Below are 141583 nucleotides of genomic sequence, written 5' to 3'. Positions count from 1 at the left end.
GCACCGGCGCCAAGCTCCATAGGTTCTGTCCGTCTTCAGTGGTTCAGGCGCACTTCCATCTATGAATTCCACCTTGTTCTTGGCACTTAGCGCAGTGACCATGGATCTACTCCATGAATGGTAATTGGTTGAGTCTAAGACTGGAGAGACAAGAGCTATGGCGGGGTTCTCACTTGGGTGGAGATATAAGTAGCTTTCTGCGTTATTGATTGAAGCTTCATTCATGGTGGATATTCGAGGATAGAAGATGAATTGTATGCGCAACAGAACTCTTCATCAGAAGAGCTCTAATACCATATTAATGAAGCAAAACAGCATGGAGAAAGGATATGCAATCAGTGAACGTAAATGATCAGCTTCAGCTCTTGGCTTTATTCATTAATGGTGGGAATTTATATACATCTGCAGCATGAATCTGTTATAACCGACTAACTAATCTAACCAACTCTTTTATCACTAACTGAAAAGTTGTTATAGCTGTTGTTATACTGTTAACAATGAGAGTATAAAATTACAGATTTGTGTATTTGTGCTGTGGTCTAAGGGGGATAAGAAACAACTATACTCCCATGTTAATATGTATGATTTGTGGTACCACTGGTACGTACGTACCTTTTACTATACTAATAAAAATATGTTTGTTCGCGGTTAAAAAAAAACGTCCATTAACTTCGGGAACAAGTGGAATTGTTTACTCTTTTATTTATTTTTAATTTTAAATGTGAGACTGAAATAAAAAGTGCTGTAGCATGTGAATGAGCATTGGGCAACTAGACCCAGCTATCTCTCTCCTTATGTTGACATGAAAAAAGATGCCTAGCTAATATAAATGTTAGCTGCAACACCTTATTGAATATAAATCGATCATAAGAAAATTTTATACTCTCCCACCAGAAACCATGAAAATTAATTAAGAGATATAAAAATGTTGAGCTTCCAATATTCTTGGTTTCATGCGACCGTACGTGCACAGTGTGAAGTATGAACCACTAGTTTCATGGAGCGCATGGGCTATCGTCCAACACTTTTTGATTTGTGAGGGAACTTCAATTTTCAATACAAAAAAGAGAAATGGCTTTCTCATTAATTTGGGAATAATCCGGTCAAAATATCAACGTAGATGATGGAAAAGAATTGAAATAAAATATTTAAACTTTAAAGGAAAGAAGGATGAAACATTTTACCGGTTGATTTGTTCACTTCCCAGTACACTTCCCAGTGCCATCGTCAGAATTTTGCAGAGAGATCATGTGCTTCAAATTAAGCAACCACAAAGCTTCCAAAAATACTCAAATGGGGAAAGGAAAACCTATATTTGGGCTTTTCTTTTATTGGTTAAAATAAATCCGTAACTTATGAGACTACAACAAATTACTCTATATATGTTGAATTTCGTAACACAAACTTTGTTGCAAATTGATAGATAGTGAATTAGTGATGATGGTACCGTTAATTGCCCAAATTCTTTGGAACCGGATGTGCCATTCGTTTTCTTATGATTGAAAGTGCATGCAAACTTTCTCAGCCAAATTGCTGACAAAAATTGCTCATAATTAAACTTAAATCCCACCCTACAGGTTAACCCGAAACATGCCAATAGAGGCAATTGGTATATTTCGAAGTTAGAAAAAAAAATGGCATCTCCACACCTAGTTAATTAATTAATTAATTAGCACTGTTAATATTGGCCAACCTCTAGAAACATTAAAAGAAATGTTAGACCCAACTGGCACTCGCTTGAATGATTCAAAGGTATTGTTACATAAATAGATACGTTGAAAATGAAGAGTGTGCTAATTAACAATTCATTCCAATGGATTAACCCGATTTGTTTATTTTTGTCTCACACATACAATAGCTATCACTATTACACTAATATATTATATATAAGTATCTTGTCAGTTGTCATCCCTAATACATTGATCATGTGGTTAAGATGCTTCTAACAAAGGGAACTGTAGCAACAAGAAATTAGGCAATCCTGTCATCTTTTTTTTTTTAGTGGGGGCCTCTCTTAATTAAGTGTGGATTTATTAATTATTATTTTAAATTATAATTAATAGCCATTAGTAGACAGTATAGTACGTTTATGGCTTGTTCTGGTTGTTTTCATGCATAAAAACAACAATAGGAGCATTTGTATGTAATGTATACATTAATGTGTGACTGCTTCTGCATGTGTAAGGTGGAACTGTGAAGACGTATTATCACAATCGAAATCTACTTTACTTTTGACTAGCGAGGTTATCTACAGCCAGTGGGTAGATACAAAGAACTATTTTTTTTATTAATTAATTTTCGGCTTACTCAGGCCGCAAAATATGCATTAACAACCAATTGATAATAGGACAAATTAAACAATGATAAGTCCATACTATATACTATCTCTAAAACAAATTATGCACATGAAATTAACTTAAACTAGTTTTAATTAAAACGTAAATAAGAAACTAAATCATTTTTCGGAATTAATATAGGTCTACCTACGTACCAGCTTTTCTGAATGCGTGTGTGTACATATTGCCAATAATTAATGAATATAGAATCTATGGGATTATATAATCTACATGTTAATCCTTATATCATGTCATTTAAATCGAGTAAAACATCCGAATAAATTAGTGGATTAGTCTGGCTAGTCTGAATAGTTTTTTTTTTCCTCTTTTCGACTCTGTGCACAAAGCTATACTTGTCGTTTTGTACATGCATGGTGATAAATTCGTGCTTAAAACAAAACAAAGTGGAATGGATAATAAAATGGCATTGCTGGCGTCGTAAGTCATGACTTATGTATATCAGATTATTTTTAAATTTTATAATTGGTGACTTCAAACCTCACTTCAATATTATTATTGACTTTGTGTATTAATGCACGAAATGGTTGTTACAAAGCGCAAATTAATCAAGTACCAATATATATATAACACCGTAGAATAAAAGTAAATGGCAAACCACGTACTTTAGGCATACATTAAATTACTTAGGTTGCAAATGCTACCCTGCTAGGACAAAAAAGAAAATCTTATTTATAAATGATTAATTAGCGGTGTCAAGCAAGTACCGTCCATTAGAAATTCAACCCAGAGATCAAAGAAATGAGATATTGATTAGGTAATCCACACTAAATTACAACCATTATTAATTAAAAGTGGATGTGGTTAGGGCTATGAAAGATTATTATTTAGGTATTAGGCCGGTTTGATCAAGAAGCCGGAGACATATTTACACAGGTCAATTCATTAATTTGAAACAAGGCATGGAAGCAATGGTGATGATTTGTACACATATATTAAGTTCATTGGACATGTATATATACTGATTTCTTTTATTTAATCTTATTGAAGACAAAAGTGAAATATCAAGCAAGGTAACCAATTAGGTTTTACATATGAAGATATGCATATTTTGTCATGCAAGTTGGGCAGATACAACGCATACATACATACATCTGTGTAAGTCTTGGTTTGGTTAACTCTAGGGTTCAATTTGGATATATACGATGGATTAGTTTTGAGCAAATGCATGCATGCCGCGTCGACGATGGAGTGGGTAAGATTATCAAATTTGGGCGTAGTTAATTTAAATTACACTCACCGTTGGTTCACAATCACTTAGATAGGATTGATTGAAGACTAATTAAGAATGATCAATGAAAGGTTTGGAATTGGTTCATTGGTCGAATCTAGCTAAAGATACCGGAAAATTTGTCCGTATTGAGCAATAGATGTTTGGACGGAAACACAGAGGTTTAATTTCAAGGATTCAGATTTTGTTGTTGCCGAAGAAGGACGAAACACACATGCCTGTTGGTCTACACTGGCCTTTGTCCCTAATAAATGACATCCTATATGTATTAAAATTACATCCATGGTCATCTATAAATTAATTATCTAATCACATATTTAATCATCACTACTCCTATTTTTCCAATAACTTATAATAAGTCAGTACTACTATTAATTTCTCCTAATGTATAACAGCTCATCCTTATGTCATTGCTTATGAGAGAATTATATTAATTAACAACGTTTTGATCTCTGTACACAGAAAAATAAAAAAAGAAATATTCAAGTTAAGCCAATAATAACAAAACTGTGGATTATATTTGAGATCTATTGTCTAATTTTTTTTCAAGTCAATTATTTAATCAAACTGACGAAGTGTGTTCCAAGATTTTAGGATGTTGTCAGTACAGACTTGTCTTTGTGCGATTAGTGACACTGTTCTGGCGCTAACATGTCATTAGTTTTTATTTTGTGTATAATATATATATATATATATATATATATATATATATATATATATATATATATTGAAATAAAAATGTAGTTGTTGTAGTAGCTAGCCAGCGATGCAAATGAGGTTGACAAAAAAAAAAAGACAATTCAATTCACCCTTTTCAAAGTGACCTGTTGCATATATAAAAACTAAATATTGTACATGCTGGGGAGAAAATAAAATGAATATCATTAATTAGAATATGGAAGAAAGTGATGGGTGAAAAAGGCTTTTAACTGTTTGAAAAGAAGGTTGAATTAATTTGTTTTTCAAAACACGTACAAATTCGATCGGCACGAGCATTGTATTGTTGAACGTGAATATAGCTATAGCCCAGAAATTAATTCATGCAGTGGATCGGAAGAGTGAACTTACTGGATCCTTTTTTTGTCCTATAACTGGCTGTCAATATTAATATGCATAGAATAAAGTGCAGAAGAGGCTTCAAAATCACAAGTTATTTGAGAGAAAAGTCGTTGCTTTATTCTCACTTCACTAACACACTGTGTTGTAACAATAGTTTATGACAAATCGAAAAAATTACTGGCTGAGTCACGGATAATGTAATTTTTTTTAAGACGTTTTGTGGCACTGTCAAAAATTGTGCAAGCAGACTATCAACCACGACGTTCCTAGGATAAAACAGCTCAGATCACTGTATAAGATTCCCACTGCATTGAGGGAACCTTTTCTAGAATTTCATCCTCTTGTATGACTTGAAAAGTCACTCTAATAGCCAACCGAAAAATGTGACTTAAAAAGTCATTCTTAAAACCAACTGAAAAATATGACTTACAAAATCACTCTTAAAGGCAACCGAAAAATATGACTTATGAAGTCACTCTTAAAGACAACCGAAAAATATGACTTACAAAGTCACTCTTAAAGGCAACCGAAAAATATGACTTATAAAGTCACTCTTAAAGGTAACCGAAAAATGTGACTTAAAAAAGTCACTCTTAAAAGCAATCAAAATTTTAGAGCGACAGAAAGAAAGAGGGAGAAGTTTACCGGAAATGCATCGGCTAAAAAATGGAAGAGAGAAAAAAAAGTTGAGAAAATAATTCTCAAATGGGACAAGGAAAAAAGAAAAAATGAGCTCTCTATATATAGGGAGCGAAACATTATTCAAGTGTTTATCCTGAACGATGTAGGATTTGAAGCTTTTTTTCCTTTCTTTTTTTTTCAAACTTTCATTTGTTCTAACAATGATCAGGGACAAAAAATGATTACCCCATTAATCCTTTCATCACACACCTTTTGTGGGTCCTAATAATCAATTAATGCTTCATTCCCTCAAATCCAACTCGGCTCTTTCAATGTAATTAGCACACACAAAAAAGTGAAGTGAGTATATTATTGAGCAAGTTCATACAAAGTTTCATCCAAAAAGAAATTTAATTAATTGATTCAATTCAACTCTGAAATTGAATCAGACCCACATTGGTCAAATTCAGAAGCCAGTTCAGCATGGAAATCAATCGCAAAAGGTATATATATATATATCCTAACGTACAGGGCAAGATCAATTTCAATTTCGTCTACCAAAGAAAAGAAAAAAAACGATTTACTCTAATTCTTGGATCGCCCACAATCCTTACCTACCTTCTTTACGTCTCCATCCAAAATACCTTTGAATAATTATTGTGATTCTTATAGTGGAAAGTTCATTCACATCCAATCAAAATTCTTCTCAAGGCTTTTGGTCTCTCCAGGTGATAGGAAGCTTTCTCCAGTTTTCTAAAACATCATTATACATAGTGGAATTGTCAATTTGAGTTATGGGCTATATAATTAACTTCTTTGATTATGCACACACTGTGAGCACACGTGCTACGTACAAGCAAAAACATGGTATCCTAGTTGGTTTTCACTATACCTTACCTAACATTATAAATTGTGTCATATAACTAGCTAGGGCACTATATATGCGTTTAAAAGTCTATCAAAGTTGAGTGTGAAGAGAACGACAATAGTACTCTAGAAGAGAGAACAAATTATGATGATTCTTTATTTATGAACCCTCCCACACTAAGGAAGAGGTTCTACTAGTACCTTTATTTTGAGGAATGAACACACACATATATAGCCCTATGTTCCCCTATATATGTGTCATGCATCATTGGTTTCTTGGAGAGTAGAATATAGATGAGCTAATTAAACCAATAAGGACCCGGACCCTAGAATGCATGCATGCAATTATTTATTTATTGTTTTTTGATCGACGAAATGCATGCTTAAGCTTTGGAAACACATATGTATATAGATATACAAGGTAGTGGTACTAGTGTTTGGCCCCCATGCAGACCAAACATATCTTAACCTGATTTGTTATTGCTCTGGGGCTGTTTGATTGGACATAAAGGAATTTGTCATTATGAATTAGAATAGCACATGATGGATCCATCATATGGACCATACAATATATTTCCCCAGTTGTGATGGAACTGCACCCTACTACTACATCACTAAACAGTTCCCTCATGCATCATGCAGGGGCAGGGACAAGAATCAAAACAACGGCTAAGGAGAAAAAAAACCACTTTGCCAAAGTAGAAAGCAGTTTCGACCACAAACAAACACGTTCACTCCCCTTCCCTTTGAGTATGACATTGACATCGATAAGGATGTTTCAGAAAAATTTATTTTGATATGTGGCGGAATTTAATCACATAAAGTAGCTAGAAATGCTACTACTATCAGTGCCAAATGGCAACAACAACTATATACAGGCCCTTAGCTCAAGTGTCCATATAGCTATGATCGCCATGATATTTTACCAAATCTTAGACTCCAATATATATAGTAAAAGAACATTGTTTTAAACGACAACGATCAAAAAATTATTCAAAACAATATTAGCCAAAGTTTTAGCATAATTTATGAAGCTGATAGTTTGGAATAATTTAATTGTCGCAAAAAATTGTAAGGATCGATGTATAATATATATATATATATATGCTAGGTTTCACTAAAATTAGAGCGCAAAAAAAGCTTTGTTAATTTTTGTTTTTTTACCGCCAGTTATGCAGATGAATTAAAAATGATTTCTAAAATTATAATTGACAACCTTTTTGTCAAGAAAGAGATAGTAGTACACCTTACAAAAAGAATGAGAAAAAGATGAAGTATAAGGTGGTAGATCAAATTCACACAATGATCACAGTTAATGTTCATGTTTTGCAACTTAACCAATTGAGCTGTAGGCATATTGTCAAATTATTTTTTATGAATTTAATTAAAATGTGTTAATAATTAAAAATATAATCATTTAATTATATATATAGTAAGCTATTAAGCTTATTGATTTTATAGTAGTTACTTTAAATTAAAGTTATCCATAAGAGGATTTTTTATGTGACAATTATATAAATGAAAATTAAACTTGTTTTTTATTTGCTCAAATATGAATTATTTTTCATCAGTTACATTATAAAGTAAATATTATTCTACATGATATTTAAAGTTCTCAAAAAATAAAATTCAATTATGTCTATTAGAATTTTTTAAGATTATATATTTTGCACAGCCATGGCGAAATAAAAAAATGCGCGTGACAAATGGTAGCTAGAGATATGTGATGACTTAATGGCTTTTGGGCGGTTGGACTTTCCGGTTTTCCTTTTAAAAGCCTATACTAAATAAATAAGATATTGCTAATAATCTTATCTGGGTAGCATGAGAGGATATGTTAATTTATTGTTTGCATAGTTGCTCAAGCCTAGCTCACTTGCTTTGCTATAAAAGTTGTAATTTTTGACAAATATTGCGTAAATATATTTAAACTAGGGAAATAAATCTAGGATATATCAGAATGATATATAGAATTAGAATTCTAGATTGAAAATCCAATTTTGATTGCATAGAAACTTATTAGTCAGCAGTAAAGATTAAGAGTATTTTTTCTATTGAGATATATGATTAATTAATAATATATATATATATATATATATATATATATATATATAATAACAAAAACATCCTAAATAGATATCAATTTTAAAAAATTATTTAGGAGTACGTTTTTGTCATTTTACATATATTTTTGCGTCACTTTATTTTCTACGCAATTAAACAAGAGAAGAAAATAACTATTTTTCTTCTCTTTCATTTTGTGTTTTATTAAACAATCTAAAAAATTAATTTATTTTTTTTCCTTTTCTTTTCACTTTCTCATTAATAACATATTACTCCTTTTTTTTATCGGACAGAAATTAAACAACAAAAGAACAGAAAAGCAATTAACTCCTAACAAAAGCAATTTCCAAGGCATCAGCCAAAAGGAGAGTTAATCTGACGAGGACAAGAGTATTTATTAACATACTCCTACTATTTATTAAAATAAAATGGTGTGATAAAATATTATAAAATGAGTATTTTATTTTCATAAATTTTTTTAAACATGATGTATTCTATAAAAGTTTCCAATTTAATAGTCAAATCAGTTAATTTTATACTATTATACAAAACATATTACTTTTATAGTAGTGGTAGTACACATAAAATTAATTCAGCGAAAAAAAGGTATACATAAAATTAAAATGTGATATAATTATAAAAGTTGACACTGTTAATGTTCTAAAAATACTAACATAATAAATCTTTATCAGCAACAATAATTGAAAGATTCTGGCCAACATAACTGGTTAGAGAATGGTAACGGCGGAAGTGGTTACTATTAAGTGGTCTGGCAATCATGTCGGCGACACCGATCAATAACTAAGTACGGTATGAAGTACATTTTTGTTGTGTTCGGTGTCCAACACACGTTCGTATTAGTGTTTGATATCAACACGATATCATGCTACGATGTCGATGTCGATGCTTCATATGGTGCGACCAAGGACAGCTGCTGTTGGACCTTGCTTGCAATAATGTGGCTCGAAAGTTGGTGGCGACCACAATATATATATCGCCGTTACTTACACCATAATTGTTAATTCATGTCAACAACTGTTACTAAAAGAGAAAAAACGTACAAGTTTAGCATTTCACTCTTTTTATGATCTGTTTGGAACAGCAAAACAAAGCACAAGAACAAAGAAAATTTTAAAATTTAAATTGAAGGTAAAGTGAAAGCGAACAAATTTTTTAATTTTGTTATCTTTATAAATCATTTTTCTCTTTTCCTTTTTCAGCATATAAAAGAAAATGTTAAATGGTCAAAGAAAACTAGACTTTTATATTTCTCTTTCCATCCTAAAAAATGATTGTAGTTTTAACTTTTAAAACAATTATAAAGTGATTGATGTTTTTATTATTCAATAATATATTAAAATATTTATTTTAATTTTGTCCTATAATAAATAATACTATCTTGAAAGACTTCGTAATATCTTTATTAAAATTAAGAGAGAATAATACTATTTTAGTAAAATTGTTGCCTAATGTTAATTTTCTTAGAAATCTTGTTTTTTTCATCTACCTGCAAAAACCATAAACATTAAATGAAATTATTTTTCTTGTTTAGTTTGGTATTCATCTTTTAAAAATACTATTTTGATTCTTTATCTTTTAAAAAACTCACTTTAAAAATACATCTTATTTAAATATATTCAAAGTGATCATTTATTTGATGTTTATTTAAAGGAAAATGTTAAATATATTTAAATAATTGAAGGATCATTATGATCGAACCTTTTAAATAAGATGAGGTATCAAAGTAATTTTTTTTAAAAAAAAATTAAGGATGAATTTTTCAAAAGTTAAAAAATCATTTTAAAGACAAATGACCAAAGTAGATTTTTATAAGATAAATGACAATTTTAAACAAAATAAATAAGTAACCAAAATGGTCAATTGAACCTAAAATATGGAGTGAAAAATATATTTAAATGATTTAAACTTAATTCCACTTAAATTAATGTAATATTGATATTTTGTGAGCAACTTTTAATAGACTAATTTTGTTTGTTAACTTTATTTACATACACATAGAGATAGATAAATAGATAGAGACAAATATTATAAAATGTTTAATTCATTTAATTTTTTTTATAAAACATGATCATTAAAATAATATTAATATTTTAGATATGAAAAAAAAAATAAGAATTAGTTACTTGTGAGGATAAGATAGAGCCCCAGTCATGAGCCGAACAGTTCCAAACTTGCGAACCTACACAAATTGGATTTTCCATATTCATCATGTTTATTTCCCTACTTTTCCAAATTGGATTATCCTTCCTCTCTTATAGAAAGCGGTATATTGTAGTATTTTTTGGTTTTTTATAAAAGGACACGGTATTTATACCAAGGCTACGAACCCAACCAAAATATATAACTGAATTGCCTCAATAATTCTGTTTATCCCTAACTTGGACGACATAAAATGAGTCGCTCAATAATTAATTGTGTCTTCTTATAGGTTTATTTAGAGAATGAATCTCTCTTACCTTGTATTAGACCACAACGGCATTGATATTGCAGCGGAGAAGCTCGTTCATAACAAATACCATATTTGGTCGGCATACAATAATTCAATTCATTTCAACTAAAGGAGATAGATATGTAGGAAAATAGTAAATATTACTAGAGTCTCATTGTAATAATTTGCTCATTTATATTTACTTTTCGTAAGATATGGACTAATTTAGAACTATCATGATTAGTTTAATGATACTAATTTCTATTTGATATAATGGATACGACTTGTCTTCTTGTTATTCTATTTGGTCTTTTTTAAAAAAAAAATAAAAATAGTAGAGTCTGCCTGTCAAAAAATATTGACAATAGTGTTAATGAAAATGTATGTATTTTCTTTGTGTCTATTGACTATTATACATTGAAATCACATTTTCTTTATGCAATAGTGAAGACATAAATATATTTTTTTGTTGTTCATAAAGACCTCACCCCCTTATTATAAAAATGTGTATATATATATATATATATATATATATATATATATAAAAGACCTCTCCCCCTAACACAAAGGAAAATACATTTTCGTTATGTGTATTGCATAAAAGAAACACATTTTCGTTAGGGGTATTTTTGGGGGAAAATAAGAAATACAGTATGGGATAAAAAGAGCAATAATAGGTTGGGAATAGCAAAATCCTTTTTCAGATAGGATTAAATGCCTAATTGCACGAAAATTCAAGGGAAATATTTTGCGCATCTAATAATTACTTGTGCACCCAACATTTTTTCACTTTTCCAAAATTACCCCTGACAAACTTAGGGATTCGTAATCCATAAACTTGTGAATTCATAATCAGCAAGCTTACAGATTGGCAATCCGTATGTTCATACTTCATACAGATTGAACATATGGATTGTCGTGTATGTACATACAGATTATAGATTTTTTTTTAATTTTTTTTGAAAATGTTTTACAAATTAATTTTTTTTAATTTCTAATAAATTTTATAATAATTAATTTTATTCTAATATATTTAATGCACCAAAATCAATTGTCATAAAATTTATTATGTAAATTTACATGTGCATTAAATATACATTAGAAATTTTAGTATTATATATAGTGACATTATATATTTTATAATATAATTATCCTATTAGCTCAGTTAGTTAGAGCATCATGTTAATAACATGAAAGTTACATGTTCATGGACCCATACGGATTGGAAATAACCAAAAATATTGGGTGTACAAGAAGAAAAGTTAGGTGCTCAAAGAAATTGCCGCAACTGTATGTCAACGAAGGCCTACGATGATCCATTGACCCAAACCCAATTTGGACACTTGGTGGACTCTGGAGCGTTTGCAGAGCCTCAGCAATCAATGCTGGGAGGTTGCTTTCTGCACCATATTTTGCTACTCACACCTCCTTTAACTTTTACATAATTCCAAAACTACCTGCAGCACCCTTTTGTGTGCCTTCTGAAATAACTATTCCAGGATACTATTTTTGGTTTCCAGAAAAAATAATTCAGAGCAATCTCAATGGAGTTTTGGAAAATAGAACCTGGCAGGGACTGCAGTTTTGATATTTCTATAATTTTTAATTCGTGATTTTAGACTTCTTTGTTTTTTCCACGATTTTGTTCCTCCAATAATATTAAATCTCTGACACTAGCAGCTCCCTGTATGGTGAAGCGGTAAGACACTAGACACTAGCAGACAATTGAAAATGAAGACACGCTCAGTAACTCTCCACCGTGACACTCTCACAACACCTTCTCTATGGCCTACGCACTCACAAAAGTAATGCAAATGTTGGGATTTTCAAAATTATTGAGGTGCAAGGATGCAACTGCCTCATATTTTTTTTTTTAATAAGCCAAATATTTTATAAAAACAGGATTTGCACACAGGGAGTGATACAGAGCAACTGCCTCATTATTGTTGCATCAATAAGGTCCACCTCGTAAAAATAAAAATAGAAAGGCCCATGTGGTGTTGTGGCATATAAAAGATTTTGACAATGACAAAAATCAAGAAGCAATATACTTTTTTAAGCTTTGATAAATAATTATTTAATAAATAATAAGTTTAAAAAATACCTATTTTTAATTTTATGGATAAAATTAGAGATATAATATACTTCTAGAAAATTTTAAGTAAATATCAACTCAAAAATATATATTTTTTTATATATTTTCCTTTATTAATATTTTTATTTTTTTTTCCTCATATATACACAAACATCCTAAAGAGGGGCCTTGCTTGCCCCTGAATCCCGTCCCTGTTACTTGCTATTTGAGGATTTGTTTTTTTTTTTCAATCAATGGATGTCACTTATATTATGAGTAGTCTAATAATTGCATTTCTAATAAATGCATTTACTTTCCTGAAAAAATGAGTGAATGTTTAATTTATAAACTTAGAATAAATTACGGGCATAAAAATAATAATTAATTGATAAACCTACAATCAATTAATGGTATAAAAAATTTAATAATTAATATATTCAAAAGTGGTCTATATTTCCTATAATTAGAGGGAAAATATTTTCATATATATAAAGGAAAAAATAATAATACTAGTAGTACAAGAGGATTTATATATACGATGATATAGCATTGATCATATTATAATGCATGGTTGGAATGCAACCATCGACTGGTGGGTAGACAAACATACGAATCAAGTCATTATTGTTGTTGAGGTATATGGCGTTAACATTTTGCTAAAGGATTACAACATGCATCAATATTCAAGAAAACAAGCGCGCATTTTATTGTACAATTTAAAGCACGAGTGTGAATGATCACGATAACTGAAGTACTATGAAAGATGATAACTGCTTAATTCTTTTTTCAGACACATATCAAATCAACATGGCCACATGGGGGACCTATAACCTTAGGATGCATAAGGGCCAAAGAAGTGTACACTCGATGACTTAAATGTATTAATAGAAAGAAAGCACCATTTTGGTAACCAGTAACCACTAATCGGCTATGGATATAAGAGAATCATTACCCTTTAGTTTTCTTGTACTTGTGAATTGTGACATGATCTCAGAAATGTAAGCCACATATATAGTATACATAAGTACTATCATGCTAGCTGCACATATTTTTTTATCAGCATCTCATATGTTTCCGATTATGCTGATTAGGTTACGACTTCACGAAGTGATTAGCCTAATTGGCACCCAGCTGGCTAGGAATAACTTGACCACGGACATTCTGATCATGTCCACATCATTCGTGTGCAGTATAATTAATTACCACGTAGAATTACCATCTTTCATGCCAAGTGAATGCTATTTAAGAACTTATGCATTGTTTGATATAGGTGAAAGATGATTGAAAGTCAGAAAGTGGATGCATGCAACATGTTTGATTGAGATGGTTTTAAGCTGAAAGTTTAAAAACTCACATCGAGTCCATTAATTGAGCGCCCTTTCACCTAGAAAATTGAGGTGAAACCGGTAAAATTGTCCAGTAAAACTGAGAATTTTTTATTTAAGAACGACTCCTCTCCCTTGTGGCAAGCTTATACCTGTGAGTGCCTTATTTTTTTTCTATTTTCAAACGGCTAGCCATACCCGTGAGTGCCGTGTTAAAAGAAAAGTTATCATAAGCATTTAATCGATTATATGTCTGTTCATATAAATTGTTTTTTTTTTTTGCAAAATTGTTAAAAAGGCATAAATTCTTTTTAGTTTGCATAAATATTTTATTTTCTTATTTTATTTTTTTACCTACCAAACAACTTTAATTTAAATATTTTATCTGTTTTCGTCATCTTTCATCTAAATCAAACAATCTTACTTTATTCTTTTTCATCTCTTTTCATTCTCACATTTTCATTCATATTTATTTCACTCTACTAAACACAATTTATTTCACTCTACTAAACACAATATTAAGGCATAGGTATGATTTAAAATCTCACTTTTCACTCCCCTCAATTTGACATTGACTTGAATGTCGAAATATTTGTAGGTGACAACTATTTTTCTACTCGATTGTCATTGTATGTTGCCAATCAAAAATCCTCATCGCAACGCCAAAGCTCACCTAACTGATCCCAAACTGAATGAATACAATGTTAATTAGCGTTATAAAAAGATTAATAAAAAATTAAAATTAAAGGAAATATAAAAAATGCCACTAATACAACCTTATAATTAATAATAATTTTTAATGTTTTTCTACTGTGATTTTAATATTTTTAATTTATTACGCTTAAGATATTTATTAATAAAAAATTATATTAAAATAAGGCGAGACACGTAAATTAATGTTGCATCACTGCTAGGTCCACTAGAACAATTGTAATTTATAAGATTGCATATAGTTATATATACTTACATGATATTTGGTCTGATTTTTCTTACTTTATTTTTCTTTAAGCAAAAGATCTTATAATGAAATTCATGAAAGTTTGGGTTTTTGAGATTTTTATGTTGGAATTTTCTATTCCAATAATTAATGTAAACTAATATTATAAGATAATTATATTAGTTATTTATTATTAGTGGATTTTATTTTATGTGACCAAATTAAGTGAGTCTGTTAGACAATCAAATCAAATGATATGAACTTAAATGAACAGATGTCAATGTTGACCCATGAGAAGATAATGAGAACTAGGTTAACACAATATAAGAAGACTATGGTCCCCAATATATCGAACCGTCACATATAATTTCTCTTCTCTAGTAGTTACGAAGGTCCTATTAAGGAATAAATAAAGAGGTTTCGGCTAAGGAAGAACAATGAAGCCACCGATTACCTACAGATTCAGATTTTGCTGCGTTTATTGATCAATCATTATGGATCCAGGTATTCCTAAAACTCTTCCTGAATATAATGTAATGTGTTCTTGGTGGTTATTGGTATTTTACAAGGATCCCCTAAAATTACAACAAGTGATATCAGAGCCGTCATTACTATTAGATTATTGGGATTTAAAGTTATTTGATTCCAATTACACCTGGATTGCTTTGGTTATATGAACCCAAGTTTTTTTTTTTTTTTTTGGAACAACGCATATTAATTGTTGGTAAATTGGATATTTGATTTAAATTCAGGTGTATTTTGTTTTTTTAACATCGTTATTTGGATTTGTGAACAACTTCTCTTTATGGCTATTGTTCATAATATATATAAGGAAGTTTTTTGTGCATGCAGTTTTTATTTTTATTTTTTTGTTAAAAAAAAGAGGGGGAAAGTTATATAAGGAAGTACATAATGAAAATGTCTAACTTGGCATCAAAACTGAAAGTACTTAAGATAGAGCTTGGTGAAGAACTGCTCGTGCATTTTCATTTAAGCGTAACCTCTAAGAATATATATATATAAAAAAAAGGAAAACTAAGGCTGCTCTAAGCAAAAGAAAGATGCATGTGGTATTTTAAGCATAAATCAATGATAACATTAAATATAATTCAAGAATATGATATTTACTTGTTGTAATTAATGTTTTATATTTTTTGCTATCATGATTGAAGTTAATTTAGCAGTACCAGATCTTTCCCATTTATTTGCATACTTAGTGATTTTTAATTAAATTGATTGACATGATATATTGTCAAAATAATCTCTATTGCGTAAATTAACTTAATTAGAATTGCATAGATATTAGTATAAAATTATTTATGCGAATTGTGCTCAGCCCAAAGGAAGACACAATTTGGCCAAATAATTTTGTACCTGTGATGATAAATGTGTGACAATTATAAGGTATTTTCATGTGAATTATAGTTGGTTCAAAGAAAGACTATGATTTGACAGAATTTATTGTCAATATTTGACTATTGCGTTGAGAGTACCAACTACAAGTTAATTTCTCTGTCCAAAGACTATGAATTAATGTTGTACTGGGTATCTTGTGATGGGTCTGTTTTACAAAATATTTGCATGTTCTGTTATATATATTTTTATATAACTAAATTATATGGGAAAGTTATGTAATTTTAAGACCTTGCATTTATTATATTAAATTGTCTTGTATTTTTTGGTTAAATTGAATGAAACAACATGTTGTCAAAGTAACATTTGTTACGTAAGTTGATTTGATTGAATTTACATGGATGTTGCATAGAATTATTCGTGTGAATTGTGCTCGGCCCAAAGGAAGATATAATTTGGCAGAATAATTACATGCTTGCGATGGTAAACATGTGGCGATTATAAATAGTGTGATTTTCCATGTGAATAATGAAATGTTCAAAGACTAATTATTTGACCGAAATAATCATCATATAAGTTTTCCATGTGAACAATGGAGTGCCCAAAGACAATCTTTGTTTGACAAGACTTATCACCAATGTTTGATCAATGCATTGAGAGTACCACTTGCAGTTTGTCTTTTTCAATCTAAAGATTGAGGATTAATGATGCGCTAGATATCTTGTTTGGGTCTTGGAATTTACCATAAAGATTATTTGAGCATTGCATGTTTATTGTTCTCTTCTTTAATTGTTGTTGTTGTTACTACTATGGTTTAAATTACTCATATTATTTAAATCCCAAAGTTGCATGTATAAAATTTAGAGTTTGAGAGGAGTCAGTTAAGAGTTGAAGATATTGCATAATTTTTTTTTCTAGAGAAGAAACAAGAGAACAAGATAAGGAATTTCCTTTTTGCTTTTGTAGGATGAGACATATATAAAAAAAAGGGTCCCATTTACACTATTTAGTGTGTGAAAATGGTAAACTTCTCATTTTTGTTTATTTTAAAGTTAATTTCGTTTTGTACCGAAGAATGTTAGTGGGTAGATTTTGGTTCTACTACTCACAAAAGCATGTATATACGATGCTACCTATGGAGTCATCCGCCAAGTGATAATGAAAGATTCTTTTATGTGAGCGATGACACCAAGTTATAGTTAAAGTTATGAGAAGTTTTATGTTGCTTTAAAAGACTCAATTTCATTTGAATTTAGTTGAGACATATATTGAGCTATTTATTAAACCAAATTTTATTTCTAATTTGGACAAATTCAGTTATTTTTGTTCAATTAAAAATAATAAAGTTAGTCTCTCGCGTGATTCAAATGTTGCAAGTTATGAGTTCTTTTATGGATATTTGAGTGTTCCTATTGCAAGCATTTTTTTTAGGTGGTACAAAACTTAAAATTAAATGAGAATTTTGTTACTTTATAACATAAGCGCTTAAGTGATATCTCTTAATAGAGAATTTGGATGCTTGTGTTATAGAAAATTCTGGATCCTTTATATTGGTTGGACCTTATAGTCTATATTGAGTATATAAAGGGAAAATAAACAAATAAAATAGAATTCAGATGTTGAAAGAAATAAAGATGTCTTAGAACTAATACATGTATATATTTGTATTCTATTCCTTATGGATTCATGGAATGAACAAATGTATTTTATTATGTTCATAGATGATTTCTCTTTATTTAAATTATGAGAAGTTTTGGCCTCTAGCCATTCAATCTTTTAAAGATGAAGTTGAACTTTAACTAAGAACAAGAAAGAAAATTAAGGTTGTCAAATGTGACCATGGAGAATACTATGGTATATATGTCATAAGGTACAACGTTTGGAGTCTCCCATATGTTTTTCTTCAATAATTGTGAAATTATTTTACAACATGTAATGTTAGGCAAACCTAGTACGAACAAAGTTGTAGGATGATGAAACTAGACTTGTACAAATATGGTAAGAAGTTTAATTCCTCTCTACCAAAGTCGCTTTGAGGAAACACATTAAAGAACGCAATTTATATCCTTTTAGGATACTAATTAAAGTAGTCACTACCCTATAGGTATGAGTCAGGGAAATTCCAACATTAGGCATATACACATTTAGGAATGTTCAGTCGAAACAATGTCTTATAGGCTGCATGAAGGTAAGTTGAACTTAAAGATAATTAGTTATAATTTTTTTTGTTACATTTAAAGTCTCGCATGTATAAGTTTTACAGTCTCACATTAAGTTCATGTTTGAGACATGCAAGACTCCTTGAGGATATTGAGTTTGGAGTGGAAGGAAACACAAGGAGTGTTGTCTTTAAAGAATAATCTGTTATTGACAATAGATAAGTCTTTGTATTTACCATTGTTCAAGAAACGAATATGGTAATTAAATAATGATGTTACTCCTAACATTATTAAAATACTAGACAACACTAAGATTTCCTCTCAAGCACCACCTAAAGTTCAAACTCAATAACCTCAAGAAGTATCATTAAGAAGATCCACTAGAGAAAGGAAAAATATAATTTGATATGATTATGTCATATTTATTTAAGAACAAGAATATAACATTAGGTTGACTGAGAAGGTCTAATTGACCTTAGTCAAGTCATGTTGTGTTCTAACTCTCAAGTGGATTGATGTCATAAATGATGTAATAAAATCGATGGCTGAACATGACATTTGGGATATCGTCAAATTGCTTGAAAGTATGAAACCCATAAGTTTTAAATAAATATTTATAGTTGAAATGGATTCAATGGGTAATTTTGAGATATATAAAGATTGTATTGTCGCCAAAAGTTTTATAAGAAGGAAGACATGGATCACAAAGAGACTTTCTCTCTGATTTCTTAAAGAGACTTTCTTAGGACTACAATGACACTGTAGATCATTTTGATAATTGTTTTGCATAGATGGATGTAAAGATTACGTTTCTAAACAAAAACATTGATGAAACAATTTATACGGTACAACCATAAAACCTTGTTTAAGATGATCTAAAGTCTATGGTATGCAAACTAAAGAAATCCATTTATTTTTTTAAACAAGTATCTCGTTTATGGTATTACAAAATTCATCAAGATTGTCTCTTATGGTGTTGAGGTAAATTTGATTGATGATTATGTGTGCTAAAAGTTTAGTGGGAGTAAATTTATTATTTTGGTATTGTATGTTGATGACATCCTACTATCATAATACAACTTATTGTTTCAAAGCAGTTATATTACAATTTATCATGTGTGCTTAAGTTTATTTTTTTTATTATCCTAAAATAGTTTTTTGTGAGAGTCCTAAGGTGATATATGAGTAATCTTGGTATGCAACACTAGAAAGTAGTAAAGTGCATTATGCATTAATTGAAGAGAACAAGAAACTACATGTTTTCATATCGAAAGTCTAGAAGTTTAGAGATCATTGGGTATTATGACTTCAATTTTTTTAAAATGTCTTAATAACAATCACTTCACATAAGGATCCACATTTAACCATGTTAATGGAGTTAATATTTTACTATGAGACATCATACTAGAATTTATGATTGCTAAATTATTATAACTGGTTTGCTTGTTATCGCCAACATTAAGTAGCCATCAAGTGTTTATTGGAACAATATCTTAGCGGTCTTATTAAGAATTCAACTAAGTAAAAGTTTGTTGACATAAAATATTTAGTTGTTAAATAAAGAATCCAAAAAATATAGTTTTGTATAGAACATATAAGGACTCATTTCATGCTAACTGATCCACTTACCAGAGGTATGACACTTAAGTTTTTCATGAGCACAATGCTCATATGGGTGTAATTCCTGATAGTACCTTAGTTGAGTGGGAGTCTTACTTATGTTCTATATCTTATGGTTTACAAATATTTTGTTGTTTAGATTTTCTGCAGAAATAAAGTTGAAGTTAATCATTTCATTATAAGCTTGTTTTGTTTGCAATATTTATGTTGTATTTGGATTGATCTCTATAAAGAATAAAGTTTGGACCAATTGGAAATAGGCATGACTAAGATCACATTGCATGTAATTTTCATGTTGTTTATCCATATTGACCTATGTCATTGAGTGTACTGATGTGGTAATCATTGGGGTCTAGTTACATTTGTTGTAGTGACAAAGACGCAATGATTTCATTATTGATGCATGAGATGAACTAGGTTATTAAGGTGGAAGTCTAAAGATAAATAGCATACAGAAGCGTGCTTAAGGATTTTTGATAAAATTGTTACAATATGTAGCCCAAGTGGGAGATTGTTGGAATTTTTTATTCCAATAATTAATGTGAGCTAATATTATAAGACAATTATATTAGCTATTTATCATTAGTGGGTTTTATTTTATGTGATCAAATTAAGTGAGCCTGTTAACAACCAAATCAAATGATATGGACTTAAATGAGCAGATGTCAATGTTGGCCCATTAAGGGATAATAAGAATTCTATTAGGTTAACACACCATAAGAAAACTATGATTCTCAATATACCGAGCCGTCACATATAGTTTCTCTTTTTTCCATCTAAAGAGTTACGAAAGTCCTATTAAGGAATAAAGAGGTTCCGGTTGAGGAGGAATTATGAAGCCACCGGTTACCTACAGATTCAGATTCCACTGCATTTGTTGATCAATCATTATGAATCCAGGTATTCCTAAAACTCTTCCTGATAATCTAATGTAATGTGTTCTTGGTGGTTATTTGGTCTGATTTTTCTTAGTTTATTTTTCTTTAAGCAAAAGATCTTGTAATGAAATTCTTGAAAGTTTGGGTTTTTGAGATTTTTATTTTAAAAAACTACTCTTTTATAATTTCTTTAAATTGTGTTTGATTATCTTTTTTTAAAAAAATAAACAAAAAAGGTTGAATCAAATGTTATATATCAACTCAGGCTTTTAGTCATATTCAATAACTTCTTTTCTAACTTACATGTGGCTAGCTACTTCATCTTCCCGTGTACTAATCCAAACTAAGAATTTAATTTCGGAATATTCAAATTCTAATGTCTAAGCCTTCATATACATGACATATATTTAACTATTAGTTGTTTTCAACAGAATACATTATATCTCCCTAGCTACTCAGAGATGGCTTGACCACTAAAAGGTATAAAGCTTCGCAAGTCCGTCTTTTTTAAAAAAAGAAATTACATTCAACGTATAAAAGTATATTTCTTTTTATTTCTAGTCGCCTAAAACATGAGTTGACCACCATGTTTTTTCTTCAATATTTAGCATTAATTGAGCAGTTTGATCAATCATAAAAAAAAAAAAAGTTGATTTGTATGATATTTCAAGCACTTGAGTGATACTATTCGCACACATAACTTTTATGCATTAAAAAACTAGAGAGGATAAGATTTAAAAGGAAGAGCTTAAGCCAATGGTGCCAATCCACGGTTCTCCATCCCAAGTTATATACGAGAGTTTTATTCTTTGCCCTATAGCGAAGTCTATCTTTTTACTAGCCACCAAAGTCTCCCATCTACGTTTCTAGAATTTGACCAATGTGCGTCTTTCCCTATCTCTCCTTTCAAAATCAAATTCATAACTCGACCAAGAAAATCGGCAGGGAAACCTAAAATATATAAGAGATAGGTCAAATGAAGAGAGAGAGAGAAAATAATTACACAAGTTCACACAATGAAATCATTTTCTTCTAGAAAGGAATCTAAATATGAAATACATTTCATATTGTTATCCACTATTGACTATTAAGATCGAAATGTATAACTCTTCTCTGTGCGTACGTGTATTGTGCAATGTAAGCAAGACGTACTCTAAATCAACCTTATATATATTAATACATACATACATATATATATATATATATATATATATATATATATATGCTGAATTGAATTCATTATTAACATTGATGGTAGTTCGATCTAGGGAAGAGCTAGTTTTGGTGCTCATCGTGTTAGAAATAGAAATGGAAAACGCTAAGGCTTAACCGGATTAGATGCATTGGTACTGCTTTCCAATTTGCATGGCTTAAAATTAGCGTGCATCATGCATGGAGCATGGGATTTGGTACAATAATTACTTTGCTGTCCTCATTAATTCTATATATGGAAGCTCTTAATCTTTGTGTGTGTTTCTTAATATGCTGCCATCCAGTTAGAAATAAAAGACTGGCTAACTAATTATTATATGGGTTGTCTGTTTGGCACACACGCATCCTCAAAGAAAGAAATAATTGTGCTGATTACTTTTTTTAGGCCGAATTAGGAGTGTCATGATTCGTGGTTTCTCTGGATCAACATGCCTTGGCCCCTCCTCAATGATTCGGCATGTTACTTCAATAATTTCTTTTCAAAATTATATTTATCCTTTTTTTTTATTTCAAAAATATTTGTTCCGCTGGGTATCCATAATACATTTTTCTTTGTCATCAAAATAAAATTTATTGAAATGGAGTATGTAGGGTAAACGGGTACCCACCGTTACACTTACTGACTTAATTATTACATCATCCAAAACAATCAATTAATATTCATTATTATAAAATTATTTAAATATCCCAATCCGAACAATCCCTCCTTAATAATAAAGATGTATAGAAACTTTAAACAATACACACAAGACCTATGTATACAATTATATACCAGACTACATAATTCGCAAATAATTTAAATAAAATTCATAATTTATATATATATATATATATATATATATATATATATATATATATATATATAAAAGATGAATATTTAAATAAGCACACGCAGATCATAATATGCAAATAATTTAAATAGATATTTTTACTATTTATCTGTTTATTAAAAAAAACAGAAACAAATATGTCAAGATAGTTGTGTTCGTGAATATTAATTATTATAAAATTATATAAATATCTTAATTAAATAATATCCAGTCATTTTATACTATCAACTTGACAGTCAAGACTAAAGAATGTATAGTTATTTAAATTACAAATTTTCACGTGGGTCAAGAGAATCCATTCCAGGGTGTTACGTGAATCATGCAAAATATTTTCCTATTCTTATAAATTAATATGAAAATACTTATTTATGCAAACGAATTGTTAAGTACTTTTTACTTATTATTAGATTTTTTTAAATAAACGTTTTTTTAAAGAAATACTAGAATAACTAAAAATTATGATTAAAGTATTCTTTAACTATCTTTTAGTTTTATTTAAAAAAAAGTTAAATTACTTTTTAAATTCTCTAATTATTTATAGATTTAATTTGATTTTTTAATTTTTAAAAATTTAATTTAGTTTTCTAATTTTTAAAAATGATTCAATTTGATTCTGCCATCAAAATTGAGTCAACAATATTTAAAAATTACAGTTTGTAATAGTTTAAAATAATTATTAATTGATTTTAAACTGTCAAAAAACCTATATTTTCTAATATCGCTAGGTTAATTTAGATGGAAGGAAAAAATGAGTTTTAAAAATTAGAGAATTAAATTAAACTCAAAAAAATTAAAAATCAAAATAATAATTTAGAAAAAAAACTAATTTAACCTAAAAATAATTAGTTGTACCTGCCATGTTACTTGTTGAGTACCCTATATAAAGCTAGCTGTGGACTTTATATATATATATATCCACGTATATCCATATATATTTTAAAAAAAAACTACTTTAACCATTTTTTATGTCCTTTTTCTCTCATAATACAAGTATATAAGATTTTTCACATTTCGAGAATAAAATTATTTAAAACATCTAAAATTATTCTCTCTGAAAAATAAATTTAAATAAAAGTGCAATCCAATGCATAAGTTCTATAGGCATATCTATGTTAATGAAAGGACATTTAACGTACATCAGCGAGTAGTGGATGCGCATGGATACAGGTAATATCGTATTCACCCTTGTCCTCTTACAAACATATAGAGAAAAAGACTCATTTGAATTATCTGTGGTTACTCATTTATATATCCATTTTCTATCTGTGTTGGATTTTACTAGTGATTATATCCATAAATATGAATTTTTTGTCATTTCTAATGGGAGCAGTTATACCGAAAAAAATTATCCAATAGGACTGTTAGCACTAATTACTACCCATTTTTTACTTTATCACATATCATCCTTGCGGTTTAAAGACATTTCTTATTTTCACCATCTATTTTTTTAAAAATTTAATGGTTTATGCAAGAGAATTTCCCTTGAAACAAGATAATGCATGTATTTGATCTTATGATTGATTTTGAACAAATTAAAAAGAATAAAATAAATAACATAATAAACACTATTATTTTTAATTTAATATCTTTATATGTATGGCATAAAAATATAATCCATATATAACTTTTAAGGAATAAAATCAATATATTTATAATTTGTTTGTTTATATCTTTTGTAATTGGAAAGTTAAAATATATATTGTATTATTAATTTAAAATTATGATTAATTCAAGCAAAAATGTGAATGAATACTCTTGTATACATCAAATTCATGACTTTTTATATTAAATTTTGTAAAAATTTATGTATTTGATGTTTACTAAGAATTTAATACATGAACATAAGTCTATCATATTTCATTTTTCTTTACCCTCTAATTCATAAGGAGAAATTGATTCTTATTAATCCAGACATCAATCGGAATATAAATAAAATTTCATTAAAAATTATTTTCGCTAAAGTTTGAACTGTGATAATAGTCAAACAATTTAATTTTAATTTTAATATATTAACCAATTATATCCGATTACTTAGTTTACATAAGCTTGTCATATAAAACCTGAATAAGAAATAATTAATTTCTGATAAACATAATGTTGAAAGAAAATGATAAATTATATTGTAATTTATATAAATACCTGTTTTAATAAAATTTAACGAAAATACATGTGGAATTTTTAGTAAAGACTATACGTATCATTACAGGAAAGTTAAACAAAATTGTATACACAACTTAAACTTAAATAATTAAAATAAAATAATTCCATACTATTTGTCCTACATGACTTCTTTCTTTTTTCTTATTTATAAAATTCAAGTTTAAAAGGTTACTTTTTTTTATAAGACTCAATTTATAATATTATTAATATTAATTATTTTTAGATAAAATATTTTTTTCTTAAAAGAAAAAAATATATATTGACAAACCATTAGAAGTATCTAATGATAATAATAATTTTGAAAAAAAATATAATTTTAAGATAAATTTATTATTATTAATTAAAATAATCATTAACTTTAATCTTAGTGAATAAAATAACTGAATATTAGATATAAAAATAAAGAAAGGAAAATGCATGTGAATTTAAAAAAAATACAATATATGTTTTGATTTAATAGTTAGGCAAATGATGTAATAGATTAAGTAAGAATTATCTAAAAAGAAAAGAGACGTGTGAGAAAGATGGAATTAAATAATTGACCAAATAGAAACATAAAAGTGAAATTAAAAAATTAAGACAAGAGTAAGAGAATTGGGATTTAGTTTGGAAGTTTGTGTGGCATCTGATAATTTAATAGACTTGCATTGATCCCGGTGGTACACCGTCTCTGACCAGCAAGTGACGTAAGTGTAAGACTTAAGTGCGGACCCCACTCTTTATGAAGCTTCCCTTCCTTTTCTCCCCCACATTTATAAGAAACCTCGCCTCCTTCACTAATATTATTGATTTCATTTCTATCCCCAAAATGAATAACCCAAATGGAGGAATCTGTTTCCTTCTCTTTCTCTTCCTCTTTCCTTTTGCGGCGGCGCAACCTGCCACCAACCAAAACCAATCCTATTACAACAAGTTCAGCCCTTCCATGGCCATCATAATCGTCATCCTCATCGCCGCCCTCTTTCTAATGGGCTTCTTCTCCATCTACATCCGCCACTGCTCCGACTCCCCCTCCGCCAGCATCCGCAACCTCGCCGCCGCCACTGGACGCTCACGGCGCGGCACCCGCGGCCTCGAGCAGGCGGTGATCGACACCTTCCCGACGCTGGAGTACTCGGCGGTGAAGATCCACAAGCTGGGAAAGGGAACTCTGGAGTGCGCTGTGTGCTTGAACGAGTTCGAGGACACCGAAACGCTGCGTTTAATCCCCAAGTGTGACCACGTGTTCCACCCCGAGTGCATCGACGAGTGGCTAGCTTCCCACACCACTTGCCCCGTTTGCCGCGCCAACCTCGTCCCTCAGCCCGGCGAGTCCGTCCACGGAATCCCAATCCTCAACGCTCCTGAGGACATCGAGGCCCAACACGAAGCCCAAAACGACCTCGTCGAGCCCGAACAGCAACAGCAAGACCCCAAGCCTCCCGTTCCCACTGAACCTCAAGTGCTGTCATTAAACCAGACGCTGAACCGGAACCGCACCAGAGGCTCCCGGTCGGGCCGGCCGCGGCGATTCCCGCGGTCTCACTCGACCGGTCATTCTTTAGTCCTGCCGGGCGAAGACACTGAACGGTTCACTTTGCGGCTTCCCGAGGAAGTTAGAAAGCAGATATTGCAGAACCCGCAACTGCATCGCGCGAGAAGCCTCGTTATCTTACCGAGAGAAGGTAGTTCGCGGCGGGGGTATCGAACCGGTGAAGGAAGTAGCAGAGGGAGATCGTCGAGGCGGTTGGACCGGGGGTTTAAGTCGGACCGGTGGGTTTTCACCATGGCGCCGCCTTTTTTGGTGAGAGCGTCGTCGATTAGGTCGCCCAGGGTGGCCAATAACGGTGGCGAAGGAACTTCCGCTGCTGCGTCTTTGCCTCCGCCGCCTGCTGTGGAGTCTGTTTGAGTTTTGATTCCCCCTTCTGCAAGATTTCAATATTTTATTGTATTTACCAATTATTTTTTGCTGCCACGATTTTTTTACGCTAGAATTTGTAAGATGTGTATAATATTTGGCACACTTGTTTTGCGTTTGAAGATAAATAACTGAAATCCTGAATCACGATAGATTCTTAAATCAAAATCTTGGTCATCAGTTCAGATATGAATAAAACGGAAATGGAGATATATATATATATATATATACACACAGAAGTGATTCTGATTCCTGTTGGAAAGGGTGGGGAAGGGATGTTTTCTTGTTTTTTTGGTGGCTCAGGGAGATCTACAGACTGCAGAGAAAATGGCATGCACGATACGTGTTCACTTGTTCGGACTATTGATGGACTTCTAATTTTTTTTTAAGAGTAACTTTTGTGGTTGAATTATAATTTGTTGATAAATATGTCTAATAATTTAGTCTCTGAAAGAATATGATATCCAACCGTAAACTTTAATCAATTACTGTTACGTGGCATAGAGACATAATTTTATATTTAATCGTCAATATATTTATTATATAATATTCTTTTTACTTTTAGTCTTCTCATCCTCTAAGAATGTGAATGTTAAATAATCACTTTTATCTCGGATTGTGTAATTCAATAATAAATATATTCTTAAAAGATGAAAATATAAAATTTAGTCATTGAAAATGTAAAAAATATGACAAATATATTTGATCGTTAACTTTCGTTCATCGCCATTAATGAAATAACCAAGATTTGAAGAAGTAAAATATGAGATATATTTATCTTTTAGGGTAATTTGGAAATATTTGTAATGATTGATATACTGTTACAATATTTATTTTGAGTAATTTTTATTGTGATAGACAAATTACGATTAATCAATATTATCGTTATTATTATGTTTATTTTAAATTATGTTTGTCAATATATTTTTTCAAGTAATTGTTGTAATGTTATCCTAAAATAATATTTTATTCTTCAATGAAACGAAATTTTGGGTCTAACAAATTAGTCTAATAGAAACATATTAATATTTAGATCCAATAAAAAATTTCTCATATTTTCGTCTAATGATAATTTATTAATATTTTTGGTCCAATAGAATATATTAACATTTAAGTTAAAAAAAATTATTGATATTTTTCTCCAATAAAAATAAAGATAAAGAAGATAAAAAGAGATAATTGAGAAATTACAAAAGATGAAAAATAAAGCAATTTTTTTTATTAAAATAGTGAAATTAGAAATTTTTATTTTAAATTCTAAATATTCAGATAATTTGACTACGTCAATTAGAGTTTCGTGGCTTACGGTGTTATAGTCGGGGGAGTGCATGGGCGTCGAAATTATTAGGATGGTTTTTTTGACTTGGCCTCCCAATAGACTTGAATTTAGCCAGAAACTCATTCCTATACGTTTGCAATTAAATATCCCATTATTATTCAATGTTTTTTTTATTGGATAATCCTTTTTTGATTTGACACTATTGGCATTTGATATCTAAAAGTGACTTTAGACCCTTGAATAATTTAGATAATAAAAAAGACATGAACTCAGTCATGGAATATAAAAGTCCCTCAAAACATAAGTATCTAAATTTTTTTTCCTCAAACAAGTTATTATATGATTCATAAATTTTGAATTTAAAACGTACTCAAAAGAAATTGAAATTCATGTCGATTGTATCAATAATAATATTTTTATTGAATAATTCAATCGTTGTTGTTAGAGAAGCAAGACAAACCTAACAAGTTATAACATAAACTATGAACTAATGATGATGGATAGGGAGAAAGGAAAAGAGAATAATAGTTTGTATTAATTTTTCAAATACAAAGTATCAAAAAACACTTAATAATGCACAAGCTTGTTGGTTATAACAAACTTTAACCAACTAACTACCTAACTAATAAAATTAACTACCATATGAATTAACTAATTTCAACACTTCCTCTTAATTCATATTGGTACAAGACATTACTCCTAGCCTATCTCTCATTTCCTTAAATTTGATACACTTCAAAGGCTTTGTCAACATGTTTGCTAGTTGATCTTAAGATCTACAAAACTCAAGCTCAAACTTTTCCTTATTCACATGATCTCTCAAAAAGTGAAACTTGGTCTCAATATGTTTACTTCTCCCATGTGTCACTGGGTGTTTTGCCAAGTCAATAGTTAACCTATTATTAATTAACAATCTCATTGTCTTCATTTTGGTTGTATAGACCCACTTTACATTAGCTGGTCTCTTTCTTTTTGGCAAATTAACTAATTCCCAAGTGTCATTCTTCTCTATTGACTTCAATTCTTCTTCCATAGCATCTCTCGAATGAGCACTTTGAGAAGCATTTCCTTGACTTACCGGTTATGATTTAGCAAACAAGACAAAATGGACTAATTCTCCCTCTACATTGATTGTTGTATTTTCATAATCTTTGAGTGTTTGTGGTGCTTGCCTTTCCTTTTGTGATCTTATGATTTGAATGTCAATTAATTCAATAGTTTATACTCCATTATCTGCATTATCAAAATGCATAATCACATTCCTTTCAGTATTATCAGTTGTTGTGGTAGTCCAATCCCAACTCTATGATTCATCAATCAACACATCTATACTAATTAGAAATTTCTTCATCTTGGGATTGTACAACTTCTAGGCACCTATTGGATGATAACCAATGAGAACCATTGATTCTGCCTAGTTATCAAGTTTTTGTCTTAGTTTCTCATGCACATGCTTGAAACATAGTGAGCCAAAGATTCTAAAATGACTCATACGTGGCTTGTGCCCAGACCATGCTTCTTCAGGAGTACATCCTTGCAACTTCTTTGTAGGAATTCTGTTCAGAATATACACCACAGTGGAGGCTGCTTCTCCCCAAAAATAATGTGGCATTTAATTTCCCTTCATTATACTTCTGGCCATGTTCATAATGCTCTTGTTCCATCTCTCAGCAACACCATTGTGTGTGGTGTGTAGGGTGCAGTAATCTCATGCAATACTCCTTCTTTGTCACAAAACACTTGAAACTCATTTGAATTATACTCGCCACCTCCATCAATTCTCAGTACCTTAATCACATTGCCATTTTGATTTTCACATAGCAGTTTGAATTTTTTAAAGATGGAGAACACTTCACTTTTCTGCTTAATAAGGTAAATCCAATTTTTTCTAGTAAACTCATCAATAAAGGAGACAAAAATGACTATTGCCTCCTAAGGATTTCACCTCAAATGGCTCACACACATAAGAATATACCACTTATAGTTTCTCCTTTGATCTATTAGGTGCTTCGGACTTAAAACAGTTTCTAGGTTGCTTTGATTCATAACACTCAACACGTAATTGTTTGGGCAATTCAATTTCAGGTAAGCCATGCACCATCCTTTTATTCTTCAGTTCATTTAAACTTCTGAAATTTAAATGACCATATCTATGATGTCACTTCCAATTCTCATCACTTATCAACGTAGCTAAGCATTTTTAATCACCAATCTAAAGTTCAATCTTAAAAGTTCTATTTCTAGAAAAAAGAGACTTTAAGATCAACTTACCAGATTGATCAAATAGCTTCATGTGATTGTCCTCCATTTGTATTGAAATGCCTTTTTCAAGTAGCTGCCCCAAGTTCAGTAGATTGTTCCTCATATTAGGAACATAGAGAACATCACTGATGATAGCCTACTGGCCATCTTTCCTTTGTATGATCACTTTGCCAATGCCTTTTGCATTCATAGAGTTGTTATCTGCAAATTTAATTATGCTCTTCACCTTATTATCAATGGAAACATACCACTCCTTGTGTCCGGTCATATGATTGGAACAACCCGTGTCCAAATACCACAAGTTCACATTCTTATTTTTAATATTGGTTGTTGCCATCAACAACACATTATTAGAGTTAGAATCTTCATCTTGTGCCAATTGAGTTTCATCAACGTTCCTTGGCACCTTTTTGTCTTTGCACTCTCTTGCAAAATGGCCAAACTTTTAGCAATTGTAGCATTTGAGTGATTTTATATCAAGTTTCCATCTACCCTCTTTGTTGTGTGTACTACATTTTTATTGTTGTCTTTAGAATTTTGTTGTTGTTTAGGTGCAGAATTCAATCCTTCACTTTGATTCTTCCCTTTCTTCCAATTTCCCTTGCCTTTCTTGTTTTTGTCTTTATCACTAGAATTCCCTTTGTAAGTTTGAGCCTGCAAAGCTTGGTTTGAGGATCTCAATGAATTTCTTTCATTGAGTCTTATTTCTTGTGCTTCAAGAATCCCTTGTAGCTCTTCTACTTTCATTCCCTCAAGGTCTGTTCCTTGTTCAATTGCAACAACAATGTGATCAAACCTTGGGGTTAAGGTTCTCAAAATCTTGTCCACTATCATTGCATCTTCTATCCTATCACCATAGTTCTTCATCTGGTTTGTGAGGGTTAGCATTCGAGTGAAGTACTCCATTATACTGTCTTGATCATTCATTAGTAGAAGCTCATACTACCTCCTTAAGGTCTACAATTTCACCTTCTTGAACTTGTTAGCAACCTCATAGGATTTCACAAGAATATCCCATACCTTCTTTGCGTTATTCGCATCTAATATCTTCTCCAAGATATTTGCATCAACACTTTGACGAATGATAAACAAAGCCTTGCCATCTTTCTTATTGTTTTCTTGGTATGCTACCTTTTGCACTTCTGTTGGAGCTGCACCAAGTTCTTGAACACCAGATTTGATGATATCAGAAACATCTCGGAAGCAAGAGATTGCTTTCATTTGAGCGCACCATCAATCATAATTCTTCCCATTAAGAATAGGAAGAGAAGCTGACAAATTCCATGATACAGATACCATTTTTGAATTAGTCATAAGCTCCCACCAAGATCAGTAACGAAGCTTTGAATACCAGTTGTTAGAGCAACAAGACAAACCTCACACATATACTCACATAATATAATAGAAACTATGAACTAATGATGGTGAGGGTGATAATCGAGAAAGAGGAAGGAAGTTATAATAATAGTTTGTATTAATTTTTCAAACAAAGATATCAAAAACTTACACTTAACAATGCACATGCCTCTTATTTATAAGACTTGTTGGTTATAACAAACTTTAACCAACTAATTACCTTACTAGCAAAATTAATTACCATATAAATTATCTAATTTCAACAGTTTCTAGCTTTTGGTGGAAAGGTTTTTTGTGTGTGAAATATTTGGTGGAAAAGTGATAAAAAGAAAAGAAAAACGGTACGTAGTATATCGACCACGCCATAGAGAATGGAATTCATTCGCAATAAATTTTATTAAAAAGGTAGTATCAATGATAAATGACGGGTTGACTTGAGGTATTTATTTCTGAATGCATGCTTTCATAGTTAAATGAGATCGTTTTTTATTATTTTTATTTTAAAAAATATACTTATTTGAGATGAATGCATATAAAGAGAGACAAAAAAAATTAAATGTCTTCACACAAAAAAAAGACAAAAAAAAAGTAAGTGAAAGGTAAAAATAATTGTATAATACTACTATATATGTTAAATACGGTGGTTATTGTTTGATATTTTAATAATGATTTTTTTAGTTTGTTTTCTTTGAAAATACATTTTTTTTGTCAGATTAATTTTAAAATGGTCCGCAGATATCCCAATGTTTTTTTTTTTCTTGTGGTTGTATTGTAAAAACCACATTATTTTTTTCTCTCTTATCTATTTTATCTTTTCAGGTGGGACGAAACATTTCACTTTCACCCGAACTGAATTACTCCTAGCCTTTGAATCCACAATTATTGGAATATTAGCATGCTTATAAATTAGGATGTTGATGCTATGAACAAAAAAAAAAAAACTCTACTTGTATTAAATTGTTTTACAAGGTGAGAAAAGAATATATTTTGTTGTTAACCCTTCCTCTTCTTTCTTTCACACCGAGAACGTTGCATGCAGATTGGACAATATGAAGTTTAATCCTAATAAAAAAATAAAGTTTCATAAAGCGAAATTTTTGGCTCCTACAAAGACTGAATCTTTTTTATATATTTTTTCCACCTACACTCTTACTCGAGTAAAAAGAGAGCGTGTCTATGTTGGTTCTACTTCTATGAATTTTCTGGGTCCCCATATCATATATGTATATATATGCTGGCATTTAGAAGAGATGGAAGAGAATGAGGTGCTTTCAGCGATAACGCGATTTCGTGCCTAGGAGACAAGAACCGAAGCCTCGTTGGTGTTTCTATTACCAAAAGCATTCTTATAAAATTCGCCACGTACAAGTGCAATATTCAGTATTCTCTTGTTCTGCAACCACAACCACCACTCTCTTGTGTACCCTTTTGCTAAATCGAACTATATATATGCTATCTCACTTTCTTGCCTAATGGTTGCTCCATTTCTTGTTTACTATTTTTCATGTGCAACTATATATGCATAATTAGTTTTTTAAGTAACTTACAATCATTTAACAAAAAATGAGTATTTTTAAGGTATAAGAACTCTTTTAAAAGGATATGAATCTAATTACAATTTTAAAATTGTAAGTACTTATTTAAAAATTTTGACCAAATTATAGAAACTTAAAAAATAATTTGTCTAACTTTTTTTAATTACTTAATAATTTGTCAAAAGCCCCTAGAATTTCATAGCAGATGTTATTAACGGTCATATGCAGCAAGCAGGTCAACACCTCATTATAAAATCCATAGCCCTCTAATTTGAACTGAATTTAAAATTCTGAACACTTTTAATTTCTAAACTCTGTTCAAAGCATAGTATTATTATTCGTCGTGGGTGATTACGACTTCCTTCAGTGCATATTATGTATTCTTTTTCTATGAAACTGTTTTCGTTCTGTTCGAAGTTTCGGAGGTATTTCGGCCCCACTTAGTTACCTACCCCAAGTGGCTGTGTCTGTTGCAAAGAAACGTTCAACAAATGTGGTTGTTAACTACTAACTAGCTGCCAAGTAGGATACTGCATGGCGAAACGAATTTCAAAGCCTCTCAATAATTCATGCTTGGTAGATAATGGAAGGGGACCAATTCTAGCAATTAAAGTACTAGTAATTAATTGGACGGAGGGGGCACGTTGCATCAGTGAGTTTGGTGAACGCTTATGGTGGTTCTTCCTCTTAATTAATGGACTTTAGTAGTAGTACTTGCAATTACACCAGTGAGTATCTTTAGTTATTAATTGATTAGTCACTTTGTTACTAGCAACATTTATAAAGTATAATTGTTAAGATGAATTGTTTGTTATAATTTTGTGGATCTTATAATATTTTTAAAAAAATTATTCATGATATAAATTTATTAAACAACAATTATCTACTATAAGTGATGTTATGTCATTTGTTCCAATAATGAATAAAAATATTAAACCATTTTTATTGGAGAGGTATAATGCTTAAAATTTCTTGTGTTAACTCAATCAATTTATCTATCGAAATGAAGCGAGTCATCATGGAGTCCTTTTTAATTTAATTATTGAATTCAAAGTTTTCAACTACTTTTTCACCAGTATTATTTAATAGTAACATACTTACACTATTACAGACCTCACAGAATCCCTATTTCAACACTTGCTAGCAGCCACTCACCTATTCCTTGGTGGTTGCCTTTAATGTAGTGTCTTTCAATAGCCACCAACCCATGCCACTAATAATAGGGATAACGTGAACATCTCGACGAAACTTTAATTTAATCTGTTATATGTTGTAGCAAACATTTGCACTGCCTTGCATTAGTGCAGCATCAGACTTAGTATAATAAGAAAGTTTTTGTTTTGTTTTCTTCATGGGATGAGATGTGGCATTTGTAGTTTTGTTCTTGTATAGATAGATCGCTGAAGCTGGGATGGGAAAGAAAAGGCTGGTGAAGCACCAGTTAATCACATGTTATTTTTTAGTATAAAAAGTATTATATATAATAAAATGTAAAATAAGTTATTACTAATAAGAAAAGCTATTGAATTTTTATAACATATAAATAATACGTGATAAATGAAAATATAAAAGGATACTCTTAATTTTTCATAAGATATTAAATTTGTGCTAGGAAGAAAATGAAATACTTTTGTCCTTTATGTTGGAGCCTGAAGGAGGAAGCATAGAAAATTAATGGTTCTTATCTCATAGCTAGGGTGGTTTCTTCTTCTCAAGATGCTCTATTCGTTGAAATATTATAAAACCAGTCCCTATCCGATAGATAGACTTCAGCTAGGGTGGGAATAACAAGCACGGGTGTAGTGTTTTGCAAGCTACCTTTCTTTTCCCCTTTTCTTAGAAAAAGCAACCTACATCCACAATGACTGAAGGAGAGTCACAGGAGCGTTAGGGATTAGATTCATAAAGAAATCCCACTAGCTTTTCCCCTAAATGATTTTTATTTAATACAAGATAAATCATACAATCACGATGACAAATTATCTTATCCACATAAAATTCTTTCATAAGTATTCATTGTCTTTTATGGGCCCATGAAAATCTTGTTTTTAGAAGGCCCAGTAAGGCTTTAACAAGCCGAATGGTTATGCAAATCAGAGTAGCCATTCAAATTTAGCAATGAACAATAGCTATACACATGAAGCAAGAAACCTAATGATTAAGAAAGAATTTTGCAACCAGAATATGAACTCAGAATGACCTTAACTATGCAATAAATGAATTGAGGAAAATAAATATATAGGTAAATAGCTATTTTGGTTTTTAAAAGTATGTAACACTGATAAATTCGTTCCTAAAAGATGAAAAAATAAAATTTAATTCCTGAAAGTGTAAAAAGTGAGACAAATCCGTCCCACCATTAACATTAGAGAACTCACCTATGTGACACGTAGGGGGGGACACAAATCTAATGAACTTAATGCTCACATGGACATAAGGTGTAAAGTTTCTTACAAATATCTTTCTAATTTAACAATCTATTAACAATTTTGTCCTTCAATTATACAACTTACTGATAAATATATTCATAAAATATATAAACCTAATTAGTTGACATTAGTAACAAGATACATGCACCAACAACACATTAGACTTAGAACCTTTTGATTTTGTTATTGCAAATATTTATTATAATATATTATAATTATAATTATATTTGTAATGTCAACTTATCACACAAAAATCAAGACTCAAAAGGAGGCAAGGCAAGACAAGGGTAGGTTCTCAAATGAAAAATCAGTTTGTCATATCTTAAATGGATAATCCACAAGTAGAAGAAAATAAACATAGAGATCTAGCAACCAGAATTACAATATTTTTATAGCTTCCTTTCTTAGTTAGTGATAACCTATATATTTATAATAAATATTAAATAAAAAAGTGAGATCAATTTGTCCTTGAAAGTATAATCTATCACTTTTTTCTTTTGATGTCTATAATTATATAGGTGGTCACTAATCGAACAGGAAAACTATAAAACATCGTAATTCTTGTTGTTAGACCTCTCTTACTTGTTTTCTTCTACTTGTGAATGATCCATATAAGATTTGACAAACTAATTTTTTTAGTTAAGAACACACCCTTGCCTTACCTCCTCTTGATTCTTGATTCATCTATGATAAATTTACATTATAAATATAATTATAATTATAATACATTATAATAAATATTTGCAATAACAAAATCAGAAATTTCTAAGTTTAATGTGTTCTTGATGCATGTATCTTGTGACTGATATTAACTAATTAAGTTTATATATTTCATAGATATATTTGTTAGTAGATTATATAATTGAAGACAAAAATGTCAATAAATTGTTAAATTTAAAGGCATTTGTCAACATATAGGTATAGGGACCAGGATAGTAATAGATTTAGAGAGAATTCTTTTATTTTGAAATTTAAATGATTCTTTCTTATAGGTATGTTGATGATGTACTTATGATGTTTTGAGATACTTTGATGGTTAGTATTTATAATCAACATTGTTATTAGTGGATATTTTGGACAATATGTTAAGGGTTTGTGCTGTGACCTGAGACCTTGATATTAAATGGATGGAATGAGATATATATATAGATTTGCCTAGATATATCATGTGTTCTTTTACAGGTTATTTAATATAGGGTAGGCTAGCCAGACTAACGAAATCATAGTCTGTGCGCTGGTCATGATCCAAGGGTTAATCGTAACACCTTCACTTGAGCATTGAAGTGCCTTTTGTAGATATCTCCCTTCGCTCTGCCGAATACTCACACACCCGAGACTTTGGCAAGGAACTATGAACAGAAGACCCTTTGGTAGAAGGACAGGTATCTAGTCCATTTGTGATAGGAACACTAATGAAAACAAAACAAGCCAAAATCTGGGGAAAACAAAAACATAGTCAGCAGGAAACGAAGTTTGTGCAGAAGATCAAGGCACAAAATGCAGATAATTTTAAGACCTTTTCAGTCTCTTTGAACTTCCTTCTCTTTTATCTGCCTTTGAAGGCTTCTTCTTGTCTTTCCTTTCTCTCTTCTTTATAGCAGTCATATGGGCCTTTAATATAGTTGCATAAGAAGCTTGAAAGCGCTGGTGATCCTTGGGTCCAACCTTTCCAATGAAAACGCAGTAATATAAAACATTAGAAGTGGTAATAACTTTATGCGTACATGAAAATAAGTGGGAAGCAAAGATAGTAAAAAAATTCTCCGGGAACTCAGATGATATCCACACTTGAAAATTTTTCGACAAAAGTTACAGTAATAAAAATTCATCATTTAGACATAACTCCCATCTTAAATTATTAATCCACATCCGATTATATAATATGATAATTTAGAAGGCATTGACACAGCTAAGTGCAATATGAACTAGAGTCGGCAGGTTATCCTTTTATAACTATCACTTCGTGCCTTGATCTATAATGAAATACTATAAATTAGTATTCCTGATAGTGTATGAAAAATAATACTTAGTCACTCACTGCTGTTTTACAGATCAACTTGTCCTTAATTGATAGATCTGAAAACTTGCATTAATGACCCCACTAATTACATGCCAAATAAGTGATCACTAGAATGTAGCACAAACAACTTAAAGATTTAACACTAAGAAATCTGGCAGAAATTAGGGTAACACATTTCACAACCTGAGCAAACTGCAAAGTTTTCCATGCATCAATTAAACAAGTTTCACAACTGACAAAATCCCCACTGGGTATAATAACATCTCTAACTGTATTGTCCAATCCAATAATAAAAGAGATCAGGTAAACTTCATTAGAATTTAGAACTGATACAAGAAAGATAGATAGGAGGTGCTTGACATATCTAAAACAATATTTAAGTTAATACCAGTTTCATAAAACAATATACATTATAATTGGTTTTAGTGAAATCATGTTGTCTACAAAAGAATAGAGGACAGAAATAAGGAACTTGTATTTCTATACATTGATACATTTTAAAGCCAAATTTTGGATGTGAAACATTTGAGCTCATTTTCACATTAAACGCAATAGAATAAGAACTGGGTTTTCAAATATCTGTAACTAGAAAACATACAAGATTTTAAAAACACCACAATTTTACCTAGCTATCCTGTTTTTAAAGTTTGGAAAACAGCCCCACAGATTTATAATATCAGACAAGGTAACTTATAAAAGAAAACTTAAGTGCAACATCTTAGGTCCCTTTAATGTCATGCTTCGACCAAAATTGGAGTTTCATCTAGATAATCAATGTTGATCTTTATCATCAACCTTTGATTGAACAGGTTACCAAGATGTAACTCCAATTTTGATTGGAGAATAGCACAAAGAACACCTAAAGAATATGAGGAGGAAAAAATTCAAATGACTAAACCCAAGTATCGTGTCTTTAATTCTCTCCTTTTCACTAATCTAATCAAATGCTCTTAACCATTACAAACAGAATAGAAAAATTGCATGTCAGAAACAGACTAGGAACTTAATTCCTAACTTATCAGAAGATAATAATGCAGAAAAGTAGGGAAAGAGAATTAAGAGAAGAGATTACAATGGGTTTTGGGTGCTGAAAACGCAGTCGTCGACGTTGAAGTGGAAAAGAAAAAGGCATTAGAAATTAACAATGACAAGAACCAAACATTAATCTACCGGAATGGGTAATCCGGACAACAACCAAACGTTAAGCTAAACCTTACCTGAAACGGCGCCGGTGATCGGTGGGGAAGAGTTGTGGTGGTCCTGGCTACGCAAAGACGCACAAAGAAACGGGAAAGGGAAAGGTCCTGATGAGTATAAGTGAGTAAAGGGCTTTTTAGTCAAATGGTGTGGTGGGTGCAGGAAGCAACACTCATCTTCGTTTTTAGAAGCCCAAGCCCATTTGACAGTAAGAAACAGAACCGTGAACTGAAAACCGAGTCTGAGCAAGTTCGCGCGAATTGACGAGGAAAACAGAGAAAGGAAGATGGAGAAGCAGAACGAAGAAGAAGAAGAGCAAAAGAAGAAGAAGAAGAGTTCGGTGGTGATAAGAATACCTTCTTATCCGGAAGTGGTTGAAAGTTCGCAGGCGAAATCCACTCCTTCGTCTCTCTTCGTTCCCTCCCAAACCTTTTCCGAAGCTTTCGCCTTCGTCAAATCCTCCGACTTCTACTCTCCTCCTCCGAAATCGAGGTACACACGCTTTCCGTTTCCGCATCTTAAATGTTTACTCATTATCGTTATTAATCTTATCTCTTCGCGTTAATTGATTTTTTTATTAGGGAAACTGGTCAATCGGACGCTCCATCTTCAACATCGACACCATCTCCCGCTACTGCTGAAGCTTCGTCAACAATACCTTCCTCTCAAAATCGCAATTCAATTCTTGTCAGCCACAGACAGGTCCAATCCATATCATTCATATTTTCACTTCAATTTTCGTTTTAAAATAGTTATCATCAAATATATGACAATCATTATTAGTGTATTATTTTGCAGAAGGGAAATCCCTTGCTAAAACACATTAGGAACGTTAGATGGGCATTTGCTGATGTTGTTTGTGACTACATGCTTGGCCAAAGCTCCTGTGCTCTCTATCTCAGGTTATTTTCTCTGTGCTTTTGTTTTTTGGTCATTTTTGTATAAACTTGCTTATTCAGTCGTCGGTGTCAACATGAATAAATAGTGTTTTCTATTTCAAGTTTGTTAGTTAAAATTTGGCTGGATAAAAAATTGTTGAAAATCCATATCAAATCACCACTCAACGCTGGATCTAGTAATCATGCTCTGACAGTATTACTATGGCATGTTTGTAGGATAATTACATGTAATCTCATGATTGGAGAAAATATTCATACCTTGCGACTTGATTATGTTTGTGGAACTGCTTGTTTTTTCTAGATTTCTTGTTACCCATGTGTGGTTACTTGGATATCTCACAAGTTGTTAATGTTCTGCTGGCTGGGTTAAATGTAGTTATATTATGCATCGACTTGACTTTGGTTGATGGTTTAATGCAGTCTTCGGTATCATCTTCTGCATCCAGACTACTTGTACTATAGAATAAGGGAGTTGCAGAAGAATTTCAAGCTTCGTGTGGTTTTATGCCATGTTGATGTGGTCAAGCACTTATTCAACTTCTATATCATCTGTTTTAGTTTGTTTTCCAATGATCTATCTACAAATTTATAATTTAACTATACATGTTCGGCTATCTACACAAAGTGACATTTCTCTGTTGTTTTCTTATTGATTGCAGGAAGATGTAATAAAGCCTCTTCTTGAAGTTACAAAAACAGCTATGCTTCATGACTGTACACTCCTTTGTGGATGGAGGTGCAATTGACTTTACTTTTTACTGCTTGTGAATTATGTGTACTGAAGATATGATTTTAACTCTCAGGAGCATGAGAGTGCTTCCATTATCTATTACACTCTTGTGAATTTCTTATCAAACTCTGATTAGAAAATATCATATGACACGATCAAATCTCTTGTTAATGATGAAAGTCTGTGGTTGTAACTTGATGAAGATTGTTAATGCAACCGTATTTTTTATGTGACTTATAGAATATACATCTTGAAAGGAGAAAAGCTTATTGTAGTTTCTTTTGGAACTTTTGGTTTAGCAGAATTTGTACCATTTAAAGGAACTTGAGATTAATGTAGCATGCATGTGAATTTCAATATATGTTGTAGCATCTGGCAAGATTCCTCTTACCTGTCTAATTGATTGATTTTATATAATTTTATTCTACTGTTATAGCCTGGAGGAATGTGGCCGTTACTTGGAGACCATAAAAGTCTATGAAAACAAGCCTGCAGACATTATTCAAGGCCAAATGGATACAGATTATCTATCACGGGTATGGTTATGCTAATTTATTTTCTATTCATTAATTTATTCTGGGTTTTAATACTTTCAAAAAGCAAAATATTAAGGATGTAGTTCGTAAATTGATTAAACTCTAAGCATGGCTATCATCAATTGTGCTGAAGCTATTTTACTTTCAACTGTAGCTTACTCATTCCCTTACAACTGTCCGACATGTTAACAAGACTGATGTAGTCACCCTTGGTACCACATTTGGGGTATGTTTATTGTTTTTTAGAGAACATTCAGACTTCAGAGGCACACATATATTGTTTGATTTTATTTGCAAAAGCATTTTCATCAAGATGTGTTCTTGCCTTTTCAGTCTCTTTCTAACATTATGGGTGCATCTATGGAAGATCTTGCTCGTTGCCCTGGCATAGGAGAGCGCAAGGTATATTATCAATGGTGAAATTGTGATGGGATAATGATTTGCCCTTATTTATTTGTAGTGTTTGTTGCATGATCTTGATCCCCAGCCCACAGTGATGTATTAGCCAAAAAAATCTGAATATTTTGTACACTTCCTGATAACAGGTCAAGCGCTTGTTTGACACTTTTCATGAACCCTTCAAGCGTGTGGAATCCAGCCGGCAAGCCATTCCAGAGACTTCTGTCCAGAACAAGCCAGCTAGTCCAGAGTCATCGATCAGGAACAAAGCTGAATCTTCCTCCTTGATTGAAGACAAGCAAGAGGATACAGAAGATGTGAGCAAACGTAGGAAGAAAGAACCCGAAGTTACTGTCAAATCTGCCCTTTCTGCAGCTTTTGCCAAATATTCTGGTAGAGTTGGGAAGAGGAAAAGCACTTCACAAGTGGAGGAAAAAGAAGAATCAATTATTTCCAAAGAATCAGAAGCTGAAACATAAAATTACCATGAAGTTTTTCACTGGTTCAATAATTTACCCTTAAACAATATAACCTCATGAGATTATTTAATCTCTATGCTTGTAAAGCCATGGAACTCTATTGGGAGTGTAAACGGGAAACATCTGTAACAAATGAAGAGGTAGTTAGGAGGCTTTAATCAAATGGGAAAGGAAGAGAAAGGAGAGGGGTGGGGTCATGTGGGTAATTGGGTATAACAACAAATTGATGGAAGATTAGATTTTCGGTTGTTGAGAATTGAGATAAGTTGGGAGGGAGAGTTAGGACCTTTGCAATTCTTGATTTGAGTGATATTCTCATCTTTGTACATTCTGTCTACCTCGTTTTCTTGATTCTGAAACCTCATTGCGATTTTTTGTTTAATGTTTCTATTAGTTCTAGCCTATTTTCCAAGCCAGTATCTATCAAGCTCCTCTTTTAGAAGCAGTCTCTGCCAAAAAAATTTATTGGTTTTGGATCTTGCCCTACCTCCGCTTGTATTTTTGAGGATTCTGGAGTAATATAATAATAACAACTACATAACGTTTACTTAGCATAAGAATATAGTAAGTTTTTTGTTATAAGTTATAACCGCCCTTAGGAACTTATGATCCATCTCCTTGGTATTTTCTGCTCATGTTTTGGATATTGCATTTTTCCACATTATCAGGATGGCGCTAGAAAAGTGGTTTTCATCATTTAATGAAAATGAAGAAATATCCGACAGACTGTTATAAAGAATATTTAGTTATCTTAGTCTCTACGTTACATCATTTAGAGTTTTGGCTCTTCCTTTGTTGTTCCCGTTGGTAATATTAATTTTATCTCGATTCTGATATACAGCTGCAATCATTTTGCTGATCTTTTTATCATGAAATATCCATTGATATGACGAGTAGGGTTTCCTGTTGTGCTTACTTGCTTTTTGGGGAATCCCTTGCATTCAGCCATACGCCAGTCATGCAAGTCCAAACAGGTCAGCATTATTCCATTATCCTTCACGTCTGCATGTTAGTATTTCTCCTTCTCGTAAAAGTGAATTAGCTTTCAATATAGTTGTCCTATTGCACCTTATGCTAATGCATAAAATTGAGCTCTGCCAATTGCCAGATGGAAAGAAGCTAGATTCCATCGATCTCCTTGCAAGTGCCTAAGTGGGGGAGCTCCATATTAAGGTCGTTTTCCGTTGGCCAAAAGTAATTCAATCTGATTTGAAGTATGTCACTAAGTTTGTTTTCACGCGGTAACTTATAAGAATTTACAGGAAACGAAACTCTCTAAGTTTCATCATATTTTACAGAAGAAATGTTATGTTCATATATTAGCGACATAATTATTAGAAAGTTCATATTCCTCTTAATTTTGTAACCATGTATCTTAGCTAGGTTGTCATTACAAAGCCAATCTAAATAAGTATAGATATTAAAATGATATAAATAAATAACATCTAGAACTAAATTTGTCCATGACTGCATGCAAATGATTTTATCCTTTAGTCTTTCTGTTTTGCATTTTCTCCCTCCTCTCCGTTGTTGTAGGCAGTAGGGATGAAGGAATTCCACTGATATAAGTTGCGAATTTGATGGTGCCCCCATCAAGTGTGATATTGCACTTGTTTTTTGGGGCCTAATGTTTGTCCAAGCACTATTTTAGTCTAAGAACTAAGTACTTTATTTCTAGGCTGCTTCTGCTTCTGTTCTTCTCAAACAGAATGTTGAAGAAACATAATGCACACCTAATGAGTAGGACTTGGCGTTTGTTTCTGAAATCGTAGGGAGCTGGATGAACTAAGAGAGGATTGGTTCCTAACAAGTGGTATCAGTGATTGTACAACATCTGTCATGAGCGGCCTGTAATCAGCTTCTGGCTGTATGCACATTGCTGCAATGGCAGCTATCTGTAAGTCCCATAGTAGCAGAAAGCAAAAGTTATTTACTTGATGTGAAATGAAAAATATAAGTAGTCCAAGACATCAAGTGATAGTGATGAGAATGAGAGAACAACAATGACTAAACAAAACCAAATTTGACCTGAATTAAATCCTTCTTAGAGTACTGTCCGCGAAGAGCTGGGTCAACCATTTCAATTACCTTTTCTCTGTTTGTCAACCTTGGAAGAGCCTGATGAATAACAAACATGACAGTCAATGTTGCAGCTTAGCTTCCTCACTAATATTTTGGAAGGAACACTTGGCATTTTTTTTCTCCTTTGGTTTTAATATAAACGTAAGTTACATAATCGATTTTATTCTTTTAAAAATTCAAGAGTATTACTACTATTTACTAACCCAAGAGACAAGGACGTGTTCTCCTGGGGCCCTCTTGATATCAACTGGCACACGTCCCGTGAGCAGTTCGAGAAGAACCACACCATAGCTGTAAACATCTGACTTTGTAGTAAGCTTACCCGTGGCGTACCTGCACAATGCCCAATTTCAAGGGACAAATTAAATATATGCTATAAGTTATGAAGCAAATTATAAATGGTCTGCTGTATGAAATTTATACTATATGCCAGAAATCATAAAATTAAAAAAATTACAGCCTGCATGATAGGGACTTGACTGTGACCATGTGCATGGTTCTTTTTTTAACACTGCAGGTTATGTACTGGGAGTGTGGGTTGAGACTGAAGATAAGGCAAGGTGCTTCCGATTATGAAATGGGGTAATAATACTCACTCTGGTGCCAAATATCCAGTGGTCCCCAACACACGACCGTTCCTCTTCTCTGATCCCATCTTAGCCAATCCAAAATCAGACACTTTGGCACGGAAATTTTGATCCAGTAGAACGTTGTTACTCTTAAAGTCTCTGTGGATCACAGGTGAGACTGCATGCTCATGCAAGAACTCCAGTGCTCTGGCACAATCAAGGGCTATCCTCATCCGGGCCCACCAATCCAACAGCTGATATTGATCGTTGGGAGTGTGAAGATGGTAGTGGAGTGTTCCATTGGGCATGTATTCAAAAATCAGTAACCTGTGGTGTTGGTCAGCACAATAGCCAAGTAACTCCACCAAATGAGGAGAGTGCAAGCGACTTAAGAGATCGACCTGTGCAATAAATGTCATTTACTCTTCACACCCATGTGCTGGATTTGAATAAAGCTCACAATATGAGTTGTCAAGTGAGATGGACTCATTGAAAGATAAAAAGACATTTGCATTCCAATTTTTCATGGTCCCAATTTTGGTTGCAAAACGCCACAGATTTTTTATTTTTATTTTAAATAATATTTGGCAGGAAATGTCAGTATTTTAATGACCTAGGAATAAGTTTTATTAATATTTTGATTCAACGGTAGTGCATAATTCTTGATAGCATTCACCAACAAATAGATAACTTAAATTTTTTAGTTTTATGAAGGATTCTCTTAATCATTAACATGCTTTCACAGTTTAAAAAATCTTCTAGGTTAGAAGATGCTGAAAAGTTAAAAGTTAATTTATACCCCTAACGAATACCATTACTCGAGTCAAATGTCATGCCATGAAGGCATATTAAGGTTGTCACGTGATAGGTTGTAAAATTCTTTTCATATTAATATAAAACCGTTCCTTAGGCAACCAATACAAGTTTCAGCTTAGCAAAAGACAAAAACAAAGTCTCTGCACAAACTGGATCTAATACAAGGAAAGAAGACATAGAGAGAGATAGATAGAGCAAGTAAGAACAAGAAATAATTAAATCTTTTGCTTAAAAAAAAAAAAGAGGATATATTAAGTAGATCATTAAATGAAGCAGAGTCACTCACCTCTATTCTGAAGGCACGTTCCCCTTGCTTACCCTCAGTGCGAAGCAACTTAATTGCTGCCAAAGTGCCATCACTTAGAACACCTCTATAGATCAAACCATGCCCTCCAATAATTCCATTACTACCAATGACATTTGCTTCGCTGAATCCATCAGTGGCAATTTCTAACTCCCTATACGTGAACACTTGTACTCCACGAAATTTAGGTGCTGGGGTCCTGCTCAAATTTCCCCCATGAAGACACCCACTTTTCACATCTACAATTTAATGTATCCAAGCATTAATGTATTAGCTTCTATGAATATTAATTAAAGCCTCACTCTTTACTCCTCCAGGACTAGCAACAAATTTGAATTACTATTAATGAATTAATGATATAGTAGAGACAAATTCATCTGATCATCTGGTGCCTGATAAAACTTGAACAGTAGCAATTCCTAGCTAGAAATTAGTAACTCGTCTAAATTTGCATATAGTAATGGTATCTGTATCTGCTTCACTAATTGAGAAATTGTTCGTAATTAATTGATAACATGTGATGTGTTACTAGTTAGTTACCTGGGCTAGAATTCAACGTTGTTGAAGTGATGAGCCTGCTGCTTGTGTCATGAAGCTCTCTGCTGTCTTCTTCGCAAGTTCCATTCTTGCTGGAGGATTTTTGGCGACGGATCAAGAATAGGACCACGAAAATGATAAATAGGACCGTGACTAAGGTGACGAATGCGATGATTATGAGAATGGTTTTGGAGGGGAAATGGCCATGGCTATGGTTATGGCTATGTCTTTCTGAATGTAAGCGGTGTTGTGTGTAAGAATGGTTCCTAGTTGGTGGCCCTGAAGGTACAGTGGTTGTAGTAGTATTAACTTCCATGACAGACAACAGAGAAAAAAAAAAGAAAAAAGAGAGAAAAATTAAATGGTTATTGTTTGAGGTCAGAAAGAAGTTTGGGATGGGAAGGCAGGGAAGTAAGAGAGGGTGTAGGAGAATGGGAAATGGGTTTTGTTTATAGTAATAAACAAAACAATGAGGGGTGCAAGTATTTGCAAGTTTTAAGCCTCCTTTCCTAGGAGGGCAAGTCACCTTCTCTTTCTCTCTCTCTCTCTCTCTCGTGAATATTTAATCAAGTGGTTTTGGTGTACTTCATTCGTCTCTTCTTTTGTTATTTTCTAAGGAATTGTCTCTTTCTTTGTATAAGAAAATCTTGGAAGCTTTTGCACAATCAATCTTTCGCTCATGCTTTCTCTATAATATTTCGCTAATTATAGATTATCTACATTCCACTTTGCTGAAACAAGAATGGATTTGTAGCATGTCTTTTTCTCAGTCTTCTTTGGTTAAAGAAAACAAAAAAAAGAAGATAATTATACTTTTGGCTGGCTGGATCAATCAATTTATACCTGCTGTTGCTGCTGGGAGTGGTCACAGGTCAACCAGTTCTTCCACTAGTGAGACTGAAGCAAAGGGGATCAGTTAGCTCTAGGTGACTGTGCCATCTAACTAATTGCCATTTCCACCAGTCACTGCCAAATAGCAATACTCCAATTGCCACCTGCATAACTCAAAATTGCGGAATTCCAATGCTTAAATTTGTACATGTTTTCTGATTGAGTAAATCATTTTCCACTATGCATCATTCTATATGGTTTAGTTATTTCATTTGGCTATGAAGGCTAGCTGAAGAATGGGACAAAAAGACAAACAAACTTGCTTTTAGATACTGCATTTAGCTAATCTAATTAAGAAACTGATATAACACACATACCCTGATCTTTCCCATGCTTGTTTCTATTTTCAGCATATTTTAATTGGATAGCAACACTGATATTCAAATCTCCTAGAAGAAAAATGAGATCATGACTAAATAGTTTTCACATGAATGAATCAGAACCAATAAATATAAAATTTGGCATTTGTTTTGGACCAATTAGGGTTTGCCACGCTACCTGTGGTTCGCGGTAACTACTTAACCACTTTACTTGCCATTTACCATTTCATGCCTATAAGCACATTTCTAAACCTCAATTTATACATTTCCTATACTTACTGACTTCAACATTGGAGTGTCATTACAAGTATTTACGAGCTCTGTTTCTTATCTGAGGTCATTGCTACTTGCCGAAGTTGTCTTTGTTACCCGAAGCATCCACCAAGTGCAGAGATACCAAAATTCCTCCATAGTCCAAACAACATTCATCTAATATAATAGGTAAAATTTAAAATTTAGTCCATAACATTATTTTTCGTTTTAATGGCTGTATGAAAAAAAAAAACATATATTTTGATTTTGACTTGAAAAAACATTTACCAACATTATAACTATGTTAGATTTGTCCGTGTTTAACAATTATTTTCGTTTTAATTCTTACAATTTGTTTTGATTATAACAATTTTTTATATATATATTTTGATTCCTACTTAAAAACAAAATCTCAAATACAAATACCATTACTATACGAGTGTCCAGTGGCAAGAAGTCACAGACAGATCCCTGACTGTTACGGAAGATTGGCAATCACATGCCTTTCTGTCGTCCATAAAGTTAAGTCGCCAAAACACCACAACAGAAAACATTCTCTTTCAAACTTAAACACATTGCTAATGTTCAATCTTTTTATTATTCCTTAATTTTTTTATTCGCTGCCACAACCTGAGCCTCACCAGTCACCATTATATATTTATCAAACAAGATAGAAATTCATCATAACATTTGCTACAAAGGCAATTATCCAATTGGGTATTCCTCACCTACCAATTTAATTTGCATAACTAATCACGACTTTTCCCTCATCATTCTTCTCACTTATCACAGGATTACCCTTATGTTCGCTCACCAACAGACAAGCACGTCAATAAAATAAATAACAATACTACATAAAATTATTCCCACTTCCCAAGGTAAGAATAGTACTATTCGAGTGAAGCAAATTAAGATCACATTTTGCAGTGCAGGTGTAAAACTAGAAATTGTAAAGGGAATTGAATATTTAGGGAGTAGTGTATAGCGTTTCCCTAGTACGTAAGTGGAACATGTGGTAAAATTAATCTCGCATGCATATCTTTGGTCCTTTTTCCTAAGAATTGGGGAGGGTAAAACTTCAATACCGGCTAGCTATAAGGTTTTTAAAACGTGGCTCTAATTTGTAGGTAAATCCAGCAATTTTAATTCAACTGGAAGATAAATTATTTTGGAATCGTGAAAAAAGGTTCCACTAAACTCTAAAAATGCTTTTAAAGAGTAGTACATGTCAATTTACATTAAAATGGTTTGTAAACTTTATCCATTTTAACTAGCAGGTATATTGGTGACAAGTTTATTCTTTAAAACCTCCAAGTCTGGTTCATTGAGGGTGTGGATCGAAGCCCAGATCAATGGATCCGTGATTTCTGTGGCCCAGTTGCTTATCAAAACATGAAGGTTGTGGTGAATACGAGTATATGTTCTCATCCAATCAATTTTTCACTTTTTGACCAAAAAGAAAAGAAAAGTTTAAAGTTTTATTAAATAAAATATCTTTCAAATGTGACTTTCTTTTTGAAGTTGAATAACATTATTATATAAAAAAAATCATCATGTAATTACATATTTCATATTTGAACTCAAAGCCATTCATATTGGAGTTGAATAAGATTATTATAGCTAAAGAAAATGCTTCCTTCGTGTATTTAATGTAATTATATATTTAAAATTTGAATCCAAAATTTTGATTAAGTTGAAATCCACACAAGTTAATTCACACATTTGTTGATAAGTTTTATTTTCAATTAAAATAACAAGGTCAAAATAAATGAATTGTATTTATTATGTACATAATAAAAAATAAATTACAATATACAAATAGGAGCATTTGAAACTTTGATTTTAAAATTTAGTTTAATTGATTGAAAGTTATTTTACTGATGATTTGTAAATATATAATTATATTTATAATTATTATTGACTAAAGAAAATTAAGCATTCTATATTTCGTGCTATTCTTATGATTTTACTTTCGTGATGAATAACAACAATCTTCTTTAAAAAAATGTAAAAATATTTAAAATAATAATTAGGGTAAAATATGTTTTAAGTGTTTCTAAAATTTAAAATATATTAATTTCATTCTCAAATTTTTTTTATTAGTTTGATCTCTATAAAAATAAAACATATTTATGTTAGGCATATGAGAAAACGGTCTAACAAAATTTTCACTAAAAACTAAAAATAATATATATGTTTAATTCTTAGAGGATCAAATTAATACAAATTTTTTTATGAAAACGAAATTCATTTTTTTAAAATTTCATTTGGACTTCAAATATATTTTACCTTAATAAGTAATTAAAAAAGAAGAAAAATATTAATTTGGTGTAAAAGTTTAGAAGACACCTGAAAACAAAGTGCTCTGAAAATTCATCTCTTATTGAAAAAAAGAAAAGAAAATTCAAATTTATCATATAAAATTTTCTTGAATATTTCCTATTGGCTTGGTTGTTGGTTGTCCCCATTGTTTGAAGAGACATGATGTTGATATCATATTCAAGAAGGCAAAACAATATACGAGTTATATATGTAACAGTGAAATTGGTTTAAGCTCATCGAGGTATATGATCATTGATCAATAAAGCATTTAGACAATACCCTGATATATGATCACATTCATCAGGAAAACCAAGGAATACTTGGCCACTGATGTAGCATCACCTTTGGAGTAAGGGAAGAAGAGAATTCAAATTGAAGTCCATATCTATTTTGATATAATTTGATGGAGTGTTTGAGGATGAGTGCAACACAGATGTTTTCTGTCTCTAAGTTCTGTAGGTAAGATTTAATGATTGTCAAATCAAACCATCATTTACTAGAACAATAATTGATTAATTTAAAGGTTTAACCAAGCTATATATAAAGTCTCAAAACATTTCCCTTTCTTTGAAAGTTTCTCGGTTGTAATTGGGCTGTTAATAAATAAATAAGAAATGTTCCATCATTTCCCTTTTTATTTGGAAGAAGCAGGGGAATATACAATTAAGTCCTATATGATATTGATTCGTAAAATAGCGGGGATTATATAATTTAGTTCAACTCCTTAATTTACAAATAGTTTATCATCATATGTTCCATCCTTTTTTCTGGAGGATGTGGAGCCAGAAAATATTATCATTTTCTCATGTAAGCTAGCTTGATAGTAAAATCTTCCAAAATTCATCGCCTTCATCAAGTTGGCAGCTTGTGATAATATTCGTCACTCATACGATCTTGCTCCCTAACCACATGCACCCTGCAACATTGAAGCAATGATTTCCTTACCCAAGTTTGTTCTAAGGGAAAAGGACATCAAATATCATTGGCATATGACAGCTAACACTCATGAATTGAAGAGTACCTACTGGCCTGTGAGACCAGATTATACATATATATATATATATATATATATATATATATATATATTACCGTTTTATAAGTGAGGATGGATGCATGCAAAAGAGACAAGATGCAAAGTGCATACATGCGCATGATTGATGACAAGTTGACAACAGAAGCTCATCAAAGATGGCCTACAATGCTAGCTAGATAAAAAAAAAAAAACACTAAAGGGAAATAAATAGTTTATGATAAGAATGATAGTTAGCTAGGCGCAAAAGGAAATATCTACTAGTTAAAGCAAAGGAAGCCTTTAGAAATATCTCAATATCTACAGAACAAAATAATAGAATTGTTAATTCTATAGCACCATAGAAAAATGTTTCAAACTTGATGAATTTATCCGCAATTTTCTCCATATATATATACAACCAACCCTAAAGCATAAAGGTCCATATTAATGATGGGCTCGGGTCTCGGGCGTATTGGGACAATAACTCCCCTGCTACAACATACTCCTAAAAATATCTCAAAAATATTCCTTCATCACATTGATCTCACTACGAGCTTTTTGGTCCATGCCAAATATTTAGGTTACCAACTCTGTTAATGTAATCCAGTAAAAAAAACTCTGTAATTTGGTTTTTTTTAACCAAAATTATAGAACATCCTTTAGCATCAGATGCTGTGTAAATCAAATTGTGGGAAGTGATCCCCAACTTTAGTAAATATCCTTTAAGAGATATTCATTTTGCGTTATTACAGATGCAACATAACCTTTTAGGGTTAGCCTATAGGTTGGAGTTTATATAATTATTTCAAAGTCTCATGTTGAAACTTTGTGGTTTTCGTCGTAGATAATACAAATTTTGTAAATGCAATAATTTACCATATATTTCTAGCTAGCTTTTGAAGGCAGAGAGTTAATTGAACCGGAACTGGAAGCACTTTCCAAGATTTTTGTTGAAATACTTTTGTATCTTCAACTCACGGTTCCATTTTCATGAAACATCATCACTAGCTTATTTAAATGTGGCGTTAATGGTTTAAGAACTAGATTGTATTAATCCACATTCGAGGGAACACAGGACCCACGATCCATTTGAATAATGAGAATGTGGGTACATATTTTTGTTCTTGGAATTTGCTGTTCCAACAAAAACATCAAAACAAGTCGTCCCTACGCTCGAAAATCACTTCTTGTTGTCTAATGATTTTTTTTATAAGCAAAATTTTATTAATAAGGCTTAAATTGAGCACAAAATGTACCCAACTCAAGATCAATCATTCTGTTGTCTAATGATTCATCAAGACTTTCATGGTTTACCATTTGGTTGAACTTGAATCTTCCTCAAATTCAAAGAGATCTTGTAAATATATACTTAATAATAATTGTTATACATACTTAATTTGGGCACTTAAATTACACATTAATTACCTAATCTCTTCTCTTTAAATTCTTCTTTTGACCTGAAAGAATAGAAATTTAGTTTCTTGAGTTTTTAACTTAAAAATATTAAAGTTGGTAAATTTAGAATATTTTATTTTATTTTGTAGAGGGTACATCAATAGAGGACTTGAAGATGTATGAAGAATTAGAACAACACACTCAATGTGACAGGCCAATCTGAGAGCTAATTGTACTGTTCATATGCGCTAAGTGCGCATTTGGAGGCTTAACGCATGATCACTTAATACACACTGCACACATGCAAGATTAATGCACATTGATTTTTACAAAAATATGGAGCAAGTGTCATTTTTCACCATTAAAGTGTTTGTTTTTGTTGTCTCTTGAATCTTACTCTATTTTTATGTCCTTTATTATTGTTAAATTCTACCGTGTCTGAATATATCCGCTCTTAGTGAGTCTATTAGCTTAAATTTTAATATATACAAACTGTGAACACACTCAAAATTCCTGTAACACTTTCTTACCATTTAATATTATTTTGACAAATTGATATATTTGTCAAAGAGTTACTACTTATCAACACAAAAATTATTCTTTTTGATAATCAATGCAAATGTAGGACTATTGGAGTATTGGGGGTATAAAACTGCATGAGGCTCCATTGACAAATGGGTACATGAATCTAGAATAAGAAGAAGGGATCCTTCAATAACACAATAGAAGACAAATTAATGTGACAAAAATGTTTAGACAGATTTTAATGGATCTCGAGGAATGTTGTGTTGGAACTTGAGCATGGTTGAAATAAGGACTCATGCTAAGATTCGGACAAAGTTAGCAAAAAAAAATTTGGTCAATCCAATCTTAGAAAACTACACTTTTCTTTTTCAAATCTCCAGCACCGAACTTACGTCATATCACACCCACTCTAATGTGTTTTCAATATGTTGTCCTCCTATAGTATTAAGGGGATAGAAGCAAAATCTCACTAGACCCAACCTTAGCCGCTAGCCGTTAAAATTGTGTGCAGTTACATCGAGTGGATAATATTAACAATTTATGGACTTGGCATTGTACATTTTATTTTGAATCATAGCATATTTTCAAGTGTTATAAAATTTTGAATAGTACATATATTGAAATTTTGTATGTATGAATCATTTGTGAGTTGAGAGAACAATATAGTCTTATTTTTTTCCTTTAGCTTTCCCTTTTCTCTTTTTTGTTCTTCTTTGTTGGGTGATAACTTTTATGTTTTGGCTTGTTAATCATTACAGATGCTAGTCCTTTCATTTACTTACTGCTTCCTGCCACTTTGACTAAGAATCAATTTAGCGGCTGATAAGAGTTGATTTTAATTCGTTGCAATATTCAATATAGTATAGTATTAGTATATATATTATATACTCAATATGTTTCATTTCATTCCCTCCTCATCTCTATCTATCTATGGTCTACATTCCCATTTCCTCTCAATTGCTGAGAATCCAATCAGTCTATGATGACAATGTGTCTATCTTTTCAGATAAGATGGCCATTGGACCCTTCACTGTTATGAGAATGTCTGGTTTTGATGGCGATGGTATTGGTAAGCGAGAAGCTAGGGCGGTGAATATTATAGAGATGCTTTAATTTACCATGTCTGCAGATGCTGATGATGATGGTTTCTGTCTTTTGAGTAGTTTTTTTTAACACTTTTACCAATCTCTGAGTGATATTGATTCAGTTTAATCATCTTTTAAGTTGGCACTGGTGCCACTTGATGTGGACTGTGTTGAGTTTGTGCCTGCATGTTAAGTCTCTTTCTTTAAATGTTAAGTATCTGATTATTGTGGTTTGGTAATTAATTGAAGACCTTGCCAGATGTGTCTTGAACTATCTTGTAGACAATTCTACGAGAGATATGTTTCTTGTTTTGGCTCAAGAGTAAGTGCACAACGGGTGATGCCATGAATTAGGCCCAGAGGCTATGCTAGGCTTTGTCATTGACATGTTACTTGTTACAACAGTATTTTTACAATGTTATTGAAATGTGAACATTATTTGTCGCCTCTCCGAATCTAATACTAATGTTTGAAAAAAAAAGTCAGAGATGTGTTTCACTCTCCTCGATTTTTAATCATAAGATAAGCTATCTATTCCTTTTATAGTTCCTATATCAATAATCAACTAATCTTCAAAATTCATCATGGTTTAGACAGTAGTAGGTTGTAACTAATGTAGATTAGTTCCTAGGATTAAGGCTTCTACTCTTTATATAGGTGCAAATTACAATTATCTTCCTTGAGGTATAGCAATACATATATAAACCCACTACTTGAGATTTTATATAATAGACGTTTTGCTATTAGTTGTTATAATACATGAAAAAAATTGTTTTTTTAGTTCTAATATTTTAAGACCAAATTCTTCAATATAAAAAATATAGAAATCTTGACAACATGGGACAAAAATATAGGGGATAAAACATAATTTTCCCTTACAGAGACTTTCTATATAATCAAACCGAATTACTTTTATGAGGAATGGGAGTATGACAGGGGAGTTTGTAAGCAAGTAAACGTTGGAAACGAAAATCCCAATATAATGGAAGACACAGTAGCAATAGTTGTTCAGAACTTCAAATATATGCATGTAACTTCAATTTTTTATTAGTTTAATTTCAGTATATTCGAACTTGTTTCAGCCGTAATAGTGCGATTTGTGAACTGTGATGTATACTGGTCTTGATAATTGCGTTAACTGAAGCAGGTGAAATGAATGAATATTTGTTAGACTGGTATATTATGGCCTTGTTAACTACTTTGATCAAAGTTAGCAAACTTAATTGGGATATTATCTCTTTGGCACATGGTCTGCACTGTTTCGCTTTCGCATCCATTTTATTGCCACCTCATCCGGGTTCTAACTTCTAATAGAAGATCTAAGAATTATTGAATCCTTAATTAGTTTGGATTAGGTGACCAATCAGCCTGGTCCTTGTGCTTTCTTAGCCTCCTGCATTTGTTTGCTTGCGTTGAAAATTATTTTAATAACTTCACCAACATGTATATATATATGCTTCCACTTATCAAATTATTTTTCCTTGCCTTTTGTTGCTCATACTTGTCTATCTATACTTCAACACAAAATAAAATGGTTCTCGTATATACTTGTCTACTCTTGTGAATATCATTAATAATATCCTCAAATTGCAGTAGGAACCACAACCACTAATAGCATGTAAAATTAACTGATACTAAATTCTTCCAAGCTGAACCTAAATATGCAGTTAGATTAAGATTTTATAGTTTATAAGTCCTATCTAGTTGGAAGCATAATTGTCTTGTACCGAAAAATTTGTTCTTTCGTAAATATATGGCAAAGGAAACTCAGATTTGTTGTGCATTAGCGACAAAACTGTATGGTAGTTATTGTAGGAGAATAGTGATGGAGTGAGTTAGATACATCGAGGACAGAGGAGAGGAGGATAAATTCAAAGCAGTGAATCATATTATGTTACGTTGCATCGTTGTTCGAGAAAGCGAGGTAGTAGTAGTAAACACATGAGTCAAATTGGTCTGTGTCTGTGTGAAGGAGCATTAACTTTGTTTTCATGGCAGTACATGAAATAAACTCTGTGGCTGTGTTGTGTTGTGTCCCCCGCACACGGTCCCAGAAGAATAAAAAGCACAGAGCAAAAGTGGGAATATAGAATATCAGCCGCGACAAGCAAGCGTAAAACCACAGTATCTTTTCTTTGGCATCTTAATATTATTACTACATTAAAGTTCAATTTGGATCCAACTCCGTCAGATATTTCGAATATTGAGGTAAATAAAAGGTACCGAAAGCACAGTCTCAAATCTCAATGTCTGAAAGTCTTAAAGCAACGGACACTATCCTATCCTTCCTTTCTCCTCTTCTTGTTTGTGGGGATTGCTGCTTCCTCCTTCCATCCATCAATTTTAATTTATTAACTATGCTTGTCAAATTAATAACTTAACAGTATAATTTGTCTTTTGGTCTTTGTATTTCACTGAACCCTGACATCATGGTCAACTGGTCATGCATTAAGAAACTAGAATGTCATGAGTTGAGCTTCAGCATGCGTACTGTGTAATGGGTCGGGTACAGGCCTGGACTCTGGACCGACCCAATGGATCCATGATTAGGTTAGGATGTGTAGCATCTGGGTTCCACTTCCACAGACACCCATGGTGTCAGTGTCAACACCTTAGCAGTTAGCAGCAGGATCAATAATTCAATTCAGTTTCTGTACCAACAAGAGTTGAACCTAACACGAGAGATTAATACTTTACATCATAGCAAAGCAAAATAAATTTTGAATGTTTGTTAAGAAAAATACTCAGCAGTTTAATAAAATTGGCCCTCCACTAGTACTGAGGCTTCCTCCCAATCTCATAAAAGCATTTATGACCCTGAAGTGATTAGCCAACAACTCCACTGTACCAACCCTGGCCTTTCTGTTTGGGGTCCCAAGTCCTTAATTTATCTGCCAAATTCATAAACTAGTCCCTGCCTCCCTGGGGCACATGTCCCTCTATGATTAATTAAACCTAAAAATTATTAATATGAATCTAACGACCGGTGTAATCAGATTCGGTGTGAACATGATCACGTACGTCTTAATCTGCTGTAGCAGTGCTCAAGTTGGGTCACGAGTGTTACTTGCACGATTGATAATCGTTTCAACTTTCAAGAGTTTGGTAATAGTGAGTTTGAATAATCATGCAAAATACATTTTCGCATAATCACTAAAGATACAAGTAGTACATTGTCTTGCACAAACTATTGAACTTTATACATGTTGCGTGAATTATTTTGCTCCGACTTAGGGGCTTAGTGTCCAATGTCCAATAGAAGTCAGATTTTGCTCTATACTATTTTGGAACTTCGGTATTGTTAGTTACCCATATGCTATCCTATGAACTGTGTAACCTATCACCAAACCATTGGCCACCAACCAAACAAATATCTTCCATTGAACTCAAAGACGGACCCACATATAAGATTTTTGGGGCAACCGTCCCACGAAGATTTTTTTTTTCTTCTTCTTAGCATTTTAGGTATTATATGTATATGTGTGTCACTTTTAAACTAGATTTAGGTGGAATATTTTTATTCCCATTTTTCATTATTGATTTTCTTGTTTCCTACGAGCGAGGCATAAATCCCTCAAACCGTAATAACAATAGTTACATAATAAAACCTTTAAAACAATATTCAAAATTTCAAATTACTCTCACCACAGTGAATTATGTGACGGTGACGTCTTGATTTCAAAGCATACCTTCAATAAATTTCATGTGCTTGATAGTATTATTCTAAATCCATTGTATTGTTAGATTCTATGGTTTCATTACTTAGCATATGCATGTCCTATATCTAACAATCGAGGAGGTGAAACATCAATTGGAAATTGGTATTAAGTTTAATTGGGTCAGTTTCTGGACAGAAAGGATTAATAGAAAGCGGCTTCTTTAGGCATAAGTTTCAATCCGACGAATTATTTTAGTGTGTTGTAATTGGTCCAAGTACCAAGTTAGTTAGCTGTTAAGAGTTAGTTACAATTTAGTTGGTTAATTTCTAATAAACCAATCACTTGTTAATTGTTTTATGTTTTTACAGTTAGAGTGTTGAAGCATGTATATATAGCTTCAACCAATTCTAGTGGTAATTAGAGTTGATTTCAGTTTCTATTATTGAGAGAAATCTATAATTGTATTGTGAGAGGAAGATTCAACTCTCAAGTGAAATCATAGGTTTGAGAGCATTGTTCATTGGGTGAGAGGAAGAACACATTGTTCTTACTTGAACCAGAAGCAACTGTGTGTGTGATTCTTTCTTTCTTCTTTCTGTTCTGGTTGCTGTGTTTGTGCGTGTGTTTGCTTGATCTTCATCAGAAGATCAAGGATCGTGTAGCAAATCTCAGTTCTTGGCACAACAATGAAACATCTATATACTAAATTCTAGCTAATTATCTAGAAAGTATTACGATAGTTGAGTTTATCATGTGATGATGGGCTATCCGATCCTTTTCCTCATTGTCATTTTACTTTTGCTGGGCCATTTAGCATGTTATATTTCAAGAACAATTCTTACCTCTCGTTTTAAATTTTAATATGTTCTTGAATGTACCTCAGGGTTGGTGTATTAAATGCCAAAGCTCTCCAATTTGGTTGCACGCGATGTTGGTATCTACCACGGAGGAAAGTGTAAAGAATAACATAATATAAGGGAGGTCTTTCATTATAATTATCATGCATTTTAAGCTGCCATTTGTCCAATAGTTATATATTTATGTCACTTGGGTCAGTGGGTCGCTAGACCAATAACTAGTTTCAGGGTCATGCGGGTGATGAGTTAGCTGACAGCCAAGTATTTTATTAGCTTCTTCCTATTAGTAGTGCGTATGATCAATAATGCAACAAAACTAAACAAGTTTTTTATAATATTCAAAATAACAAAGATGTTATTCACTAGTGAAAAATATATTTTAACTTCAATCATGGGTTATTTAAGATATAGTAAAATCTATAACTTAAAGAAGAATTCTTATGTGTCCATGTCAGTGGCAGCGCCCCTAACTAAATGGATCAATAGGCAAAATCTTAAGTGGAAAGCTTTTGTGTAGCGAATCTTCTATTCCTTTCATAATACAAGTTGGTCACAAAATGTTCAATTCAACAATGGGAAGGAGTTGTCCATTAGCTATTAGGCCACTAAAAGAACACAAAGTACAATCCATATAGTATAATTGTACAGCACAACAGAAACGAAGATTGATTAGCATATACACTACTTTTTTTAATTGATTTATAGCATATACATTAGTTGAATAGTCAAGTAGTCGCAAAATAATAAAAGGGAAAAGAAAGAAAGAAGAAACGGAAAGTGGCGGAAATTAGATAACTAAACCAACCCCACATCCAACAAAAACAAAAGCACTTTCAAAAACTTTGGAGTTTTTTTGGAAGGTTTTTTTCCCATGGTGGTGGGGTTGTTTTTTGCAGATTACAGAAATCTTTTACGGCAATTTTTTAAAAATTTGAAAGGATAAAAAAGAAAAGAAAAAAGATGATATGGGGACAGCAAATTTCCACCAGGTTGGACTTTTAATGAAGACAAACAATGATTCTGGTTGCAAAAGCAGGGTCCAAACTCGCAGAAGATCATTGTTCAGTGTTCTCCTACTTTAAAAAAAATTGTGCATTATTTTAGAGTCTAGTCATTGGCTGTATTATAGTGTCAGTACCATCGGGATGGGTTTAGAGAGGTCCCTGTGTTCCTTGCTTTTACACACAAACCCAAATCTCGTCTTTAAATTTCGGAATGACTATTTAACCTTGACTGACAAGTCTTTGGTCCTTGCTGTCTTGCTTCCTTTGTGAATCTCCAAAGCATGTTCGTTCTTATTGCACGGTTTTATTTATAAACACTAACCTGTAAGAACAGGTATACGTTACAAAAAGTAATAATTTAATAATCATTACCAGGTAAACAAACAAAAAGAGAAACATAAACATTTTTGAATATCATGCCAGCAACACCCCACAGCCATAATAACATGATCCAAGTTTCACATGAAAATTGAATGCAATTGTATGAGCTCATTAAAGAATTTGATTTCAATTAATGTAAGTAGAGTATAGAGGAGTACAGGATTGTAACGTAATATACAGCCCAAATTGTCCCTTTGAAGAATTGAATTTCTCAAGTAGTCCATTGACTATTTTTCTAAATGATCCAATCAATAAAGTTGATTGGGATTGAAGAGTGTCCATTCTGCCTTCACGCAAGGTCACATGCACGCTACACAAGCTATTAATATTACAACTCTTTTTAAAGTCTTTTTCTTTTGATCAATTTGGCAATTATCTCTCATTAAACAATTTATTTGAAGACATGAATAGCTTCAGCTTATTTTTGAGAAAAATTACTTCACTTTCTTATATACATGAAGTTGTTTATGGGCCCAATTGAACAGGGCCGGCCCAGAAGTTGATGGGCTGAATAGGTCAAAATAGAGGGGGGTCAAAGTAAGTCATGCTGTCTTCTTTAGAAAAAAGAAAACAGATATTAAAAAAAAGATAGTTGCTCCTAATTATTTAGCTGCAACAATGGCAGTATTAAGCTGTCAGTGAGACCACTTTGAAAGCTTCACGAGTTTCTTATATATATATATATATATATATATATATATATATATATATATATATCATAAAACATAAAGCCAACTCATAGTCATAACATATAGAGAAGCTATCCTAGTTCCAAGCTGTTTATTACCTTGCATCTTCCGCAATCACCTTCTCTCTTCTTCACTCTTATCTCTTTTTCTCTAAAAAATGTGACTTTGTTGTACGTGAGTGCGAGTGAGCCTAAAACAGTACGGATACTTGAGCAAAGGAACAAATATAGAAGTGTCCAATGCGTACCAACAATACCCTTTACTCTCTCTAAAAAACAAACAATTCTCTACACACTTGACACTACTCTAGTTTCACTGTTTGTTCTCTACTTCACTCACATCTCTGCGCTGTGTGCGTGAACCAGCAGATAGCAAGCATGAGTAAACAAGACACGATGAAAATTCAGGTGCACACTTGTTACTAGCTAGTAGTTTCAGTCTTGTGTTCATAAGTTAATTAAACTAGTTTAAAAAGACAAATCTGGTTCCTTTTTTTGCTATTCTGTTTAGGGGGTACAGTTCTGAACTTATGCTAACTGATCTGTGTTGTGCTTTTTATATCTCTCGTGTAGAATTACCTTCTCAAGGTCAATATCCACTGCGATGGCTGTGAAGAGAAAGTAAAGAAAATCCTGCAGAAAATTGATGGTACGTACATCTCTATTCACCCTCCCTTTTGCTTTTGTCTTCTTTTTAAAAATTCTCATTTGATGTTAATTTGCTTCAAATATCTCAACTTTACCATGTCACTTAAATCATCCCCGTGTTTTTCACCTATTTTGATGTTTATTTGTTAATATATTGCAAGAATCAAACTTTACTTTTTTTTTTCTTGGTACATAGCTTCCAGCTTTACCATGCTGTGAGATATTTTAGTACTGTTTCTGTTTTTGTAAGCAAAGATAAAGATAATTAGATTTAAGATTTGACAGATTAGTATTCTTTTTTTGTCGTGGAGCATAATGAGAGTTATTATTGTGCAGGGGTGTATTCTGTGAACATAGATGCGGAGCGAGGGAAGGTGATGGTGTCAGGGCATGTAGATCCAGCTAAACTGCTAAAAAAGCTAAAGAGGTCAGGGAAGCATGCCGAACTTTGGGGTGGCCAGAGAGGCATGATGTACAACCAAAACTACCCCACCTACCCTCAGTTCAAGAACATGCACATAGATAACACCAAAGGGGGCAGCAAGGACAACAAGTCTCAGAATCACAAAGGTGGTGCTCAGAAAGGAGGTGGTGGTGGTGGTGGTGGTGGTGGTGGTCAACTAGCACACTTCCCAAATGCTAATGGAGGGTCAAAAGTACCCCCCAAGAATCAGAAATCTGTCAACTTCAACTTATCAGAGGATGAACTTGATGAGAGTGATTTTGATGAATTTGATGATGACTATGATGAGTTTGAAGATGATTTGGAAGAAGAGGAGGAAGAGGAAGAGTATGGTAATGGTTATGGACATGGTGGTCATGGTCATGGTCATGGTCATGGCCATGGGCAGCAGGGGCAGGGGCATCCTATGCAACATAACAAGATGATGGCTATGATGGGCCAGGTGGGGAATGGGCGTGGGCCACATGGGATGAATGGGCCTGCTATGAACGGCCATAAAGGGAATGGGGGTGTCAATTATGGGGGTGTCAAGAAGGGTGAGGTCATTGATCTGCCTATACAAATAAAGGGCAAAGGTGGAAACTTCAACGAGGGTAAAAATGGAAAAAAGGGCAATGGAGATGGTGGTCAAAAGAACAAAGGTGGAAAGCAAAAGGGTGGGGGAGATAATAATCATCATAACAATGGTAACAAGAAAAAGAACTCCAAAGACAAAAACGGTGGTGGAGGCTTCCTAGTTCGGTTCCTAGGCTTAGGAAAAAAAAAGAAGGCAGGAGGAGGTGGAGGTTCAGCCGACACAGCAACAAACAAGAATAAAAACAACAAAGGAAAGAAAGATGGAGGAGGAGGAGGAGGAGGAGGAGGTAAATTCGACAAAATTGACTTCGACTTCCAAGATTTTGATATCCCTCCTACCAAAGGTAAAAATGGCAAGGGTGGGAATAATGGTAAAAACAATAATGACAAGGGTCATGGTAGCAATAATGGCAATGTGGGCCACCACATGGGCCCCATGGGTCAGATGGGCCCAATGGTTCAGAGAGGTCCAATGAATCAGATGGGCCCAATGGACCATATGAGGAATATGAACATCAATATGCCGGCGGTGCAAGGATTACCGGCAGCCACGGCCTCAGCAGCGATGAACGGTGGTTACTACCAAGGGATGCAGATGCAGATGCAACAACCTAACCCTTACAACATGCAGCAGCAGCAACAACAACAGCAACTAATGGCCATGATGATGAACCAACAACAACAGCAACAACAGCAAGCAAACATGAACATGTACCCACCACACATGATGTATGGAAGGCCACACCCACACCAACACCAACATCCATCTATGAACTACTTTCCACCCCCACCAATGCCCTCACACCCCATGGCGGATCCTATCACACACGTTTTCAGTGATGAGAACACTGAGAGCTGCAGTATCATGTAAATTATTATTATTAGTGGTGACTAGTAGTTTGTTTTAATTAGGTTTTTCCATTTGTTTGTAGTCTTATTTTATTTTGGGGGTTCATTAAATTTTGTCCTAGTGCTAGAAAAATGTGCAACATTTTAGGACTATTTAGGGATATCATGTGATGTTTGTTTTACTTTGGTCCGGTCTCACATGGCCCTTTAATTTTCTCAAATTTAAATGGAGTCATGCGTCCTGTAAAATTCAATGCTCTAGATTCTGTTGGCTTTACTATTGGCCAAATATGTTCTTTTCACACATGTTGGTCACAATATTCAATACTTAAGTTCAATTTCAATTGTGTGCTCTTGAAACTATTTTTGTTTTCTTCTAACTTTTAATTACTAGAATTTAGTAATGCTATAAATTACAAGGAGTACTTTTTAAACATCTCTATTCAAACGATCAGTTGTTGCCCGTTATAGCTTTTTGTTGAATTATTCCAGTCACACACATTCCTCCATAAATTATAGCATGTTGCTTTGAGGAAGAAAAAAAATTATATACTCCACTTAAAAAATTGGTTACAACTTCCAAACACCTCCTTATTTACCTCCTTATCTGCTGTTCCTTCTTTTTTTCTCCCCTCTTATTTTGGGGGTTGGGAACAGAACTACAGAAGTGCCAACTACACTTCTTAAACTTTCTCCATCGATCTATGGCAGAGCCAAGGGATTTGTGGGACCACAGTCCATGAGGTGAAAACTTTTTTCTTTTTCTTTTGAGCCATGTTTTATTATTTACATTCTTTGAATTTTAAAATGTTTGATATTTTGTTTTTTAAATCAGCATTTTTAACAAATGAAAATAAGAATAAGTGTATAAATGAAAATAAGAATAGCTGTATTTTTAACAAATATTTTCAATCAACTTTTAGTTTTTTTTTCACTAACTGAAAATTGTATTTGACTTTATCCGCGAGCTACTATATGCTAACGAATTAACAATTGTAATATTATTTACTTCTCTTCGATGGCTTGTTCTTGTACCATTAACTTTCAATAAAAGTTTAATTCACGATATTGTGTGCAGTATTAATGGTTTCTCAGATTGATAGCAAAGCATGTACTAGTGTGAGAGATATCAAGGATACATAGTACGTAAAGTATTAACTTTCTCATTAAAACAAGAAAACAAAGTAAAAGAAGAAAGAAAAGAGAATGAAAGAGGATCCATGAAAGTAGCGGAAAGAAAAAGAATTATAATAAGAGAATGCAGATAGTGGTAGAGATTTTTATATAAACGAGTAATGTGGTTAAATTAGTGTATATAAATAAGTGATAATTTTTACCTTCAAATTTAGTTTTTGAAATTAAGTTAAGCCTAAATTTAAAATTTTAAAATAATATCAAAAAATTTTAATAATTGTTATTGGACTTATTGAGCTATCAATTTTTGGATTGTTAACAAAAATGGACTGTCAACAAATGCCTAGTCTTATAAATTTTATATTTGAGATGTTCAAATTCTTCAATGTGAAGAAGTATTAGATATCTAATATGATGAAAATGATACATACAAACAGGGACAATGGACAATCTTCATTTAATAAATTTGTTTTGAGGGATAAGTTGGGTTTAAATTCAAATATTGGCTTTCCTCATTCAAATCTTTCATTATGTTTATATTTTCAATTTATGATAATCTATTTTTTTATTTGTAAGATTTAAACACACTATTAAGATTTATAACACTGGCTTATCATATTTAATCAACTACCTCGCTTATGATAGTTTGTTTAACTTTATTGATAATGAACAAAAGCTACTTTACTGCGTAAACACAGCCCTAAGCATTCAAGTTCTGTATTGGGTTGAGAATTCATCCAAGACCTGGTAAAAAGTAAAAACCACCCGACGTAGTGGACTGTATGATCTGGAAGATGTTAAAATATTCAGTAGTTAGCCCATACATTAATACCCGATGTTGAACATAGGCTTCTATTCGGTTTTACAAACCTCGCAATGTATTAATTATTAATTATTAATTAGAAAGCTTCTTTAAGAAATCTAAATCAAGTTTCTAATTAGAAACTTACAATATTAATGTAAAGTATCATCATTTTGGTTGGTATGACAATTTACTCTTGAAAAGAATGGAGAGAATGAAATTGTTACCTGTAAATAATAAATTAGAATTTTTATTCTTTCAGATATTAAATTTCACTCATCTACATATTTAGTATTAAAATGATCATTTATTAATCACACGATTAAATATAAATGATTAATATATTCTTAAGTTACACGAAAAATGATTTTCTATCATAATTTGCTTTTGACTTGATTGAATTTTAGATTAGTCGAATTTCTTTTTTGGGGTGAATAAGAGGGTTAAGGAAGAAAAAAAATATCATTTACACATATAAGTAATTGAATTTGAATATATGACAAAAATAATAGTTTTTTATAATTCATTTTTTATTTGTTAAAATTTACCGAAGAAGAGTGTGGACAGTAGCAGAGCAGTGGAAGAAAGGAAAAATGCATTCGTACGGTTACAGAGTCAATGCTTTGTTAACCTTCGCCATAACCATTCTGGCCGTTATGTCCGCCATGGCTTCTCTCTCCGATAACCTCAATTCCCCCACTCCCTTTGTGCATGCTCAGGTCTCTCTCTCTCTCTCTCAGATCTGTAATCCACTCATTCCTTAACCTAACATCGTTTAATCGTGTCTCTGTGCAGGTCACCAACATTAACTGGTTTCAGAAACAGCCCAACGGCGACGACGAGGTCATTCTAATTATTGCTTATTTTTTTCTTATTTCAAATTCTAATTATATATATATATATATATATATATATATATATATATATATATATATATATATATATATTATTTTTTTCCTTTCTGCTGCTTATTATGCAATCTCTTTGGGATTCAGGATTGGGCTCTGTTTGAGATAGAATAGAATGTGTTATAATTTTTTTAAAAGAAAATGCGGTATGAGCATGGAAAGGCATTGTGGCAAAATCACATGGAAAAGCTTGGTTTGATTGATAATCTTTTATTTTCTTAAAGGGGAAAATAACTTGTATGAATGTTTTTTTTTTTTTTTTGCAATAATACACAGTTAAAAGGGAAACTATTGGAATGAAATTAATGAAGCGCAAATATATTTCACAGACTGAAGATTCTGTTTGCGTATTTGGCATTCCAGTTTATGTGAAAAACTTTACTTGTAAACAGTCATTGATTGTGTTTGGCTTTTTTAGGGCATTTAAGGGATTATAATTTGAATGTGATGGTAGATAAAGAATAGGTATATACCATATTCAAAGTTTGACATATTTGTAAATGGGTATTTTTTCACAACAAGATTTGCAGTCATGGTCTTTCAGCAGTGTGCTTACAATGGAGTTACTGATGAAACCAATGACAAAAATAGAGTTTCACATCATATCAATTTATTATTATCTAAACAGAACTTAAATTCAAACTAACTGTAATGGTTTAAATCATTAACTTTTTTTAATCAAAGTATCGATTCAATTATTAAATATGGTAAAAAAAAAATCTGGTAAAGAGCTTCAATTAAAGTCACCAAATTCCTTTTAGGTATTTGCTTTGGCTGTTGAATGTCCATATTTTGCATACAATGTACAAGTAATTCTCTTGAATGCTTGAATTGAAACTATTCAAGTACACTGCCAAGATAATTTTAAGCATGGGATGGTTCTGGCCATTGGAAGTTCATTTTTCAGTGGCCAGGCATGACAAAATATTTAACCACCAACGCTATTTTCCATGCAAAAGATCTAGTGGTTACGATGTAATACACTATAAACACCTATACACACATTTCACTCTCCTGTATATTTATCTGCATGTGCCATGAATTTTATACTGCATATGATCTTTTATCATATTGTGCCATAGACCATCTCTGTTTTATGTCTCTGATATTCAAAGCCATCTTAATTCCTAGTTCAATATGTAATGAAAAAGCCTTTCCATTGCAGGTCAGCATGACGATGAATATATCAGCAAATTTGCAGTCTCTTTTCACATGGAACACAAAACAGGTTCTTGACTAGAATTTCCATGATTCATTGTAATCAATACTGGTTTTTTGTGTTTATATCCCTCTTTGCTTCCTGAAAGTGTGGATGCTGTAGGAACTAAATTGGGAAGATTGGATGTAGGATGAATGAAATTTAAAATATTTAACTAGAGTTGTGAAGCATGTCTTCATGTACTGTTAATTTTGTCTTCTCTTCCTTTGATCCTCCCCATCTTAATAATCATGGTGCCTTGCCTACAGTTCTTGCTTCATATCCTAAAATTTATAACCTTGTATTCAGTAGTGTATACATTTCAATAAAACCACTGGAACGGCTTGATGTGAAACTTGCATATGACTTACAGGAATCCTGTTTTCAGATCACTTATTCTAAAAAATTATGAAGTTCAGGGCTTCCTTGGGACTTGGTTTAATATCTTTTTATATGCTTCCAGGTTTTTGTATTTTTAGCTGCTGAGTATGAAACCCCTAAGAAACCCTTGAATCAGGTTTGATTTGATCTGGTTGTTTGCATCCTTCTCTTACATATCAAGCTTTGCAATATGGTATCTCGTAGTTATTGCTTATGCTTTTAGGATGCCAATTTATAGATATCGCTGTGGGATGGTATAATTCCTTCAAAAGATCATGCTAAGTTTTGGATTCATACATCCAATAAGTACCGCTTCATTGATCAGGTACAAAACTCTTCAAGGATATGCAATTGCTAGCATAAATGCCTTCAGATTTATTTATGTCTTAATTTTCCCATTTTTTTTTCATGTCTAGGGAAGCAATTTGCGCGGTAAAGAATTTAATTTGACAATGCACTGGCATGTTATGCCCAAGACTGGCAAAATGTTCGCTGACAAAATAGTTATGCCAGGATATAAATTGCCAGAGGAATACAGATGAAGCTTGCATTTGTTAATGTATTGAAGTAACTTTAACCTTTCCTATAACGGATCTGAAGGTTAGCAAAAAAACTACAATTTGGGAAAGGATAAGTTGTTTGCCAAAAGTTAAAATGAAAATAGTTGGAGTATTATGAAACATTTCCGCGTGTTCTTGTGTTCTATTGCGTTGGACCGAACATTTTCTTTATTTTTTTGAGGAATACTGACACTCTATGATAGTTGGTATTCATTAGAAATTATTAATTTCGATGGATCTTACTTCTCTTCAATGATATTCTCTCCAATTTTATAAGGGAAACTCATCCAAAATTATAAATTTTAATCAATCAAATAGTGTTAGAAAGACGGTATTGGAATGAGTATCATTAGCATTCCTTTTAATTCTTTTATGCACTGTTTAGCCGTTGAAATTCTTTGGCTATTGAATATTTTGATTCTCTGAAAATATTTTCGGTTTATGGCGTATTTTCTCGGCGGTCAACAAAGACACCCTTTTCTTAGTGGAATTTGTGTATTTTTGAGAATCCTTGGTAGAAAATTGAAAATTCATATTTGCCCATAATTTTATTTTTTTTAACAAAACCAGGACAAATTCTCATGCAAACCACTAACCTTTTCTAAAACGTTTAAATGATGAGAAAATTTTAACAAATATATTATTGATATAAAATATTTAATAATTTTATCTATGATTAATTTTCGTCTAAAATTATATGGACTCTTTAGTGAGATCTTATTTTTTAATCATATTATTTTTATTCACAATACTACAACATGATATTTTTTCATTTAAATTAAGGACTTGTTGGTATATTATCTTTACACTTTTATTTAAAATTTAAAGTTTTTATATAATAATTAAAATGGTCAACAAATAATATAAATTTAATAAATAATTACATTTGACTGAATATTTATTACTAAATACTTAAAAGAATATTATTTTCAACTACCTATGAAGTAAAATTAACTATATTTTATGGGACACCTGCATTCCTCTTTATTTAATTTAACTGAGTAGTGAACAAAATCCGATTTCTTATATTAGTATAAACCAAAACAAAAAATTAACTCTGTTGGGGCCAATAAATAAAGAGTTAGTTATTATTACAATAAAAGTCAAAACAGATCGCACTCATCTTTTTTGGTAGTGGCCCGTTCGTTCCAAGAAAACATCATTAATCGTTACTAAAGCTCTGTTTTTTCATATATTCTTATGAAGCCCTTATATTTTTGTCCCCTATAAAAAGATTTGGATCTGTCACCTTACGGAAATAATTCCAAAATGTGCTTCTGGTGTACTAAAACTCGTGCATAATAGATCTGTGAAGTAACAGAGAATTTCTGATCATTTTGTCTTTCTTTTCCTTTTTATTTTCATTTTCCAATCCTTTACAGATTCTTAATATTTGCATAACAAAGCATCACCTCTTAGAGAAGGTAGCAACTGTAGCTGTAGGAATACACATATCTACGTAATTTTGTTAACGCATCTAGGTGTAGTGAAACTGTTTGTCATTATCTATCTTGTTACGGTAAAAATCCAAACCCGGGAATTGGGATGAGTACTTGTGGCCATGAAATATATATAGCATTGTCCTGTGATGGATGTTATGCGGCTCGTAAACTTTTGAACAGATTTACTTCTAAATATGTAATTGAATTGTGTTAAGATCAAGATCTACTGATGAATTTGATATATAGTTTGTTTACTTGTTATGTTTAATGCATGCAGAGAAAAGGGTGTGCCTTCTTTTCTTCCCTCCAGCTCTAGTATCCCCATCCCTCCCTAAAGAATCTTTGGTAGCATGTGCATTGTTGCGCATGTTTGAATAATCGTTCTGGACGTACTTTTGAGTGTTCAATATATACTTTTGGAGAATGATACTCTTTCAATTTTGAACGTAGTTTTAGAAGGTTGGAATGGTTATCCAAACATGCATTTTGTTTGCATGTATATGTTATTGTTTTGGTCACTAATGAAGTGTAGGCATTGATTTGTTTGATTTGACGTGAAGCAGGATGGATCATCAAGGGCATGGGCATGGGCACGGCCAGAACCCATCTATGGGGGTTGTTGGAAATGGACCTCAATTTCCTTATGGTTCTAATCCATACCAGGCCAGCCATATGACAGGTTCACCTGGTATGGTTGTTGCATCACCTGGGACCATTCAATCCACTGGTCAACCACCTTCAACTCAGCTAGGACAACATCAACTTGCTTATCAGCACATGCATCAGCAACAACAGCAGCAGCTGCGGCAACGTCTCCAAGCCTTCTGGGCAAACCAATATCAAGAAATCGAGAAGGTGACCGATTTCAAGAACCATAGCCTCCCCTTGGCGAGGATCAAGAAGATTATGAAGGCTGACGAGGATGTCAGAATGATATCGGCTGAGGCACCGGTCATATTTGCGAGGGCATGTGAAATGTTCATATTGGAGTTAACCTTGCGCTCTTGGAATCACACAGAAGAGAACAAAAGGAGAACACTTCAAAAGAATGATATTGCAGCAGCCATCACAAGAACTGATATCTTTGATTTTTTGGTTGACATTGTGCCTAGGGAGGACTTGAAAGATGAAGTGCTTGCTTCAATGCCAAGAGGAGATGTGCCTGTTACAGGGCCTCCTGAGGCACTTCCTTATTGCTATATGCCACCTCAACAAGTTGGAGCTGCTGGTGTCATGATGGGTAATAAGCCTGTGATAGACCCATATGCTCAACAGACTCATCCCTACAACATGGCACCACAACTGTGGCCACAACCACCACCACCACCAGAGCAGCAACAATCATCTCCAGATCAGTAGCCACTTATTATTTGAAGGATCTTTGACACTATTTCACTCTTGTTAATTAGTTTTCCAAGGTCTGTAATTTTGAATTTTATGTTGGACTGATCATTTCAGTACATCATAGTAAAATTTAATTCTGCAGTTTTTGAATTTTTATTTCCATCTTTTTCTTTATGGAATTTAATATTTTCTGCTACAGAGATTCTTAATGTATCGCAAGTACACAAATTAATTACCAATAATGTTTATGATTTATCAGTTATTAGCTCTAGATGCATGGTTTATAGTTGCGGCCGATGCTGGTCTCATATTGCATTATGATTTTGCTACAGTTATTCCAACCTGACTTTGCGTTATTAGAGAGTGTAAAGAAAATTTCAGAATCTGTCAAACTATAAACCATGCAAAGAAAATTTGTTGTAAACTAATCACAATCTGTCATATATGATAAAGCTATTAACTTTTACAACAATTACCTTAGAAGTTATACTACTATTTTTAATTAGTTAATAGTATAAATCTGACTGTACATAAAAATTAAACTCTTAGAAATATGATATTTTTGTACGTTGGGCGGAGGCAATCTGGCTTTTAGCTTTGTTATTACTTAATCAACAACTTGAAAAAACTGTACTCTCGTGTTGAACATGAAGAAGAGTTCTGATTGAATATTTTCTTTCTCCCTCATGTCCTTTTGTGATAATGCAATTAAAGAGAATAATTAGTAATTAGTGTAGTGATTTCCCCTTGACCATTTTTTATTGAGATTCTTAACCGTTAGTCAAGACTACTCGAGAATTATGCTTAAGCTTAAGTAGTCCTTTCATCATTTTCTTTCTGTTCTATTATATATGAGCCGTAGTTTCTGTTATATTATATATGAGCCGTGGTGACTTTTACTCTTCTGTCATTATAATAACTGTAGCTCTATGATTCCCCTTTTTTGTGTGAACACTGTCATAAAAACTTACACTAGAGTATATTAGAACAAGCTTTACGATACGTGCACCCTAAAAAGCACGAACATATCCACTCCTTTTTCTATGGTAAAAAGGGGCTGGGGACCCAAAGAAAGCAACACATAACTACAAAAAGGAGTTAAATAATACTAGCATGGAGCACCGTACAGCATCTTCAAAAATCAAGGATTTGGGACCCTCAAAAGCAACTGATAGCCTTTGCCTGGGGGTTGAGGCAGTAATATGCCAACTATCAACCAATCTCTCTCCAACCGTGTATTAACTTAACCATCCAATCGTGGTGTTTTATATTTGAGAGAGGAGGTTAGTATATAGGGACAGGATTGGGATCTTACAGTTGTGTGATGAATGATGATGGCCAGCCATCCTTAAAAAATGGAAAAGTGGAAAAATGTCAAAAATCAATTCTGGAACTCTCTCATAAAAAAACTAGTTTTACCATTACCCAATTCACCTTAGGAGTCACACACACCTACCCAAAATGCTTTACAAGGAATGTTGGATGGTCACTGATGACCCAGCTCAACAGAGCATTGGAAGTAAAAAATGTAAAATTGTATTGGCAGACTTCTAACTTGAACAAGAGAGAAGTATTAAGGCTCTCCTACTACATGAATAGGGGTCCTCTTCAACTAAGAGTAACTAAATAGACAGAAATGGTTGTGGATGATATGATTGTGCATTTATGCAGGGCATACAAGCCACCTGCAACAATGTATAACACATTTGTAGTTGGATGGAAATGACCAAAATAAATGGAGTAAAGTTGTGTGTTGAAGTAGCAGGGTCAGTCAACCCAAGGTTAACATCAGCCCTGCTGACTTCTCAAACGAATTTAATATATTCATCTGCAAAGCACTCTCGCATACATCCATAAAAATGGATTAATTAATATTGGCATGATCACTTCAACATGAAGAGAAAGTCAGAGATCATCTGACCAAGAGGATCACTAAATTTCAAAATAAATAAGGCAAAGATAGACACTACAGGATATTGTCAGTCAAAACAAAACCATATCCATTTGACATTTTGCATCAATTTATAGTAACCTTCGTTGGTGCCTGGTGTGGTGGAATAAATGGAAGGACTCTGATTGGACAGAACTTTGCCATCATGTACATTTCCCTTTCATGACAACTCCTTCAAGAATCCCATCAATGCCAAAATTACCTGAAAATTGATGCGGATCTACAGGGCCGGGCAGCTGGAACGAGACAGAGAATTGGCCCGGGGGGCAAAGGTTGCGAGTTTGCATTTCAAATACCTGAGAGTACCTGGATACAGTATTCTCTCCAGTTGTAGTTACTCCAGATATCAACACTTTACCATCAGTGCCAACCTCACAGCTGAATTCCCCTGCAGTCATAAATTCAAGTATTATTTTAGTTATCTCTCTGTAGTGAGATCTCTGAGGCTCCATGTGCAAAAAGAATTAAGAGTTTTTACCCCCCCACCCCCCCCCCCCCCCCCAAAAAAAAATAATAGTAGGATTAGCAACAACAAAAAAATACATTTTGAGGGCCAAGTTGGCATACATAAGCATTGGTTACCACCGTTAAAAGTGCCATTGCCCATAGCCAAAAACAATCCAACTACAAAAAAATAACTATAATAAGCTTCTAAAAGTGTAGATTCCTTCTAAAAAAATAAACAAGTGGAACCCTTTATATATATATAGATTCCTTTTCAACTGGTATGGAACTTAAAGTAACTTTATTTCATCAATCGTAATCTTTTAGCAGAAAAATTTACATCATAAACATCAAAGAGACATTCCTAAAACGCAGGCAGCAGGTACATATAGCTTAAAACCTAAGAATCTGAACTAAATGAATGGCAATTATATTATAGATGAATCCTTTGCAATTGACACTGATTCGCTGAACAAGAAACTTACGTTCATTCCTCTTCACCCCTGGAAGAGACAAGCGAAACAGGTATGCATCTTCACACTCTCCAATGTCCACAAGCCCCATGGTTGGCCCAATCCCCCCTGTAGCCACAGTTCCAGTCAACCCAAAACCATTCATGGTAGCAGCCACAATATCAGACCATTCCTTCTTAGAAGGCCGCGAAGGAAGGAACAACATAGCCGGCCCAACCTTATCATGATCACTCTCATCATCTTCAGTATCCATGTAATCATACATCACATTAGTACCACCACGACACGTTGCACCGCCACTCCTCGATGCATCAACATTCACACGATCCTCAGGCTCAGAAGAACCACCACCACCACCACCACAGGACTCAACATTACCATCAGGCTCAACATTCCCCACTGAAATGTCAGTGTTACTCGGAACACGATTGTCATCAAAACAAATACCCAATTGCAACCTAGCAGCATCTCTGTCCACATGCAACTCCTCCACCCCACTCAGCCTCTTGAACCTCTCAACATCCTCAATCCTAATATAGAAGCTATCAGGGTTATTAATAAACACAACATTATCAACAACTTTGTGCTTGTTTTTGAACCGGTACTGAGGATGAAACCCGGGATGGAACAACTCAGGAAATTGGGGGTAATTGTTGTTGTTTCCATTTCCATTTCCATCTCCACCCAGTGCTTGGCCTTGGAAGAAACGGCGCAATGAGGTTAATTTGAGGATGAGTGACTTTTCAGTGTTCCTGAGAATGTAATAGTAGACACGCTCCAATTCCACGATTTTGATGCAAGAATGAGTTAGTTGGTCCAATGTGTAAGGAGGAAGCCCCTCCGCAACTCTTTGCAAGATTGATTTTTTGGTGGTTTCGCCTTTGATGTCGGGGCCGAAGTAGGTTCCCATAATGAAGTACAGTAGAAAACACCGATCATCGTTTTCTAGGTCAGCCTCAGAAACCATCATCACTCTGGAACAAAATACAATACTCGATTTTTAAGGGATTTTCTTCTTCTTCTTCTTCTTCTTCTTCTTTTTACAATGGCAGCAACCAACGAAGCTCGAACCTAGGAGCTCACAATTTTTTAAGTGACTTGGTGTCACCAAAAATGTACCTGCAATTTGTTTTTAAGAGTGAAACTGTATTGCAACAAAAAAAAATAAAAAATAGACGAATTTAAGATTAAAATAGAAAGGGAAAAGTGTAAGCTAAGGAGATTGACCTGAGGAGTAAGAGGACGCAATCCAATGGCATTGTAGTGTTTGTGCCACACTCACGTTCATTCAAGTGACATGCATAGAGAAGAAGGAAGAAACGAGACTCACGAGAGAGAGAGAGAGAGAGTTCAACGTTGCTGCTATTGCAAATGGGGCTCAACTCAATTTGGGCTTGGGCACAGTGCGACTTGCAAACTTGCACTGCACGCATACCCACTACACTAGTACCTACTCCTGCAGGGTTACTCAACTCATTATTTAATACTACAAAGCCAAATTTATGACTACTAAATACTATTTTTTAACAAAAATCATTTTTACAAATTTGGTGTCTCACTAACTATTATTTTTAGAATATTGATTAAAAAATTAAAAAAAAATCATGAGCAACGTAATTTTTTCTCTCTCAATAAAAATATTTATATTTTAAATTTGTTAATAAATATTCTTAAGACATTGCCTAGCATTTATCAATAATTTATATTATTATATTATTTTTAAAGTACTAATAGTAATCGATATAATTAGTTTCACTTCAACCGATGTTGGATAGGTTCTTATATTTGATTGAGTTTAGAGAGAATATTTATGAGATATGCAATTTCTATGATAATTTTACAAAGATAATAAGGGAATTTTTTTTTTAATTTCAATAAAAAAAATTCAATAAATAATAAGTAATAACAATAATTTGTATGATAATCTTATAGAATATTATAAAAAAAATATCATATTGGGAGATCTTTGTATTATAAACTTTACATTTCATTTGTTTTATCTAGCATAAGGATGGCAAATGAATTTGGAGTAAATAGATACAAAAATATCTTCGATAAATAAAAATTACCTAGTAAATAAATACAACTAAATAGGTTTAAATCTAAGTATAAGCATTTACCTATAAGTTTTATGGATGACATTTATAACTTACAAGTATATCAGTACAATTTATAACTCATCCCTTCCTTGACATGTCATTTTAGTACATTAAATTTGAAGTTAATGTAGGTTGATCGTATGAGTAATTAATGATATGAAGTTAACTATATTTTTTTTTTTATGAATGTGAGTTTAATTCTCTTTGTCATCACTGAAATTTTGTCTAGTGGGTAACTTTTATTAGAAATTTTTCCTAGTGCTCAAAGGCACGCTAGGTCTTTAGTAATAATCTCAGCATATGATTAGCTTCTTACTCATTAGTATTGAGAATATTTTCCCATTTTATCATTATTTAATAGGGACATTCATAAACCGATCCAATTCAAGGTGGACCGAAAAAATAGATCCAAAAAACCAAAAATTAAATAAAATAAACAGATAAAAAAATTAGAAAATCAAATTTTTTTTATTGGTTGAGATGAATTTTTGAATTTAATTTTAGAGACCGATCCAAATCAAACTTATATGCATATGTATATACTTTTATTGATAAGCTTATAATATCACTCATTTTTATTTTTATTTCTTATATTTATAAAATTATCATATAACTTATATCTATTTATGAAAAATATATTTAATTAAAGATATTTTTACTAATTATTTAAGTTAACAAATATTCTATTATTAGTTATATAATGATGTATAAATAAAATATCTGATATTGATATTTGAAATTATTTGTTATTATATTTATTATATATCTTAGCTTTTATTTCGTATTTTTTTTAAAATAAAGTAGGATTAAAATCAAAAAATGATCCAATCAAAATCGCTTTAAATTGGATTGGATGGGATCAAATTAAAATTTTAAATTAAATCAATTGAATGATAAATTAACAAAATTAAAATAATTAAATCAAGTAGTTCTTTTTTTAAATTGATCTAACCCAATCTGCCAACATTCCTACTATTTAATACAAAAAGTATATTGTTTTTTACTGCATTATAAAAAAGTATGTTAATTTTAAAATAACAATAAAAGTAGTCACAACTCGCAATTCCTATCGTGTAAAAAAAACTCAGAATTCCTGTTAGTATATTCTCATGTCAACTACTTTTTTATTAAAGGTATATGATTTAAGTATCACTTTAAATATTTTTATAAAAGGCCTGAACGGACTTATAAGTTTGTTTAAAATATATTATGTAATAATTTAACATCAAGATAAATATCAAAATATGCATGTTAGATTTTATGAGAATCAAACTTAACTTGTTTAAGATTTAATATAAACATATTTTGTAATAAAACTTTTAAATAAAACATAAATTTATATTTCAATAAAGTTAACTTTTTTTATGAAATCAAAAATTTATCTTTTTTAAAAATAAATATAAGATTTAACTTAATATAACAAATTTAATATTTATAAAATAATATTATTAAATTTGTTATATTTTGAGAAAACTTGGTCTGATATGAGTCCAGCGTGTATTTGTATTTGATTTGATGCTAGATAATTGATTCTGAATTCAAAATTAATTTTAGATCAAATTTTATATGTTTAGTTTCATGTTACAAAAGATTTCAAAATTGATTCTGAATTCATAATTAATTTTAGATCAAATTTTATATGTTTAGTTTCATGTTACAAAAGATTTCAAAATTGATTCTGAATTCATAATTGAGTTTAAGTTGAAGTAACTTTAAATAATTTTTATCAAAAAATTTATATTGAATTTTATTTTTACCTTAATTTTATAATAAATCCTAAATTTCATTACTTCAAAATTAATTTTATCAAAGTTAATACACAAGTAGACTAACTTATAAGTCCCTGCCAAGCAACCTAATCTATTTCCACACCTGACCATGCCATAGTGCCATAATAGATAGGAAGAAGAGGACTGGACTGTGTCACTCTAAGGCCAACTTTAGCAGCACTTTCTGTCCTGATTGTTGCTTACCTAGATTGTTTTTTAAAAACAATGTATCCATGTACCATTCGCTGATGATAACAGCAACTCAAAGGCATTCTCTTGAACACCTGTCATGATAGATTTCCACCTGGTTTTTATATCTCTACTTCTACTTCTAGCATAGCAGTGGAAGCAAACCTTGATTGGGTTCGTTGCCTCTACTCCCCAATGGTTCATATCAAATTAAGATGCATATACTGTACCCAACAATCCAAGGAAGATTCAATTTTAAATAACATGATGGTAAGTACTACTATTTTTTAGAGCAGTAGTTAGCATAGTTAAGTCCAAGCATCGTTTAGTAATTCACCGAACTATTATTACTCTTGGTTCAATAATATTGAATCAAAGAAGAGAGGATTTTTACACAGAATGCAGAAACAACAAGGCATGTCATTTAAATATTCTCCTACTATTTCTATTTCTACTTCTTTTGATCGTAGTTACAATTTGCGTAACCGGAGAAGACGCGAGTTTGTGAACCCAAAATTTCACGTCCTCTTTCCCCAATCTGGAACTCAAAATCAAAACAACCCCAAAGAAAAACCCTAAAACCCATTCCCTGACGGCTTTCTTCCCCAACCACAAGCGAAGCAACGAAATCCCCGCGAGACAAAACGACAACGCCCTCAGGAACAGGTCAAACTCTTGAATCCTCCACGACCACAAGCCACCCGCAACGCAGACCAACACGAATGCGAACCACGCCGATTTCTTCTTCGTTACCCTCCTGTTGGCGGCTATTTTCCCTCTCCGGCCACCGCCGACGAGAAAGCTCAGAGTCTGAGAATCGCCGCGCGCGATTTCGCCGGCGAGGGAATTGAAGGGCTCCGGCAGGATCTTGAGATTGAACGCGACGGTGGAAGCCAGTTGAAGAATTTTTCGATTGGATGGTTGGGACCAGCCGCGCCTCTTAGCGCATGGGATTGTGGGAGTTGGATGCGATTGCGAAAGGCGAAGAGAAATTGGATTGAGAATGGAGATTGGGAATGAGAGAGGGTGATCTGAAATTGAAAAGGGGTAATGGGTTGTGCAAATGTAGGGTTTCACTTTCAGCATTGTAGTGTGTTTGGTGACCGTTACCAATAGAAGCAAGGTATATTTGGTTATTTCATCTTTCAATGGGAGAGAGAGAGAGAGAGAGAGGCCGTTTTGATTTTTGAATGCATTTGGGCGAATGGGCCTGCTTCTTCAAAGTTCAACCACACCACTCACAATGACTGTATTCTAATTTAAACGGATTTTCTTAAAACAAAATTATTTTAAATATTATATATGTCCTTTTTAGTTTAAAGTTGTAAAACAGTCATTTTATTTTCAAGTGCCTGCAATTGTTTTTATAACAATAACGTTACAATGTGTTCAATATTTGGAAGAAAATAATAATTCTACTCCATTCCAACAAAATTGTGTCCAATAAAAAAATAGTTGTAATCTTAAAAAAAGAAAAAACTCTTGTAGGTAAGAATTAATGAGTGATCATTGTTTCTGGGATGCTCCCTCCTTTTGATTGAGCTTGGTTGAGTTTTTCTTCATTTTGATCTCATTATTTTTTTCGATAATTTTAAATATTCCTAATACATCTTTTTATTTGTTAAATAAAAATTAAATGCTTTATATGATTTTAAAATATTAAATACAATTTTTTTTATTTAATATATATTAAGAAAATTTGTATATATATATAACATTTTTCTGTCTTTTCACGAACCTACAGAAAATTAAGACAAAGGAAATATAGGTCATAAGCTAGAACAAGTTTCCTGACCGCACAATCATGAGGCTAGAATTGTAGGTTAGGAATTGGGATGCGTTATTAATTGGATACAACCTGCAGGAAGCAGCTTCTTTATTGATGATGAAGAAATGTGGTTTTGTATTTCTCAATAAGTGGATGAGATAAAATGTTGACTATCTGCTACCTTCATTCCCTCCTTATCTGTCTACTCTCAAACTCTCCAATATTCCAATTGTTAAAGTGACACAAGATGGCTAAAGGCAAACAAATCATCTTCAATGTCATAAACACTGCAATTACAAATGCACAAACAGCATAGATCACATTAATTAAGGATATATGACACCCTATACTCTTCATCTAATATTAAATGAAAAGCAGGATATGTATGTACACTTTCTGTCTATATATTCTCCACAATAAACATACTGAACCTCTTCATATAATTTCCACCACTAGTACTGAAGCTCTTAAAGCTAGCTAAGAAATATGATGAAGGGGTTTCAGTTTGCAGGGCTTGATAAAGCCACCATAGGATGTAAAACTCTTGACTGTGAAAGTCCCTTTGGAGCGAAGCCTAACCGACGTGTCCTTCTACCGTCTAATGTTCCTATTCTTGCTCATTCCCTAGAACACACCCAACGAAACTGGTATGTATATGCTCCTTATTTTGTTCTTGCATCAGGATATTTACGATCATTTTTTTGTCTTTTCACTCTTTTGGGAAAGCCTACTGGATTTTTTAGATTAATAGATTTGGTTCGATCAAGTATACTTATAATCATTAATCAGAAAACGCTGCTTGACTTTCTTAATTATGCATGTGACTTGTCTCATTTATTTGATGCAGGATTGCTTGGTCAAATTCCCCTTCTGATTTAATTATACAAATTGGTGATTCTAGCTTTCACTTGCACAAGGTGGGGGCCAATCACTCCTTCAATTCTATGGGAAAATTATATATGTACTCTTGTTCCTATAGCTGCAAATCATGCTACTATTCTAAAGTAAAAAATATTTCATTAAATATTCTTAAGACTTCAACTGAATAAGATATGATTGATTTCCAGCTTGCAATTGCCTCAAGAAGCGAATATTTGAACCGGCTTGTATTTCAGAGGGGAAGCAACAGAGAAAAAGCTGGTGACAGCCTCATCATCCAAATTAAAAATCTCCCAGGTGGTAAAAAAGCTTTTGAATTAATAGTCAAATTCTGTTATGGAAGAAAAATTGATATAACCGCAGCAAACATTGTTCCATTATATTGTGCTGCACATTTCTTGGAAATGAGTGAAGATCTTGAAGAAGGAAATCTCATATCCAAGGCAGAAGCATTTCTAACCTTTCAACTACTATCTTCATGGAAAGACACATTTCGAATACTTAAAAGCAGTGAATCCATTTCCCCTTGGGCCAAGGACTTGCATATAGTGAAACGTTGCTCTGAAGCAATCAATAGCTTGGAAAGTGTTCACAAATCTAAATGCATCTAGTTTCACTTTTGAAAATGAAACACCCTTAAGTAATAATAGTGTTGATAATTGGTGGTTCAAAGATGTATCATGTCTACGCATAGATCATTTTATTGAAGTGATTCAATCAATTAGAAAACGTGGAACCAAACCAGAACTTGTAGGTTCTTGCATAGAACATTGGACAAGAAAATGGTTTTCCCAAGTCACATCTGGACTTGATAAGGAAACTCCTATGCCCATAACTCTCCAGTTACATAGAATTTCAACTGAGGGCTTGATTAACATACTTCCTAGTGAAGAAAATTCAGTCACTTGCAATTTTTTGCTTCACCTACTAAAGGCAGGGGTGATGCTGAAGATAAATCCGGAGTTGTTGTGTGTGCTAGAAAGAAGGGTAGCTTTAATGTTGGAGAAATGTCGTGTACCTGATCTCTTGGTTAAAAATCAAGGATACAAAGATTCTTTGTATGATGTTAGTGTGGTACTTAGGGTGTTAAGGTTTTATGTTTGTGGCATGTCAAGCAATTCTTCAGCAAAACCCCACAGTGTTGGAAGGTTAGTTGATGGGTATCTCACACAAGTTGCAAGGGATGAGAATCTCACAATGGAAAGTTTCAAATCACTTGTTGAAGCATTGCCACAAAAAGCTAGACACTGTGATGACAACCTCTATAGAGCTATTGACATGTACCTTAAGGTAATAGTGATACTATATCATTTCTAATTCTAAATCTAGCTCAAAATAGACTAACTTTAATATAGATTGGTTTACCTTGTTTTGCATGACTCTTAGACTTGATCCAATTTTGCAGGCACATCCAAATTTGGCAGAAGAAAATAGAACAGATGTTTGTAGAGTCCTAGAATACCATAGATTGTCACACGAAGCACGTCAGCATGTGATGCAAAACGATAGATTGCCCTTGAAATTAACCACGGAATTTGTCCTTTTTGAGCAAGTGAACATGGCAACCTCAATGACAAGTAAAGGATCGAATTACCGAAGGACAAATACTCAGACCGTCATCAGAGTGAACAAGGATATGGAAAAAAGACAAATAACAAATGCCCAGGAGATAAACATGATGAGAAAAGACGTTGAAATGATAAAGTCGCAACTCTTGGAAGTACATAGCTGCAAAATGAAGCTCCAAAACCAACTGAAGAGATGCATTCGTTGAAAGATAGTTAGTTCATCATGTAAAAACACTTGGAGAAGGACCTTCCCTCGTTTTCTGTGATAGTAATGTAAGAAATTTGAACGAATGGTGTAAAATATGTATGCCTCATTTAACTAGTCCTCCTCCGGTTAAACTACTTCCACTGCATTCCAACCCCATCCCTTAAATCATGTACCAGGAACTAAGTTTCAACTCTTAAGTCGAACTAATGAAACTATGGACATTTATATGGCAATAGTCAAATTTGAGAAAACAACTAACATTTATAGGCTGTAATTTGTAAATGAGTTTTCATTCAATATAACCTTTTTATTAAATGATCACTTAAATTTTACTGAATTAACGTGTAAAATTGTTTTATATTATATTAAACTTGAATTGAATTTATTCAAAATATTAGCAAAACATCTCATGTTAATGAACAAAGTTTAACATTAAAACTAAAATAATGGGTTGATGTTTTTGAAAATAAAAATAACAATTTAGGGATCAAATAGAAAATTTAATAAAAATATAGGACTCGCAAATTAATTAAATCTTTATTTTTTATAAATTACGAATGTACAAATAAAATTATAAAAAATTTATATGCAACTTTTAAAATAATTAATAATTTATCATTACATAATACTCCAATAATTAAGTACTTTTAATTTAATTTTTTTATACAATTAATAATTAATTTTTCCTATCATATATTCATATCCAATATAAATCTGAAGGGTGCAGCAGAGCGAAAATAAGCTTGGAAACGATGGAAGATGACGCAGCGATTGAGGTGAGGAACCATGTTTCCCCAGAACCAGAGCCAGAGTCGGAGGAGGATTCCAGTTGTTGTTGCCCAATCTGCTTGGGACCATTCCTTCAACTTTCCTACCTCGACAAATGTTTTCGTATGCCCTCACCCTATTTTCTGTTGCTCAATTTTCTGTGTTTTTTAATCCTAAAGTTTATAAATTTGTTGCATATGCTATAGACCCTTTATTGGGTTTCATTCATGAATTGGGTTGCATGCTCTAATTTGTAGTCTTGGGAAACCTTTTTGTTTGAAAGTAACTCTCGGTAATTATATATCAACGCAAGATTTGTTTTATTAGAGGATCATTACTTGAGAGTTCAGATTTTAGCAGCAATTAGAGGTAATTGTACTATATCATTCTTCTATATATTTTTCCTAGTAACCATTAAGCTTGTTCTTATGTTGCAGATAAGTTTTGCTTCAATTGCATTTTACGCTGGACCAAGGTGGTTGCTGGCAAGCACCGTTCTCCACCTTCTTCTGTAAAATGCCCCCTCTGTAAGGTTTGTTTAACACCATGACTTTTTTTTTTACGCATTGTTAATTTGCTACTATTATTGTTGTTGTTGTTTTGCCTTATGGACTTTGCTGAAATATAAATTTTCCCCTCAATGATACACCCCTTTAAAAAGAATTTCAATTAGGACTCTTATTTTCTCTCAATTTACTGCAGCCACCTGAATATTTCTTATGGATGTCAATATTTGCATAACTGTATTGGTGATGATGTATGATAAATCAAATGGGGGGTGATGGTATTAGAAGTTAGTATCAGGCTGGATGAAATGAGCTATACTGACTTGGTAGTTTATGTCTAATATGCAGACTGAAAATTTTTCTATCATATATGGAGTTGATGGGAGTTGTTTTCAACGACATTATGTAAATCAGGATTTTGAGGATAGGTTTGTCTTAGTTTTATTCAAGTTAAAATTTTTACTAAAATTATATTGTTATACTTTGCTCTTCTGTTTGTGTGTGCAGTTTTATCTTATCAAGAGCGCACAGATATAGATTACAATGCTATTACACTGAACAAGGTGTTCTACTGCCTTCAGTTTAACAAATTTCTTGCTTTATAGTGGTGTCTGTCTGTCCTTTGCTTTGTGTCAAATATTTGTTATTGGTATTTTATTTACTTTACTTTTTCTTTTAACTTTGTGTGAGCAGGTTTCTTAGATGACATATTCAATATATCACAATATTGGAGATCTCTAAAGTACAATCAGCCAAACTGTTGGCTTGAAAATTGGTTAAGAAGAGAAATTCAAGCTCTTATCCAGGTTAGTAGCTTGTTGGTGCATTCTCTCTCGGGTTTTGCAACCGGAAAAATATCCAATAATATAATGTGCTTTATCTGTTACTGCATATTGATTCACATTTTCTTTCATTTTCTTTAGTGCTACTGCATGTATGTGCCTAATTATAGGTGCAATTTCTGATTATTCCATCTCCTGCCCTCTCTCTCTCTTGTAAATAGTATACCTTTTGCTGAATCTGTAGGAGGAGGATGTTGACATCATTTTGCACCATATCCTTGCTGTGGTCAAAGCAGCATTATGGACTAGGTAAGTTTCTTCATGCATTTCAAGTTGCTTTAACATTATGAGTATGAAAAGGATGGTTAGTATTAACTCTAAAACTTGCAGGAGAGAGCAGAAGTCACACATGAATGCACCTGAAAAGAAACAGGAGGAGTTCAAGATGTCAGTCTCTGAAGCCTCAAGGCCTTTTCTGGCAGCAAGAACGGACAGATTTGTATATGAGATTCAACTATTTCTTGCTTCGGGAATGAATATTGAAGCTTATGATGCTGCTTACATACAACGGTTAGGTTGGAGCTCACCTGGGGTAAACACTGAGGTTTCTCATAGTGAATTGGTTGATCGCTCAACTGTGATTCCATACATGCACCTATTTGATGGTGACTTTGATGAAAATGAGTAGATTCTTTGTTCTGTTTTTCTCATGTATTTGCTGTAATTGCTACCCGAATGAATTGTATAGGAGAAATTTGCTCACACACCAATGAGTGCTATTGATTCTTTCCAGCTACTGCAGAAGTTGCAAATTCTCCACCCAAGGGTGTAAAGTTGTTTAACATATGTTTGTTATCAATATCATATTATATTGGTTAAATTATTTTTTTAGTCCTCTAATTTATTTTTTAGATTCTGCTTGGTCTTCTAATTTTTCTCAAGTTCAATTTAATCCTTTAATTTTTTAAATCTGTTCAATTTAATCCTTCGGTCTAATTGTAAGAAATCATACTTTGTAGCGGTTTGAACCATCACCAAGTGATTTTTAAACTGTCACAAAATAAATATTTTCCAAAAAATGATTTGATTTTAAAAATTAAAGGACTAAATTGAACCAAAAAAAATTAAATGACCAAATTGAACCTAAATAATAAATTAGAGAAAAAAAAAACTAATTTAATCTATTATAGTACAATTTTCGTGGTCTAGATTTTATGCAGTTGTATGTTGGCAAAACGGCAGGGGATCATTACAACATTAATAGCCTGATTCATTAAGCTCTTACTAAATAACAAAATTTGCCCACTTTCAAAAATAATAAATTAGCGAAGCATTTGCTCCCTTAATAGCCTGATTTAATGTGATCCGATAGAGTTTCAAAGTTGTAATCGTTTGAACTCGGCAACAAAGAGCATAAGTAAATAAATAAATAAGAGAGAAGCTGGCCGCTGGAAACACTGAAAAACAGTAAATAATATACAATAAATGATGCGAGAAATTTAAAGTAAAGTGAATAAAATGCGTTTGTTGAAGAGAAAACTCACTGTTGGAAAAACTGAAAAACGGTGGAAGATAGACGATAGAAGAGAAATAAAAATGAATGTATGAATGATGTGAAAAATGAAAAATAAAGTAAAAATGGTTGAAGGTAAGTCTGTCAGAAAAACTTTAAAATAGCAAAAGTAGAAAAGGAGTAAAAAATAAAAATGAATGAATTGTATGAAAAATAAAATATAATAAATGGTTGGTTAGTTGAACACAAATTTGAAATGATGTTGTGTGGCTCATATTTGGATTGGCCAATCAAAGTTTTTAAGTTAGCCTTATCTTTATAAGAATCATAGGGTAAAATGAAATGCTGTGAAATTTATACTGACTTTAGATGCTCTTCAATCATTGTTATTTCTATCAGCAGCAGCATCTGTTAGTGGGTTGAAAACGTTAGAGAGGAACTTTGCAACAAGCATGGAGACAGCCTCAGACTATGGAGCATTCACAGAGAAATTCACTTTACCACCAAATTCTGCACCAGCTCTTCCTCTCAAATCACTCACCTTTGCAGTGAAAGAGATGTATGTACTTCACTTTTCTTTTTGTACCACAATATTCTGATTGTCAAAAACTCTCCTTTGCTGACATCAAAGTCGTCAACTAGTCTTTGAATCCATGCTTCTGCATCTTGAACTTGTTTTGGAAGTGTTTGTGTCAAACAGTTTCGACACGGAAGGATACGTGACCGGCTTCGGGAATCCTGACTGGGCAAGGACTCATCCGGTGGCTACCTCTACTGCTCCAACAGCTCTGGCTCTCCTCAGAGCAGGTGCCACTTGTGTTGGTAAAACTGTCATGGATGAAATGGCTTACAGGTTTGGTTTTCTTTGCTTATTTTTTTCACTCATACTAAAGAACCATTGGTTTTTGTTATAGTCCTAAGCATTATTTTTAAGTTGCTAGGGACCATCTCTATGACTAAATGAAAAGAGTGATAATATATTACTGTGATCATTGTCATGTAAATTGTGGCTTGTTAGGCTAAATCTTAGAGTTGGAAGTAATATAACTTTCAGTCAGTCAGTAGATTATATAGAAAGGACAAGGCTCCTCAATGATTATTTTTGTCTCTAAAGTATTTGCCTAAGGGTGTTTCCACCCTTAAAATTTAGTGTGGTAAGACCACGATGCACTTTAATAATTAAATGGATACTTGCTCAGTTTAGCTCACTTTGGTGGAGCTTTCTTCTCCCTATGGAAAATGTGACTATGAGTGTTGGTATTTATTTGTAATCAGACATGTGTATGTTTTGAACACCTTATTTCTGTTACTCACGTAACTAAGTATTCCAATCTGCCAGTATAAATGGAGAGAATATACATTATGGCACACCTAGAAATCCTTGTGCACCAGACCGGGTTCCTGGAGGATCTTCTAGTGGCTCTGCTGTTGCAGTTGGTGCAAAGCTTGTGGATTTCTCATTAGGTGATATGTTCTTCCATTTCATTAGTTATTTTTGGCACCACTTGTTAATAATTTCGAGTGATGTTATGTTTTTCCTCAATTTGGAGCTATTTTTCCATTCCAGTGAGTTTAATTTTGGCATCATAATAATTTGAACTGTTTTTTCAATCATAGGAACTGATACTGGAGGAAGTGTAAGAGTACCTGCTTCATACTGTGGGATTTTTGGTTTTCGTCCTTCTCATGGTGCTGTCTCAGAATCAGGAGTAATCCCTATGTCGCAAAGTTTTGATACCGTGGGTAAATAATCCATTAGATTGACGACTATGTTAACTCTTCATTTTTAGGTGAATGCATCACTACAGAGGATAGTACAGAATGACATAACACAAACACATCAACATTTATGACTTTACTAATAATATTTTTCATAAGTCTTATTTAAAACAAAAAAGTATCATAGTGAAATTGGGATTAGATAATCTCTTGGGAAACTTACTGGTGAGTTTGTTTTTAGTTTTTCTTAAAACTTCAAAATGAATAAGAGATTCTTTCTTCAATTCAATGCTTTGAAATATACATACAATATGCAAATATTTTTCTTCATGTTTCTAACGTGCTTCCATTTTTCTTCTCGAGATTTATTTTCTTGTTTCTATGTTTATATCTAGGATGGTTTGCCAGGGATCCAATGATTTTGAGCAGAGTAGGAGGTGTAATTCTACAGTTGCCAGATGTAGCTCCACCAATTAGACCTACTTCCATTATCATTGCAGAGGACTGTTTCCAGCTTTCAAGCACTCCATTTGATGTAGTTACAGGAACTGTCATCAAAGCGGTAGAGAAGTTATATGGAGGTGAACAGTTGATATTGCTATCAATTCAATGTTCTTGTTTGTTAATTATAAAACAAAAAATTTAAGTTTAAATTATGAAGAATTCTTGTTCATCCCAATAATGATGTATGGTATGTATTTTGGAACAATTTGATTTTACTGAGAAGGTCTTTTTGTTGCATCCACGATTGCAGGGGATGTATTGAAGCCTGAAATCCTTGGAGACTATGTGAAAACCAATGTTCCAAGTTTGAAACATTTCATGAGTAAAGATAATACAGACCAAATATATAACATTCCATCACTGGCTGCACTTTCAAGTGCCATGCGGTTGCTTCAAAGGTGTAGCTCACCATTTAATCCTTAGCTTTCAGTAAGGATAATTGTAATTTTCCAGCGGGCCGTGGATTGCCTTTGATTGAAATTTGATTCTAGTTTTATTTGTCATTTGTAATGTAGGTTTGAATTCAAGAATAACCATGGTGAATGGATCAGTGCAGTTAAACCTGATTTAGGTCCTGGAATATCAGAACGTGTATCAGATGCCCTAAGGACAACGGGGGAGAACATTGATATCTGTTATTCTATAAAAAGGGAACTACACGATGCTCTTTCGGCTCTTCTTGGGGTATTGATTCTCTCTCAGACTCTCATATGAGGCATGCACACAGACCACCGTACAATCTTTGGAATCCCCATAACCTACTGATAAACAACATAATTCAACATATGAACATATCATTGTAGTGATATGTTCATCAGACCATGCATATGAGCTTATATGCACAAATCATTCCTCCTGATGTAGATTCTCTCCTTGGTCTTCATAAAAGGAAACCTCCCTTCTTTCCGTCCATGGAGAAATAATGTGCAAACATGCTTGTTACTTCATAGATCAATCTTACTTTTGAAGAAACTATTTGAGACCCTCCTGGCTCCTGGTCTGTACATACATTTCAGCAAGCCTTTTCATTTGTCAAAAAGTAACAACTACACTTTAGTTTTATTTTTCACCATCTAGCTTGACCATGCCTGTTTTCGAAACAATCTAATTCCACAAATGAAGATTATAGATTCTCCCTATGAATCTTCTTTGTAAAGATAAAAGTAGTATCATCTAAGCAACCAATTTATCTTTATAAGCTTGCCTTTTGTTTAAGTTAGTGTGACAGTTTTATGTTTGAAAAATTTCAGGATTTTGGTGTTCTAATGATCCCCACAGTTCCAGGTCCTCCCCCAAAACTACAAACAAATACAGCCGACTTAGAAATTTTTCGTGCAAGGGCTTTTAGCCTGCTGTCCATTGCTGGAGTATCAGGATTTTGTCAGGTTGTCCCTTTCTCTATGTTTATGAAGCACTTAAGACTCCTATATTTTTCTAAACCAATTAAATTTCAGTTCATAATGTTATAACAATGTGTTTTTTGCTGACATTATGTAGGTAAGCATACCGCTAGGGATGTATAATAACCTTCCCCTATCAATTTCTCTGGTGGCCAGACATGGTGCAGATAAATTTTTGCTTCACCTTGTTGAGAGTCTTTATGACAGCATTGAAGATAGAAAGCAGCATATCATAGAGCACAAACTTTAATCTGACTGCAAGGATGTAGATGTAAGTTTTATATTTCCAACAAAATCGTGGCAAAGAAATTTATGGATGCTTTGAGATCCTCTTTGCAATACACGTATTTTAGTCCCTCCTTTTATGTGCTTGATCAATCACTTTTGTGACTTGTGAGCAAAATATGAATATCATAGATAAACTCTCTGCTTTCTGTTTCTTTCTGTCTATTCATTCATTTACTTAGGTTTATGCGCAATAATATGTTTCCCATCTTTTGCAGATGCTTTGAGTATGCCTACTATGCCAAAAGCTGGGAGAGAAGCGAATTATGGACATAAATCAAAGAAGGGATATTGTATAAAGGAAATTTTTGCTGATCTATATCCTGTTTCTTTCAGATATTATGAGTTCAATTATTCATTAAATCATATCATTTTGATTGTGCTAGCTTGGGTACGAAAGCAAAAAAGCCACATTGGAATTTATAGTACTTCAATATTACCATATCATGTTCACAAATGATCAGTTGTTGACGCATTTGATATCCAGCTTTGTCAGTTAAGTATTATGGGAACCTCAGATTTGGCACGTCATCAAATGTCAATTACTATTTATAAAATTAACTTTGAAGATTTTGTAATTTCAAACAAAATAATTTAATTAGAATGTAACAACATTGGGACGATGTGAGTCCAAGAGACTGGTGCTTGTTCAAGAAGAATTTATTAAATAAAAATGTAAAATTAAATAAATGGATGAAAAATGAACTGGATGGTAAAAGCACCGGATTGCAATATTGGTTGTGTATAGTGTCGTTGAATCAAGGTCTGCTAGCTGTATAGTATGAGGGCTCAGTCATGTTACGATGGAAACTATTCTTCGGACAACATTTAAGTACAAGATTGCTTCCAAATTGACAATTTATTTCTAACTACACTCTCAACAATATGCTTCCAATCTCTATCCTTGTCGATTATTATATTGTTTTCGTTGTGTTTTGAAGGCATTCAATTATATCCTTGATTTCTTCTTAATAATGACTTAAGATGTTAAAGATTATGTGTGTCGTGTAACTATATGGCGCCTTTGATATCTTTGCGTATATATTGGTTTCATTCGATTATGAAGGTAACACGCACCTCTATATATAGTCTATATAGAAAGACATATTTAAGCCTTAATACATACCGATCTTTATTATATACTTTAACTCTTTTACATATCTTTGGCTACAAAAGACACGTTTTCTTAGGCTAATAACTTGTACATTCAAAAGTGGATAATCCTCCAAGCCCCAACTCTAAAAGTACAGAGAGGACCTGAGCGAGTTACACACCGTAAAACATTCACACAAAACGTAACACTTGTCTACAAGTCACAAAACAACTCTTGTCCCATATATTCATCCCGAATATCATCAACAACGGTTTAACCATTGACAACGGTTCCACCTGAAAAAACATGTCCAGGTTAATTAGTGAATAACGTCGAAATTAGATATGCTTGAGGTGAAAAACATGATCATAATAATTAGTATTACGCTTACCATTGGGGTGAAGGACTTGTCCAGTTATGTAAGAGGAGCATTGGTTGCAAGCAAGAAAAACATAAGACGGAGCAACCTCAATAGGCTGGCCAGCTCTCTTCATTGGCACCTGGGCACCAAATTGAGCCGTTTCTTCCTCCTTGAAAGAGGAGGGTATCAATGGGGTCCAAATAGGCCCAGGAGCCACCCCATTAACCCGAATTCCCTTACTCACCAACTGAAGAGCAAGTCCCCTTGTATAGGCCACAATTGCTCCCTTCGTGGACGTGTAGTCCAATAGTTTCGCATTTCCCTTGTATGCATTCACCGATGTCGTGTTGATAATGCTGCTTCCTTCCTTCATGTGCTTCAAGGCATGCCTATATACATACAAGGACATCATTTATATATATAACATTTCATTTCTACTTAGAGATACATCATATATATCTATATCTATATTTAAGGACAAGAAATCCTGTTAGATGATTTTACCTGGTCATGAAGAAATAGGAGAAGATATTTGTACGAAAGACCCTCTCAAGCCTAGGCTCATCAATGTCCTCCACTGTTCCACACTCGTATTGCTCAGCTGCATTGTTGACCAGAATGTCAATACAACCATAAGCATTCACGACCTCATCAACCACTCTCTTGCAATTCTCGTCGTAACCCAAATCAGCTGGTACCGCCATTGGATCTTTAGCATCCGAAGTCTTAGCCCTCTTGATCATTTCCAACGTGTCCCTCGCGTCCTTGTCCTCATGCCCCTTCACATATGTGAAGCCCACGGTAGCACCTTCTAAGGCAAACAAGTTACACACCGCTCGTCCAATCCCAGAGTCACCCCCAGTCACTAATGCTATCTTTCCCTGAAAATTAACACAATTAAACAAGAATAAATGTTGTGAAGGCTTAATTTACACGAATTTATCACAAATACTAACTAAATAATATAAGGTGAGTTTGAATAGAAAACAAGGTTAATTAGTAATTAGTATAGATTTGATTGATGAAATTGTAGATATACTTGAAGTTTATTTGAAGGCTTGTAGTCAGGGCTAGTGAATTGGGGTACTGGATTCATAGCATGCTCCTTCCCAGGCTGTGTTTGTTGTTGTTGAGGTGGGAATTTCTTTTCACCCGAAGCCATTCTCACAAACAAGCTTTTGGGAACAGATATGAGGATTTTATGAGTTGGTGGAAGAAATGTAGTTGGAAAATGAGTTTTGTTCAACTTTGAGTTGCTTTGTAGGAAAGAAATGTGTGGAAATGCTGCTTATTATAGAACTTGGAGACGAAGTGCAAAATGTGCGGTTAAACATGTATTACGTAGAGGAACACTTGAACTTGGCAGCACGTGGGGGTGATGTGTTGATTATAAAGGGCTGAAGAGTGGCAGAAGGGCTGTTGACGTGTCCTGTGATTCGCATGCACTGGACCCGTCTTTGGAAACGGACATTCTCGACCAACACAAGGTTTTGCTTTTGCTTACATCTTCCCCTTCTATATTTTTAATCAAACACTTTCATTTTGATATTTTAAAGGTTTTTATATTATTGATAAATTAGAAATAGATATAGACTTTTAGAAAAATAATTAGACTAGCTTGATGTTGTAAAATAATATACTATTATTTAATTATAAATTATATTTGTGATGAATACTTTAAAAGTAATATTTAAAGGTTTTATAATTAGGTAGTATTTTATTTAATCTTTTGGAACTTTTACTAAAAGATTGTAATTTTTTTGATTGGGATCGATTTCAAATTATTTTTAAAAATTAATATGTGTTATGACTTTTAAGCTAAAAGTAGTATCATCTATTTTTATAACTGAAGTCGTAAAATATTTTATGGTTTCAGTTTAATTTTTTTTATTTAGTACTTCAAAGTTGTAAATGGTTTTTTTTTTATTTTACAACTTTGAAGTTGTAAGTTTTTTTATATTTTATGATTTTGAAGTCGTAATTTTTTTTTACGTGTTTTAGGATTTTTTAATTATTTGTATTTTCTTTTTTTTTGCATTCAATTTTTTTTTAAAAAAATTATAAATAATTATATTTATTTAATTATTAAATAAGTATTTTCAATTTTAGTTGTTATTAGTTTTATTTAATATCTTGTATATATTTTATAGTTTTATTTAATATGATATATTTTTAAATATTGTTTTATTTAAAATATTTTATATATTTTTTATTTAATATATTTTGTATATTTAAAATATAGATAATTTTTTGATAATGTTATTGAATTTTATTTTTTTTATATAAATGAAATAAAAAAACTAACACAATGATATTTAATATTTTTTGAATATTTGTTTTATTTTAAATACTAAAATTTTAAAATAAATATTAAAATACTTTGTTAATAATATTAACTTATAATTTATGAAATAATATTATTTATTTTGTATAAAGGAATTTACTATTGATATCATCTAATAATTTAGTAATAAAAGTATTTGTTAAATTAAAAATAGTATAATACATTAATATAAAATGAATAATACAAATTAAAGAGAAATATAAAAATTAAAAATTATACTAACCATCTATTTGTTTGTTGATAACGACTAATTATAAGTATATTTTAAAGTTAAATATAGAAGAATTTGTAATTTTTCTCTTCTAATTTTTTCTTTTTGAACAAATAATTGTTAAATTAATATCATTTAAGTTTTTGTGCAGAGAATATTAAAAGTGATGGATTTATGAAACTTAGTGAATAAAATAAAGCCCAGAAATAGAAGGCTAATTAAGGAAAGCAAACTAATTGAAGAAAGAATGGCTAATTAAGAAAAGAACACTAATTGAGGAAAGAAGGAAAACAAGATAAGTAAGGAACGAAGGAATAATTAGGAAAGAAAGACTAATTAAGAAAATTAGGCTAATTCAGAATCCTGTTAATTTTGCACCCATAAAAGAAGAATAGAGAAGAAGGAGAAGACACACAGAAATTTCTAATAGAATACAATTTTTTATAGAAGACAAGTTAGAAGAAGGAGAAGCAAACAATGAGAGTCATTCCTTCCCTCCATTTCCTTTCTTATCTTATCTTTTCCCCCTTTACTAAATATTCCCTTCTTGCAATTGTAAAGTCTCCATGATAACCAAAGGCTAAATCCCCTTTGTTGGAAACTTGACAGCCAACTACTCTTGTTGTAATTCCCCTTCCTATTTATTTATAATATTACATTTGCATTATCCTTTCTTTGGCTTAATATTATTGTTTGTGGTTTGATCACTCATTTGCATGGTAAGTTTTAGGGGTAGCGTTGGGAAACATTATTTTCTAATATAACTAGAAAATGGTATCTAAAAGAAAGATATTTGTTTACCTATTATACATCTTTGTTCTTAATGCAATTCTCTATTTTAACTCTGCAAAGAGATTTGAGAGAGAAAATAGATAAATTAGGCTCTTTCGTGCAGGGACCAAAGTTAGAGTATATTGGTAGATGTAAGTGTAAATTGGAATAATTATAAATAGAGAAAAATCATTAACATTACATCAACGAGTAGCTCTGGTAAGTTAAGTTTCCAACATTCTCATCGTCTGAATTCATCTTTTTATCATCATCTTTATCTTTTATTTTTCTTATCTTTTACATTAAAATTTCTTGTCTATTTTATCTTCTACTTTTTTTATCTTTATCATCTTTTAATTTAATTTTTTATCTTACTTTTATCTTTCTTTATCTTCTATTTTAAATTCCTTATTTGTTACTTGTAAATTAAATATTCATCTACCTAAGTACAAACAAAGTCCCTATGGATATGATACTCAGACTTTCGTTTTAACTTTATAACTTGGGACGCATTGATGCATTTGTCAATCCATCAATATTTGTATGGACAATTACTACGATTATGTCATTCACTTCTACACAATAAGCATTTATTAGGCCTATTTGGAATTGGTTCATCATCTCATTATGTATACGAGTAATGGCTGGGCTTCCCGATGCTTGTTGTCATTTTGAAGGATCAGGTATAAAATATGAACCTAAACTCGTTCTGATTGCAAATCTGCTAACAAACTAGTTCCTCTATCTGATATAATATGCAAATTTGGTTGAGGTGTAACATATCTCCTCAAATAATGCAAGAACTACATCCAAACTTCTTTGGTCTCGCTCTCAACAATTGCAAAAGCAAGTGAAAAATTGTTTTTACTGCCATCTTGTCCAATGGCAGTCAACAAAGTACCAAGATATTTTCCAGTTAAAAATGTCTCATCTACTTCATAATTGGATTGCAATATTGAAAGTCTTTAGTGCATGGCTTAAAAACTCAAAATACACGATTACAAATCACCGTATGAGACTCATCCTCACCATCCTCCATTGAAAAGGAAGTTTTGTATCTTACAATTGTATCTGGTACAAAGTGTTAAGCAGCTATCATCCATACAAGCAGATAACTGTATGATTGTTCCCAACTTCCAAATGTCATTTCAAGAACTTTTTGTTTAGTTGTCCATGCTTTTTTGTATGAAACACTATAACCAAACTGTTGTGGCATGTCTACAATCAAGGTTTTGATTTCGATACTAGGATTTGTTTTCACTAAATAAAAAATATTATGAGCAATTACAGATGAGTATAACCTAACATGATCTTGTGATATGAGATTTTGATCAACCAGGTTGCGGCAAAATTTTCAGCAACTTTCAGTTGATGCTGATGATATTGTCATTGTACAACATGCTAGAGCTCATATCATGATGCTGATAGGCAGTTGTTTGATGCCAGATACATCAGGTGCAAGAGTTCATTTTATGTATCTTTTTTTATTATCAAATTTGATTGAGGCAGGTCATTATAGTTGGGGTGCAGCAGTATTAGCATCCCTTTTTCAAGCTGTAGATCGGGCTGTGAAGCCTAAACAAACGGAAATCACTGGATATTTGTTGCTGCTACAGTCATTAGCGTGAGACCACATTAAATATATTGTCTCAAAGATACATCACCTATCTGTGGAATAAGTACTTGGATTTCCTCTTGCACAAAGGTGGTCTCGTTCGATAATCAATAAATATTCCCACCAATTCAGTTAGACTGATACACATCATATTTGATAGACTACATATGAATGAGGTTCATTTCTTAATTTTCATGTTAAGTATTTTTTTTCTATTTCCTATTTGAACTTAAATATGTGACAATAATAATGTATGTCTTGCAGTTCTTGTGAACTCCTTATGACACACCAGAAATAAGATCATTAATTAATAATGTTAAGGCATTAATGATTATTCGTGCAAAAGTCTCTTTCATATGTTTTGCAACTGTGGAATGACATCCAACAGACAGGGTCATGAGACAATTTAGACTGCGACAAATTATTCCAGATGACCCACCATACCTAAATCAACTCCACAACATAGATATGAGAGGAAGAACATATATTTTTTTGTCTCACCATCATCGTCACTGGATTGCCAAATGGAATCATTGGAATGATTATATTGTTCATGGTGAAATGGACCAAGGTCTTTTGCATGAAAATTCAGAATACATGCAATGGTATATACATCAAACTAGACAATATATATCACGTGAGGGGACACTACCTATTGAGGTTGTAAGTTTAATTTAGAATTTTAATAAATTATTGTTATTATTATTCATTATTACTTCTAACATCGTAGATCTTAATTCACAGTATTATCATGGGCATCACCAACATTAATCATATGTTGAACCTAGTGTACCTCCAGTGCATGTTTCTGGGTATATGCCCCAACATCATCAATCACTGGCACAATATCAATTAGCAGGTTTTTCTGGATAAATGCCTTAAGGATGTCAACGAAGTTTTCAACCATTATGGTTCTCATCATATTTGTCTCAATACTCATTTCAAGTTCCTTTTGCCTCAAATGTTTTTTATGGAGTCTCACAAAGGTTTAGCACCATTTTCAACACTCCGCCATCTGCATATAATTTACCACCATTGAGCTCTCGTTATCCTTCATTATTACCTACTCAAATGCATGACATGGGTCATGAAGATAAGGAGAAAGATGATGATAACAACAATACCATCAATAACGATGATGATGATCATCATGTTCCTCAACAACAACACATAATTACATGTGTTCATACTAGAACGAGAGGAGATAGAAGTCGTAGAATAAGAGGACAACAATCACCTGCAAATCTAGTACTACAACATGAGAGACCTCGATATCTAGAAGACCTCGTTGTGGGGCATCATCTCATTATTAATTTTTTTTGTTAAAAAAATATGTAATTTTCATTTAAATGTCTTGGATTTTTAAGTTAAAGTGTTTTAAAATTTTAGATTTTAAAAAATTAAGTATTTTGTATTATTTATTTCATTTACAAAACAAATCAAATTCAATAACATTATTAAAAAGTTATCTAAATTTTAAATATACAAAATATATTAAATAAAACAATATTTTTAAAAAAATATTTTAAATAAAACAATATTAAAAATTATATAACATATTAAATAAAATTGTAAAAAATATATAAGATATCAAATAAAACTAATAACAAGTAAAATTAAAAATATTTATTTAATAATTAAATAAATAAAATTATTTACAATTTATAAAAAAAAATTGAAAGGAAAAGAAAAGAAAATATAAGTAATTAAAAAAGCTTAAAACACGTAAAAAAAGAAAAAAAAACATTTATCACTTTGAAGTCATAAATAAAAAAATTAAATTGAATTTGTAAATAGTTTTATGACTTTAATTAAAAAAAATTATAACCAATATTATGACTTCTAACTCAAAAGTCGAAACATATGTTATGACTTATTTTATTTTCAGAAATAATTTGAAATCAACCCCTAAAAAAATCGAAAAAAAATTACACCCTTTCCCCATTTTTTCTTATGGAAATGTTGAATCAAACACTTTTTATATAAAATATATTACTTAAAAAATAAATAGATTATGTTTAGAAGAAATTATGAGAGTAATGAACTTCTAGAAAAGTTGATTGGATAAAGTCTAAACTTTTGGAGAGTTTACGAGGAGTTTTTTTTTGACGTTGCACCTCACTTCAAATCATATGTATCTATATTTTGTTACTTGTTTTTTACTATTGTATCTATTTTTTTTCCTTTTAAAAAATGCTCATATATTTTTTTGGATTTGATCGGAGTTTGTTCACAACTCGTATAGTATAAGGCTATAAGCAATACGAAATCTATCTAAAAAAAATGATATGAAATCTTGTAAAAATAATTGCATATGTAAAACTACCTAATAGAGCTCATGCTCATTTCTTCTTTTTGAACATTAAAACTTATTTAAGTGTCCATTTAATTTGTTTTGCGCCCATGTTTAATTTTAAAAACTTCTGGCAGTAGGGTTCAAACCCAAGGGCACTTATGTGAAGAAGATCTTAAGTCTTCCCCCTTTACTTCTCGGGCAAACCAGCTAAGTTAACTAAAGACTACTAACTTAATTAATGACTAATGTATTTTATTTTAACGATAAATTATATTTTTAATTCCTAAATTTTTATTTGACTGATCTTAATCCGTAATATATTTTATAGTTTGATTTTTTTTTCTTGCCGTCCAGTTTATCCGTTAATGGTGACAATAGTTACCATTTGTGACATTTTTTCTAACAATTAAGGAAAAAAAAATTAGGAACTAAAAATATAAGAGGAATATACACATATACTTGTGTTCTTTGGATTTAATTATAAAAATAATATTTGATGTTAAGAAAGTTATTTAATATTATTTAATTTAATTAATTGAAATTAAAAATAAACTTATTTTTTTAGTCACAATGACATTAGTGTAAAATATATACCAATTTTATTAATAATTAATCTTTATTGAAAAATATAATTAATTATATTTTAGAAGCATAAAGTTAAGATGAACATTGGAAAAACATGAATGATTATTTTAAACCTTTTAAAAAATACATGAAGGAACATTCTGAACAAGACTAAAAACATGAGGGACCAATGTGAAAGTTATTTCATATCATGTCTGAAATTTTTGCTATGTTACGTTTAACAATGCTAATTTGAAATTATTCGAAAACATTAAAGATTAGAATAAAACTTTTAAAACATAAATAATTTTAAAAAAAAACTAAAGGATAAAGTATTTTAACCTTATATTATATATTTATTTATTGATTGATTGATTCTCTAATGAAAATTGACAAGTAAAGGGGAAAATTCCAAGTATATTATAATGTGCTTTGATATGATTTAAATAATCTTAGTATATTATATATTTTTCTTCATTGTCCAAGTAATAAAAGGAAAATTTTAAAATCATTATAATGATGTTTTATAAATACTTGCGATAAAAAGTTAATGGTGTCGTCAAACTAGCTGAAATATTTCTTGATTGTTCAAGTAAAGGTAAAAAAAAAAATTGAAAATTTTTAAATCATTATGATGATGTTTTGTAAAATATTTGCAATTAAAATTAATGGCATATATGGTCAAACTAGCTGAAATCCATTTGCAAATGTAAAGTGTGCGAAAAATAAAAGGAAAACATTAGCCAAATTTTGAGCATGAAAAAGAAAACAGAAAATATGTCTATTCTGAATTCCAACGAAATTAAACTAATTAAGTTTTTCAAATCATCGATTCTTATCTTGTTCATAACACTTTTCCCATAAGCAAAAAGAATAATGTGGCGAAGAAGTCCCCCTCTTTACAAGCAAGGTACCAAAAAAGTGAGGAGGATCTCCCTCTAATGAGAAAGCATAGGGAATGATCCAAGAAGAACACACTCCTTTACTCATTGTTTTTGTCTTAAATCTCTCTATACAGATAATATATATAACTTTACAACAAATTTTTATACATATTTTGAAAATGCGTTTTAAAAAAATCAATCACTAAAATTCTTTAGTTAGTTTAAGTGAAATCTTACTAATATCGAGAGAGAAATCTTTTAATTTCAAATGCTTTTAGCACAAGAAATGACTGAAACGTATTGTCATTTTTGCTATTCTTATTCCATTCTCCTTATCAAAGTCTTTCTTTTTTTTTCTCCTCTTTTTAGTCCTACAGTTACAGATATTTCCTCCCCTCTCTCTTATCGTGGGGACTTATATAAGTCTATCATAATCACATGAACATATTGTTACTTACACCCTCTCTCCAGTGCAATCCAACAAGAAGTTCTGTTTTTTCTTCTTTCTACACTCCATTAACTTAACCATGCTCTCTTTCAAACTTAGTCTCTACCTTCTTATTGCCTCTGTCTTTGTCTTCCAGCTGCTTCCTAGTCCTGTGGTCTGTAACGGTAAAGTTTCTCTATTCTCTTTGCCTCTCTCCCTAGCTACATACATGAACATGTGCTAGTTTAATGTTTACATGATTTAAATCAAAATGACACTTTTTGCTAGTGACTCAACCAATTAATCTATAAACATAGTAAAACACCTAACATTTTTTTTATCGGCAAATATTAATTTGTTAGTTTTAATAAAAATATTATTTGAGAGATTCAAATCTGCAAATTCTGCCTCCTTCCTTCACCTTACCTCAACCACCGGATCAACCTTATTATATCTATCCTTAAAACACCAACATGTTATGCATGTAGGTACATTTATAACATAGAGTTTAAATTTTATACACGTAAAGTGTGAACCAATTAGAAATCATGGTACGCATGAACTATAGAATAACTATTATAAAAATCAACAGACTTATTATACATGATAATTTATAATTAGATAACAATGTAAAATTGTACATAGACTATGTTTCTGATATATTCTCCTTTGCATGCTTGTGTGGTTTCCCTTGCAGATGAGGAGGATCTACTTCATGACATCAACGTATACAGAAAAGTTTTGAACCTTGCTGTTCTGGATGAAAATGAAAAGGCTTCATGCTTAGCTGAAGAGATAGCAGAAGATCTAGAGAACACGAAATGCGAAGACTTTCGTGACTACTACCCTCTGCCTAGTTACACCTCCAGAATTCCTAGCTTCCAAAAGAGTGTAAACAAATGCAAGATCAACATCAACACAACAAAAGATGGGGTCATCATGCCTGTTTGTGTGCCAAAGTTGGACTCCGATGCTTTGTTTTCCAATTATACCAAATCTAATCGCTTCTCTAAGTATCTCAATAATTCCAAGTACAAGATAGCAGGGATTGGTTCCGAGGACGATTGGATGGTTCTTATTATCAGCACCAACACTTCTTCTGGAGATTTCTCCTCTGCAACTTCTCTGCTTTCTGGGGCTTTGAAGGGTCACTACCTTATGATGGCATTCTTCTTGAGCACGCTTATTGTTCTCCTCAATTAAATTGATTGTTTTCTTTTCTCCTATGATTCATTCATTTCAATCATTTGGTGAAATTTTCTTTTCCCTCTTAATCATTTGCTTTTTCTTTGCTGCTATTTGGAACAATTCTTTTTTCTGTAATTTTGTGTATATGGGAGTGTACTTTGTCGAGTTCTTGATTCAGGATTTGCATGTGATAACATCACGATGCACCTACTTGTAATTGATCGTGTATATTGTGATTTAAGTGTTAATATGTTTGAAGAATAAAATTAAAGTCTGTCGGTTGTATGCATTTATTTATCCTGATTTTTTTTTATATCATATCAATTTACATCTTTAATTTTGCATACTTTGTAAAGTTGACACTTATTCCTCTTATGATCTAAATTAGTAAAGGAGTCCTTGTGCAGATCAAGTCTCGTTTTCTTTTGTAACACTTGTCTGAATTGAGGCTATATAATTGTTTGGCTGCTTGTTTTTTCACAGGGACCTATATATGGCTTGAGTAAGAAGGAATTCTTTGGTGAAAAAATAATTTCTTATACTTTCAATAAATGTTTAAGATGTGAATTGTGATAGTAAGAAAAAAGGAATAAAAAGAAAAGTAAACAGTGTGATATACAATGTTATGCCATATAAGGAGATCGGAATATTAAGAGGTGAAAGCGGGAAGAAGGTACTATGCATAAATATATGAGAACTATTATTATTATTATAACGTTTATTTTATAGATACTAATATTATTATTTAGTGTGTATAATTTTGGTCTTTGTAAACCTTTATTTTTATTTTTATCACTCTAAAATTTAATATCATTGTTTTCAATAAAATGAGTGAATTTTTGTTTTGGTTCTATAAAATCTTTTTACTCCTCAAAATTTGAAATTATTATTATTAGTCTCCAGCATTCTTTTTAAGATAGATAAATAAAATTTATTTTAGGAATATAATTTTTTTTAGAAGTATCACATACTCATAGGATACAATAAATACTAGTGAGTGTCATTTAGAGCTTAGATGATCACTTAATCTCTCATTAAACACATAAACAATTAATAAATTAAGTAAAAACTTATTTTTTTTATAGAAATTAAAAACACATTTACACTTTTATTAATTATATTTTAAAATAATTAAAACAACTTTTCCTATGAATTAAATAATATGTATAACACAAGCTTCCCATATAAGGACTCGTGTTGAAGATAGAAGTAGATCATTGTCATCTAAGTCATTTTGTTTTGCATGAAAAGTGGGTTAGAAGTAATACTACTAGAAAAATATTTCCTGTGATACCAAATTCAAGACGATTCTTCAAGATGTGTAGTATAAACCAAATATAACAAGTGTCCATGTGATTTTTAAGTTCAACACTTCAGAGGTTGTATTTTTTTATCAAATAGGTCAATAGTAAGTGTTGGTGTCTTTTAGGTTTAACACTTAAGAGATTATTAATTGAGATACACAAAGTAAAGAGGAGTAATTATGTATGGACACCCTTATAAAATATACCCCTATTTGACAATTTTGTTTCCTTTTTATATCTTTTTTCCCATCAAATCATATTGCCGATAAGATTTGCACTCAGTGTTATGAAAACCAACTCGATCATGATTCGATTGATGTACTAGGTCAATAGGATCAGAGGTCCAGTCAACGGGTCGCTTTATTGATCCGGTTGACCTGATATATATAAAAAATATATGTAATATACCTAATAAAATGTGATCAATCTATATTTTTATACTTCGAAATTAAATTCATTGTCACGATCAAACTATAAATATGCTATAATAATTTATTATTATAAATTATTTGGTAGGTATTATCATTAAATAATTAAGGAAACTCTTATTTTTCAAGATTAAATATAAAAGTTATTGGATGATCATAAACAAGTATGATAAAGATGTATAAAACACATAAATATTAAATCACATCATGATCAATATGATAATAGTTAGTTATTATATATTGTTATCAAGATAAAAAAATAGAATTGTAAGAACGTATTATATGTTATTCAATAATTAGTTATTGATAATTTAACATGTTATAAGAATTATAAAATAAAAAATAAAACAACATAAAGAAATTAAAAAAAAAAAACTTTTCAACGAGGTTAAATTGGATCAACTTGATCTGGGTCATCAGGTTTTATCCAACCCATTTGGGTCAAACTGAATGGATTGCTTTTCCAATCTTACATCCTAACCAGATGGTCTTAGTCAAGGCAGGTTGGTTTTTATAACTATGCTTACACTATATTTCTCTTTATCTTTTTTTTCTTTCTCAAGATGTCAACTAGCATAGGAGTGTTTATGCAACTTTATCCAATAAAGATTAAGCCTTTGCAAATACTTGAGTTTTTAATGATTGGACCCGTGGAGGTAATTGAGTTTATAAGGATGGTTGATAGAAACTAGATTACCATGTTGTGGACTGCTTAATAGGCCACTAAAACCCACAAACTAATCATAATGTAATAATTAAAGAAGATTCTCAAATTAAAGGCATAACTTATTTAAATGATAAAAATGAGTCAAGTGTGGTGCTAATAAATGTTGGTCCATATGGTAAAGAATAAATTGATATTTCAAAATGATATGCGTTTGATTTTTGTTGGTGATGAGAAAATTTTGTTGGTAGGTAATCTCTAAATACCTTTGTAAGCTTTCCACGAGTAAAGAAACAAATAAACATCTTATTTTATTTTTATTTTTAGACAAAAAGTCCTAATTAAATATATATTTTTTTAGTTTTAAATAATTTTTGTTTTTGAAAAATTTTTAAAAATTGACTAAAAATTATATATGTTTTTTAATTTATATTTACAATTTTTTCAAAATAAAATCACATTAACTAAAATTACATTAAAAATAAAACTAAAAAGAACATACGTAGTTAAAGTTTCATTTAAAATTATCAAATGATTGACCTGTGTGATGTTGTGTTCATTCTTACTAATACAAATAAAACTTTTGTTTAAAATTAAAAAAAGAAAATCCTGATTGACCCTTGTATAGAATAAATCATTTTGAGAATATGCTCACCATTCCCGATAAAGATCAGTTGCTATTTTCCATGAGATTACTTTATATTAATACCGCATAAAAAAATCATTCAATACTTATAAGTTGTAAATCCTCCAAATATTTTATAATTTTTTAGCTTAAATATATTTAAGGTCTCTAATAAATGATTGAATTTTGTTTTAGGTCTTTAATAATATTATTTTTATTTTGAGTCCATTTTATCACTTAAATGATTATATGACATCATAGAAAACTCAAGATAATAAATCTTTTATTTGAAATTAAAAAAAATCAATCATTTTAAAACAAAGACCTTAAACATATTTAAGACATTTTAAAAATAGTCCAATCCCTAGTGACATAAATCCCAATTGTTTAACTAGGTGTAAGGAGATGGGAATATTAAGAGGTGAAAGCGGGAGGAAGGTACTATGCATAAATATATGAGAACTATTATTATTATTATTATTATAACGTTTATTTTATAGATACTAATATTATTATTTAGTGTGTATAATTTTGGTCTTTGTAAACCTTTATTTTTATTTTTATCACTCTAAAATTTAATATCATTGTTTTCAATAAAATGAGTGAATTTTTGTTTTGGTTCTATAAAATCTTTTTACTCCTCAAAATTTGAAATTATTATTATTAGTCTCCAACATTCTTTTTAAGATAGATAAATAACATTTATTTTAGGAATATAATTTTTTTTAGAAGTATCACATACTCATATGATACAATAAATACTAGTGAGTGTCATTTAGAGCTTAGATGATCACTTAATCTCTCATTAAACACATAAACAATTAATAAATTAAGTAAAAACTTATTCTTTTTATAGAAATTAAAAACACATTTACACTTTTATTAATTATATTTTAAAATAATTAAAACAACTTTTCCTATGAATTAAATAATATGTATATCACAAGCTTCCCATATAAGGACTTGTGTTGAAGATAGAAGTAGATCATTGTCATCTAAGTCATTTTGTTTTGCATGAAAAGTGAGTTAGAAGTAATACTACTAGAAAAATATTTTCTATGATACCGAATTCAAGACGATTCTTCAAGATGTGTAGTATAAACCAAATATAACAAGTGTCCATGTGATTTTTAAGTTCAACACTTCAGAGGTTGTATTTTTTTATCAAGTAGGTCAATAGTAAGTGTTGGTGTCTTTTAGGTTTAACACTTAAGAGATTATCAATTGAGATACATAAAATCTTTATGTATGGACACCCTTATAAAATATACCCCTATTTGACAATTTTGTTTCCTTTTTATATCTTTTTTTCCATCAAATCATATTGCCAATAAGATTTGCACTCAGTGTTATGATTCGATTGATGTACTAGGTCAGTAGGATCAGAGGTCCAATCAACGGGTCGCTTTATTGATCCGGTTGACTTGATATATATAAAAAATATATGTAATATACCTAACAAAATGTGATCAATCTATATTTTTATACTCCGAAATTAAATTCATTGTCACGATCAAATTACAAATATGTTATAATAATTTATTATTATAAATTATTTGGTAGGTATTATCATTAAATAACTAAGGAAACTCTTATTTTTCAATATTAAATATAAAAGTTATTGGATGATCATAAACAAGTTTGATGAAGATGTATAAAACACATAAATATTAAATCACATCATGATCAATATGATAATAATTAGTTATTATATATTGTTATCAAGATAAAAAAAAATAGAATTGTAAGAACGCATTATATGTTATTCAATAATTAGCTATTGATAATTTAACATGTTATAATAATTATAAAATAAAAAATAAAACAACATAAAGAAATTAAAAAAAAAAAACTTCTCAACGAGGTCAAATTGGGTCAACTCGATCTAGGTCATCAGGTTTTATCAAACCCATTTGGGTCAAACCGAATCGATTGCTTTTCCAATCTTACATCCTAACTGGAGGGTCTTAGCCAAGGCAGGTTGGTTTTTATAACTATGCTTACACTATATTTATCTCTCTCTCTCTTTTTTTTTTCCTCAAGATGTCAACTAGCATAGGAGTGTTTATGCAACATCCAATAAAGATTAAGCCTTTGTAAATATTGAGTTTTTAATGATTGGACCCGTGGAGGTAATTGAGTTTACAAGGATGGTTGATAGAAACTAGATTACCATGTTGTGGACTGCTTAATAGGCCACTAAAACCCACAAACTAATCATAATGTAAGAATTAAAGCAAGATTCTCAAATTAAAGGCATAACTTATTTAAATGATAAAAATGAGTCAAGTGTGGTGCTAATAAATGTTGGTCCAGATGGTAAGAATAGATTCATATTTCAAAATGATGTGTTTGATTTTTGCTGGTGATGAGAGAATTTTGTTGGTAAGTAATCTCTACCTTTGTAAGCTTTCCACGACTAAAGAAACAAATAAATATTTTATTTTATTTTATTTTTATTTTTAGTCAAAACGTCTTAATTAAATATTTTTTTTTTGGTTTTAAATTATTTGTTTTTGAAAAATTGTAAAAAATTGACTAAAAATTATATATGTTTTTTAATTTATATTTACAATTTTGTCAAAATAAAATCACATTAACTAAAATTACATTAAAAATAAAACTAAAAAGAACATACGTGGTTAAAGTTTCATTTAAAATTATCAAAGGATTGACCCGTGTGATATTGTGTTCATTCTTACTAATACAAATAAAAATTTTATTTAAAATTAAAAAAAGAAAATCCTGATTGACCCTTGTATAAAATAAATCATTTTGAGAAAAAAATACTCACATTGTATGTTCACCATTCCCAATAAAGATCCGTTACTATTTCCCATAAGATTACTTTATATCAACATGGCATAAAAAAAATCATTCAATATTTCTAAGTTGTAAATCCTCCAAACATTTTATAATTTTTCAGCTTAAATATATTTAAGGTCTCTAATAAATGAATGGTTGAATTTTGTTTTAATTCTCTAATAATATTATTTTTGTTTTGAGTCCATTTCATCACTTAAATGATTATATGACACCATCATGATCATTGATAGTATCATAAAGATCAATTTATAATGTAACATATTATCACTTAATTAACGACATAAATTCAAAATAAAAATTTTAATAAATAGAAAACTCAAGATAATAAATCTTTTATTTGAAATTAAAAAAAATCAATCATTTTAAAACAAAAACCTTAAGAGTGCGTTTGGATAGAGAATTTTAACTAAGGAAAGTAATTTATCAGAAAATTTGAATTTATGTAATCTAAAATTCATTGTTTGGATGTTTTTTTGTGAAGAATTTAAAATTTTTGAATTTTAAAACAAAATTTTAAACAACTAAAAATCTGAAATTTTAATTTTCTTCTAAAAGGTGAGAAATAAAAATTTTCTTCTTCCTCAAGAAACATTGTCTGAGCTCATGTAACATCTATCGGTGTGGGCATAGAGGAACACATATAACTAGTACACTAATCATATCTTATTTTTTTTTTCATTCATTTTTTTCACCCTCGTAATTTTAATTTTTTTTATCCAAACACAAGAGTTTTAAAATAAAAGAATTTTAAGTATTTAAAATTTTAGAATTTAAAATTTCTCAGACTTTTAAATTCCCCTATCCAAACACGCTCTAATCATATTTAAGACATTTTAAAAATAGTCCAATCGCTAGTGACATAAATCCCAATTGTTTAACTAGGTGTAATTCTCAAATGAATTATACAATATACACACTCATGATGGGTTAATAAGTTCATTTATTAAGTCAAACAATAATTTTCTAATAAAACAGTAAAAAGCTCGAGTTATCTAATCAAATTATTTACGCATTGTATTTTTCTTCAATCTATGATTAGCATTAATCAAATCATCCACACAAGTAGTGTACAACACCAAATATCCACATCATACGATAGCTAGTAGCTAGCTGTAGTAGTGCCCCTTCCATTACATTACATTACAACACGTGATAGTTATCACTTAACCATATACCAATTTTTTCTCTAACTCAAAAAAAGGCAAATACGTTATTGAGTATTGACACCGAACGAAAGAAACGCAACAGCGTCTATCTGTGAGCTATGGCGGAGGAGGAGGAAGACGACGAGAGCTTCGGCGACTTCACGTTCGCGTCGTTTCCGAGTCAACCGACCTCAAACGACACCAATCCCGTCGACGACGACGACGATTGGGGCGACTTCATGAACCATTCCAATCAGATCAACGGCAAACCCTTCGACGCGTTCGGGGTTCCCACGGATCCCACGAACAAACACGTAAACGACAACAACGGCGTTGCCGTTCAGGCCGAGGCGGCGAAAAAGCCTAAAGGAGCTATCCCGCTTTCGATCTTCGGCGAGGAGGAAGAAGAAGAGGAAGAGCAACAGGAGAAACCCGCTTCTGCCAATGTTTTCTCCAACGGTGGTGCGGTGAAAAGGGGATCCGATTCGAACGGGTCCGTTGGAATCAGCGATTTGATTTCGAGTTTGTATAACCAGCAGCGCCCTCAGGTGGATTCTCACAACAACGGATCGGTTTCGGTATCCAATGTTGATGCTCCCAATTCGACGAACTCGAACGGAAGCAAATTGAATTCGGATGAGGTGGATGAGGATGATGATGGATGGGAATTCAAGTCTGCGGAATGGGAAACTGGAACCAAGAGCCAGGATGTTAAGGTAATAGACCGAATTTATTTGAGGTTGTGGATTATTGAACTTGAAGCTGAAGAGAATGCTGGAATTGATAAGTATGTTTGATCTTACTTTCCTTAGTTTCAGAGTTTTCGGTGGATATTTTCTCTAGCTTGTTCAATGGAAACCAGGTTTAGGAAAGCTATGTACTATATGAATTGTGTGATTGTTTTTAGTACTTCCCTGTGAGAAGCAAGGGCTAGTTGATTAAATTGTATTGAAATGAGAACAGAAAAGGGTAGGAAAATAATGCTAGTGGGTATCGATCAATTGTTATGTATGCTTAAATTTTGTGCTGATGTAGTAACTTTTTATCTTGTAGTCATTTTTGGCATTGTCTGTCAGGAGGATCTATGATTTGAAGTACATTAAGGGGATATTATTGGCTTGAGCGAGAGATTGATTTCATCTCATAAAACACGTGCTTGCTAAATATGTCATTGAAATCATTTTGACTTGTTTTTCATGTAATGAGTCTGGTTTGCCTGATGATATGTATTCTATTTTAAAGGCTGAAACGCCAAAACATGATAGTGGTGCTCTTGATGTCGGTACTGTGTTGGATTCATCCAATGGGATTTCAGACAAAGCTGGTGGATGGCACATGGAGTTTGAGTTCAGTCCACGTTTTGCATCGCAAGATCATATTAACCCACAACCAAGTCCAAAAAATGAATCAAATGACATTGGAACTGGGTTTGCCATGTTTAATCAAAATTTTGGGGAGTTTAGTTCAGGGTCAGGGCCAGGGCCAAATCAAAATTTGGTGAGTTGTTTTTACATTATTTCCTCATTTTGTGTTACATTGTTCATTTGGATTATTGAGGAATGTCCATTCACACAATCTGATTGTGGATTTGTGGTATTAGGAAGCACCGAAGAAGGCTGGCATTTGTGCCACTAATATGGAATTACTCAAATTCGATGGTGCAACTCCCCATGGTACTATTGATTCATCTCTCACGTCAGAATCTCATCAATCTGATGAATGGAACTTCGGATTTAATTTCAATTCTAGTTATGTGGGTGAAGACAATCATAGTTCAGATTCATATTTCAAAACCAAAAACAACCAGGATGATAACAACAGAAACCATGCTTCCCCAACTAATATAGATGTTGATTCACATGTCAATTTCTTTGACTCAGAGAGTGATGTTACACAACATGAGGTACTGAATCAGTTTGATATCATATTTTATATATCATGTGGTATTGTTTCGTTTACCACTCAACTGAGTCTTCATACTTTTTAAACATATTGTTGTTATTACTATTCTTTCTATTTCCAGAAGCCCCTAACAAGCCCAGAGAATCGTAGGGAAGCCTTACCTCTGTCAATTTTTGGTGATGAGACACCAGATACTGATGAACATCCTGTGTCTCAAGATTCATCTCCCTATACACCATCATCCCCAATAAGGAACAGCTTCACTAGCCCTGGTTCCAACTTTTCTATCAATGACATATGGAATTTATATAATCAAGCTGAAAACCAAAGTTCTTCTAATGTGACACCAAAAGCAAGTGAAAATCAGATTCATGCCCCCCCTGAAGTATCGGGATCCAGTTTGGTTACCGGTAATGATGATTTAGATGATGACTTCTGGGACTATAAGGATGCCGCAACTGAAACAAGATTTACCAATGAATCTGCACAGAAAACTTCTTCACCACAAGTCAATGAGAATGGGTTGCAGTCTTCCCCAACATTTTTAAATTCTGATTTGACCAACGGTGATGATGATTTTGAGGATGATTCATGGGAATTTAAGGAAGCTACCTCTGGAACAATTAATCAAGATCACACATCTACTCTTGATCACAGAGGTTTACCACAGTTATCAACAAAACTAGAGCAGGTTGATTATGCAGAGTTTTATAGCAAAGTGAAGGATGAATTGTGCAATTATGTTCTGTTCCATCTTCAGAATCTGAAGGTAGCTAACCTTTGTTGGTCTTTCTTTGTTAGATAATGCTAATACTTACTGGCACTGAAATTGTTCATAAATTAATATTCTTAGAAAACTCAAAATGTTGCTACTCTCTCGGGTGAAGATGCCAAAGCAAAAGCTCTTCAGGAGGAAATATCGGTCAGTATATGAACTATTTTGTAATCTATTTGCTATCTAATATTGTTATTTTGTGCTTTTGGCTACTTATTTTCCCCTTACAATAGTAAATGTAAAATCCTGGGAAGGGGATTCTCTCTATGGGGGTAATGGGAGAATCTGGAGGTAGGTCTGTCAGGATTTGGCACATAGCTAGCATAACCCCAGATCTAATGGCCTGCTTGTGACTTGTGTTCATTGGGTCAAAGGCCCCCCCATCAAACATGATTGAGTTGAGCTATTAGCAGTATGTTATTGTGAATTTGGTTTTCTTCTGCTGGTGTATTTGTGTATGGCTATTATTTCCTTGTTATTAATCAAATACACAAGCTATTAATAGTTTGAGTATCGTTTCTAATCAAATGGCTATTATTTGTTATTAATCAAATCCTGGGAAGGGGATTCTCTCTATGGGGGTAATGGGAGAATCTGGAGGTAGGTCTGTCAGGATTTGGCGCATAGCTAGCAGAACCCCAGATCTAATGGCCTGCTTGTGACTTGTGTTCATTGGGTCAAAGGCCCCCCATCAAACATGATTGAGTTGAGCTATTAGCAGTATGTTATTGTGAATTTGGTTTTCTTCTGCTGGTGTATTTGTGTATGGCTATTATTTCCTTGTTATTAATCAAATGCACAAGCTATTAATAGTTTGAGTATCGTTTCTACTCTTCTTTTCTTTTATAGGAATTCTCCAAGATACTGCATCAGGATACTATGAGCATCCCCAATGAATATCTCTCTGAGGATTATTGCCCAAGAAATGTCCGCTTTAATGAGCTTCTTGAAGTTTTGAAGGAACCTAAGTTCCAACCTGTTGAGTCAGAATATCAACTAGCATCAAGGTTGTCGATGGTATGTCTATTTCTTGAAAATATTGAGTGTTGTATTTTTCAAGTTTTATTCTTTTGCACATGCAAATAGTACTGTAACTACCGGAGGATTTTGATAGTTTCAAACAGAATATATGATTGCATAACTGATTTAGGAATTTTGGTCAGTAGTGATGTACATGTACTGATATTTGTCCTTATTTTCCTTGAGATCAATTTGATGGATAATAGTTATATTTTCTTGTTTTATTTGACAACACTTCTACATTTGTATTTGAATAGGCTGAGAAGGATATTAAATATGGTATGGAACTTTTGAAAGATACAGTATCAACATTAAGAATTCTCAAGCTGGGATCAAGAGAAGAACAATCTAGTTATCTTACCATATGGTCCAAAATAGCCTTTGTTTGTTCTCAAGAGCTGAAACATGGTGCTTATGTTTGGAAGCAAGCTGTACTACAGAATGTTCATGACCAGATATTATCTAGCCAGAAAGGTAAGCTACATGATTATGTCATGCCTCATGTATATGCTGCTGATGTTGATGAACTTAAGCAGTCTGAAATAATCTCTTCCTTTTCTGGTGTGGTGGGTTGGAATAGGTGTTCAGTATATCCTTGCACTTGGAGAAATTTATAGAGTGGCAGAAATTATTGAAGCTTCAGCCAAACTTCATAAACCTTGGATGTTGTCAGGTGCCATAGATCATAAAAGTTTATGTGCCCTTTTGAATGAATGTTATAGCATATGGTTGGCTTCAGGACTTGAAGAAGCCCTTTTGAGTATAGCAAATCAGAATAATTTTGAGCTAGATGGCATTTCAAGGGAATTAGTTGAATCCATTAAGTATATTCATGAGCTTGATGAACATGCACTTCAGAGCTTTGTCATCTCTGGAGAACAAACTACTTGCCAGTTGTCAGCCTTGCCAGCTGGTTTCATACCAGGTATGTTCACTATAATAACGACTGTCTTTGAATGTAAGTCATAAAATTTGATTTAAAATTAATTTTTGATAGAATTTTTTCCTTACTATTGGTCACTATGTATAAAGGTGTCCAAAATAAATACCCTTTATTAGTGATTAGGAAAAACAAAATCTTTTGAAGTGTGAAAATTTCTTAGCTCCTTTGGCATTGGCCATTTGCCACATGGAGCCCCTTCAGTGAAATCTTAATATGTTAGCTAAACAGATATGAATTATGATAGCAGTTGAGCAGTTGAAATCTCACTTGCTCCCCGATGATGTTATCATGGAGTGGACCTGCAGCACTAAATTACTGAAAAACACCTCACATAACCAAAAAGAAATGAAACAAAATAAGAGCAGATGCTGCAGGATCAATGTTGGAAAAAGTCTTTCTGCATTATGCTATAGTAGTTGTATCTTTTTAACGCAAATTTACATTTCATTGGTGTTTGTTTGGGTCAGTAGCTACAAAGCTATGCTTTGACTGCTTTCAATTAATAATGTGGGAATAGGTATGATGTTTTTCATTTAAAGACGAAAAGTGCAAATGTCAACTACCTACCAGTTTTGGCTTGTAATTTATTTCCCACATGATTTTTATGGATCAGGGTTAAATTTGGTGACATGGAATGGGAAGCATTACATTGTCAAACTTGCAAACTTGTGGATCAATCTAATAAGTTCAGATCCACCCAAGAAGTGACACCTGCAAATTCTATTGTCTCTCACAACAAGTGGAGTTTTCAGTCTGTTGTTGAGTTGTTTTCTCCCCAAGAAAAACCAGTGCGAGATTGTGGCGGGATCCATTGTTTAGTTAGTGGGGTGAGGCCTTTGGCGCACTGGCAGCAGTTGTAGTGATAGGAGATTGTGTATGAGATGAAAATCATTCTATTGAGTCGGGTCAGGCAAAGTCATCAATTGAGTTCATTCTTTCTTCAATAGGTTACCATTCTTTCGGGGGAAGCTTTAGAACAATAACCGGATGTTTTTCGATCCAGTTCTCTGCAGAGGGAGTGATATTGCGTAGTTATCAACTGATTCTGGTGTTGTAAAGTAACTGGGATTCTTCCCTTAACAATTTTACACAGTTTTTTTTGGCATGATTTAAATTATGAATATTTTTATTTAAATTTGAAAACGCAGTATAATACTCGTCTCCTGTACCTCAACCTTACCTGCACTCTCCCTTGTCATCTCAATTGGAAAGGCAAAACCGCAGCAAATATTATAAGGTTGTATTACTGCTCCTTAGCAATGGCCAGTGGCCACTAATTGTCGCTGACAAAGGAAGTGCAAGCTGTACTGCATTTGAAGTGACATAGAATCAGTCATTCTCGATCAATACAGAAAATATTTTGGGACTCATTGATTTGATGTATCCCAAAATAATTTATTCCACCCGAAGAACTTTAAATACGTAAATAGTAAGTCACTAATCTTGGAACTTTCAACATTTGTCATGAAAGATTTAGTTTCCAGGGCGACCCATGTGCCAATAAAGCGACCGATCTAACTAAATAATGTGAGTCAAAGGAGGAATTCTTTTTGGCTATTTAGTTGATTTGTAACTTATTAATTTTTTTTATTAAATATGTTTTTGGTCAATTTTAATTTTAGTTTTTGTAAGTTTGTGTTTTTTAATTTTGGTTTCTGAAAGATTTTTTTATTCATTTTTAGTTCATATAAATATATATATTTTTTATTTATAGTTTTCATAAGTTCGTTTTTATATGGATTAAAATTAAAAATATGTAAATTTAAAAGGAATTAAAAATGTACAAAATATCTTATAAGATTAAAATTAGAAGAATATAAACTTACAGTGACTAACAATAAAAAAAAATATAGATACCAAAATCCAAAACATATGAACTTATTACGATAAAAAATATTTTAAGTATTTTCTTTACGTTACAGGCTTATAGTTTTTTTTTTTTAATTGAAGATCAAATATTTTCGTTATGAATTTAAAATTAATTGCAATATAAAAAGAGTAATTTTATTAAAATAACCAATATAATATTAAATGAGGCACTGAATGAGAAGTTTTATTAGCATTCATTTCATAATTTTTTATATAAAAAAAATCAACTGAAGAGTGCGTTTATCCTTTTACTATGAAAATTTTGCAAACACTAACAAAAAATGATCGGTTATGCAAATTTTTTTTAAGAAGTTTGGTTTTAATCGATATTTTAATTGAATATACTACAAATTAAAATATATTTGTGTTATAATTCAAATATTCAAATCATAAAAATCTTACTAATAATAATTACATTAATTAATATAATTAATATAGTTCTAATTATATTTTTATGAATTATAAATGAAATCGATTGATATTGATATTTTATAATCCACATTGATTGTTTTTTTAGTAATCCTACTATTTTTTTTTTCAAAATTTGGGAGCCAGAAAGTGAAGTCAAATTTCATTAAGAAAACACATAAATTATTGCTTAATTATTATTTTAGTTCCTAAATTGAATTTGGGAATATAATTTTTTTATTTTCTAAAATTTAAAAATAATTTTTTAGTTCCTAATTTTTGATAATTTTTTTTTTAATTTTTGACATAATAAATTGACATTTTATAACAATTTTTAATATTTTGTGATAGTTTTAAACATTTTATCATAGTTTTGAAATGTTAATTTACATGACAACTATGATCATAAAATATTAATGTATTATATCAGAGACTACAAAGAATAATGCGTCGAAATCTTGAAAAAAATAGTTTTATATTTTAGGAACTAAAAAATATACACATTCAATATTTAAAAACTAAAACAATAATTATGTTTTGTTTAAAACTAATTTTAATATCAAATACTAATTTTTATATTTATTTTAAATTTATTCAAATCAGTTTGAAAAGAAAATAAATTGACTTTTCAAATTAAATCATAATACTGATTTATTTTAAAATTTACATTTTAAAACTGCCATAAAATATTAAAAAATTATCACAAAATATTAAAATTCATTAGAAAATATCAATTTATTAGGTTAGAAAAAAATAATTAGTCAAATAATATTTTTAAATTAAAGAAACAGATGGTAAGGGATTAAAGAAACACATATTCCAAAATTTAAGGATTAAAACAATAATTAATTAAGCATAAGATTATTTATTTTTTGGACTTTTAAAGAAAGGAAAACAAAAAAAACCCTCTTGTTTTTAAGTTGCGAAACCCTGTTCTGACTCCCTGATTCTTACATTCAGTCGTTGCACAAGTGAGAGAGGTTGAAGGCGGCGTGAGAATGTTGGACATCAACCTATTCAGAGAGGAGAAGGGCCACAACCCTGAACTCATACGCGAATCCCAACGCCGTCGTTTCGCCAGCGTCGAAATCGTCGACGAGGTCATCAATCTCGACAAAGAATGGCGAAAACGTACTCTCTCTCTCTCTCTCTCTCTCTTCACTCTAACAATGTCCCCAATCGAATCTCGCATCAATGCTACCTTTTATTTTATGCATACCTTTTCAGGTCAATTCGAGTTGGAGAATCTCCGCAAGGAATTCAACAAGATCAACAAGGAAGTCTCCAAACTCAAGCGTGTAAGTATCTTCATTTCCGCTATTATATTCTATTACAGATTCTAATTCTGAATCAATTCATTTTGAATGTTGTTCTGCGCGTTAGGCTGGGGAGGATGCTTCTAAGTTCATTACTGAATCAGAGGAGACCAAAAAATCGATAGCGGAGAAAGAGGTTGAAGTGCGGGAAACTCTGAATCTCTTGAATTCCAAGTTGGAAACTATTGGAAACCTCGTCCACGATTCCGTTCCAATTAGCAACGATGAGGTTTGTTTGTTTCTTTATTTTATTTCATGTTTTGTTTTATTTCTGCTAATGCTTGTCTGAAAATTCATGGGGTCTTCCATGCTTTAGGCCAACAATGTTGTTGTTAGATCGTGGGGAGAGAAAAGAGTGGAGCCTAAGCTGAAGAATCATGTGGATCTAGTTGAGCTTCTCGGTATTGCAGATACAAAGAAAGGTTTGAATTTGTTCATCTAGTGATTGAGTGATAATTTATTTATTCATTTTTGTGGGGTGCGGGGCATTTGGATGACTTTTAAGTTTGGAATTTTGTGTTGTGATTTCATTTTCTGCCCATTTTTCACCTCTTAGTTTACTTCCTGAACCATTTCATTTTGTATGATTGGCTTAGCTATTGCACCAGCTCATGTTTTGCATAGCATAGTGTCTTTCTGACACAATATTGATTTCAAAATGTGGAGTATTTTGATTTGTAATGTCATTTGGCTTGTGGTACAAAAATCTAATATCACAGAATACAATGGAGCACTGCTGCATTTCAATTGTACTAGTCAATGCTTTCCATAGTTTCTGCATTTTTTATCCTATCTTCTCTACATGCATCCTAATCTTTTATCAAGTTGCTTGATACATAATAGGAGCTGATGTAGCTGGAGGTAGAGGTTTCTATCTCAAAGGAGATGGTGTTCGCCTTAATCAAGCTCTAATAAACTTTGGGCTTGATTTTTTGGATAAAAGGGAGTATACTTTATTGCATACTCCTTTCTTCATGAGAAAAGATATAATGTCAAAGTGTGCTCAACTAGCCCAATTTGATGAAGAACTTTATAAGGTAAAATTGTTAGATAGATTCCATTATCTGCCTGCGTTTATATACAATTTGTGATTGTTAAGACCTTGATGTTGCTTTTGTCTATAATTTACATTTATATTCTATGACAAATAAATATGTGCATATGGGCTTTGCTAATTAATATCCATAATCTTTTAGTGCCAAACTGCCAATAGCCTTTTTCTATTGTATCATTTAAAGTTATTAATGCTTAGGGTAGTGTTTGGTTTGTTTTCTTGTTTCCATTTCAGCTGAAATGTTTTAATTTTTAATGACAAAAATGACACCTTGTTTTCATTCTATTTCCATTTAAATAGTTTTTGAAGAAAAATGGATAAAACAAGGCCATTTTCTTCATAAAATTTTGAAAACAGGTAGCACAGTAAAAAGGATGTGGTGTTTTTGAATTTGTTATTATGCTAGGTAAATAATAACAGATAACAAAACAAATATCACCTTAACTATTTTTTTGAGTTTATCTAAGAATTTATTATGTTAGGTAACTGGTGAAGGAGATGACAAATATCTGATTGCAACAGCAGAGCAGCCACTCTGTGCATATCATTTAGATGATTGGATCCACCCTACCCAGCTACCAATAAGGTAATATAATTTTTTTTTGTCACTTGTTAACAATGGAGCTTGGAAGACTATGTTGCCTTTAACTTTGGAAATATGCTTTCTGCAGATATGCTGGATATTCATCATGCTTTCGTAAAGAAGCTGGATCTCATGGTCGAGACACTCTAGGAATATTCCGAGTTCACCAATTTGAGAAAGTGGAGCAATTTTGCCTCACTAGTCCAAATGACAATGATTCATGGGACATGCATGAGGAAATGCTGAAGAACTCTGAAGATTTCTACAAAGCGGTATGATACAGCCACTCATTAAAATTTTCATTTCCATTTTTAAAAATGGGACCTTGCCTCCTGTAAAAATATCTTAATCTGCATTGAAATTTCTAATATCTTACTTTTTCCATGAGTTTAGTCTTTCATTGAAATTTTAGTAGGCAGACAAGTAAATTTATATTTTGAGAATAATCACAGTGCCCCTCATTAAGCGACTAATGTTTAAGGCCACTTTGTGGATGTGTTCAAATTTCAAATAAATATTATACAATTTAGAAACAGTTACTGAATCCCAGGGTACTATTAATTGTTGGGGATAATCATGTGTTCTTTGACATGCCGAACATATCTAACCATGGGGAAGTATAGTGCATCCCTTTATTTCTTTCTAAATTTTTTATATCTACAACTTCATTGTACTTGTGATGATTGTTTGCACTCTGTATTGGCCAAGTGATGACTTAAAGTTACCACATTATATTTTTGTGGATGCCATTGTGTGTAGATTGATGTATTGGTTGGTCTGACTTAAATTGACTTCTTTCTCTCCCCATGTTTTTTGTTTCTCATGTGATTAAATTTTATTTACTGCAGTTAAATCTTCCCTATCAAGTTGTTTCCATTGTATCTGGTGCATTGAATGATGCTGCAGCAAAGAAGTATGATCTAGAAGCATGGTTTCCAGCCTCTCAAGCTTACAGAGAGCTAGTGTCCTGTTCAAACTGTACAGACTATCAGGCCAGAAGATTAGAAATTCGATATGGTCAGAAAAAGGTTAGTAATGCCTAATGTCATCATGTTGATGGCTTCAATAAGCATGATTCTTAACTTGATGAAAATTTTCATTTCCATTTTTAAAAATGAAACCTTGCCTCATGTAAAAATATCTTAATCTGTGTTTAAATTTCTAATATCTTACTTTTTTCACAAGTTTAATCTTTCATTGAAATTTTAGTAGGCAGACAAGTAAATTTATGTTTTGAGAATAATCACGAGTGATGATGGTGCTTACTTGTGTTAAGAGCCTAAGATGTTTCATAATTAAGACTTTTAATAGCTCAAAGTGTGATGTTGGGATTTTGCCGTGATGTTTCACAATTAAACTTTTATTTTGGCTTCAACTAATTTTAACCCCATTTACATGAATGCTTTCATAAGTTTTAACTGTTGGTCTATGCATGTTTTTAACTTTCGCAGAGCAATGAGCAGATGAAGCAATATGTTCACTTGTTAAACTCTACTCTAACGGCTACCGAGAGGACCATTTGCTGCATACTGGAGAACAACCAGAAGGAAGATGGGGTAGAGATACCAGAAGTCCTCAGACCATTCATGGGTGGAAAGACTTTCCTGCCTTTCAAGAACCAACCATCTAATGAAGCCAAAGGGAAGAAATCGAAGGCCTAATTGCATTTTAAGTCAGTGATATTTATGAAGAGTTGTTCAGAGTTGTAGGTTATGATGGCCCTGATATTATCCACCACATACTGTTTCCCTTTCTCCCTTATATGACTAAATAGTAAAATGATTTGTAGGAGCACGCACAATTTTTGGTCAAAATACACAGCATGACATTTTCTGTAATTCATTACCCTAAAAAATTTGTGCTTTTATAATTGCATTTTGGTGCTTTTATCCATTGCGAAATAATTAACAATATAGATCAAATGTCCTAGTTTTGCTTGAAAGGATGAAACACGTCAGGAAATTCTGGGTGAATTGCCATAGCAGAATCCTGTGAAATATGAATTGCGTGCCAGTTCAATTTGAGGGCAATACAAGTGCAAGGAAATTCTGGGTCATGGGATTAGAATTCTGAAGTCTGTATTGGTTTGTCTTGCAGGGCATTGAACCACATTCAATTTAATCGAGCTGCTCATATGCTAAATTCAATTACGAATTTCATTGGAAAGAGGAATGCGTTCTGGAAAATAGCAACTAGAGTATTCAACCAAGTTTTGTAGTGGGGAGAGGACTGTGGGGGTTTTCCCTGGCAAGCCAACCTTCTAGCTAATTCTTTACATTGGCCCTTACGGTCTTAGGTTTTACGCTGTGGATTGACTTGCATGTTTCTGAATCTCTCTATTATTTGGTCGACTGTCAAAGCAAATATTTTATGAAATTAGTTTTTTTCAGAACCTCCTACGGTTCCTTTTTTACTCATGAGTGCCCATTGGCTTTCATCTTTGATATCCACATCATTTCGAAGTTAATCACTAACGAGCTCTTTTTTCTAAACAACTGAATTCTGTTGTTAAGGTCATGTTATATAAATCTAACAAACCCACAGTCACAAAAGGGGTTTAGTTCATGAGCAAGATGCTTTGAGTATTATAAATTCTTTGGTATTATTTTTTATTCCTATTGATAAAAAGAAGTGTACACAGCCTTTTGAAGAAGTGGGGAGCCTGAGGAGGAAGAATATTTCAATTTTTTAGAGAATCAAAAGGAGAGTCATGATTTCAAGTGGCTTTTAGTCATAATTCGGCCAATATAAGATAATTCCTGTAGCAAATGTAAAAATTTAGAGAGTAGAGGGTAGTGGGAGATGACTATATATGGTAGACGCTTAATCATCCATTACTGGGATACATGGTATTGCAAACCTAATTAGTCTTAATCCATGTCAACATTCAACAATATAAAATGCATGCCATCGTAGTTAATTTCCATCAACACACAGAAATTTGAACACTTCCACTTTCCAAAGGTTCTCCAGGCAGGTAATTCGAGTAACCTTGTTTTCAGCTAAGAATCTGAAAATTGTTGTACATACCGTACTTAAGGAGTGTTCTTTTTGGAGGCAATGTACTTTAGGAGTGTTCGATAATGAAATACAAAATAATTGTATATATGCAGAAAACTCTATGCACAAGAAAAATAAAAATAGGATAACAACTTAGTAACAATGACAGTTCTTCAAAAACTCGTCACTCATCCCACGATCGAGAAGCACTGTTTGTATGCAGAACAGCTCTTTTAAGGAGAGAGGATTCGGTGAATTGAAGTAACTACCTACCTGTTGTGTAAGGGGTCAGGAGAGGAGGGTACTTCTCTATTAACTGTCTTGTAAGAGCCTCGAGCTGTTTCATGACTAAAGCTTTTCCACCATATTGTAAACTTGTGTGTATGTTCCACTTCTTTTCCATGTCTAGCACCTAATGCTCCATGGTTTAAACAAGAACTGCTTAATAATACTAGTATGAGCACCAAGAGACACCCCATTTGAGAAATTGACATGATTTTCCCCACTATCTTCAAAGACCATACTATTCTTCCTTAGTAGCTTCTCTGAGCAAAAGATGGATAATGAAGATCAAGATTTGAGACACCCCTTGATGTTAACACACCAGAAAGTTGAGAAGAATGCTGAGTTTAAAATAGAGATATCTGTTTCTCATTCTTACATGTGTAAAACATAGGTTTGTTGATCACAAAGAAGAAAGATCAAGGAGATTTAGTGAACCAATGCTCAAGCTCATGTCCCAATCAATTAGTAATGTCATACAGTACACCGTCTGAGGTTTAAATCAATAATTAACTCGTGTAGCATCGTTTAAGCCATATTAAAAATCTATTGATTTCTAAAATAATATCTTTACACACATGCTCACTGTTGATCTAAGTGCTTATAATAAACCTAGTTAATAATTACTCTGAATCACGGTTCATGTTAGACAATCTTTAAATGTCCCACAGCTAATTTTCATGTAACTATACCAGACATACAAGGACGATTCATAAATCAGAGCTTTGAATTTGTGCATTATGAAATGTACACATTATTGGATACCAACCAACTCTTTATCTTAATGGCAATTCTTGCCGGTGGTATTCTATTGGTCAATTTTAACTCTTAAAAAAATCCAGAATTAACCTAACCTTGTCCGTACGTGGAATCCTCAATTTCAGGATTCCTTTAGTTGATTTTAGTTTGCCCTTTTCACATACTTAAAATAACCTAGAGTGTTAATGTCTTCATTATTTGTCAAAGCATATTCCTAGGGCTACTAGGATTTCCTTTTACCTTATCTCCGGTATCTTCTTTTTTCATACAATGTAAGTGCCTCTCAAAACCAACATATTTGGCTGTTGAAGAAGCAATAGATTCAATAAGAAGCATCTTTTGCTAGGTTTTGCTAGGTTTAAGGTTTCGAGCAACGTATTTTATTAACAAGGGCTATTTCTTCTTTTGGACTGGCATGTGGCATCTTTCCATCCTTAGCCTCCTTTCTTTTGCTCGAGCAGTTGCATGAGATCTTTGTTATTACTTTTAAGTTGATCTTGTGACTTATGAGTTGTTATGATGAACATCATTTCCAATTAATTTATTACTACGTTTTGGTGGGTTCCATAGAGTAGTAATCTTACCAAGTAGTGGTATTCTGCCAAAATAAAAATAGGTCGGAGATAGGGGCATTGCATTGCCTACAAAACATAAAGTTATATTCTTTAGGTATGGTTAAATAATAGGAGTTCCTTTAAATTATAAATATTACTTTCAATCAACTTTTTACTGTTTAATTTTTAGTTATAAAAATCTATAACATTATATTATTTAATTTTTCTATATAATATAGATGAACTCTGTCAATTTTATGCATTTATGTTGATATCCGGTACAACTGATGCACTGACTTAACAACCATTTCTGTAAATTTTAGAGTTAAATAACCCTCCTTTAATATAAAGAGTTAAATAGTTTAATGTGACATATTATTTACATTTTGCAATCTGTTCCTTTCTCGTTTTTCTTTTCTCCTTTTTTTTTTTCCAGATCTCAGTCATTTCATCTCATGTACAGTTCTTCTAAAATCTATCAATATGATAAATCCTTCTTTAAGCTCAAAAGGGAAAAAATTAATAGTTGATGATTTTTTTTTTGAAAAAAAATTGATATAAATGATCTTTCAAAAAATTTATTTGTAATTATTTTATAGAGAAAAGCTCAAGGCCAAAGGTCCAAACTTTAATATCCATCTATGCCATGGATGTATATTTACAAAGTTATTCAGTTTCATTGATTGTGGAGTGTAAATATATCGAAATAAGTAATATATGTTGGCAATAAGTTTGAGGTGGGAATTAGTGCAAAGATTTCCTATATTGAAGAGGCTGTGATGCAGATTTCTCTTGGTCAATCTTGCATATTTCGCCGCCAACTAGTTTGACCATTGCTTAAATCGATGATTCAATCAAAATACTGCAGTGCTCATGTGATTTGGCAACATATTTTGAGAGAGGCTAAAAATAATAAGTGAAATTCACAATGTAGTTCATTATAGAATACTTTGCTAGTACTTTCACACACAAAATTTTCTCATGTATTTTAGCACAAGATTGGTGAGCTTGTATCCGTATGTCAACTCTAAAGGGTTCTTGCAAGAAGGACATGTTAGACATGTAATATAACAAATGACTCAAACATTTGCCTGTAGTTATCCAACGTACAAACTATTTTTATTTGCCTCTATATCGCCATGAATGAATTAAATGACAGTTTAATCTGATAACCGCATTTCACCTACAAATTATATAACTAAATTTAAAACAGCAAAAAGTTCTCTCTTCGTTATCTACAATTCATTGATGCTGAATGATGATAATACTACTTTCCTCTCATACTGTTACTGTGAAGAGGCAGACCTTTAATGCGACAGCTAGAGCCAACTGCAATACAAAAATGCTAGCAACAATCAAAACCCATCTTTCACCTGCTGACATAATATGTGCTCGGAGGTTTAGTGCCACAAAAGTTGCTGACATGAACCCAGCCACACCAGCAACCATCCATCTGAATATCTCCAATGGCACAACAGACATACACTGCACCAAACAAAGGAAAATGTTAAATTTCATATTCTTTTTTAACTGCAAATGTTTGTTGTTAATATTGTTAATTTTTGTTAGCGGGAGATTTAAACTCACGACCTCTTCTGCCTTTACCACTAAAACAATCTTATATCTCCGCCAAATTTCATACTATATTGAAATAGAGAAACTTTAAGAAGCAATAACTCACCAGTGCTGGAATAAAGACAAACAAGGAATATCCATAGAGACAGAGTAGTTGGACAAAGCCCGATGGTACAGAGAAGTACTTGAGGATTACATACAAACAAAGAGGAACAATGGTGACATAACCATAGAACAAGCCGGCAGACCAAGTCACCAGATTTATGTCATAGTTCCATTCCTGGTCCTTCAGTTTGTGAGCTATGTATGTCACAAATGTGCCAATAGATGCTGCTACAAATATTAATGTGGTGCAAATCCAGAACGGTCCATACCTGTACACATTTATAGTGAAATCCAAATCATGTGTTGTCACACAGATAAATACTTTTTATGGCAAAATAATAAGTATTTGTTCTCCAAAGTTCAAATATATTAGACCTTGGTATTTATAATGTGTTTGGTTTGGCAGTAGAAAATCATGATGAGTGCAAAAATCATGGTGAGTTCACCATAAAAGCAACCATTTGCTGCTTCTAAAAATTATGGTGAGATCAACTCACCACCAATCCAAACACACTCAGAGGATACTACAATGAAATAACATGAGAAATGAAACAAAACCATCACACGATTAAGTGGAGCACAAATTATTAGAAACGAATCAACAACAACCAAGTTGGACAAAGGGGGTTAATGCTAATGTTAACCATTAACTTCACTCTTCCCGTTAATAAATATCAACTAAAACATAAGAATTACCAAAGATGATGTAACTATATATCGTGTTGGTAGTGTAATGTTAATAACCACTAACCTGTCAGTTAAATAAGCAACAATTACAAGGAATCAAGCGAGCTTACAAATCAGGGTGGGAAGCAGTTTTTTCATTGAATGTTCCATTGAATGGATAGAGTGAGTCTTTAATCCTGTCTAGAACATCTATAGTGTCAACATCAAAGTATGGTTTGTAAGAAGCAAGTGAGAAAGCCTTAAACCAACCACTCTGCTGCTGGGGTTCATCAGAACCAGACACTGGTTTTGAAAACGTATCTACATAACACAAATAAAAAACAGTGACACAACTCTTGTTGCAATTATAAGTAATCAATTACAACATAACTATATGTATAAAACATAAACAAACAAGATCATCAAATACCATCAACATCACGTGGATGTCTCGAGCCACCACCAATCTTGCCCTGTGCTCCAGATGGAGGAAATGTCTGAAGATTTGAATCTACACAAATCAATACAAAAGTAATTGACAAACCAAAAAAATGATAAAATCAGTGCTTAACACAGAAAAACAAATTGTTAGTTTGGTTAGAAATGCAACTTAGAGGGATTCGAACCCACAACCTTATTTTATAAGCACCAACCACTGTATCAATCTTATATGTCTAAAGAAACCCGAATTGTAATTTATAAATATACACTATAACTTTGTTTAAGAACCATGTAACATAGTTTTATGATTTTGTTTGTCCAATAACAAAGACAAGATTATAAATTACTATGACAGTGACCTGAGAATTGGAAGGGTGGAGGATCAACAGCCTGCATGAAATTGAGAATAAAAACTGTGATGATAATATAATGTATAGAAATTAATGACAATGGAAGATGAATTGAATTGCAAGAAGGATTGATGATGAAGACTCACAGGTACAGATCCTGAAACCTTTTGGCTATCGATGGAGGTGTAATTTCCTGACATCATTTTCGTGATTTTCAATACCTCCCTTTCACTTGAACGTTGTTTTCTTTAACTCATGCTCTCTTCTCTACGTTGATTATTTCTCATGCACGTGTAGACGCGATTGTGTAATTGGGCCCGCCTACATATTTGGACTAGACCACGATAACTGATCCGTTAGGCTCTTTTTTTTTTATATTTTTATTAACCTTTTTTTATATTAAATGTATGGGATTCTAATTATTTTTTTATCTCTCCCAACCCACTGAATTTGAAATTTATAATACTGTTTAACCAGCTGAATTAAACTTCCTTAGTTATAAGAAATGTTACAAAGAGAGATAAAATTGTTGAAAATCATGAATGACCAATTGACTATTTAAGGTAAAAATTCATCATTTCATGTAATATAATAGACTCAATACAAATAGGACTTAAATCAAAGACGTGAGTCGACTAGCAAAAGATCTAGATGTACAAAATTAACTTATCTACGGATGAACTGTTTCTCACAGTTGTTTAACAAATTCTGAATATCTAGGCAGCGTCGTAGTGTATCTCCAACTTCATTGTTTGTGAAGTGCCTTTTGATTAAAGCCTCCACGTTTTCTTTGCAATCTGTCTCCACTATGATAAGTGCAAACTCGAAATCCATTTGAGAGCCAATGCTTCTACTTCTTGAGGTGTCAGATCTCCTTGGTAGACTTGAGTTCTTGCAGCAATAATAAACCTCCCTCAGGAGTCCCTTATACAAGCTGAAATGCCAAAATTTGTTGTGTCCTTCATCATTTTGCATCTTCATTGCATTTCAAGTAATGGTCTGTGGGTGGAATCCAGAGATAGTTATTTCTGCTGATGCTAGCTTGCTGCGTGTGCAGTGGTGGTTCTTTACAATGAATTTGCTTCCAGTCGAGGTAATGTAAGGCAAGTTGTGTAACAACATGGCTGGGCTTTTGGACTCCTTCCCAAAGCTTCTCGTTCCTTTGTCTCCAAATACACCAAATGAAGGCAACAAATTTGTCAATATTGGCACTGCTATAGGAACCCAGAATGTGAAAAATAATCCCCTTTATGTCATCAAAGTTGTTGGACAAAGCTTGAAGAAATTGCCATAAGCCAGATTCCATCCAAAGTTTCTGAGCTTGATCACAATCCACGAACGTGTGCCAATCTGTTTCGATGCAATCATCACAGAAAGGGCCATTAGTTTATTGTTTTGCACTATTTGTGTAAAATTCCTTTTTTAAACAATTCACTGCTAATATATTTCAAAATGAGCAACATTTATACCATTTTATTTTTCATTCATATATACTTGCATAAAAACTATTAGTATGAGGCATCAAAGAAAAAAATCAATGCTTTTTTATGGTATGAAATAAAGTATACCTTAATTGATAGGTAAAGACTAAACTTTTAAGAGGTAAAAATTATAAAGTAAATTCATGAGTAGATATATTTAAAAGATTGATTAGTATATTTAAAAGATTGATATAACATGATGTGATATGATTCATGAGTTTAATCACTTATTAGCAAATATGAATAAATATCAGCAGTAGAAAGATGTCAATCCATAGATCTAAATATATTAAGTGATTATTATTTTTGTTAAAAAATAATTGATTCATCCAAAATAATATTGGAAAGACTGAAGTATCCGCTAACTAAATTAAACTTCATTTAGTACATATATTAAATAATATTTGGTACACAATTATAGAATATTTCACGTTAATTCATTATAAATAAGGTAACAAAAGGCCACAAGATGTATATAAAAAATATGTGAACTCAATTATAGTTAAAGGGTAAAATTCTGTAAGGTTATAAGATTTCATATATAATCATTCAATTTTGTTAAAAGAAACATTACTTTATTATTAGTATTTTTTATTTTTCTAAAGAAGCTTGCCTTTTTTATTTTGTGTGTATATATATATATAACTTGAGTTGAAGGAAAAAAGGTAGCAGATACACACAAAGTTAGCGTAGAAACGACTAAAAAGTAATGGTACTTGGTAAACGACAGTCGTTTATTGAAAAGGGCAATTTCGTGCTAGTGTAGTGTGGGTACCCTTACCCTGAGGTGCAAGACAAGTAACGTAACGGTGCTTACAAATATTAACAGCGGAAGAAGTGAAGGGCCCAGACGGCCACCGTCTAGGGTAGGGTTAGGGTTTTAATTTTCGCCACACAACAACAACAGACGCTACCTCACTGCTTCCGTTTACGGATTTCAATCGCTTCGACTCGCAGCTCCCATGGCAAAAGCTACTTCCGGAACCGTCAATCCTCACAGCCGTACCGGAGTTCGGATTGTCGTCGCCGGAGACCAGGGCACCGGAAAATCTAGCCTCATCATCACGGCCGCCGCCGAAAACTTTCCGGTGAATGTACCACCGGTGTTGCCTCCCACGCGGTTGCCTGAAGATCTGTATCCGGATCGCGTGCCTATCACCATCATCGACACCTCTTCCCGGTACCGAACTTTAACTCTCTGATATTTTCATACTCCTGAGATATTCCTTAGCGACGGACGTGCGATTCGTTCGAGTACGCTAGTGCCTTTTCTATTTCAAGTTAGGATTCGAGTGGAACGTTTTGAATAGCGGTACTGGGTTTTGTTTATTGTTGTGATTCGAGTAGATTTATTTATTATTGGAGTTTCGGAGTTGATGTTTCACTTTGGAGCTAGCCTTTGTTCCCGAATGTTCTTCCTTGAAAGTTGAAACTAATTTGGCTATTTGGTTTTTGAGCTGTTTACTGATCAGTTATTGCCAAATTAAAGTACAAGTGCATTTTATATGCATTGTAATCTCTTAGAAATGCAATTTTATGCTTATATATTGATTCAGTTTATTTCGAAACTTGTTGGTCATGGGTTCGAATCCGGAAACAGCCTCTTTGCATATGCAAGGGTAAGGCTGCGTACAACATCCCTCCCCCATACCTTCGCATAGCGAAGAGCCTCTGGGCAATGGGGTACGAAGTTTTTATTAATCTCTTTTTTTTTAAGGAAAAAAAATTCGTTTCTCAAAATTAATCTTCAGCTAAGCATGCACAAGTTATCTTTTGCTATGTGGGATCTGAATGTCTTCATCTGTCCATTCTATTATGTTTATTATTTATTGTTGTTGTTGTTGTTGTTAATGCAGTGCTGAGGATAGTGATAAAGTTGCTGAAGAATTGCAGAGGGCTGACACAGTTGTCCTTACCTATGCATGTGATCGGCCTGAGACACTTGAAAATCTTAGTATATTTTGGCTTCCACATCTTCGCAAACTAGAGGTTCTGCTCTTTTTTATTTTTGCCTCTCCAGTGGCTATATGTTAAATTGAGGCTCCTTTTTTTATTTTTTAGAAATTGAGGGGAAAAAGGATACAAAAAATAAAAATATTCATAATGAATGGTAGGGGAAAGATCCAAATAAATTATTGCAAATTGTTAAAACCAGTTATGCTCTTTTATCATGTGAAAAAATCTACTCTTGTGCTCATGCTTGCATACATCTCTTCATCTTAGTGTTTATATGCATGATGTAGATTTTTGAATTTAATGATCAGGTGAAAGTTCCAGTTATAGTAGTTGGTTGTAAGCTTGATTTGAGAGATGAGAATCAGCAGGTGAGCCTAGAACAGGTGATGTCACCAATAATGCAACAGTTCCGAGAGATTGAAACTTGCATTGAGTGTTCAGCATCTAGGCATATTCAGGTATCTTTTATACTAACCATTGCAATCAAACTACTTGTTTTGACATCTTATTTTAAACTTCTGATCAATTATATTTTTTATTTTGTTTCATACAATTTGCTATTATATTTTCTTGTTGAAGGTCCCCGAAGTTTTCTACTATGCACAGAAGGCCGTGCTTCATCCAACAGCTCCATTATTTGATCAAGAGTCACAAACTCTAAAGCCTCGATGCGTGCGAGCCTTGAAGCGGATTTTTATCCTTTGTGATCATGACAGAGATGGTGCCCTTAGTGATGCTGAGCTGAATGACTTTCAGGTTGCATTTCCCCTTTTAAGATGACATTATTAAGCATCAAAATATTTCTATTATGTTATGGTAAGGTAGTTTGTTTATATGATTTGTGAAAAAGCTAACAAACCATTCAACAGGTTAAATGTTTCAATGCTCCTTTGCAACCATCTGAAATTGTGGGTGTAAAGAAGGTTGTACAAGAAAAATTGTCTGAAGGGGTGAATGAACGTGGACTTACTTTGACTGGATTCTTATTTCTTCATGCCCTTTTCATAGAAAAAGGGCGTCTTGAGACAACATGGACTGTGCTCAGGAAGTTTGGATATAATGATGATATCAAGCTTGCTGATGATCTAATTCCACCTATAAAACGTGCTCCTGATCAGGTATTTCTTTGGAGATGAATTGTGACCTGACATGTTATGTGCATTGTGAGTGACAGAAATTTTTTTATACCTGTCTGAAAATAATCTGTGGATGATTAGGAATTTTGTCGTCTTCTGATCAAGATTGACTTTGATGTCTGCAGAGTGTGGAGCTGACAAATGAAGCAATTGAGTTTTTGAGGGCAATTTTTGATGCGTTTGATAGTGATGGGGTATGTCAATTCTTATTTTCAGATATTTACTCAGATGATTTTTTTTTTATGCAAGTTACAAATGGTACCTTGCCGAATTCTTCTTGAAATTGGGCAATACTTTTTGTTCCTTCAGGATGGGATGTTGAGACCTCGTGAAATCGAAGAATTATTTTCTACTGCCCCGGAAAGGTAGATTGCTTTCTGTCATATTATTATCCACCATTCTATGGTAGATTGCTTTGCATTAGTTTCTTCTTGAATTGGTAATGGGTGCATTGTGATGTGGAATTTATCATATTTTGTTATTTTTCAAATCCATGTATGCTATGAGGATCTGTTATTTACTGAAGATGCAGAACTGATCACAAGAGGGGTTGAATTGTAACCCTAGGTAAATTCAGCAACCTGAAACTTATGCTCCTGGGCTAGTTCTCAAGTATAGCTTGAAGGTCAAAAGAGCACTAAAGAAGATTACAAGTACTGAGAAGATCGAGTCTTCTCCGGTTTGAATAAAAGGATACTTTTAATATTTATAAGAATATTCTGAACCTTAGGATATCTTTATACAAGTTAATCAAGAAACATTTTGAATAATTTTTTGAATCATTTAACATTTTACTTGAACCAATGTTAAACAAGAGCTTTCAATTATTTTCAAATTATATCAGATATAAGCGACTCCAATCAGAATTGCTTTTCAATCAACAAAGAGTAAAGATTGGGAGGTAAATAGTCGGAAGATTTTAACACTGATTCATCCTTGTCCACCTGGCCTATGTCTAATCCCCACCTACCTGGTGGGATTTTCCCTATCTTCAACTGTCTTTTTACCATGTAGGAAGTCTCTGCATGGTTACAACTGTACTCTTTGTTCATAATAGACTCTTCAGGGCTCAGGCCAAAAGCATAGTGTTCTTTTATCACTAGGTCTCTTCTGGGTTATTACACCAGTATTGATTGCTATTTGAAAGCCTCTTTAGGCTAACGACTTTCACACAAATCTAGCACTCACAGTGCTTACAATGGGTTACAGAAGATAAAAGGTGTTCACTTTAAGAATCACTCAGTGGATGAACTTTGAAGAACTTGGTATGTCAACGAGAAGATGTTAAGAGAGATTATTTCATAGTCGTATTTGTTTATGACTCCTCTGGCTTGAATCTTTAAGTGCCTAGACCTTTTAAAGATGCATTTTATTTCTTTTCAGTGATGAGTAGTCATTATTTCATCCTCTTTGGCATTATTCTTTGTTACTCATCTCTGCACACATATTTATCTAAGCTTGTACTTCCTTGTAGCTTGTATTTTTTTTAAATTGGGGCCACATCTTCTGAGTTTCTCTTGGTTTACTTCAGAAGTTTTGAAGTCTTCTGAATTGTTCATAGATTATTTGTTTTAAATATCTTATCTTCTCAACACTCAACCCTCTTTGGAGTTTATCCGATGGACTGCTTTATTTCTGTTGGGGTTTGAGTAATAGAGTCTGATCTAACATTTTCTCCATTAAATGTTCTATTTTGATCTTGAAACCTGCTATTTGCTTACAATATAGTAAAACACTCAACAGTCAGGTTAGATAACTTAACAGTGAAAATAATTTGGCTCATATTTGGCTTTGTTAATCAGTTAAACCAGGCCACAAGTCATGAGAGAGTTTGAACTTAGCTTATACTTCTAATTTTGGTTCTTCAATGTTCTTACAAACTCTAGCTATGACATTTTTCTATTTATGCATTTCTCGAGTCTGAATGTCCATAAGAAACCTTGCCAGTGTTATTTGATATTTTATTGTTTTGAATTGCAGTCCTTGGACTGGAATTCCATATGAGGACGCTGCAGAAAAAAATGCATTTGGAGGACTATCACTAGAAGCGTTTTTGTCAGAGGTGCGCAAGTCTCTTATCTTTATCTCTCTTCCCTGCATTTTTTTGAATGTTAGTTTTAGAAGAATTGCGGGCTTTGCTTGGGAGTTTTATCACTCAATTAATTTGTATGCATTGAGAATCAAGGTTGCTTAAGTTTTATGTGCTCCATTAATGTTATCTATTCCTGTAATATGTATGTATGACTATATATCTGGTGTGTACCTTTTAATTGCATATAGTATTTTATTTTCATTGAATTGTCATTATTGTAACAAATATATTACTTTCTCTGGACAGTGGGCACTTATGACACTTCTAAACCCAACTTTTAGTGTGGAGAATCTGATATACATTGGTTATCCTGGTGATCCATCATCTGCTATTCGTGTGACTAGGAGGCGACGCATGGATCGCAAGAAGCAGCATTCAGACAGAAATGTTTTGCAGTGCTTTGTTTTTGGGCCTAGGAAGGCTGGAAAATCTGCATTATTGAATTCTTTTATTGGAAGGTATTTTTCTTTTATGTTACCTTGAAGCTTCTTTCTAATATAACTTCCAACACCATATACCTTATCATTGTTGAATCAATAATGCAGGCCATATTCTGAAAGTTACAATCCAACCACTGAAGATCATTATGCTGTAAATGTAGTTGATATTTCTATGGTAAGTGATACTTGATTGACATTTGACAAATGCTACTACTTATTGTGCAAAACCAGTTAGCCTCTCCCATGTGTTCCAGTACCAGCCCCTGCTTCGATTGTATTCATTTTATGTCTTGGCTTTTGTTTCTTCTCTAAATGTGTTTTATTATATCATTTGCAGGAAAACAAAAAATATCTTGTTCTGAGAGAGATTCCTGAAGATGGAGTGAGGAAGCTCCTGTCCAATAAGGAGTCTTTGGCCTCATGTGACATTGCAGTTTTTGTTCATGACAGGTGACCACTGATATTAAAGATCATTATATGATATAAGTTATAGATTATCCTTGTTACAGAAATAGTATGAAAAATACTTTGGTCGCATTTGTTAAGTTTCCAATGATCCACATATTTATTTTCTGTTTTCTTTTAGTATATGCATCAGTAGAGGATAAATTTCACTGTTAAATAATTTGTTTAAAATATTTTTAGCTTATATACTTACTATATTTCAGCATCATAATTCATAAGCACATAGAAGAAATCTGTTGTTCATTGGATGAACTTCCTAAAACAGCTGAAAGAAGCAATTTCTGGGTTCTTTATAAATTAACATTTGCGACTTACAAACATTAGTTTTAAACAACATAAAAGTAGGATGCTCAATATTTGCATGATATGTATTAAAAAGTCACTGATTAAAGTGGTGACTCGTCAATTGTATTTTTAATTAACTATCATTTCATGATCATGTGGTTTGGACAACTCATTACATGCTTGGAAAATTTTGTTTGTATAATCGCTGACAAGATGTTCATTTAAGGTCTGATGAATCCTCATGGAGAACATCGTCTGAACTGTTGGTTGAAATTGCTAGCCATGGAGAAGATACTGGCTTTGAGGTGCCCTGCCTGATAGTTGCAGCTAAAGATGATCTGGATTCATTTCCAATGGCTATACAGGAGTCAACTAGGGTATTTTTATTGAATTTTCATTTGCACTGTTGTGTGCATAATTGAGGGTGATATACTGTACATAATTATTGGATGGTTAAATAAGAAACTATTAAAAGTGAATATGGCACGTTTTGAAATTATGATTTTATTCAAACTCTGAAAAGCAATATATAGCAAATTCAAAATAGTCTTATATTCACACTGAATTATTGAAAAGTATAGCAACGAGTATTTGAACAGATTATCAACTAAATATCTTATTCTGTTATCTTAGCATATGAAATTGTAACAAGTGTGCTTGATGCTGAGAAATTTTCAAGCAACTAATTTGTTATGGATAAATTGCAATGTCACTTGACATGTCAATGTATTTTGTAGGTTAGCCAAGATATGGGAGTAGAGGCTCCTATACCCATCAGTGTGAAGTTAGGAGATTTCAACAGTCTTTTTCGTAAAATTGTAACGGCTGCTGATCATCCTCATTTAAGCATTCCAGAAACTGAAGCTGGAAGAAGCCGCAAGCAGTACCACAGGCTTATTAATCGATCTCTTATGGCTGTTTCAGGTATGTCATTTTTCCATTACACTTGTATCTACAGTGTTTATTATTATTTTCCATTATTTCTTTCTTTTTTTTCATTTTTCATCCGAGCTGTTCAGTTTCATGTTATTGTGATTTCTTGTTCGGTAGATTGTTGCTTGGAATTTAGGGATTATTTAGCCAATGAATCATCAAAATCAAATTGTAGTAATTGAGTAAATAAATGGGAGTTACCGAAGCCATACATTTCAAGCTTGCCTTCAGAGCCACTTTATGTTCTTGTCATTCTTGTTTCATTGAGTATTGTATAGACTTGTCAAAAAGTAGAATAGGCTTTTATTCGGAGCTTTGATTTAATAAACAAACTGTCATCTTTCTATTTTATGCTTCCTCAATTTTGTTTCAACGTGTAATGTTACTTCATTACTTCCTATTGCAGTTGGAGCTGCGGTGGTCGTAGTTGGGCTGGCAGCTTATAGGGTATATGCTGCAAGGAAGAATGCGTCTGGTTAAAAGACAGATTTTGTGAATGGATCAATGTCCATTAGTTTGATCTGAATGCAGCCTGCTCCTGGCTAGATATGTCAAGTTCAACATTCAGTTGGTTTTTTTATGCCATCTGTTGTAGAGTTTGCTATTTCATTTTTATAAAATCACTATTTCATTTTTCTTTGTCGAGGTTGAATTGAATTAGCATAATTTTTTTCTTCTTCAAATTACCGTAGTGTTGACTCTTGGCAAACATACCAATTCGTACAAGTAATGTTAAGTTTTTACTGTTTTAACACAAAAGAAATAATAAAAAAAATTAAATAATTATTACATAATTTTAATATATGATTTTAATATATAAATAAGGTATGCATAACACTTATCATATATGTATATGTTTCTTCTTGTTTGTTTGGGGCTTCGTGGTAGTAATATACACAATAATGAGATATACTGTCAGGTCCAGTTAATTACTCTGAAAGAATGAAAGCAAGCTCTGTATTGAAGATTGCAATTGAGACCCTTTATCCGTGCGCGAAGTTGGCGTTCAAGTGGTTAGAAATTGTTTTCTCAGCTTTTAAAAAGCGTCGTTTTTTTTTCTTCCCGTGTGTTTGAATCAGCAATTATGGGCAGGTTCTCACAATATTCACAAATCATATATTCAGTGTAATGATTGTACACATTATATAATTAAATTTAGTGTCAACACGTTTTGATTCCAATAAAATGTACGAGAGAAAAATTTACTATAGTTTGGATAAATTTCTTAATGAGCACTCAGGCAAAAATTAAGGAGGTAAAATAAACTTATTATTCAAGGTGAAATTAGTTTGTGTATTTCAACTTGTGAAAAAGTTAAACGAGTTAATTTTTACAAAGGCTGTATAAATTAATTTGAAGTTATGGCTGAAGTTTGATTTATTTTTCGTCAAATGTATCCGGTACGAACTAACAGTTACACGCAGGTTTTGCCAATGCTTTTAGTGCGTAAAATTTGTAGTGAAATGATCGTACATAATGATTATTAAATTTAGTCTAATAATGATTTGATTATAACGAAGTGTAGAGGAAAATGTTAATATATATTATAAACTAACTATAAATTTGATTATAAATTTCTGAATTGAATGAATTACGGAGGTTAATTAAATTAAATTTCTACTAGTTAAAATTAATTTAAATTAAATTATAAAAAATTGTGTGTGTGTGTGATTAGGAGTTTTAAAAAATCAATATATATATATATATATATATATATATATATTTTAAAAAAATTATAAAAAAATAATTGTATTTTTTAAGTTACTTTAAGAATAATTCTTAATAGATATTTTATTCAATATATCTTTGTACATATGAAAACTACTAATCTATAATTTTTAATAAAATTTTAAAACTGTTTGATACTTTATAAGAAAAAATCTATTTAATGTGTAGCATATTTTTATAAATATTTATTGAGAACCTTGTTTAACCCTAAATCGTATGGTAATTGTTTTATGATAATGGCATAAATGACTAGGTTGGAGTCCATAAAAAAGAACATACATAAAATCCTTAGTTCATGTCAATCACATGTCATCTTACTGTGTCAATATTTACAGTTGGATTTCTAACATGAGATTGGATTATTGGTGTTCACAACATGCACAGCAGGTCCAGGAGGGAATTAATTTTGCAACAAATTAGTTAGCAGGTTATAATCAGCAATTTTGTGGCGTATCATGCAGGTACATCATATGAGACCAGTCCCCCTAAGAAATAGTTACGCATTATCAAACAATTGCCGTCACTTGTATGCACTGTAATTTTCAGCCACAATATTTACATGTATTATTTCGAATCAAACAAAAAATTTCTCCTATAGAAGATAATTATCATCTAAACCAAAGGAAAAGAAGCCTCCCTTACCCTTCTTTCAAAAGTAAAAGAAAATATTTACAATGTTGGTGACTCTTTTATTTTTTTAAAAATGGTCTGTTTAAAGTTGATGAAGATGTTTTATATGAAATCAATTATGGTTACTTAAAATGTAGCGGAAAAGAAAATATATTATCAATGGATCATGATTCTCTCATAGTCTCATAGCACATGATTGGGTGTGAAATGGGTGTAGAAAAAGAGAGGGAGAAAGGGAAGAGAAAAAAAGAAGAAAAAAAAGAAGTGAAAATGTGATATTTAATGAGTAATGTGATAGAAAAAGGAAAAAAAAAAGATAATGAAAGAAGAAAAACTGTAATTGGAATACGTTCTCTAACACACAACACACTGGAACTGGTTAGTACTTATCACATTTTTTTATTTTATCAAGAATACATCAATAATTTTAGTTATGTCAAACAATCTACCCATACCCTGTAACAAAATAGAATCATTCCGTAAGGATTTTTTTGTTCATTAATTAATAAAATATTGTGTGCACGTGTCGATCATGAGCGTGACAGAAAGCACCTCTAAGTCTAACATACTGTCATACAAAAGTTGGATTCAGATTATTTTTTTTCAGGGTATCAGCCGAACGATTAATTTCTTAAAATAAAGAGATTCATTTAAAAGATAAACTTTTTTTTTCAATAAATACTCTTTTATATACACACGAAAATTAAATCCATAACTATATACATAATTATTTGAGAAGCATATCACACACTTAATTAGTTAATTTGGATTTAGAATCTGATGAATATAAATATATATCCTTATTATAGAACTTCCACAAATGCAAAACTTGGAACGAAATTATGGCTTCCAAGTCTTCTTCCTCTTCTCATTTGTCTAAGCAAAAAGCGTTTCTCATTCTCTCACTCTTCTCCATAGGCCTCTTGCTCTCTCTGCTTTCAATGAAGCCAAAAAGAGTCTCCAATGTCACAAGCAAATTTGAGGTAGATAAAAGAAAGCCTTCTTGGTTTGAAGTCATAGAGAAAAACTATGCTAGCAAGAGGATCAATGTAGGTCTAGTTAATGTTGATACAAGAGTAGATGGTGGTCTATATGAGCAGCTACATGCACTACACCCACAAGTGGAAATAGTGTCCGTTGATTTTGATCATGTTGATGAGAGCTTGAAATGGAAAGACTTTTTCCCTGTGTGGATTGATGAAGATAAAAAATGGGGTGGTCCAAAGTGCCCTGATTTGCCAATGCCAACTTGGGAAGAGTACCGAGATCTCAATGTGGTGGTGGCAACAGTTCCATGTGGAAAAAGGGATGTGTTTAAGTTGCAAGTTAATTTGGTGGTGGCTAATTTGGCAGTGGATAGTGGATGGGTGAATAATTTGGATGCTTATGAACCTGTATATGTTGTGTTTATTGGGTCATGTGATCCCATGATGGATATTTTCAAGTGTGATGACCTTTTGTTGCATCAACCAGGTGAGTATTGGGTGTACAAGCCTGATTTGTTCAGCCTCAGAAACAAAATGCTTATGCCTGTTGGTTCCTGCCTGATTGCTCCTGGCTATGCAGAAACGGGTATATTTTCTTTCCAATCAATGAACTATATACATAACATATCTAATTTATTTATTTTGGTCAAATTTTAATTAACTAATTTTTTTTTCAAGACATAATTTCAAAATGAATTGATATATATTTTCTTCTTGTCATTTCCCCACATATACTCTAGAGAAAAGTATAAAAAAATAAAGAAGAACCTTATATATTGTAGAGGATTCTATTTTCCTATGTTCCTTTTTTATTATATATGAATATTAATACGATGAATTCTGCTTGACTTAAAGAAGAAGTATTGTAGATGGTTCGTAACAATAAAAGTTTAATTAATGAAGAATTAAGGCATTTTGGTTATTATCATTCTGGTTCCAAAAAATTAATAAAGAATTAAGGTATTTTGGTTATTATCATTTGCAGGTAAGGAGGTAATTAGGAGGGGCTATATGTCACAATCACCAGCGACATTGAATTACAATTACACCATTTCAAAATTAGCCTATGTGACAGTTCTCCACTCTTCAGAAGCTTATGTGTGTGGTGCAATAGCTCTAGCACAAAGCATCCTTCAACACAACAACAACAACAACAACTACACCAAATTAGACCTACTCCTCCTTGCTGATGAATCCATTGGTTACAAATCTATAAGGGGTCTAAAAGCTGCAGGGTGGAAGATCAAACGCATCAAACGTATCTTAAACCCCTATGCCCAAAAGGGTTCATACAACGAGTGGAACTATAGCAGGTTACGTATATGGCAACTCACCATGTATGACAAAATCATTTTCCTAGATGCTGATCTTCTAGTTTTGAAGAGCATTGATGGTCTCTTTGCTTACCCTCAATTATCTGCTTCACCTAATGACTTCTCCTTGTTCAACTCGGGGTTAATGGTCATTGAACCATCCACGTGTATGTTTGAGGACTTGATGAAGAAAAGTTTGGAGGTGAAATCATACAATGGTGGTGACCAAGGTTTGGTCAACGAGGTGTTCACGTGGTGGCACAGGTTGCCAACAAAAGTAAACTACTTGAAGAGTTTTGAAGAGAGAGAAGGGAATGATGTGAAGGAGGAGATTCCTGAGGACTTGTATGTGATGCATTACTTGGGTTTGAAGCTGTGGATGTGTTATAGAGATTATGACTGTAACTGGGACATGAATGAACTTCATGTTTTTGCTAGTGACTTGGCTCACCACATGTGGTGGCAGGTTTATGATGCCATGCCCAAAGAGTTGAAATCCTATTGTGGACTTACTGAGAAGATGGATGAGAGGATAGTGCAAAGGAGAAGAAGAGCAAGAAGTGCCAATTTGTCTGATGGGCATTGGAAGATTGAGGTTAAGGATCCTAGAAGGACACATTATGAGGATTTGAATTATAGTAGGGAGTGACTATATGAGCATGCATGTGTGTGAGGTCATTTGGGACTAATTAAACTCGAGGTTTCTGGCAAGAGCTTTAGCAATAGCATCTGGCCTAGCTATCATGTTAGAATTAAGTCAATTTAATTAATATACATAATTAAAACTATGTAAAAAATAAACATTTTCTTACATTTCATTTGATTTGCATGTTTTTATATTCAAAATAGTCCTGAAAAGATTTTGTCATCAAATACTTGATGTAATTATATACTCACTTCATGCTGTTGATTACATGTTAACGTTTAATTAATTTAGTTATTATTATTATTATTATATAGTACTTAATTAATAATATAAAATATTAATTATTATGCAACTACATCATCAATTAAAAATGAGAAAAATAATTGAAAAAGTGCGAGGAAATTAAAAATAAGTGAAAAATAATAAAAGAAAAAAAAAACTCGTATTCAATTATGATCATTATTTAAACATAATAAATAATCAGAAAAAAGTTATGCATTACAAAAAGTTTTATACAATCATCCAATTACAATCAATTATGTATGATAAGTTTATTCACTTTTAAAATAATTATTTTAAAGTAATTTAAATGATTATTTGTGATTAAATGACGATATAAAATTCATAAATAATCTATAAAAATATCTCCAATAATTTTCATATAAATAATCCATTTTATGTCATCTCATTTTTAAGAAATCCAATCAATTTTTCATTTCTATTATTAAGTTGCTTAACTAGAAAATATCTTCTCTCTCCAAGATTTTGTATTGTTTATCCTATATTTAATATAAATATTAAAGAACTTATAAGAAATAGTTGTTTATATAAATAATTGTCTCAAATCTTAGCAAATGGAAATCACATGTGATATATTAAAATAATATTTTTTAATAAGGAGGAATAACTTATACCAAGATGAATTCTCATAGAGTTACACTTTATTCTTATCATTAATTGAAATCTAACTAATAAAATTGATGACTTATTATAATTATTAGATTGACAGAAATAGAAAGTAAGAATAAATGAAGTATAATTCTAAAATAAAATTATTCTTAGTGTAAGTTATCCCTCCTCATTAAAAAAATATTCTTTTAGTGT

At 32.3% G+C, this 141583-nt stretch overlaps 19 protein-coding genes across 22 annotated transcripts; 13 read left to right on the top strand and 6 right to left on the bottom strand.

Annotated features, from left to right (window-relative positions):
• The first annotated feature begins 25960 nt into the window (after nt 1-25960).
• LOC114372533 (E3 ubiquitin-protein ligase ATL6) lies at nt 25961-27316 on the top strand. Its single transcript, XM_028330139.1, has one exon. It carries the CDS (start codon nt 26002-26004, stop codon nt 27079-27081), a length of 1080 nt encoding a protein of 359 aa, XP_028185940.1. The 5' UTR covers nt 25961-26001; the 3' UTR covers nt 27082-27316.
• A 3451-nt stretch (nt 27317-30767) lies between these two features.
• LOC114371756 lies at nt 30768-31537 on the bottom strand. The gene is made up of 2 exons (XM_028329100.1): nt 31145-31537; nt 30768-31073 (listed from the first exon to the last, which is right to left on the bottom strand). Exons 1-2 carry the CDS (start codon nt 31535-31537, stop codon nt 30768-30770), a joined length of 699 nt encoding a protein of 232 aa, XP_028184901.1.
• Nucleotides 31538-37068: 5531 nt separating this feature from the next.
• Nucleotides 37069-39370, bottom strand: LOC114371755. The gene is made up of 6 exons (XM_028329099.1): nt 39367-39370; nt 39341-39344; nt 39189-39300; nt 39044-39058; nt 37468-37616; nt 37069-37386 (listed from the first exon to the last, which is right to left on the bottom strand). Exons 1-6 carry the CDS (start codon nt 39368-39370, stop codon nt 37338-37340), a joined length of 333 nt encoding a protein of 110 aa, XP_028184900.1. The 3' UTR covers nt 37069-37337.
• Nucleotides 39371-39398: 28 nt separating this feature from the next.
• LOC114371118 (DNA excision repair protein ERCC-1) lies at nt 39399-42615 on the top strand. Of its 2 annotated transcripts, none has more exons than XM_028328544.1 (9): nt 39399-39660; nt 39750-39870; nt 39952-40070; nt 40488-40587; nt 40727-40803; nt 41234-41333; nt 41488-41559; nt 41667-41735; nt 41879-42615. In XM_028328544.1, the coding sequence occupies exons 1-9, from the start codon at nt 39455-39457 to the stop codon at nt 42209-42211; spliced, it is 1197 nt and encodes a 398-aa protein (XP_028184345.1). In that variant the 5' UTR covers nt 39399-39454; the 3' UTR covers nt 42212-42615. The 2 variants fall into 2 exon arrangements, with proteins under 2 accessions (XP_028184345.1, XP_028184346.1); XM_028328545.1 differs by having other exon boundaries at nt 39401-39660; nt 39967-40070.
• A 913-nt stretch (nt 42616-43528) lies between these two features.
• Nucleotides 43529-47154, bottom strand: LOC114371117 (probable serine/threonine-protein kinase PBL7). Its single transcript, XM_028328543.1, has 6 exons — nt 46523-47154; nt 45965-46221; nt 44890-45263; nt 44497-44626; nt 44240-44329; nt 43529-44106 (listed from the first exon to the last, which is right to left on the bottom strand). Exons 1-6 carry the CDS (start codon nt 46833-46835, stop codon nt 43945-43947), a joined length of 1326 nt encoding a protein of 441 aa, XP_028184344.1. The 5' UTR covers nt 46836-47154; the 3' UTR covers nt 43529-43944.
• Nucleotides 47155-60946: 13792 nt separating this feature from the next.
• On the top strand, nt 60947-63801 carry LOC114372050 (heavy metal-associated isoprenylated plant protein 34). The gene is made up of 3 exons (XM_028329439.1): nt 60947-61318; nt 61484-61559; nt 61895-63801. Exons 1-3 carry the CDS (start codon nt 61289-61291, stop codon nt 63466-63468), a joined length of 1680 nt encoding a protein of 559 aa, XP_028185240.1. The 5' UTR covers nt 60947-61288; the 3' UTR covers nt 63469-63801.
• A 2123-nt stretch (nt 63802-65924) lies between these two features.
• On the top strand, nt 65925-68682 carry LOC114370000 (signal peptidase complex subunit 3B-like). Of its 2 annotated transcripts, none has more exons than XM_028327284.1 (6): nt 65925-66101; nt 66178-66225; nt 67456-67518; nt 67952-68005; nt 68108-68194; nt 68286-68682. In XM_028327284.1, the coding sequence occupies exons 1-6, from the start codon at nt 65976-65978 to the stop codon at nt 68409-68411; spliced, it is 504 nt and encodes a 167-aa protein (XP_028183085.1). In that variant the 5' UTR covers nt 65925-65975; the 3' UTR covers nt 68412-68682. The 2 variants fall into 2 exon arrangements, with proteins under 2 accessions (XP_028183085.1, XP_028183086.1); XM_028327285.1 differs by having other exon boundaries at nt 65976-66101; nt 68291-68682.
• A 1024-nt stretch (nt 68683-69706) lies between these two features.
• Nucleotides 69707-71415, top strand: LOC114371074 (nuclear transcription factor Y subunit C-3-like). Its single transcript, XM_028328477.1, has one exon. The coding sequence runs from the start codon at nt 70436-70438 to the stop codon at nt 71228-71230; it is 795 nt and encodes a 264-aa protein (XP_028184278.1). The 5' UTR covers nt 69707-70435; the 3' UTR covers nt 71231-71415.
• A 1536-nt stretch (nt 71416-72951) lies between these two features.
• On the bottom strand, nt 72952-75500 carry LOC114370507 (increased DNA methylation 2-like). The gene is made up of 3 exons (XM_028327868.1): nt 75311-75500; nt 74096-75202; nt 72952-73554 (listed from the first exon to the last, which is right to left on the bottom strand). The coding sequence occupies exons 2-3, from the start codon at nt 75051-75053 to the stop codon at nt 73310-73312; spliced, it is 1203 nt and encodes a 400-aa protein (XP_028183669.1). The 5' UTR covers nt 75054-75202; nt 75311-75500; the 3' UTR covers nt 72952-73309.
• A 4534-nt stretch (nt 75501-80034) lies between these two features.
• Nucleotides 80035-82796, top strand: LOC114370678 (root phototropism protein 3-like). The gene is made up of 5 exons (XM_028328071.1): nt 80035-80555; nt 80756-80825; nt 80976-81397; nt 81438-82077; nt 82193-82796. Exons 1-5 carry the CDS (start codon nt 80395-80397, stop codon nt 82559-82561), a joined length of 1662 nt encoding a protein of 553 aa, XP_028183872.1. The 5' UTR covers nt 80035-80394; the 3' UTR covers nt 82562-82796.
• A 484-nt stretch (nt 82797-83280) lies between these two features.
• On the top strand, nt 83281-85510 carry LOC114370179 (E3 ubiquitin-protein ligase Topors-like). The gene is made up of 7 exons (XM_028327466.1): nt 83281-83454; nt 83769-83863; nt 84186-84265; nt 84345-84400; nt 84531-84643; nt 84864-84928; nt 85010-85510. The coding sequence occupies exons 1-7, from the start codon at nt 83316-83318 to the stop codon at nt 85305-85307; spliced, it is 846 nt and encodes a 281-aa protein (XP_028183267.1). The 5' UTR covers nt 83281-83315; the 3' UTR covers nt 85308-85510.
• A 949-nt stretch (nt 85511-86459) lies between these two features.
• On the top strand, nt 86460-90546 carry LOC114372223 (amidase 1-like). Of its 2 annotated transcripts, none has more exons than XM_028329687.1 (10): nt 86460-86691; nt 86833-86985; nt 87472-87596; nt 87750-87875; nt 88247-88432; nt 88606-88753; nt 88871-89039; nt 89606-89740; nt 89853-90026; nt 90259-90546. In XM_028329687.1, exons 1-9 carry the CDS (start codon nt 86585-86587, stop codon nt 90003-90005), a joined length of 1302 nt encoding a protein of 433 aa, XP_028185488.1. In that variant the 5' UTR covers nt 86460-86584; the 3' UTR covers nt 90006-90026; nt 90259-90546. The 2 variants fall into 2 exon arrangements, with proteins under 2 accessions (XP_028185488.1, XP_028185489.1); XM_028329688.1 differs by having other exon boundaries at nt 86535-86691; nt 86817-86985.
• Nucleotides 90547-91147: 601 nt separating this feature from the next.
• Nucleotides 91148-92784, bottom strand: LOC114372224 (NADPH-dependent aldehyde reductase 1, chloroplastic-like). Its single transcript, XM_028329689.1, has 4 exons — nt 92534-92784; nt 91999-92375; nt 91525-91883; nt 91148-91429 (listed from the first exon to the last, which is right to left on the bottom strand). The coding sequence occupies exons 1-4, from the start codon at nt 92654-92656 to the stop codon at nt 91407-91409; spliced, it is 882 nt and encodes a 293-aa protein (XP_028185490.1). The 5' UTR covers nt 92657-92784; the 3' UTR covers nt 91148-91406.
• A 7835-nt stretch (nt 92785-100619) lies between these two features.
• On the top strand, nt 100620-102085 carry LOC114370562 (uncharacterized GPI-anchored protein At3g06035-like). Its single transcript, XM_028327949.1, has 2 exons — nt 100620-100791; nt 101304-102085. The coding sequence occupies exons 1-2, from the start codon at nt 100707-100709 to the stop codon at nt 101807-101809; spliced, it is 591 nt and encodes a 196-aa protein (XP_028183750.1). The 5' UTR covers nt 100620-100706; the 3' UTR covers nt 101810-102085.
• A 6713-nt stretch (nt 102086-108798) lies between these two features.
• Nucleotides 108799-114581, top strand: LOC114369439. Its single transcript, XM_028326674.1, has 9 exons — nt 108799-109502; nt 110029-110283; nt 110387-110689; nt 110810-111457; nt 111542-111610; nt 112313-112480; nt 112741-112957; nt 113064-113408; nt 114040-114581. The coding sequence occupies exons 1-9, from the start codon at nt 108906-108908 to the stop codon at nt 114132-114134; spliced, it is 2697 nt and encodes an 898-aa protein (XP_028182475.1). The 5' UTR covers nt 108799-108905; the 3' UTR covers nt 114135-114581.
• A 2061-nt stretch (nt 114582-116642) lies between these two features.
• Nucleotides 116643-120547, top strand: LOC114372061 (serine--tRNA ligase-like). The gene is made up of 9 exons (XM_028329452.1): nt 116643-116834; nt 116931-117001; nt 117087-117248; nt 117336-117441; nt 117863-118056; nt 118556-118659; nt 118745-118928; nt 119505-119684; nt 120108-120547. Exons 1-9 carry the CDS (start codon nt 116702-116704, stop codon nt 120315-120317), a joined length of 1344 nt encoding a protein of 447 aa, XP_028185253.1. The 5' UTR covers nt 116643-116701; the 3' UTR covers nt 120318-120547.
• Nucleotides 120548-124250: 3703 nt separating this feature from the next.
• LOC114369980 (protein YIPF1 homolog) lies at nt 124251-126591 on the bottom strand. Its single transcript, XM_028327260.1, has 6 exons — nt 126535-126591; nt 126398-126428; nt 126028-126108; nt 125729-125918; nt 124933-125200; nt 124251-124736 (listed from the first exon to the last, which is right to left on the bottom strand). The coding sequence occupies exons 1-6, from the start codon at nt 126589-126591 to the stop codon at nt 124530-124532; spliced, it is 834 nt and encodes a 277-aa protein (XP_028183061.1). The 3' UTR covers nt 124251-124529.
• A 1945-nt stretch (nt 126592-128536) lies between these two features.
• LOC114371178 (mitochondrial Rho GTPase 1-like) lies at nt 128537-135859 on the top strand. The gene is made up of 14 exons (XM_028328619.1): nt 128537-129049; nt 129726-129858; nt 130134-130283; nt 130405-130581; nt 130695-130943; nt 131087-131155; nt 131271-131326; nt 132942-133023; nt 133300-133511; nt 133599-133668; nt 133831-133943; nt 134470-134620; nt 134981-135167; nt 135583-135859. The coding sequence occupies exons 1-14, from the start codon at nt 128832-128834 to the stop codon at nt 135654-135656; spliced, it is 1941 nt and encodes a 646-aa protein (XP_028184420.1). The 5' UTR covers nt 128537-128831; the 3' UTR covers nt 135657-135859.
• Nucleotides 135860-138339: 2480 nt separating this feature from the next.
• On the top strand, nt 138340-140729 carry LOC114370974 (putative UDP-glucuronate:xylan alpha-glucuronosyltransferase 4). The gene is made up of 2 exons (XM_028328370.1): nt 138340-139106; nt 139506-140729. The coding sequence occupies exons 1-2, from the start codon at nt 138377-138379 to the stop codon at nt 140480-140482; spliced, it is 1707 nt and encodes a 568-aa protein (XP_028184171.1). The 5' UTR covers nt 138340-138376; the 3' UTR covers nt 140483-140729.
• Nucleotides 140730-141583: the final 854 nt, after the last annotated feature.

The sequence above is a fragment of the Glycine soja genome, chromosome 10 (genome assembly GCF_004193775.1).
Source record: "Glycine soja cultivar W05 chromosome 10, ASM419377v2, whole genome shotgun sequence".
Classification (NCBI taxonomy): Eukaryota; Viridiplantae; Streptophyta; class Magnoliopsida; order Fabales; family Fabaceae; genus Glycine; species Glycine soja.
The sequence above is the reverse complement of the archived record's forward strand: the minus strand, read 5'-3'. Positions and strand labels throughout refer to the sequence as shown.

Excerpts from the sequence above, each read along its gene's own strand:
- LOC114372533 (XM_028330139.1), top strand. The coding sequence starts at position 26,002 with ATGAATAACCCAAATGGAGGAATCTGTTTCCTTCTCTTTCTCTTCCTC.
- LOC114371756 (XM_028329100.1), bottom strand. The coding sequence starts at position 31,537 with ATGGAGTACTTCACTCGAATGCTAACCCTCACAAACCAGATGAAGAAC. Across the intron at positions 31,074-31,144 it reads CTAAAGACAACAATAAAAAT|TTTGGCCATTTTGCAAGAGA; the intron begins GTAGTACACACA and ends AATTGCTAAAAG.
- LOC114371755 (XM_028329099.1), bottom strand. Across the intron at positions 37,387-37,467 it reads AGTTCAAAGAGACTGAAAAG|ATTTTGGCTTGTTTTGTTTT; the intron begins GTCTTAAAATTA and ends TGTTTTCCCCAG.
- LOC114371118 (XM_028328544.1), top strand. The coding sequence starts at position 39,455 with ATGGAGAAGCAGAACGAAGAAGAAGAAGAGCAAAAGAAGAAGAAGAAG. Across the intron at positions 40,804-41,233 it reads ACACTCCTTTGTGGATGGAG|CCTGGAGGAATGTGGCCGTT; the intron begins GTGCAATTGACT and ends CTACTGTTATAG. Across the intron at positions 41,560-41,666 it reads CCCTTGGTACCACATTTGGG|TCTCTTTCTAACATTATGGG; the intron begins GTATGTTTATTG and ends TTGCCTTTTCAG.
- LOC114371117 (XM_028328543.1), bottom strand. The coding sequence starts at position 46,835 with ATGGAAGTTAATACTACTACAACCACTGTACCTTCAGGGCCACCAACT. Across the intron at positions 45,264-45,964 it reads AACGTGCCTTCAGAATAGAG|GTCGATCTCTTAAGTCGCTT; the intron begins GTGAGTGACTCT and ends TTTATTGCACAG. Across the intron at positions 44,107-44,239 it reads CTAAGAAGGATTTAATTCAG|ATAGCTGCCATTGCAGCAAT; the intron begins GTCAAATTTGGT and ends TGGGACTTACAG.
- LOC114372050 (XM_028329439.1), top strand. The coding sequence starts at position 61,289 with ATGAGTAAACAAGACACGATGAAAATTCAG. Across the intron at positions 61,319-61,483 it reads AAGACACGATGAAAATTCAG|AATTACCTTCTCAAGGTCAA; the intron begins GTGCACACTTGT and ends TCTCTCGTGTAG. Across the intron at positions 61,560-61,894 it reads AATCCTGCAGAAAATTGATG|GGGTGTATTCTGTGAACATA; the intron begins GTACGTACATCT and ends ATTATTGTGCAG.
- LOC114370000 (XM_028327284.1), top strand. The coding sequence starts at position 65,976 with ATGCATTCGTACGGTTACAGAGTCAATGCTTTGTTAACCTTCGCCATA. Across the intron at positions 68,006-68,107 it reads CTAAGAAACCCTTGAATCAG|ATATCGCTGTGGGATGGTAT; the intron begins GTTTGATTTGAT and ends GCCAATTTATAG. Across the intron at positions 68,195-68,285 it reads AGTACCGCTTCATTGATCAG|GGAAGCAATTTGCGCGGTAA; the intron begins GTACAAAACTCT and ends TTTCATGTCTAG.
- LOC114371074 (XM_028328477.1), top strand. The coding sequence starts at position 70,436 with ATGGATCATCAAGGGCATGGGCATGGGCACGGCCAGAACCCATCTATG.
- LOC114370507 (XM_028327868.1), bottom strand. The coding sequence starts at position 75,053 with ATGATGGTTTCTGAGGCTGACCTAGAAAACGATGATCGGTGTTTTCTA. Across the intron at positions 73,555-74,095 it reads AGGGGTGAAGAGGAATGAAC|GGGAATTCAGCTGTGAGGTT; the intron begins GTAAGTTTCTTG and ends TTATGACTGCAG.
- LOC114370678 (XM_028328071.1), top strand. The coding sequence starts at position 80,395 with ATGATGAAGGGGTTTCAGTTTGCAGGGCTTGATAAAGCCACCATAGGA. Across the intron at positions 80,556-80,755 it reads GAACACACCCAACGAAACTG|GATTGCTTGGTCAAATTCCC; the intron begins GTATGTATATGC and ends TATTTGATGCAG. Across the intron at positions 82,078-82,192 it reads CTATTGACATGTACCTTAAG|GCACATCCAAATTTGGCAGA; the intron begins GTAATAGTGATA and ends CCAATTTTGCAG.
- LOC114370179 (XM_028327466.1), top strand. The coding sequence starts at position 83,316 with ATGGAAGATGACGCAGCGATTGAGGTGAGGAACCATGTTTCCCCAGAA. Across the intron at positions 84,266-84,344 it reads AATCAGGATTTTGAGGATAG|TTTTATCTTATCAAGAGCGC; the intron begins GTTTGTCTTAGT and ends TTGTGTGTGCAG. Across the intron at positions 84,644-84,863 it reads AAATTCAAGCTCTTATCCAG|GAGGAGGATGTTGACATCAT; the intron begins GTTAGTAGCTTG and ends CTGAATCTGTAG.
- LOC114372223 (XM_028329687.1), top strand. The coding sequence starts at position 86,585 with ATGGAGACAGCCTCAGACTATGGAGCATTCACAGAGAAATTCACTTTA. Across the intron at positions 86,692-86,832 it reads ACCTTTGCAGTGAAAGAGAT|TTTCGACACGGAAGGATACG; the intron begins GTATGTACTTCA and ends TGTGTCAAACAG. Across the intron at positions 87,597-87,749 it reads GCTTGTGGATTTCTCATTAG|GAACTGATACTGGAGGAAGT; the intron begins GTGATATGTTCT and ends TTTCAATCATAG.
- LOC114372224 (XM_028329689.1), bottom strand. The coding sequence starts at position 92,656 with ATGGCTTCGGGTGAAAAGAAATTCCCACCTCAACAACAACAAACACAG. Across the intron at positions 91,884-91,998 it reads TCCTATTTCTTCATGACCAG|GCATGCCTTGAAGCACATGA; the intron begins GTAAAATCATCT and ends GTATGTATATAG. Across the intron at positions 91,430-91,524 it reads ACAAGTCCTTCACCCCAATG|GTGGAACCGTTGTCAATGGT; the intron begins GTAAGCGTAATA and ends ATGTTTTTTCAG.
- LOC114370562 (XM_028327949.1), top strand. The coding sequence starts at position 100,707 with ATGCTCTCTTTCAAACTTAGTCTCTACCTTCTTATTGCCTCTGTCTTT. Across the intron at positions 100,792-101,303 it reads TAGTCCTGTGGTCTGTAACG|ATGAGGAGGATCTACTTCAT; the intron begins GTAAAGTTTCTC and ends TTTCCCTTGCAG.
- LOC114369439 (XM_028326674.1), top strand. The coding sequence starts at position 108,906 with ATGGCGGAGGAGGAGGAAGACGACGAGAGCTTCGGCGACTTCACGTTC. Across the intron at positions 110,284-110,386 it reads CAGGGCCAAATCAAAATTTG|GAAGCACCGAAGAAGGCTGG; the intron begins GTGAGTTGTTTT and ends TTGTGGTATTAG. Across the intron at positions 110,690-110,809 it reads GTGATGTTACACAACATGAG|AAGCCCCTAACAAGCCCAGA; the intron begins GTACTGAATCAG and ends TTCTATTTCCAG.
- LOC114372061 (XM_028329452.1), top strand. The coding sequence starts at position 116,702 with ATGTTGGACATCAACCTATTCAGAGAGGAGAAGGGCCACAACCCTGAA. Across the intron at positions 118,660-118,744 it reads CCTACCCAGCTACCAATAAG|ATATGCTGGATATTCATCAT; the intron begins GTAATATAATTT and ends TGCTTTCTGCAG. Across the intron at positions 119,685-120,107 it reads TTCGATATGGTCAGAAAAAG|AGCAATGAGCAGATGAAGCA; the intron begins GTTAGTAATGCC and ends TAACTTTCGCAG.
- LOC114369980 (XM_028327260.1), bottom strand. The coding sequence starts at position 126,591 with ATGATGTCAGGAAATTACACCTCCATCGATAGCCAAAAGGTTTCAGGA. Across the intron at positions 126,429-126,534 it reads AGGTTTCAGGATCTGTACCT|GCTGTTGATCCTCCACCCTT; the intron begins GTGAGTCTTCAT and ends AATTTCATGCAG. Across the intron at positions 126,109-126,397 it reads TCCACCCTTCCAATTCTCAG|ATTCAAATCTTCAGACATTT; the intron begins GTCACTGTCATA and ends TGATTTGTGTAG.
- LOC114371178 (XM_028328619.1), top strand. The coding sequence starts at position 128,832 with ATGGCAAAAGCTACTTCCGGAACCGTCAATCCTCACAGCCGTACCGGA. Across the intron at positions 129,859-130,133 it reads CACATCTTCGCAAACTAGAG|GTGAAAGTTCCAGTTATAGT; the intron begins GTTCTGCTCTTT and ends TTTAATGATCAG. Across the intron at positions 131,156-131,270 it reads ATGCGTTTGATAGTGATGGG|GATGGGATGTTGAGACCTCG; the intron begins GTATGTCAATTC and ends TTGTTCCTTCAG.
- LOC114370974 (XM_028328370.1), top strand. The coding sequence starts at position 138,377 with ATGGCTTCCAAGTCTTCTTCCTCTTCTCATTTGTCTAAGCAAAAAGCG. Across the intron at positions 139,107-139,505 it reads TCCTGGCTATGCAGAAACGG|GTAAGGAGGTAATTAGGAGG; the intron begins GTATATTTTCTT and ends TATCATTTGCAG.